Consider the following 119,252-nt stretch of genomic DNA (forward strand, 5'->3'; position numbering starts at 1 on the left):
TCGCCCCAAGGCCAGTAAGAGACGTCCTTTCCCCTCCAGGCAACACAGGTGAGCTCTTTTTGATGTCATGTCAGTTGGCCTCCAGGTTCTCTCAGGAGGTTGGCCTCCTGTTTGACTCCTAGTCTGTTTAAAGATCGCCCCAAGGCCAGTAAGAGGAGTCTCTCCCCTTAAGGCAACACAGGTGAGCTCTTTGTGATGTCATGTCAGTTGGCCTCCAGTTTCTCTCAGGAGGTTGGCCTCCTGTTTGACTTGTAGTTTGTTTAAATATCGCCCCAAGGCCAGTAAGAGACGTCCTTTCCCCTCCAGGCAACACAGGTGAGCTCTTTTTGATGTCATGTCAGTTGGCCTCCAGGTTCTCTCAGGAGGTTGGCCTCCTGTTTGACTCCTAGTCTGTTTAAAGATCGCTCCAAGGCCAGTAAGTGGCGTCTTTCCCCTTAAGGCAACACAGGTGAGCTCTTTGTGATGTCATGTCAGTTGGCCTCCACTTTCTCTCAGGAGGTTGGCCTCCTGTTTGACTCCTAGTCTGTTTAAAGATCGCCCCAAAGCCAGTAAGAGACGTCCTTTCCCCTCCAGGCAACACAGGTGAGCTCTTTGTGATGTCATGTCAGTTGGCCTCCAGTTTCTCTCAGGAGGTTGGCCTCCTGTTTGACTCCTAGTCTGTTTAAAGATCGCCCCAAGGCCAGTAAGTGGCGTCTTTCCCCTTAAGGCAACACAGGTTAGCTCTTTGTGATGTCATGTCAGTTGGCCTCCAGTTTCTCTCAGGAGGTTGGCCTCCTGTTTGACTTGTAGTTTGTTTAACGATCGCCCCAAGGCCAGTAAGAGACGTCCTTTCCCCTCCAGGAAACACAGGTGAGCTGTTTTTGATGTCATGTAAGTTGGCCTCCAGTTTCTCTCAGGAGGTTGGCCTCCTGTTTGACTCCTAGTCTGTTTAAAGATTGCCCCAAGGCCAGTAAGTGGCGTCTTTCTCCTTAAGGCAACACAGGTGAGCTTTTTGTGATGTCATGTCAGTTGGCCTCCAGTTTCTCTCAGGAGGTTGGCCTCCTGTTTGACTTGTAGTTTGTTTAAAGATCGCCCCAAGGCCAGTAAGAGACGTCCTTTCCCCTCCAGGCAACACAGGTGAGCTCTTTTTGATGTCATGTAAGTTGGCCTCCAGTTTCTCTCAGGAGGTTGGCCTCCTGTTTGACTCCTAGTCTGTTTAAAGATCGCCCCAAGGCCAGTAAGAGGCGCCTTTCCGCTTAAGGCAACACAGGTGAGCTCTTTGTGATGTCATGTCAGTTGGCCTCCAGTTTCTCTCAGGACGTTGGCTTCATGTCTGACTACTGGTCTGTTTAAAGATCACCCCCAAGGCCAGTAAGAGGCGCCTTTCCGCTTAAGGCAACACAGGTGAGCTCTTTGTGATGTCATGTCAGTTGGCCTCCAGTTTCTCTCAGGACGTTGGCTTCATGTCTGACTACTGGTCTGTTTAAAGATCACCCCCAAGGCCCGTGTCACACATTTTCAGCCCTTGGTTCCCCCTTGGCTACCAGCTTTGGATGGGTGTGGTGGGCAGGACATTCAGATCCAGGTGGGGAAACTCTTAGAGCTTCGGGGCTGGAGCCTGAGGAGGACAGCGTCCTGATTATGGTGCGGTCTATCCACCCTCCTATGGTGCGGTGAACGCCACATTTTTCAAATCGGCCGCTCCGGGCCGCCTCAGCCAGCACCTCTCCGCCAGGGGGGGGGTTTTGCGCGGCTGCATATACCTTCCCTCCACCCCCTTGGTGAGGCGCTGGCTGTGGCAGCCCGGACAATGCTGTGCAGTCCCCTACTCCAGAATATTCTTTTTCTCCAGGGAAACTGATCTCTGTCGTCTGGAGATGAGCTGTAACTCTGGGGGATTTCCAGGTCCTACCTGGAGGATGGCATCCCTAGGTTGCCACAATTTGAGACACTTTGTTTTAAACGGCCTCTACGGCAGAGAGGTGCGGTTTCTGGTGCAAGGCCCCCTTTGAACCCAGAGGTGCTGGAAACGCAGCTTTTCCTGGCCTGACTGCAGTTCAAAATGCTGCTTCCCCCCCCCCAACACCCCTTTAGGAATTTCAGAACCTGACTCCCTTTCCCCCTTAGCCTTTGACTTAGATCCCCTGCAGAGTTGAGAACAAACCAGCACCTTCCTTTACCCTTTCGGATATTTAACACCCAGCACCCGGGGCAGGGTGGTGTGAGGTGGGGCTGATTCTTCAGCCAGTGTGTTGACAGCTGCTTGTAAACAGCTTCCCCAGTGGGGGCCAGGTCAACCTCACACATTGATCCCTGATGGTTTCCCCATTAACAGGCGTAGAAGAGAGAAGAAAAGCCATTCATCTACAAGGGGCCTCTTGACAGAGCGAGGCCCATTTCTCTCATAACAAACTATATTTTGTGTGTGTGTGTGTGGGGGGGGGGATTGTGGCCTTCAGTAGGGTCCAGATTGGAAAGGAATTCTTTGTCCTATTCCTTGGAAGCTGATAGATACCAGTGAAGGACACAGGATCCCTCACTGCAGAGTGGGAAAACAGAGGTGGGTATGAAGTGCAGAGGTCGGGAGATCCCTGTAAGGCAATTCAGTCCTGTTAGCAGCAAAAACAGGGGCCGATATCCAGGTACCATCAGGAGGTTCACCAGCAGGGTCAGAACTCCAGAAGCTCTCCCACAGTGGCACCCCAAGCACCAAGGAGGTCAGGCCAATGGCCCCTCTAGACCAACACTCTGTGTCATACCAGTGGGGCTAGAACACCAGAAGCCCCCTCAAGCACCAAGACGACAGAGCACCCCTGCCCCAGACATACCAATCTAACAGAAGCCGTGTTGGATCAGGCCAATGGCCCATCCAGTCCAGCACTGCGGTTCACACAGTGGCCAAATCTCAGGGGCCATCAGAAGGTCCAACAGAGGCCTCCCACTGTTGCCCCCCCTGCCCCAGACGTCATATCCATGGGTTACTAGTTAGGAAACTGGCCGGGGGGGGGGGGTGGAGAGTGTCCAGCCCCCGACAAGTGTCTGGACTCCAATCCGGCCCAGTCACCCTGATTGGGCCAGCCCCTACAGCTCCCACCCTCCGTGCCTGGCCGCTCACCACTCTTCCGCCCTGTCCGCAGACGTACCTGACTGCCAGAGCCATCGCATCTGTGACGCTCAGCCACCTGTTGTAATTCCAGGAGAACTCTGGGGCTTCCTCCCCTTGAGTCCACTCTGGAGTCTTGAAATGTTGCTTGGGAGGGGGGACAGGGGAGCAGGCGGCCTTCAGGAGTGGCATCAGAGGTGAATTGGGGGAAGGGGGATTTGGCCGAAGCTGCTGCTGATGCATCCTTGTGCTCAAGTACTGTTCAGTCTTTGGAAGTGCAAAGTTGAATGCCTGTCACTCCGGGGTCCCCTGCCTCTTTGAGGCTGTGGGCCCCTTTCAAATGCTGACACTCCGGTGAGCACAGCCACAAAATGGCTCCTGCAAGAGGTGCCATCAGCTGCAAAATGGCACAATTGACCTTTAATCACACCGTGAAGAGCCTTGTATACTGTGGCCATGGCTGCTGCTGAAGACCTGTTGTTCTTCTCCAGAATCTGTACAGATAATCAAGTCTCCAGTGACTAATCAGAAGCCCTGCTGGGCCAAAGCCCCACCCACTTTCTGGAAACCGACCAGAAGACCTGTTGAAGGGGCATTTTGGAGACCCCCCTGCTCTCGCAAAATAGCTAAAGGTGAATGGAGAAGCCGGTTCGTGCATGATGATGATGAGGGTTTATAAACGAGTATTGATGGGGTCTAGGTTGAGCTCGATGGCTTTTCACCTTATGGCTGGTTGGTAAAGACGGAGGAAACTGGTTGGTAAAGATGGAGGCAGATAGGTTTTCATTGAGCAAAATAGATATTTTATATAACTTTCTTTTGAGAGAGAGAAGGTGGGGCATACATAACAAAAAAAGAGAGGGAAGGGGGCAGAAAGAGGTATATACATGACATAAATATACAGTATATACAATTTAAATACGGATATAAAGTATCTCCAACAGACTTCTTGTATACAGAATCTCTTGTTTTAAATTAAAGGGAAAAAAAAGATTTAAACAATTTAAAAAGGAGCTGACCCAAATAGTGTCACTAATGCTTATGAAAGAGGTTGTGTTTATGAAAGAGAGAAATCCCTACAATTCGACAATAAAAAGGGGTGGCCAAATACTGTAATATATAGTTTAGCTTCAGGTGCTAAAATCAAAATTCCAGCCCCCCCCCCCCATGCATAAAAGATCCTATTATCAAAAGATGTTGCCTTTTCTATGTTTGAAACTTCAACTGTCCTGCCTGTGTGTTGGTCTTTTGAAAGAACGCCCGCTTTGGAAGATTCCATGAAATTTGGTCCGGTTAATCTTATAAATCGCATTGGGTTCCATTTTGTCCAGACACCGCAATGGACAAAGAGCTTTAGGCCAAGGTGAAACCCCCGTGTGACCCCTTCTAATGCTTCTGGGCGGACCCAAAAGCCATGCATTCAAAGGCGCATGGTTAGACTGGCGGGCTGGAGCAGTGGTGGAATGCCCCCCATGTCCTTGGGTGACGGTTCCCAAGAACAGACTCCCTACCCCTGCCCTTTCGCTTCATGACACTTTTCTGTGTATGCAGGTGGGCTGATACCTCCTTTGCAAACCTTCCCCCCATCCCTCCCTCCAAGGGAACTGACTGTGGGTGCAACATTGTCTATGCTTTAGGATGGTTAGGGCTGATCCTGCATTGAGCAGGGGGTTGGACTAGATGGCCTGTATGGCCCCTTCCAACTCTAGGATTCTATGATTCTATGATGTCTGAATCGTGCCACATAGCAAAAAGATACCTTTCTATACAGAAAACCAAGTGCTCCTTGAACTACAGGTAATCTTTGCATTGTGGGCGTTTCCACATGGGTCCCCCCCCCCCCGTCAGTTCTGGTCCCACACTGCTTCAGTTGGTCCCCTGAGTTCCACACATTGTATTGACATAACCGTGGGGAGAAAATAAAAGGGGCTGCGCCCCCACTGAAGACGGGAGCAGCCCCCTCCCTTGGATATCCTGATTATTTAAGGCATAAGTAGAAAAATATAAACTGACTCCACAACTGTGAAAATGCAGCAGGAGGTCAGATGTGCGAAGGAGCCAGACCCAAATGATTGAGGGCCAAGAAACACAAAAGCAAGTCAAATTTGCGGAAAAGCCCATTTCAGGAAGTGCTGTCAGAAAACTCCGGCCGTGTAAACTCACCTGTTAGTTTGTGTGCGTGTCTGTTTGTGTGAGAGCATTTGCAGGTTTGATGTGGGAAATTGACACCACCCTTTTGACTCATAAAAGTCCCCCTGCCCCTGAGTGGATATCCCACATCCCTTCATCCCTGGAACTCTCCCCTTCTGACTGTTCTTCTGTCCCAGTTCTAGGATACTGATGGATGGGTGGACACAGTTACATCTTGTCGTGGGACGCTTCTAGTCTTGGCCAGTAGCACTTTGGAGCCAACAAGATTTTGGGGGTGTAAACCTTTGAGCTTCTGAGTGTGGATCACAAAGAGCTATGGTTGGTTTTCAAAGAAACGTGTGTGCCACAGCATCTGGTTCTTCTGATGCGCCCCTGTACTCTGGACAAGAGGCTACTGTGAGGACAGGATATGGAGAACCACAATGGCTTCCAATTGGCAAAGTTGCTCGACAAGAGTGTCTTTCCTCTTCCCATCCCCCCATATCATAAGGAAGGCTGAATTAGATGACGAGAGACCGAAAATTGGTGGAAGGAACATCAGCAATGTGAGATATGCAGATGACACCCCTTCACGGGCAGAAAACAGTGAGGACTTGAAATGACCCCTGATGAAGGTTAAAGCAGAACGCATCAAGGCAGGATTACAGCTGAACATCGAGACGAGAAGGGCAATGACTACTGGCAGAGCACACAATTTAAGCAGAAATTGTTCAGGATTTTCTATTCCCTGGCTCCAATGTCAACCAAAGGGAGGCTGCGACCAAGAAATCAGAAGGAGATGGAGACGGGGAAGGGCAGCTGTGAAGGAGCTAGAAAAGATTAAGTGTAAGGATGTGCCGCTGGTGACAAAGACCAAGTTAATTCATGCCCTGGTATTCCCCATTACTATGTACGGGTGTGAAAGATGGATAATGAAGAAGAATCACAGGAAGAAAGTTGATTCATCTGAACTGGAGGGAGAATTTTACAGATACCATGACCCACCCCAAAGGCAAATCAGTGGGTTCTAGAGCTGAACTCTCCCTAGAACAGTCTTCTTCAACCTTTTGACCATGGAGGAGCCCTTGAAATAATTCTTGAGGCTTTGAGGAGCCCAAGAAGTGATCTCGGCCACATTCCCTGCCAGGCCCCCCGGAAGTGACACCACTTAACAGGCAGGCTCAAGGAGGGCTGAGTGGGGAAGAGACAGGAGGCCGTTTGAGGTAGGAGTAGGCATGCAGTCGTATAAACCCTGAGAGAACTCACACTTGGCATCGGGAGCAATGGGAACAGCTAGTTTCCTAGTTTGTGGCCATTAAGGCAGGAGAGGAAAGGCTGTGGACCCACGGATCTCCCATGGATCCCTGGGGATCTGAGCACCCCTGGTTGGGAATCCCTGTCCTAGAAACGCAAGTGATTAAACTGAGGCTAGCCGCATTATTAGAAGAGAAGGAAAGACCAGAGTGCTAGAAAAAGTTGGGAAAGAAGAGGAAGAACTAACATGAGATGGACGGACTCAATCCAGGAAGCTGCAGCCCTCGGCTGTCAAGACCTGAGCAAGGCAGTTAACAACACGACATTTTGGAGAACGTCAAATATTCAGGGTCGCCACAAGTTGGAACTGCCTTGATGGCACTCAACGCACGCATGCAATGTTTCTGGAGTCAAAGCTTTCTTTGTCAGGTATCGGACGCTTGGATTCTCGAAAGCCTACACCCCCGAAATTGTGTTCATCCCTAAGGGGCTACTGGGCTCTGTTTGAGCCATTCCTCTGCAGGCCCAAGTGGCTGCTGCCCTCTGAAACTATTCTTCTTGACATGCATGGGACAGGCAGCGTTACCTTTCTTCAGGTGGAGAGGGAAGAATCACAGTAGACTGGGGAGGAAAACTGTAGGAAAACCCTTGACGATTAAAAAGAACAAAAACTACAGAAGAACTCTGTATAAGAATCTGTGAAACTGAATGGCACTTATGTGGGAAAAGGTCCCGCCTTTTCAACTGAACAGACAATCGTAGCACAGCGTCCTTTATCCCCCTCCGGCTCCCCCAAATCTTCCCCCCTTCCCTCGTCCCAGGTCAGCTTCCCTCTGGCCCCTTTTCAAGAAAAAAGATCCAACAAACCTTTGCGAACCCAGGTCTAACTTTCCACATTCCCGTTCCTCTGATCTGCAAGTCATTCTTTCGCTTTCCATGCAAAAATATTTTTTTTAAAAAAATAGCAGCAAGAATAAATATTAAATATTCTTTCCTTTAAAAAAGGAGTCTTTTTCTAATACTCTATAGAGACCAAAACAAGTGGATAAGAGTGAGATGCCGGCTGCTTCGGGAGTCCCATTTCAGTCTGCGTTGTAAACATTCCTTTAGCTGAGAATTTGGAGGAAAACAAAACGAGGTGCCGGAGAAGGACCTTCTTCAGACCTAGAAATGGAGACGAGAGATGGAGGAGAGAAAAGATCAGAAGGGAATGGGACAGCTGAAGCCCTAACTTTGTGCCCCTCCCTCCCCCCTCCCGCTCCAAAACTCAGCTCCAGGTGATCCCTTTTCCAAGGATGGAATCGGTCCCGCCAGGACCAGGTCAACATTCCCAGCTAAACTGCACCTCTGGCCAGGGGTGACCCTGTTCAGGTTCCCTGCAGAGGAATTCCTTATGCTCCGTACAGCACACTTTGGACGTTCCTTTCCATCGGAGTGGTTGCTTCCTCTGGTTGCATCCTGCTCGTTGTGGTGGGTTACCCTTCACTTAATGCGCCTGGAGTTTAATTATTATTCCAGTATCCCTGGCGTTCTCTCTCGTCCAAAGAGGTTATCTGGTTGCTCTGTCAACACCACCTTATGCTGAAGCTGTTGCTGTTTTGGGTGGAAGTGTCAATGTGGGAAGGGGCTCAAGATCAGAATAGACCCCAGACGGCAAAGGGTCCCCCTCCCTTCCCAGCACAGCAAAAGTCAAGCATCAGCAAATGGCATGCACTCACCTGTGAGCTCTTCTCAGATTCTCCCCTGTTGCTGTTCCAAAAAAAGGGAGGGCCATGCTCTTCAAGAGCTAGTACAGGAAGCAACATTGTCTAACAAGAAACTGATTGGAGACTGCCGAGGCTGCAAACGGCCCCGTGTTAACCATTCATTCCAGAATAACCAAGGCTGAAAAAGGGGGAGACTGTATACATTATAAACATGGAAGCTGCTTCACGGGGAGTCTGACTCCTGTCATTGGTCCAACTCAATTGGTTTTATCTTCGGTAACTGGAGTGCCTCTGGAGGGTCCCAAGCAGGAGAAAAGGTCTTTCTTTAACACCTTCTACCCAGATCTGAGGTGCCTGGAACCCTTCTGCATGCCTGGCTCTGCCACTGAAGTCTGTGCCTTCTTCAGATAGACACTCCCCATTTCTCTTGGGCAGACAGACCCTGCCACAAGGAATAACCTGGAAAAATATTCCACAAGTCTGCAAATCACATTATTTACAGAGATAATCTGGTCAGGTCACAAGGTGAGAGGCAAAGATGGGATAACCTGCAGCCCCTCTCCTTGCAGGTGAGTGGGCTGAGGGATGCCTGAGAAAATCAGAGAAAAACCAATTGCAGGTGAGCCCCCAATAGGCCATTCTCTGGATTGCATCAGAGGCCACCACAAAACCGAGGCTAGAATCAGATGCCAAATCTCTCCGCTGGGTCATTTCTGTGATGTGATTTGGGCTTTGCAGCCATCCATGTGCATCTAACCTCCAGTGTATTGAGACAGTGAGGTAATCGTTGGAGGGTAAGAACCTGAAGCGACCTTCTTTAGCAGCTTACCCTGCAGTATTGGAAGGCTTGGTCTAAGAGATGCTTGGTCTCTTCTCTACCCATATTCCTACTTTCCAAGAGGGACTTTGAGGACCCTACTGGTCAGTAACAGATGTATAAGTAGCTGTTGTTTAGACTAGCAGTCAGTTTCATTAATTTTTTTTTAATCCTTTTTCTTGTAGTTTGGTACCTTTTAGTCTTCTGAAGAGCCTCTTGTGGCGCAGAGTGGTAAGGCAGCAGACATGCAGTCTGAAGCTCTGCCCATGAGGCTGGGAGTTCAATCCCAGCAGCTGGTTCAAGGTTGGCTCAGCCTTTTCTCCTTCTGAGGTGGGTAAAATGAGCACCCAGCTTGCTGGGAGGTAAACGGTAATGACTGGGGAAGGCACTGGCAAACCACCCCATATTGCCATGAAAACGCTGGAGAGCGTCACCCCAAGGGTCAGACATGACTCGGTGCTTGCACTGGGGATACCTTTACCTTTTAGTCTTCTGTCGTAGGCTTCTTGTGGGCAGTTCTTGCCTACATGGTTTTGTTTTTTAATTATGGTCTTTAAAGATATCATAGTGATGTTGAAAACCCTCTTGGGGGAAAAGATGAGACTGAAGGGCAGGGTATAAATACCCTCCCAAATGCAGCTGCATTAAGGATGATGCCCCTGCAGCTCCCCAGAGGGCAAACCCCAGAAGCCTCATCCCTCTTGTAAACAAGGTTAAGAATGAAGCACCAAGAAACATTTGAAAGTTCCATAACACAGACTAATTCGGACTTCTTTTGGAACAAGGCAAGCCACAAAGGCATATGCTGTCTGTGGAAAAGAGCCTGTAGGTTATACGCTTGAGAAATGTTCCAGCTGCCGTACCCATGGCCTTTGCAGAGGCTAAGATGCCTCCCTACCCCCATCCTGTGCTTCTGGTCTAATGAGATTGTCACATATTTTCAAGTAGGTGAGGTTGCAAACTTTTCTTTGAAGGATGGCAGGGGGTCAGGGAGAGGGAGAGCTCACCCTTCCAGTGTGCTCCAGGCATGACCTGGTTGGATGGCCTCTGAGTGTATCAAAGCTGCCGTGATTCGGGGGCTTCCCAGGGAAGGCGCCTGCCCCCCTCTTGTTGGGGCCACATGCTGTTCCCAGAGGCAGTCTCCAATCAATTGTTCAAGACACAATTTGCTTCCTACCCACTTCCCGTCTTCTGGAAAAGCACCCGTGAGAAACCAGGGAATTCTGCCTGCCTGCTGAGGCAAACTTTAGCCTTTCCTTGTCTTCATTCAGACATTTGGAGCTTCAGTTTGGATGCGACAGATGGCTACCAGCTTGCAGCCATGTGAAAGTCTGCTGCTAGGAAGGTCCTCTCTCTACTTCAGATGCCTTATCTCCTGGTGGATGGGGAAGGACCTGCTTGCCAGGTCCTTTGTGGCCAAAGCGGACCCACCGCTAAGGAGCACGGATCAACATTTAAGAAGAGCAGAACAGCAGCAGAGACCGCTGCCCTGTGCATTCGAGGCATGCATTAAGGGAAATGAAAGGAAACAGTTGGCTTACCCACGTGCTTTGCACAAGAGTGTGACCCCCTCATGACTTCCCGTAGAACTCTATCACAGGAGCTGTGCGTGGTTAACTCAAGGCAAAAAGCTGCTCTACCAGAAACCAGAAAGCCTTCCCCCCCCCCCCCCCAAGTCGTGCCTGCATGCTTCCTTCCTCCTCGTATCCGGTCTTCTGAATGTGCACCTGCGTTTGTGAAACTGCCACCCCCTGTCAGGGTTGAGACCTACTCACCTGTTCTCCTCATCACAGCAGAGTTTAGGAAAACAATTACCCTCCGCCACCCCATCCACCCTCCCGAAAATCTGGTTTTTGAAAGGGTGGTTTCAGGCGTATCCCTAAGCATGCAGAGCTGGAGAGAGGCCGGATCCCACCTGGAGTGTCTGATGGACAGCACCCATCCCCTACAGAACAAGGGTCGACGCAGAAACATTCAACTCTATGCCCTGTGAATGCCTGAGAGTAGCTTTTAAACATCACGATATTGTGCCGACTACCAGGACGCGTTTCAAAAAGTGTGCAAATGAAAGGTTAGAAAACAAAGCTTCTAAGGTCCAGCTGGAACGAAAATTAACACAATTTCAAATGCAGCCCAATAAGTAAAATGTTCATTCGAGATTTTGCTTTTCTCTGTATGAAATGGGGGAAGTCGTAGTTCAGCTAGGATTCTCGGGGAGAGGCATTACCAAGGCCAGAATCCACAACAATTCACAGTTCAGATTCAAGTCAGAAGACAATTCAAAGAACAATTAGAAAGATCAGACCAACACAACAATCTTCTGACAAAGGCAGCTTTGATTGCCAAAAGCTTCTATCCTGAATTTCATGTTGGTCTGTCAAGAGTTACTGGACTCAAATGTTATTCTGTTGTAGACCAACATGGTTATGCTCTGGGGTTTTGGGCCTTTGGGACTCTGGCTCGCAAGAACTCCATCTTTAAGGAGCCACGGGGCTCTCAATTAATATAAGATCCATGACTGATTGGGATGGGAATTTCTCAACCTCGTTTCCTTTTGGGATAAAGACAGGATCATATTCAGAGGGACGGAGGTGGCTTGAAAAACGACTTTGTGTTACTTAAAATAGGTCTTGGGCAAAACAACTACCAACAAAATTCTGCAGGTTTAAGGCACAGCTTCCTTTAAAGCAAATTCAGTTTCTGACACTGAGTCTGTTAATAATAGGACACACATCCAGTGACCAGGACAAACACCTAGTGGCCAGTGTGTGTGCGCCACAAACATCCTCCCCTCCTCACTGATTAAAAAATGGGTTGTAAAGTAAAGGAGACCCTAAAGTCTATAAGGAGGTAATCCGCTTTTATCCACCTAAGTGGAAGGACATGACCCATTCAATGTTATATTTGCTGGTGTGGATTCTTCCTATAGGTGAAGAATCTACTCTGATTGCTAAAGAATAAACACTTCTGGATACCAAAGAGCCTTACTAGATCAGACCAGGGAGGGCCCATCCAGTCCAGCTTTGATCTCACCCAGGGACCAGCCAGTTCCTCTGGAGGGCCAGCCACAAGGCAGCGAGGCCAAGGCTTTCAGAAGAGCATCAGAAGAGCCCTGCTGGGTCAGACGAATAGTCCATCTACTCCAGCATCCTATCTCATCCAGTAACCAACCAGTTCCACTAGATGGCCAGAAAGAGGGTGTAAAGGCTGGAGCCTTCATGAGAACATCAGAAGAACGCTCCTGGATCAGGGTCCATCTAGTCTAGCATCCTGTCTCAAATAGTGGCCAACCAATTATTCCAGAGAACCAAGAACAGAACACAGAGGCCAAGGCCTTCCTAAGGACCTCAGGGGAGCCCTGCTGGGTCAGACCAAGGAGGGCCCATCCAGTCCAGCCTCCTGTCTCACCCAGGGGCCAGCCAGTTCCTCTGCAGGGCCAGCCACAGGGCAGGGAGGCCGAGGCCTTCCTAAGGACATCAGGGGAGCCCTGCTGGGTCAGACCAGGGAGGGCCCATCCAGTCCAGCCTCCCGTCTCACCCAGGGGCCAGCCAGTTCCTCTGCAGGGCCAGCCACAGGACTCAAAGGCTGAGGGCTTATGATAGCATAAGACTTTGGGATCCGTCTGTCCTTGCAGCCCCTGCCCCCCCCCTCCACCGATTAGGCAGGATCAAGGAGTGAGTGTTTGTTCATTACCTCAGTTGCGTAGATGCACTGCTCCATCTGGTCGGGGATGATGTAGATGGGGTGGTAGGCACCGTCTTTGGGGCATCCAGCAGAACTAATGGACAGGATTGGCTCAGATCTTTTACTGCAGTAAAGAAAGAAGAACCAGGGAAGGTGTTAAACAGTGGAAGGCAGATAACCTGCCAAGAGCCCTTTGCTTCCAAAAAAGAGAGTGGTTGTAAAGCTCAAGTGTATTATGAATCCTATCTTCTGCCCTGGAACTTTGTCCCCAATAAGTGTAGGGGAGAGAACGGGTTTTGGCTACTCACCAGTGAAGGAAAGGCCTTCTCCACATCCTGGCATGCATCGAACCCTGTACATTTCTGCCTGAGGGACAGGAGGCAGCGATATCCCTCCAAACCCCTCCCACCACTCTGCCACTATGTTCTTCCTGATGATTTAATTAAATTCTGGATTATTTTTCTAGATTTGTAGTCTGGGATTGAGAAAGCAGAATCTGCCAGTGCTGGATCAGAGCAGAGGTCCATCTAGATCAGTGGTTCCCAAACTTATCTGGCCTACCACCCCCTTTCCAGAAAAAAATATTACTCAGCGCTAGGTAGAGACGGCGACCAGCGATTCTCAAATACGTTATTCCCTACAAATAATGGACCTATTCCAATTATACAACTGACCTATCTATAGCTGCAGCTGGTGGGGACCAGAGAACCGGTCCGTTTCTCTACAAATACTTTACCGGAGAATCAGTAGTTTTCAGGCCTAGTAGAAAGACTTAAGTAGGGATCAGAAAACGGTTACAAATAAATAAATTACCGATAAATAAGTACGAGATTTTGGTTTTAGACTAAAAACATAATACAAATAAAGGATGACGTTTTATATTTATTGGTATGTTTATGAGTTTGAAAAAAAAATGATTCAAAAATTCAGAGCGAGACAGTCTCGCTCTTGGGCGGAGAGAATCGAAAGTGTGGAGCTATACGGTCTCATTCTTCGGAGCGAAAAGGTTTGTAAGGCGCATATAATTATTACAAAATAAATAAATCTCACCAATTATAGTCGCACTATTTGTTAGTTAACTTTAACTTGTATAATATCACAACAATCTAACAGAGTAATATTACCCTGATAATTACGGGAAATCTCCTGATTCATAGTAAAAGGTAAAGGTAAAGGTATCCCCTGTGCAAGCACCGAGTCATGTCTGACCCCTCCAGCGTTTTCATGGCAGACTCAATACGGGGTGGTTTGCCATTCCCTTCCCCAGTCATGACCGTTTACCCCCCAGCAAGCTGGGTCCTCATTTGACCGACCTCGGAAGGATGGAAGGCTGAGTCAACCTTGAGCCGGCTGCTGGGATCAAACTCCCAGCCTCATGGGCAAAGCTTTCAGGCGGCTGCCTTACCACTCTGCGCCACAAGAGGCTCTGATTCATAGCGTGCTCCAACATCTGCTGGTAGTACTGCCGCTGCCGTTCCAGACTTTGTCCTTTGGATTGACCAATGCTCGTAGTACTCACGTGTTTTGGAACAGCAATTCAGTGGCACCGCATGAACAATAGCAGTGCACGATTGCACATATCTCAATGCAAGTGAGGGAGTATGCTGAAACCGAGCAAATGTCCAGTACGTTGTTCAAAGAAAAATTAGCGTTATGACCGGAATACATAAATAAATTTTTCTAAATCTTCTTTCTTTTATGCTTTCACCGCCCCCTTACAATGGTTGCAAATTGATTTCGCTACTGTTTTGCTGTTATGCACAACGTCGTTGACAATCTGCAACACTCCTGAAACCGATCCGCAAAAAGCGCTTCGTTGTAGCGCTTTCAGGGAAATCCCTTAAAGTGGATTCACCCTCCGGAAAGCGCTACACTCCTGCAACCAATCTGCAACACTAGCGGGAAAGTTCTGTGCGTTACCATTGTTGCGGTTTCTGCAAAGTCCCTCCCCCTGGCTCTCTCCTCTGATCTTCCGGCGAAGCAATCGCCATTTTTTTTTCTCCGAGTGAGCGGAGTTCAACGCACCGGCGAGCCTTCGTTTACCCAGCGAGGCTTCCCCGGCTGCAGTCCCTCCCCAGAGCTGTTTTAAGTCACCAAGCACCAAGCAACACACAGCCCCGTTTGCTGGTTTATTTTCCCTTTATTTTTCACCATGTGGGGGGGAGGGGTTATTTTTTTTTTCACTCGGGGGGGAGCGTGGCAATGATGAAATGGCAGCTCAAACACCACCTGGTAGCTAGATGGGTCTCTCCGTTGCAATGAATCAACGCAGATTCTTGCAACGTGTGTGTGTGGTTTTTTTTAAACTTTCCCTAAAGGGAAAGGGGCTTTTTGGGAGCATGATAACGGCCGCCCATTGGCTGCTTGACGGGCCCATCCAGTCCAGCCTCCTGTCTCACCCAGGGGCCAGCCAGTTCCTCTGGCTAGCAACAGGGAAGAGAAGAAGAGCTGGTTCTTAGGTGCCGCTTTTCTCTACCCAAAGGAGTCTCAAAGCGGCTTACGTTTGCCTTCCCTTTCCTCTCCCCACAATAGACACCCTGTGAGGGAGGTGAGGCTGAGAGAGCCCTGAGATTACTGAAGAAGAAGAAGAAGAAGAGTTGGTTCTTATATGCTGCTTTTCTCTACCCGAAGGAGGCTCAAAGCAGCTTCCATTCACCTTCCCTTTCCTCTCCCCACAACAGACCCCCTGTGAGGGAGGTGGGGCTGAGAGAGCCCTGAGATTACTGCTCAGCCCATGTAGTCCAGCCTCCCTTCTCATCCAACCCGTTCTTCTATAGATCCAAAACCAGGGCAGAGATGTGGGGCTTCCTCCTGGCCCTGGGCTTCAGGGCCCTGCTTCTGGATTTTTCCTTTAATCACCATCGCCAACGGTCACTGAGAGACTCGCCCTCCATCCAGGTCCCTAATCCCGTCAAAACCATCCTTATGCCTGTGGCCAAGACAATAACCTCTGGCAGCGAATTCCACATCTTAATGCCTCACGATGTAAAGAAGTATTTCCTCTTGTCCCTCCTGAACCTACTGCCCATCAGCACATTATAAGAACATAAGATGAAACCAAGAGTGATTCTTTTTTTTTTATCACCAGTTCTGTTGCCACACCCCATCCTTTACCATTATTTCCATTTCATTCCCCCTTAGGGTTGCCAACCTCCAGTGGGTGGCTGGGGCTTTTCTGGGATCCCAGTTGATCTTCGGACAACAGAAATCAGTTCACCAGGAGAAAAGGGCTCCTTTGGAGGCTGGACTCCACCCCCAAAATCTCCAGGTGTTTCCAGACCCAGAGCTGGCAACCCTACCCCCTGTTCATTCCATCTAGCTCATAACCAGAAAGGGAAGTCCCCCTCCCCCCACCCCAGGATGGCGGGAGTGAAGATCGACTTACTTTTCCAGCTTCTTCTTGCAGTGGGACTCGCGGCCCTGATCCAGCAGCTTCCTCTTGCAGTTAAACTGGTCGCCGCCGAAGCGGCTGTCTTTGTTGGACACCTTGAACCGGCCGGGGGAGATGAGGAAGCCCTCCCTCTCTTTGAGATTGTTGATGGTTGCCAGGTCATTCCGGACGCTGCTCTTGACAGCCTTGCTGCGGCCCTGCCTCATGTGCCGGAGCACGGCCACGGCGGCGCAGGCCGCCAGCACCAACGTCATGAGCCCCAGGACGAAGGAGACCGCCAGGGCGGTGGGGAAGGGGCCCTCGGCCACCCGCTGGCTACTGACCGGGGTGGGGAGCTGGACTCTGAACTCACAGCTGGAGCCCATGTAGCCGGCCGGACAGTCGCAGATGTGTCCGGAGAAGTGCGTGTAGCAGGTGCCGCGGTTCAGGCAGGGGTTGGAGCCGCAGGCGTCCATGCGAGTCCCGCAGTCCTTCCCGCCGTAGCCCAGGGTGCAGGAGCACGTGTAGCTGTTGGGGCCATCGACGCAGGTGCCTCCGTTGGCACAGGGGTTGCCCGCACAGTCGTCGATGTTCAGTTCGCAGCGGGAGCCGGCAAACCCCGAACGGCACTTGCAGATCACGCTGCGGCCGAGGTCCAAGCAGTGTCCATCTGGCAGAGAAGGGGAACAGGCTGTGGGGGGGGGGCTGCCTCCGGCCTGGCTTTGGGCTAGGCTTGGCAGCCTCCCAGAATGACAACTGATCTCAAAAATCCCCTGCTTCCTTGGGAGGGTGAACTGCAGGGTGTTCTATCGTGTCAAGGTGCTTCCTCAACCCTAAACCCCACCCTTTCCAAGGCCCACCCCCACCCCCCGTATCTCAAGCAAGCTGCCCTGGGTTGCTCCGGAAAACTCAACTGGTCAAAAATGCAGCTGTATGGCCCTCGCAGGGACCCACCGGACAGTGCACCTTCTTCCGGTGCTCTTCCAGCTGCACTGACTCCAGGCTGAAGACCAAATCAAGGTCAAGGTTTGGGTCTGAACCTTTAAAGCCCTTAAACGGTCTGGGGCGGTCATATCTGCAGGATCGCCCCTCCCATCACACCCCCAAAAGATTACTTAGATCCAGGGATGAGAATCTGCTCAGTTTCCCTGGCCCCAAAGAAATCAAGCTGGCCTCAACCAATTTGGGGAGGGGGTGGCGTTTACCTTCCAGTATCTGCAATTTAGACAAGCCTCCTATTTCAAAAGGGTCGGCTGCAAGCTTTCCCTGCTGGTATTAGCATGAGAAGGAAAGCACAAGGAGCCAGCTCCTGGCTCCACCCCCCCCTGGAGCCTCCAGCTGATTCTCCACTGGCAGTCAAAGGGAGGAGAAATCCTCCACCCTCCGAATCAAGCGCAGAGCACTTTCTGTTTCAAATCGGGGGGGGGGGGGGGAATAATCAGGAAGACCCGAGCTCAAATCGATCTGAATTCAACAGGACTAAATAAAGTAAGTGCAGATTCAGCCCTGGGGTATGTCTGATTTCAGTTGCTCCCCCTGCCTGATTTCCACTTTGAAATCAAGTCCCACCCTCTCTCCCTAGGCAGGAAGCAGAATTGGGCAATTTTAAAATTTATTTTACAATGTAACATTTTCTATAAGTCACTTAATGTTTAGATTGTACATTCAGGTTTTATGAAATGTTGGACTGCATTCTCGCTTCTTGTAACCTGCCCTGAGCCCTCGAGGAAGGGTGGGCTAAAGGTTCAAAAATTAATTTCCCAACCCAGCGTTGCCAAATCTGGTTTGAGCAATCATTCATAACTTGTAAATAGACACTCACCTGGCTAACGGTGGCCAGTGAGAACAGCCTTGAGGTAACTGGGCAAGGAGATTTTGGTCAGCGGAAAATCGAGTTGCCAGCTCCAGGTTGGGAAAATCCTGAGGGTTTGTAGCTAGATCCTGGGTAAACTGTTTTTTTAGGGAGGGATCTCAGTGGGGTATTGTGCTCTGGACTCCATCCTCCCAAGCAGCAATGTTCTCCTGAGGAACCGATCTCGTCACCTGGACAGCAGTTGTAATTCTGAGAGATCTCTAGGACTCAGCTGGAGGTTGGCAACCCTAACTGGAAGCAAGCTGCTTCCTGGTCTCTGCCCCCATTTTCCAGGCTTCAGACCCGGCTACAATTAAAGACTCACACGTGTCCAACAAGCCGAATAAACATCCTAAGGACACACAGAGATTTAGACATGATTCCTTTCCCCTAGGGCAGGGGTAGTCAACCTGTGGTCCTCCAGATGTTCACGGACTACAATTCCCATGAGCCCCTGCCAGCGTTGCTGGCAGGGGCTCATGGGAATTGTAGCCCGTGAACATCTGGAAGACCACAGGTTGACTACCCCTGCCCTAGGGAATTGTACAATTCTCAGTATTCTTACCAAACTGCATTTCCCAGGATCCTTTGATAAAAGTGAAATAAAATCAATGCGAGTTTGCCATATTCTTAGAAGCAGCCGAGTTAAAACAGCCCAGGATGGCTTCCACCCAATGTACAGGCTGTTGGAAACAGCTTACTGTGTGATGTCTCCTGACTCAGGACTCCAAACAGGAGCTCTCTTTACCATAGAGTTAGTGAGCTAGACAGGGACACTGACCGCTCACCTTTGATCTCAGTGACCTGTGCCTAGAGGGTAATTTCCTGTTCCCCAAGTCTTCCCTATTCCTTCTCCTCCATCTCTCAGAACGGCCACACCATGGATGCAGGGATGCCTCTAGCATCTCTCGCCATCCAGCTATTTAGATTAGAATAGGAATTTTCTCTTTACCCCAAAGTATGTTGAATTACGTTCTCTAATAAGGTAAAGGTAAAGGTCTCCCCTGTGCAAGCACCGGGTCCTGTCTGACCCTTGGGGTGACGCCCTCTAGCGTTTTCATGGCAGACTCAATACGGGGTGGTTTGTCAGTGCCTTCCCCAGTCATTACCGTTTACCCCCCAGCAGCAAGCTGGGTACTCATTTTACCCACCTCGGAAGGATGGAAGGCTGAGTCGACCTTGAGCCGGCTGCTGGGATCGAACTCCCAGCCTCATGGGCAGACAGCTTCAGACAGCATTTCTGCTGCCTTACCACTCTGTGCCACAAGAGGCTCTTCTCTAATAAATTGTTCTCATATTAGTGAAGTACACCCTTGGAAGAATGTACCGTTCTTTCTTTGTTGTTTTCTGACTGCACACATGCACATAGCCACACGCTGCACTTACCCGCCATATCAGGCCCTCTGCTAACCTTCAGGATATTAAGACCTTACCACAATTCTGCCGATATTTAATATCCTTCACAGGCAGCCCTGGGGAATGAGCAGCCACCGGGAACTGGAGGTAGAGAAATGCTGACCCTTTAAAAATCTACAGCCCAAATGGGCTGATTCATTAGTTTCAATCACAATATCTGGACTACAGATAGACTGCCTCTAGACGCAGAGGCTCTATGATGTTTCCATGGCTCGAAATCACGGATAGCTCTCTCCTCCTCCATGAATCGCTCTGGTCCCTTTGCCAAACTGCTTAAGCCAATAAGCCAGCGAATCAATGCATTCCACAAAGGACTTTTGCTGTGACCCACACCTTCTGCTCATCAACTGAGTGGAGCGGATATGTGGAGCCATTAATGAAAGTCACGGTCTTCCCAATTAACAGGTGCCTCAAAGAATGAATGAGGTTTAAAAGTCCAGTAATTACAAGGCCGTTCACCTCCTGCGAGACAAATTCGCCCCCTGAGTCCGGCTAACCCACATTTCTTTGCCTTAAAATGTGCCAGAGAGAGCCAAAGAATGCTGGCTGCCTCTTGAAGGAAAGAGGGCATGTCCGTCTTTTAAGGATTTTATAGGTTCCATATAAAAAACACAAGAATCTTGACGGTGGGGCATAACAGAAAGAGGAGGGGATTATTATGGACTGGGAAAGGGAGAAGGGTGTGGGAATGGTTTGGTTAGAAAAGGGATCGAAACAGCCAACATTGCATTGCCTTTGTTCAGATCCGTGTGGTATGACCTCACCTGGAACACTGTGTACAGTTTTGGTCACCATATCTCAAAAAAGGGCACTGCGAACCGAGGATGGGTGTGTGTGTGGGTGAAGTGCAGAAAGAAGAAGAAGAAGAGTTGGTTCTTATATGCCGCTTTTCCCTACCCGAAGGAGGCTCAAAGCGGCTTACAGTCGCCTTCCCATTCCTCTCCCCACAACGGACACCCTGTGGGGTGGGTGAAGCTGAGAGAGCCCTGATATCACTGCCCGGTCAGAACAGTTTTATCAGTGCCGTGGCGAGCCCAAGGTCACCCAGCTGGTTGCCTGTGGGGGAGTGCAGAATCGAACCCGGCATGCCAGATTAGAAGTCCGCACTCCTAACCACTACACCAAACTGGACAGCCGAGACATCACAGTGAAGGGCAGTATATAAATCAATAAGATGCTGATGGAGTTGCCATGCCCTTCCCACAAGGAAAGACTTGATGGAGAAAGAATATGAGGGAGAAACCAACAGAGGTGGAGAAAGGTCGGCTAGGATGCAGTAAAGCTAGTGTCCAGCTCAGAGTGCCCCAAAGCAAGTGGGTGAGCTGATGTAACCTTTAGGCTGGAGAGACTGCCTGCCTGACAAGGGGCCGTGGCTCAGGGGCAGAGCCTCTGCTTGGCAGGCAGAAGGTCCCCGGTTCAATCCCTGGCAGCATCTCCAGTCAAAAGGACCAGGCAGGAGGGGATGGGAAAGACCTTGGCCTGAGACCCTGGCTCAGTGGCAGAGCCTCTGCTTGGCAGGCAGAAGGTCCCACGTTCAATCCCCAGCATCTCCACTTAGAAGGACCAGGCAGGAGGGGATGGGAAAGACCTTGGTGTGAGGCCCTGGAGAGCCAAGGAGACAGGTCAGTGGTTAGAATCTCTGCTTGGCATGCAACCTCTGGCAGCTCCAGTTAAGAGGAGCAGGGAGGCTATGATGGGAAATCCTGAGGCCGTGGAGAACCATTATCAACCTAAGGTTAGGAAGCTACATCTACCACTGCTCACTGTTTCAAGGATCTGAACAAGGTCCCAGGTTCAATCCCTGCCATATCCAGTGAAAAGGACCAGGCAGCGGGTGATGGCAAAGACCTCTGCCTGATTCCCTGCAGAGCAGCTTCAAGCCTAAGTTGGCCATTCTGACATGGATGAACCTGCGGTGTGATTTAGGACAAGGCCCTTCATGTGTTCCTGTCTTTAGCCTCGAATGCAACCTGGCCTCTTTCAGACGCTGTTACAGCCTGTCTCCAGTTCTCCGTCCTGCTGTCAGGCACACTGACTACACAAATAACCCCCCCGAGGAACGGTGGGAGGGGACAGGAGGACTCACGGTTCAAGCAGGGGTTACTACTGCACCGGTCGATCTTTCTCTCGCAGTTTGACCCGTGGTAGTTCACAGGGCAGTGGCAGGTGTAGCCGCCCGTGCGCTTCTCCGCGCAGGTCCCGCCATTGAAGCACGGCCCATCGGCACAGGTCATGGCGCTGACTTCACAGTTCTTGCCATAGAAGCCTTGTGGGCAGTCACATTTGTAATTGTTCTCCAAGTCCTGAAAGAGAGGAGGAGGAGGCTGTCATTCAGCCCAGGATGAGAGGCGGAGGTATTTCTCCCACACATCCCTTGCTGAAGATAGCAGGAGCTGAGAATTCCCCCACCGCTGGAATACAGCTTGTGCAAAAGCATCCCCAGTTAGAACGGCCTCACCAATCCGCTCATTTGCTGTTGCCGGTTTTTAAAAAGAAGAACCACAAGAAGTGACGAACTACAGCCCTGCCAGATCAGACCCATGGTCCATCCAGTCCAGACTCCAGTTCCTCTGGAGGGCCAGCCACAGGGCAGGGAGGCCGAGGCCTTCCTAAGGACATCAGGGGAGCCCTGCTGGGTCAGGCCAGGGAGGGCCCATCCAGTCCAGCCTCCCATCTCACCCAGGGGCCAGCCAGTTCCTCTGGAGGGCCAGCCACAGGGCAGGGAGGCCAAGGCCTTCTTAAGGACACCAGGGGAGCCCTGCTGGGTCAGACCAGGGAGGGCCCATCCAGTCCAGCCTCCCGTCTCACCCAGGGGCCAGCCAGTTCCTCTGCAGGGCCAGCCACAGGGCAGGGAGGCTGAGGCCTTCCTAAGGACATCAGGGGAGCCCTGCTGGGTCAGGCCAGGGAGGGCCCATCCAGTCCAGCCTCCTGTCTCACCCAGGGGCCAGCCAGTTCCTCTGGAGGGCCAGCCACAGGGCAGAGAGGCCGAGGCCTTCCTAAGGACATCAGGGGAGCCCTGCTGGGTCAGGCCAGGGAGGGCCCGTCCAGTCCAGCCTCCCGTCTCACCCAGGGGCCAGCCAGTTCCTCTGGAGGGCCAGCCACAGGGCAGGGACGCCGAGGCCTTTCTAAGGACATCAGGGGAGCCCTGCTGGGTCAGGCCAGGGAGGGCCCATCCAGTCCAGCCTCCCGTCTCACCCAGGGGCCAGCCAGTTCCTCTGCAGGGCCAGCCACAGGGCAGGGAGGCCGAGGCCTTCCTAAGGACATCAGGGGAGCCCTGCTGGGTCAGACCAGGGAGGGCCCATCCAGTCCAGCCTCCCGTCTCACCCAGTGGCCAGCCAGTTCCTCTGCAGGGCCAGCCACAGGGCAGGGAGGCCGAGGCCTTCCTAAGGACATCAGGAGAGCCCTGCTGGGTCAGACCAGGGAGGGCCCATCCAGTCCAGCCTCCCGTCTCACCCAGGGGCCAGCCAGTTCCTCTGCAGGGCCAGCCACAGGGCAGGGAGGCCGAGGCCTTCCTAAGGACATCAGGGGAGCCCTGGTGGGTCAGGCCAGGGAGGGCCCATCCAGTCCAGCCTCCCATCTCACCCAGGGGCCACCCAGTTCCTCTGGATGGCTGACAACAGGGCTGAGAGGCCAAGGCTTTTCCTTGATACTGTCTCCTGGCAGTAGTAGTCAGTGATTCCTGTTAGATCTACTAGCTATTAGCAGACGTAGACAGGGTCATCATGTTCTTACAGGCAGGCTAGAAGCAAAAAGTACTCAAGTAGTTTCTCTGGCTTCTTCTAGCAGCTCAGCTGTTGAAAACCGTACCTTACAATTGCCTGTACAGAAGCAAGTCTCAAGCAGTCCCTAAGGAGCCAAGTTTGTAAAAGGTGATTGGATCTGGCTTAGCAATTTGGCTCCTGCAAAGCTCACTTTAAACAGCCCAAGTAAGACCCAAAGCTCTTTAGATGAACCGTCGGCCAACCAAAACAAGCTACTGGCCGCCTTTAAACATGGGAGGACTTAGCATATTTCCTTCACCATTGGAAGGCTAGCAGCTGAGGAGGAAGGGCAGGCCAGGAGCAGAAATTGTGTCTGACAGCAAAGAATTCATCTAGGACAGGGGTAGTCAAACTGCGGCCCTCCAGATGTCCGTGGACTACAATTCCCAGGAGCCCCTGCCAGCAATCGCTGGCAGGGGCTCCTGGGAATTACAGTCCACGGACATCTGGAGGGCCGCAGTTTGACTACCCCTGATCTAGGATATTATTCATCCTGCCTTCCCTCCAAGGCGCTTGGGGTGGCACGAAGGGCTACCAACCTCAAGTTGGAGTCTGGAATCCTCTCAAAGCTTCCTAGAAGGCAGAGATCAACCCCCCTGGAGAAAGTGGCTGATTGGAGGGTGGGGTCCACGGTATCAGTGGAGGACCCTCTCCAAATCCTGCAGATGCCACCACCCCAGTTTCCAGGAATGTACCTGGGAGTCAAGTGGGAACCCTAGGTGACACGTACGGTTCTCCCCTCTCCTCCTTTACCCTTACCCTGATGGGCAAGCCTGGCTCAGGGTCTCCAGTGAGGCTCCGTGGCAGAGTGGGGATTTGATGAACCCGTCTCCCAGGTCCTAGTCTCTCATTCTAAGTCATTCCGCACAATGGTTTATCACCAGAATGCCCCCAAATTGAGCCACAAAGTATTAGCATGTATGCTGTAATCTGGAGGGGCACATCTATAAGCAGACATATACTCAGGAAAATTTGGTGAATTAAAAACCAGACCCAACCAAAAACCACCAATAATTTCCTATTAAAACCTTGTGTTTCCACCCTCTTGACAGTTCAGTGGTTTGTATATGCCAGGAAAGAGAGCCTGTGAGCTAGTGTACAATGCTGGCCCGTCCAGTTTGCATGCTTCAGTTTTGTTTCTTTCCACCTACGGGGTCTTGTTCTGCACCAAGAGTCTCTCTAGGAGGGCTGGCAGCAGCTCTCTGGAAACTCCGGGATTCACAGAAGTACTGCTTCTGTGAACTAGTAAATCCAAAGCCTAAAATCTTCTAAGATCCAGGAGGGGGGTGGTCTGGGCTAGAAGACTGCCTACCTTGGGGCTGCCCCTTGGAAGAGTGCTCTCTCCACTGAACATCTGAGGAAGGGGGCTGGTTGCAAACATTCAGCAGTGAGGAGGGAGGCACACTGCACCTGCCCAGAATACATTGTTTTGCTTTCCTTGTTAGACAGGTGAGTCCTGGGGCCATTCGCTCAAGTGGCACCCATGCCAAGCAACGCCACGGTAGAGATGATCAGCCTCAGAATCTTTGCAACCCCTCTTTGATGGCTGTAGTGAACCCTTTGATGAATTCAGAAAGGGAACCAAGCCAACCAAAAGGACAACAGCAAATTGACTTTTGGAAGAAATCACCGAGGAGCAAATCCCGTAAACAAAGTGGGATTGGCCTACATCTCTGGTGCTTTGGGATTTCTCATTCAAGATGCTCCAACACAAAAAACACCCAGTTTGAGTCTGCTCCCCCCCCCCTCATTGAAAGTATGCCTGTAATTATATTGTAGAATCTATGGCATAGGAGCAACCAAATGAAATGTATGCCAGGCTCCTTGCTTGACCCATGGAAAGAAAAAGGAACTAAAAGGGGACCTGTTTGGGTATCTCTGGAGTTCTGAGCCTCTCCAAAGAACAAGCGTGGCAGTCTTCAAGACTGCCAGGAGGCTTGTTTTAAATCAAATGGATTTCCAGAAGCTGACATAGAGCTGCAGAGAGTACTTGCTCTCCTCTGTAGGCGACAGCACAAAATGGATTTTTAAACGGTTAGCCAGGATGACCAAACTGTGGGTCTGCAGATGTCCATGGGCTAGTTCCCATGGGACCATGCTGGTAGGGGCTCGTGGTAATTTCAGTCCATGGACTTCTGGAGACCCAGTCTGGCCACCCCTGCACTTGGCTGAGACAAGACCACAGATAAGGTGGCTGTGTTGCTCCCACTGCTGAATCTATGCCAGTTCCTTCAAGTCCATTTGCCATGTGCCATTTTCACATAGAGCATCAGAGAGAGACCAGCCACAGAGCCAAGCCTGCCCTCTTCTGCATGTTCTCCCCCTGTGCTTGTGAATTCAAGAACAGAGGAGGGGGCCTTGTCTTCCTGTCCAGGAGTTTCCCAACTGCTTTCCTGAGCTGAGATGATTTGGGAAGGTCAGGATGGAGAGGCATGTACCAATGCAGGGAAACCCCACACCCCCCAACCAGTGTTGGGAAGACCAGGATGTCTAGCCTCACTAGCTGACCACACGGGGAGGAAGAGGACTGAGCATATTGCCTTCTGCCCAGAGTGACTCCAGTTGGCAAATATCTGTCAGCATAGCAGAGAAATAAAAGAGCTAAAAATTGCCTGATGGTGCCACAACCAGAAATAGGCTTTAGCTCCAACAGTGGGAAAGGTCTTCCTAGGAGGATTTGCTACTGGTGTAGAGCTTTAAAAGAAGAAGAAAAAACTAGCTGACTGCATCATTTCTGTCACCTGACTCGTGTGTGGCTGTTTCTTTTTTGGAGGGTGGGGGTTGATTTTAATGATTTAAAATGTTTTTTTTTTAATTTGGCGACCCTTGTGAGGTAAAGCAAGGTTGGATGTAAATTTTGCAAAGAATAACTGGGGAAGTAGAGATGTAGCCACAGGTCTCCAAGGAGGCACCATGGGGCTGTGCAGTTCGGCCTTTCACTAAACGTGCATTGCGTGCCATGACATCCCCACCCTCCAAAGTTCACAGGTCACAACACTCAACAGCCGGGGCTCTCACAACGGCCTCAACCAGCCATGATGGGTGGGAAGCCACTGACAATTGGGGCTTCCCTGTGAATGATCCACGGCATAGAGCCTTCCAGCTCCTGGTCAGGATGTGTCCTACCACCGTAGAAGGACCAGTCCCCAAAGGACCCACACAACTGAGCCGAAGACTGAGGAGCATATTGCACTGTCAGTGTGCAAAAATGCACAAGATTGGAGCAAACATCTCTTGAAGACAATGCTGAACAGTTAAAGGCTTCCATGGCTGGAGCCAATTGGCCATTGTGGGTTTTCTGGGCCGTGTGGCCACCCTGGACAATTCCTCTCTACACCAGAGTGGATGTGAGATTCTTGAATCCTAGCTCCGGGTTGAAGCCCCAGGCCTTTCTGCTGGCTACATCTGCAGCCATCTCTTCTACCATTCCTTGGGGCAGGGCCTTCCCCTAAGCCAGTAGGACTCCCCACCATCAAGTGCCTTTTCAACTACCCCTTAATCCAGGGGTAGTCAAACTGCGGCCCTCCAGATGTCCATGGACTACAATTCCCAGGAGCCCCTGCCAGCGAATGCTGGCAGGGGCTCCTGGGAATTGCAGTCCATGGACATCTGGAGAGCCGCAGTTTGACTCCCCTGCCTTAGAACACCCTTGAACTTGGCCTTAATAAGTTTGCTTCCTCCTTTGCATTCATTTCCATCAAGGCCTCCAGTTTGAGAACAATGCGCCATTGGTCCTTCACCCAAGGCAGGCTTCTTGGGGATGTACTTTTGCTCCCTCCCCAGATTCAACCCGTTCCTGAAGATCGGAAGCACCAGTCTTGTCCTTCCCCATGCTTGGCTGCCTTGCGGGGGTCACGTCCGGCTTCTTGCCATGAGCCCGTTGGGAGGTGGCCAGCTCCCCTCGTCCAGCCTCTGGCCTCAGCCCTCCGTGCGGCTGCCTGCCCCAACTCTCACCCCCCCCCTTTTCTCCACCTTCTCTGGCTTCCATATCTGACACTGCAAGCTCTGTCAATCTATTTACCTTTTTTTAACTCCCTTTCTGCTGGTTCTAATTCTGTGTGCATGACGTTTTCTATTGCCAAGAGATCTCCTTGAAATGCACCTGTTCTTGGATTCTTCCCCCTCTCCCCTAAAATAAACCTTTCTTCTGCTCAGCCCAATCTCTCCAAGCCCCACAGGATTTTCCTTTAAAATTCCATAGTGGGAGGGGGGCGGGGCTATGTCCGTGCTGGATTGCAGGCCTGTAGCTAGTGAGTGTGTGGGTATCATGTGGGTGGCCCTGCCCTGCTTTGCCCATAATCAACAGGGGAGGCAGAAAGGCTTTTGAAAACAGAGGCCCCCTCCCTCAAGGAACTGTGACATTTGAATGGCAAAAGAAATCAGGTGCTGTAGGGAGGACAGAGTCTGGCCTGCCCAGAATGGCCACTCCCGGTGGGGCACCAAGACTCTGAACCGCTGTCACATCTTCAGTGATTGCTGAAATCTTCCAAATTAGTTGCCACGGTGGCCTTGATATTTTTAAAAACTGCGGGTGCAGGTGGAGTCCCTTTGCTGGTGCTTGGCTAGGAGAGGAGGAAGAGGAGGGGGCCCGGAGCCCTTGCAGGACTGAGGTCGGTCTGCCCCCATCACAAGGGGGTCCCTGTGGATGCTCCACGGCTCCAGTACAGGAAGGGGCCTGCCTACTTCTCCAGGCTAAGCCGAGCATGCTCAGGAGCGAAGATCCGGGAAGTCAGGAGACATCGCTGGAAGTGACTGATGAGGCTTCTTTCCTCCCTTCCTTCCTCATCCCTGCCGAGACCCCCAAGGGCACAGAGGGGGACCCCGGGCCCCTAACTGTGGCGCAGAAGAGAGATCGTTGGACAAAGCTGATCCCCCCCTCCAACCGGGAAGAGCCAATCAAATGGTGTCGTTTCCCCATTTCTGGAAGGTGAAAAATGCTGCCAAACAGACACACACAAACTCCCTCCCCACCCCCAGCCAAGGAACAGAGGATTTGGGCCTCCTTTGACCTTTCGCTCAGACGCCTATCTCACCCCCCCCCTCCCCTCCAAAAATATATATACCCAGTAATGTTTCAACAAACTTGCAGAAGGCCTGGCACTCCAAGGCCAAAGAGGGAGGGTTTGCTAGCAGTTGTAGAGCATCGACCCCATTCCTCAGGGGAGTATCGGTTCGGTTCTCGGCTCTGCCAGAGACAATCCCCCCCCCCCCCCAATACCGTTCGTGTCACTGGGATAAAGGCAATTCAGGCAGTTGGGTTTTAGTGAATTACCTTGCAGGGGGGGGTTGGGCATGAAAGTTTTGAACTCTCTGAAGGGTTAAGCCCCGTGACCCTGTTTTCCCTGTGCAAAACACAGCTGATGCCAGGGCCTCCTGCAGATTGCTTTGGCCAGCTCCCCACCCTTGACCCCTGGGGCGGACGTCTCCTGGTCCTTGCAGACAAGCAACCGTTCCTGCAGCTCTCGAGGTGGTCTTGCATCAGGGTTGCCAGATAACAGGTTGGGGAACAACTGGAGTTTTTTGGGGGTGGAGCCTGCAGAAGGCAAGGTTTGGGGAGGGGAGGGCCTTCGGTGGGGCACGAGGCCACTCAGCCCCCCTTTCAAGCGGCTGTTCTTGCAGGGGGACTGATCCTTGCTGCCAGGTTCCACCTGGAGTTGTGGAAATGCAGACAACTTTGGTGCGGCTAGTTCAGGCCTCCCCACTAGGTGGCAGCCCTTGCTAAAACATTGGCCCTAACCAGGCTTCCTTTTGTATTGCCTTTCTCTTAAAACTGCACCTGTAAAACTCTGGCAAGGGAGAAACAGAAGGGGGCCCAAGGCTTCTCACCAAACCTTTGCAAAAAAAACCCTCCCACACAAACTGGAGAAGGCAAGAGCTGCTTGGGAGGACCCTACCCACCCCAAAACTAGGGAAGTTTAGTCTTCCCTGTCCCCCCACCTGGAGGGCCAGGCCACACCTTGCTTTCCTCTCTATAAGATGCAAGCTCCTTGGGGCACAGACCTGTGTTTCTGGCTCTGTTACTTAATACAGAGTTATGTGCAGAGGTAGCCTGCGGCGGCCTCTCCCAAGGGCTCTGGAGAGGCAGACGGTGTGTGTATTTGTGTGTGTGTGTGTGGGGGGGGAGTTGTCTACCCAGTCTCACTAACCTACCAAGAAGTACCATGGGACCCCAGGCTGAGTCTGTCCCTCACATCCCCCTACAGTCAAGATCAGGGGTAGTCAAACTGCGGCCCTCCAGATGTCCATGGACTACAATTCCCAGGAGCCCCTGCCAGCATTCGCTGGCAGGGGCTCCTGGGAATTGTAGTCCATGGACATCTGGAGGGTTGCAGTTTGACTACCCCTGGTCAAGATACTCCATTGGGGGTGCTGCTACGGCTTCTAGGCTGGGAAATTCCTGGAGCATTCGGGGCGCAGACTGGGGAGGGTGGGTTTTGAGGGGCAGGGGCACAATGGGGTGCAGCGCTGTAGAGTCCACCCTCCTAAGCACCCGCTTCCTCTCAGGGAATGGTCCTCTGTCCCCTAGAGATTTGCTGTAATCCCAAGGGACCTCCAGACGCCACCAGGAGATTGGTAACCCAAAACACTCCGTCATGCTTCTGGAATTTTGTAAAACTTCCCCCCCCCCTTCCAAAGCCCTGTTAAAAGTCAAATGAGGGAAAGAGGACAAGCGTGTCCCACATGGGATAAGGTGGTGGGCAGAAGGGCCGCTCTCGTCCGTCTCCCTCCCGGTCTGCTTCGGCTCTCGGCGGGTTCCGTTCCAAGCCCCTACAACCCATCTCCTTGCCTGCGTGTGGCCTCCAACACAAAGTGGTCCCTTGGGCAGTGACACATGCTGGGGTCCAACAGGGCCAGACCCTCTCTGCTGGGGGAGGAGGGGGAGCCTGCCTGCAACCAGCCGGATGCCTGCGGATTCGGCCCAGGGGTCGGGCCCCTCAGATCCCAGGCCCCAAATCTGGTCAGAGGGCCTGCCAGGACTGAGAGCCCTTTTAGGGGAGAGGGAGCCAACATCCTGCCCCCAAGAGGGTCCCCTCCGCTGGGGCAGACCCCCACACTGCTCATTCACCTGCCCCCTCCCCTCTCCCTGCTCCCCATTGCAAAGCCCTGCTTCATGGGCCAACTTCCCAAACTGGATAACACAAGCTTCTGTGTTGCAGGGCAGAAGCTGTCCTCTCCAGCCGACTCTGAGGGCAGCCAAGGGGGCCGGGGCCGTGGCCTTGTGCCCGATGGAAACGTCCTGCATTTCGGCCACCCCTCCTTAGGTCCAGTCGGACCTCCCAGGGACAGATGCACGGAGGCAAGGCAAGCATGGGACGTCCGCGGGGATGGCCTTTGCTCCCGCAGCTGATATTCACCAGCTGCAGAAAGCGCTATTCCAGTGGGGGTGCCGCGAGGGAGGTTCAAGGCTACTTGCCCATGGTCTAGACTTGCCAACTCTGGGTTGGGAAATTCCTGGAGATTTGGGGGGGGGGAGCTGGGGGAGGACAGTTTTGGAGGAGGGAAAGGACCTCAAAAGTAGGGCCCCATGCCCCATGTGGCCTGGAGATCAGTAGGTTTGTCAACTCTGGGGGATTTTTTGGGGGGGGCAACCTGGGAAGGGGAATCTTGGGGAGGGGAAGGGTCTCAGCGGGGTCGAATTCCGTACCCACCACCTTCCAAAGCAGCCCTTTTCTCCAGGGGGAATGATCTCTGTCATCTGGAGCCGAGCTGTAACTTCAAAAGATCTCCTGCACCCCCACCCCACCCACCTCCCCAGAGGCTGGCAGCCCTCCCACGATCACCTCAGCAGCTGGTGGCCCAGGCAAGAGGCTCTCCAGAGCTCCTCCTCCTTGATCACTTTGTGCATCACGAGCCCGGCTATTCCCCAGCTTTCTAGGGTCGCCTACATTAAATTTCTGGGCTCCCACACCTATCCCAGAATGTGCTCAAGCACCATTCCAACAGAGGAGGGTCTCTGGGAACAACCTTGAGGAGAAAGCTAGGTGTCCAGCCCCACAGATCCGAACATAGGGAGAGCTCTGATGCCCCATCCGTTCATTTTGAACCTGATTCTTCTCAGGACTCACACAGGACTCCCTCTGGCATCCCCCAGCCTTCCCTCAAGAGGGGACTCTGCCCCTACAGGCGTGCCACTGTCCTTCTCCCACGCTAAAGCGATCCCGGCCAGCGGCCGTCCCTATCCCTGGTGGCAGGGAGCTGCCCAGACTAAAGCTGCGAGGGGCAATACTGACATGGCAGCTGCCGCCATTCTTGCAGGGGTTCCCGTCGCACTCGTTGGTCTCGATCTCGCAGCTGGTCCCTGCGAAGCCGGCCCGGCAGGTGCAGGTGTAGCTCCCCTGGCCCGTGTTGGTGCAGGTGGCGCCGTTCTTGCAGGGGCGGTGGTTGGTGCAGTAGTTGAGGTCCTGGTTGCAGAAGAGCCCGCCCCAGCCTTCCTGGCAGTTGCACTGCCAGGGTTGCACGCAGGTGCCCCGCAGGCAGCCCGGGTAGCGGACGCACTCGTCACAGAGCTGCCCCTGCCAGCCGATCCGACACTTGCATTCGCCGGGCTTCTCGCAGAACCCGTGGGCCTGGCTGCAGCCAGGCAGGCAGAGGGCTGCAAAGAGGCAAGCAGAGAGGATGCGGGGAGAGGGGCGGGGAGGGAGGTGGAGAGAGGAGGAGGAGGGGAGAGGGGACAGCTGGTGGAGTTGCAGGACAGACTCCGGACATCTGTGCCAAAGACCCCTGCCGCTGTGCCAAAGAAAGGGCCCCTGTGCCACCCTCAAAGCCAAGCCACCGCCAGAAATGCCTATGGATTCCAGCCCATGCTCTTTTGAGCTCTGGGCACCCTCCACTGCCCCTTGGGCAACAAAGCACAGTGCCTGGCAGGAAAAGAGGGAGATCGAATAATAGAAAAAGACACCATCAGGATATTATTCCTGGCCCTATTGTGCAGCCTGAGATCAACTTATCGGCACGGATGAACCTTCCGGCTAACCATGAGACGTCGCTGCTTCACTGATGCTCTAATTTATTATCTGTTTTCAATGATTAATGTCTTGATAATATTTAATGTTTGTATTGTTTTTGCTCTATGGATTGTTACGTATGTCCCCTGCCCTTAGCCGCTCTCAGAAGCGCAGTCTGGAAATTTAATAATAATTAATTATTATTAATAATACAAAAGAGTGACCAGCAACCAGTTCAACTTGTTTCGATAATTGTTCTTCGGGTGCAGATATCTTCATATAACAGGCAATGTCTCTGAAGAATTACTGAAACAAGCTGAATGTATGTGTGTGTTTATTTGTTTGTTTGTTTATTTATTCGTTCGTTCATTCATTCATTTATGTTATACTTGTATACTGCCACTCCCAGCAAGCTGGCTCGCGGCAATTCACAAAAAGAATACAAGCAATATCTAATAAAACCACATAATATTAATAACGATAATAAAAACCCCATACATATTATATAGAGCCTCTTGTGGTGCAGAGTGGTAAGGCAGCAGACATGCAGTCTGAAGCTCTGCCCATGAGGCTGGGAGTTCAATCCCAGCAGCCGGCTCAAGGTTGACTCAGCCTTCCATCCTTCCCAGGTCGGTCAAATGAGGACCCAGCTTGCTGCTGGGGGGTAAACGGTAATGACTGGGGAAGGCACTGGCAAACCACCCCGTATTGAGTCTGCCAAGAAAACGCTGGAGGGCGTCACCCCAAGGGTCAGACATGCACAGGGGATACCTTTACCTTTTACCTTACATATTATAATATAATTATATCTAATAATAGCATTCTAACCCAACTTATCAGAAAAGATCATTTCAATTTCCAAAGATCTAATGAAGTGATTGAGCCAAGATCTCATAAGAGCGCTGCCAACATCACTCTCATAGCATGACAGAGGAATGCCAAAACATTTAGGGGGGAGGAGCAGCCCGATCTTATCACCCTGGTTCCTTCCGCCCAGCCTCAACCAAATGCCTGCTGGAAGAGCCCAATCTTGCAGGCCCTGCAGAACCCAGAGAGCTCCCATCAGGGCCTGCAGGGGCCAAGAGCTCGTTCCACTAGGTGGGGGCCAGGACTGACAAGGCCCTGGCCCTGGTCGAGGCCAGGCGTACTTCCCGGGGGCCCGGGGCCATCAGCAAATTCACACCCGCCGAGCGGTGAGCCTGTCCTGCCTTTATATTATTGTGTACAGCCAGGAATACACAGAGGGTGTCTTTTTCTATTACTCGATTCTGTATATTATTTTTTGTATATTATGGAAGGAAAAGAGGAACATGGATTATTTATCTGCCACCTTTCTCTCCAAAGAAGACCCTAGCTCTCCTTTCCTCTAGTTCAGGGGTAGTCAAACTGCGGCCCTCCGGATGTCCATGGACTACAATTCCCATGAGGCCCCCTGCTCTAACCACTACACCATGCTGGCTTTCACAGTTCCCAATCTTTTTCTCATCTGCTGCCTCCATCAATAACTCCATTTTCTCAGAAGACCTCAAGATGGCGCCATAGGGAAAGCTGGACTTCAGTTCAGCTCTTAAGCCATGCCGAGGGTCAGGTGCTTATGCACCTGGCTGACCTGAACAGATACGCAAATCTGTTCACCGGTCGCCCCAGGAACCGGGAACGGTGACCTGAGGGTCCTACAGATCCGTAGGGAGAAGCAAGACCTCCTTGGATTAATAGCGGCTTGAGCTCAAGGTCAAGATGGCGTCTTTGTCGCAAACAACTTTACAAGCTTGAAACGACCAGCCGACCTCACATTCTTCCCAGACCATCATTTACCAGATCGATAGGAGCAGAAGTTGACAGAAGCTGGAACCTACAACAGTAAGAATTGAAAGCTTTCTGGCTTTTCTCTCTCTCCTCTCACAAGCTCTTCCCTCCCCCTCCCTCAACCAATTTACAAGCGAATTCCTTCTTTCCCCGAGTGAGAGACTCCCAGCTAATTACACCCATTAACCAAACAAAGAGAGTGCTTTGAAGATTTATGGGTGAACGTTCAGTGGGAGAATTTGACTTGATACGGAGATCGACAAACTGATAATTTGGGATCGCTCGTGCTCCCGCGAGACCTCACGAGACTTTCTGTTTATAGTTTGTGACTGCCTAGAACTATGGAAGAATTATCAAAGGCACAGCTTTTCCATTTGTTATGCAAAGGAAACTCAGAGATACTGAAAGCAATCAATAAGCTGGAAAAGGAAATTCGTGGGACTAAGGGGGAGTTTTTGGATAGAGCCCAAGATCCGGAGAGACCAGCTGATGACGCAGCTCAGCCAACAGTAAATCAAGTGAAACTTCAGGAGGGAGAGAGTGCCAGAGATGTAAAAACCCAAAGTATCTTTAAAGAACCCGGGAAAACAGATTCATGGAAGGAAAGTACCAAAAACCTGGAAGTCTATTCAGAGCAGGAAATGACTTGGATCAGCAAAATAAAAAGAGTCTATTCAAAAGCGACAGCAACTAGGAAGCTATCAGGAGATATTTCTGTGCGACCAGAGGAAGAGATCCAGATTGACAAAGGTTTCAGAGCCCCCTCAAAGGCGACTACAAGCAAGAATCAAGCAAGAGATTTCTCTGGCCCTGACAGAAGGACAATCAGAAACACTCTACTATGGAAAAAAATACAATTTCATTTTCTGCGACCACCTGAAAGATGAGCTGAACAATGGAGTATTCTCCTGGCTTCTTGTGAGAAAAAAAAAAAAAAAAAGCAGTAGCAATCTTTAGGACAGGTCCAATATATGAAGGGAACTGACTTTATATTACTTAAGACAGTAATAGAATATATCCTTATAATAGATTATACCTTCCTACGTATCAACTACTACTTTGTTAAGAAAGATGGTAATAACTCCTAAATCAGGATTAATATGCGATGGGAATTGAATATGTATGTTAATATGTATGCCAAAAGAGGATGACAAACCATACTTTATAGGCATTAACAAGACAACAGCAGTAATTCTTGGGTTAGGGCCAACTTATGAAGGAGATTGACCTAATATCATTTAAGATAATAACAGAATGTATTCCTATAACAGATCTCATATGTATTAACAATCACTTGGCTAAGAAATATGGTAAAAACTTCTAGACTAGGAATAATATGTGATGAGAACTAAATACCTATGTTAAAAGAGATGGCAAACCATATCAACTGGTCGTTTTCTCCTTACAACTTTTCTGTAAATGCTTTATATAATAATAAACAATAAAATTATTATAAAAAAAAAAAAAAAAAAAAAAATAACTCCATTTTCTCCAAAGGGACCGACCCGGAACTGGGTACAACAGGAAGACCAAAAAATGGTCAGAGGTGGATGGCCCTGTCTAACCCAATATTGTCCGAACTCAGAAGCTAAGCTGGGTCAGCCCCGGTTACAGCTTGGAAGGGAGATTAGCAAGGAAGCCCAGGGTTGCCACGCAGAGGCAGGGAATGGCAGGCCACCTCTGAACGTTTCTTGTCTCGGAAACCCTACACCGGGGTGCCATCCGCCTGCTGGGGATTGCTGGCACTTTTCACCTCCGGAAGGCAAATGCAAAAAGACTTCAGTGTAGAATTAGTTGAGATGCAAATCGCTAAATATTCAGCCCTCGGGGAAAGATTGGGAGAGACACTAGAAATTAGAAGAGGCAGAGAAGTGTAATTTGGCTAAGGAGATTACCTCGAATCAATCTGAAACAATTGTTTGTCGGGAAATTTATTTATCCTACGGCAGGCATAGTGCAGCTAGGATTGTCTGGCAGCCAGGCAAGGGATGCTCAGAGTAGGCTTGACATTGCCCGCCCCCTTTTCGTGATCCTTCGTGTTCCTTGGAGGAATGCCATCCAAGCCCTTGGAGATCTCCATCCAAATACTTGCCAGAGTCGGCCCTGCTGAGCTTCTGAGATCTAGGAAGGAACTCAGAAGTTGAGCTGGATAATAAAATAATGTAAACATGTTGATTGATGTGAGTGGTGGTTGAATGGGATCTGTAAACTGTGGCTCCGACCAATATATGTAAATTTTAGACTTTTTGGAGACCACCTTAGAATCATAGAATCATAGAGTTGGAAGGGGCCATACAGGCCATCTAGTCCAACCCCCTGCTCAACGCAGGATTAGCCCTAAGCATCCTAAAGCATCCAAGAAAAGTGTGTATCCAACCTTTGCTTGAAGACTGCCAGTGAGGGGGAGCTCACCACCTCCTTAGGCAGCCTATTCCACTGCTGAAATACTCTGACTGTGAAATTTTTTTTTCCTGATATCTAGCCTATATCGTTGTACTTAAAGTTTAAACCCATTACTGCGTGTTCTTTCCTCTGCAGCCAGCAGAAACAGCATCCTGCCCTCCTCCAAGTGACAACCTTTCAAATACTTAAAGAGGGCTATCATGTCCCCTCTCAACCTCCTTTTCTCCAGGCTGAACATTCCCAAATCCCTCAACCTATCTTCATAGGGCTTGGTCCCTTGGATGCACATGAGATACCCTCTCAGCACAGAATTATATGATAGCGAAGAGTGGTGACCGTAGGCAGATGTCATAGGAGGTGGTCTCCAAAAAGGATAAAATTTACATATATTGGTTGGAGGCATAATTTACAGATCAACCACTCAACTACACTTTATAATGAGTTTAATATAAATATTTTGTATAGAGTGTATTATCATGGTTCTGACCACTGAGGAAGACCCAGTTGGGTCAAAACGCGTTTGGTCTTATGTGCTGTTAGTTCGGTATAGTTTTTATGAAGTTTTTATTCTGTTTTTAACATAATAAATGATCAACATTTTTACATTATTTTATTGTACAGCTCAGCTTCTGAGTTCCTACCTGTTAAGGTTGGGTTGTGTTCCTTTTTTGGTTTTAGCTTCTGAGATCTGACAGGAACGGGCATCCCTGGGCTATCCAGGTGAGGGCTTGGTAGGGAAAGATGATAACTGAGAGGTAGCGGAGGAAAGTGCCAAAAACCACAGCTAAATTAGAGCAATCCTGTAACTGACTGTTGGAAACAGCTCTCTGTGCAATGTCTCTTGAGACTCTAAACAAGAACTCTCTTTACCCTAGAGCAGGGGTAGTCAACCTGTGGTCCTCCAGATGTCCATGGACTACAATTCCCACGAGCCCCTGCCAGCAAATGCTGGCAGGGGCTCATGGGTATTGAAGTCCATGGACATTAAGTCCATTAAATGATAACCTCTGATTTGTCACAAGATCAAACCTTGCTTTCTGGGGAGCCACATGTTGTTCCCCTACATATATTCTGGAAATTTGGGAAGGTTTGTGATTTGGAACTTCTCTGATATTGAGCCATCCATTGGCTACAGGAGAATAGCCACCCCCTCACGGGGTTAGATTAATTATTTGCATTAATGGGCGCCAAAACCTGAGCTGGGAAATACTATAAGGTTATCGCCAGCAGCTTTAGCAGAGGACCGGAAGAAGAGGCTTGTCCTCACCCAACATCACTTTAATCTGTTGTTTTTAAAAGAATGGTGAGTGACTATAAAAAAGAGCAACAATCCAGCAGCACCTTAAAGAACCTTACAGGGAAGGACAGAATAGAAATTATGATTAAGTCTAGCAAGATTTGTGGCAGGGTAGGCATTTTTGTCAGTCGCCGCTCAATTTTTCTTGGTATGTGACTATCATGTTGATCTACACTGAGAAGGTCGAAGTGCAGAAATTTTTTTTAAGTGGAAAAATGGGAGGGGGGTCTGTTCTGGACAACAGATTCTGGGGCAACATAGATGTTTTTCTTTCTTGCATTCTTAACCTCGATCTTTAAGAGGTTAATGCAAGGTAGTCAACCTGTGGTCCTCCAGATGTCCATGGACTACAATTCCCATGAGTCCCTGCCAGCGTTTGTAGTCCATGAACATCTGGAGGACCATAGGTTGACGATGTCCTCATTTCAGTATGCAGATATTTCTAGGATGGGATCTTAGCAGGACTTGGTTTTGTCACTAAACTTTTCAGGACTTCTTATAAACCAAAGATTTATAAACCCCTTAATAAACCCTTGTGGAACAGCTCCAAAAATTTCCTGCATCTTCCTTCATTCCTCACCTGGTGATCCATTGTTGCTCAAACCTTTTGTGGAGGTCTGCCAGCTGTTTTATACCAATCCATAATAGGCAAAAGCTTATACCCAGAATGGAATTTTGTTGGTCTTAAAGGTGCCAATGGACTCACGTTTTGTTCTGTTGCTTCAGAATCAGTTTGGATCTGTGGCTTAATCGGATTGATAGGGCACCATCTTCTATGGCCACCTGAATAAAGCTGTCACATTCTGCACCAGCCCCAGCTCAGCATCCCTTCTCCTGGGATGGTTCCCATGGGAGAAAGGCCTCTTCTGGAACTGGCTAAGCAAAACTCTTTTTAACCAGAGATGCAGAGGACCAACCCATGGGCCCCTCCTGTCTCCGGATGGTTCTTAAAAGAGCTCTGAGGTGGCGGTCCTCTTTCTGTGGCTTGCAAAGAGTCACGCTGACAATTATCGTGAGCACCTGAAGCTGTCTCATATGGAACTGGACCCTCAGTCCATCAAGATTGGCATTGACTACTCAGACTGGCAGCGACTCTCCGGGGTCTTTCCCATCCGCCTGGTCCCTTTGACTGGAGAAGCCGGGGTCTGACTCTGGCAACTTCCACATGCCAAGAAGATGCTCTTCCACTGAGCCATGGTCCCTTCCCTAACCTCCAATCAAAAGACACACCCTCCCTCACATGAGGCCTTGCATCTTAGGGAGGCTCACAGCTTACCAGTTCCCCTGCAGCAGTTGTTTCAAGGCGAGAAACACCTGCTGACCACAAACCCCACTGGGAAAGGGACTTTCTGGAAACACAGGGCAGGTGCCACAGTAGGGAAAAATGCTCAGCAGAAATAGTCTTGCCTAAGGCCCTGAATATTGCTGTTCTGAGTCAAGGAAGGCCGGTCATATGGAACTGAACAACTCTGCAATGTTTCTTGGTCTCAGACGTCAGAGGGGGACTATGAGAGAGTCATAGGGATAGAGAGCCCAATATCCTAACATGCTTTCTGTCTCTGCCTAATTGCTGTCCCTTTAACTCCCAGGGAACAAACCTCTTTCCTTCTGCTCTGACACATCACCAGAGTTCTCCAACTTGCCATCATGAGAGCGGGACATGGGTTCATGCCTAAATCTCCCACCTACTTAGCTAAAATAGATCAGTGTCCTGTCTCTTTGCTACCCTATTTAGAAATGGAGTTCCTATAATAAAGAAATCAAATCCATTTGAAAAGACAAGTGAGGCTCTGTTTTTTGTTTCCTGGCCTGCACACACACACACAGAGACCATATGGCTTCTGCTGCACTCTAGGCCACTGTGCACTCTGCTAATTATTGGGAATATATAGCTAATATTTCCACCAGCACACGATTTAGCCAATGGCCCCTTCAGCCAACCAAGATCGGAACCGGGCTTGCCACTCCGGCTGCCACCCCCTCTCCCTCCCTTCCCACCGAGGATACTTACGTTCTGAGCAGTATTCACCCCGCCACCCTTCCAGGCAACTCCTGCTGCCCAGTTCGTCGCAGGCGTAGTGCCCGAATGTGTCATCCCGCGGCCGGCAGTAGTCGGAGCAGCTCTCTCCGTAGTAATGCTCATCACAGGTCACGTGGTAGGAGTAACGCAGCTCGCTCTGGTCTCCCAACTGCACGTCTTGGGACCAGTCTTCGCCCACAGCCAGGCGGCGACGGGTGGCCAGACGGCTGATCAATTTCTGGGCATCCTCTGAGAGGGAGAAGGAAGTCATCAGGGAGAGCAGCAAGAAGAGAGGGTTAGGGGGAAGGTACAGCACCCCTGGCTAAGACAGAGCTTCTGCATTCAAGAACCATGCGTCTCCAATGGATTTTCTGACAGTCCAGAGCCAAACTTCTGTGCTGACTGTTGGAAACAGCTCTCTGTGCGATGTCTCTTGAGACTCTACACAAGAACTCTCTTTACCATAGAGCAGGGGTAGTGAACCTGTGGTCCTCCAGATGTCCATGGACTACAATTCCCAGGAGCCCCTGCCAGCGTTCGCTGGCAGGGGCTCCTGGGAATTGTAGTCCATGGACATCTGGAGGGCCGCAGTTTGACTACCCCTGGTCTACAAGATCCTGTCGTCCGACACTCTTAAGAGCTCCCCTTTTGCAGAAACCAGTTGAAAATGTGGCTCAAGGTCTATGCCTGATGGAAAAGAGATGGCGCCCCATTGGTCTCTAGTCCCAAAAGCAGGCTTGGAACTTCAGAATCCGATTTAACGCGGAGTTTGTGGGAGGGCAGGATCCTTTTTCTCCCCAGAAAGAGGATGTGGAGGATCTCCGAGGATGGGTGGGAAGTGGTGGGGAGCAGCGCTTCCACACCAAGGCTGCTTCAAAACAAATTTTGGTCTTCAAATGGGTGGGGTTCCTTATTAGGGACCATAGAGTTAGTGAGAGATAGGGACACTGACCACTCAGTTTTGATCTCAATGATCTATCCCTAGAGGGTAATTTCCTGTTCCCGCAGCCTTCCCTCTTCTCCTCCATTCCTCAACCCTGCAACATGATGGATGCAGAGATGCCACAAAAGTATCTCTCACCATCCAGCTATTAATATTACAATAGGAATCTTCTCTTTACCTCTTTATGCATAGAAGTTAGCACCCTAATAAATAGCTACTATATTAGTTAAGTATGCTCTTGGGGAACATGCTTTTCTGTGTTTGTTGTTCTCTGACCGCATGCACTTACAAATCCTATCAGGCACTCTGCTAACTTTCAGAATATTAAGACTTTTCCATAAGTCAACCAATCTGTAAACCTCTCCGCAAGAGCGGTAAAAATAAAGCTGCAAGGGGTAAGTGGGCGGAGTCCAAGATAAAAACTCGAAGGGGCCAGTCGGGAGCTGCAAAGCACTGAAGATGGGGACTTGTCAGGGAAGGGGGCGGCCGGGGCAGGCTTCAGCGAAGGCCTTGGAGCGGGCCTGCTCCAAGCCCCGCTCTGAAGCCGGGGACTCGGGGGGGGAGGGGGAGCCGAGGCCAGGGGGCCGGGGGGAGGTGGCACCCAGGCCGGGGGGGGAGCCGGGGGGGCCTCCCGCACCCAGCCACTGCCCGCTAGCGCCCGCTGTATTTTGGCTACAGCGGGCTTAAATTCTAGTATTTAATATCCTTCAGGTTATGGGTCCAGGCTCATATGATACTTGTTTGATGTGGCTGAGAAACTTTGAGTCACTTGTGAACTCCCAGCCAAAGGAGCCACAGAGGCAGTCAAGAAAGAATTCAGACAGTGGGAGCAAAACAACAGGAAAGCCGTAACATTGATAGTCTCGGGTGTAAGTACTTCGGAATATCCAGATTTGCTAAGTCTGAAGGCAGCTTATGAAATGTTAACAGTTTTTTGGAATCATGCCTAATTAAAAGAGAATATACATATATCCACTGCACTTGTTAAGAAATTGCATAACATGAGATTTAAAGGAGAGCCTTTTGATGCACATGTATTAGAGATGGAAGGATTGTTTCAGGAACTAACGCGCTTTGGTGAAATGCTGGGAGATGTAACCAAACTGACAATATTATTAACAGGCAAGCCGTGTAGCTTTCATCCCACAATTAGTCATATCTGGGATAAAAATGATATTTCTTTTGATAAATGCTGTCGGATGAAATTGCAGGCAGCAATATGTTGAAAGCAAATAATAAAACAGAGACTCTGTCAGGAGCATTCTCTTACGACGTCGATTTGCAAAGAGGTGCTGAAGCCCATTTATAAAGCTCAGGGAGACAACCCCCATTTACATGCCAGTAAAGTTGGCTCCATTGCCAGGGAGACCAGAGGCAGATGGCAAGGTCACGTGATCCTGACGCTGAGGAGCGATCAGTTGCCAATACGAGGCAAGGTCACTATGCCAGCCAAAGGGGATCTCCTGCCCAGGAGATAGCAACGGTCAGGCAGGAAGTAGGGCCTGACAAGCCTTCTCACAGCCAAGAGCAGAGAGAGAGCCACATTAAATGCCACTTTTGCAACCCAGTTGGGCACAAAGCATTTCAATGTGAAAGGGAAGCCACTAATGTTAATCAGAACCCAGAACCTCAAGCACCCCGTAGAGCTTACTGTGTCAGTTTAAACCCAACAAATAACAAATAAATATTCTTGACTCTGGATGCACAAATAGTATCTCCAACCCTGCAGAACTGTTTAATATCCCTGAGACATCTGTGTTTATTGGAAATTGAGTTTGTCTTAAAGCAACAAAGAAAGGGAAAGTTGTTCTGCCTTGTTTGCTATCAGAAGGGTGTCCATACGAACTGCACTTAAGGAATGTCCTGCTAATTCTAGGATTTACATCTTGTCTCCTGTCAATACTCAACCGAACAAAGGGGGATAGAGAATCAGCTTTGGAAATGGTGAATTTTGTATATATAGACATCATCAGCTCTGTCTCACAGGATTTGAATGCAAAGCCCTGATCCAAGTATATGAAGTGAACCAGGATTCTGATGACAGTGATGGGGAAGCAAGCTGAATTTAGCAGACGTCTGTGCTCATACTACGGGTGATCAGGTATGACGCAGAAGTCTGGGATCCTGTTGTTCTGAATTTATTCAGATTATGAAGAGAAATCAACTGGTTGAAGTTTCTGAATTTGTGCCAGGTACTAACAATAAAAATAATTCTGGGTCTGTCTTAATTTTCAAATCAGCAAGAGTTTCCTTTCCAAAGAGAAGTGAAGAGAGAACAACTGAACTGCTTCAGCTGATCCACAGTGACGTATATCAGCCGTCCCCAACCCTTGGGCCGGAGACCGGTACCGGTCCGTAGATCAGTCGGTACCGGGCCGTGGCTCCTCCTCGTCCTCCTCCCCGGCTGCTGCCTCGGGGGCTGCCCTGCCACTCTGCCACCGGCTCACCTTTGGTGCTCTCTGATGGCTGCCATGGCTGAGGCTCCCCCTCGGCGTGGCACTTTGCAGCTGCTGCTGGCAGCGCCCCCCCCCCCCCAGTGGGTGGTGGAAAGTCAGGGGCGCTTGGCCACTTGGCCCCGGAGTGACACTTCGCGGCTCCCGATTGGCCCCTCTGAGTTTTTATCACAGACTCGGCCCTTTCTCCTTCCACTTTGCCCGTACTGTTTTAGTTATACCGCTCTGCAGGAGCGGTTTACATGTGAAGTTTATGAAACAAATGTAATTCACCAGGACTTGTTGGAAATTGGCAGGGTGGGACAAGAGGCAGAACTGAACTGAGAAACCCCAGGGGGGGGGGGATTTATATACAATCTAGCTCTTTTCCGCTGCTCCAGACAGACGAACGCTCTATCTCGATCTACCCCGCAAGGCTGTTGTGTAGATTGCGCTCCCCCCGGGCAAGCTGCTTGCCTTGCCGCGACCCCTGGAGAAGGGTCATTCGACCCCCAAAGAGCACCCAACCCCCAGGTTGAAAGCCACTTATTTAAGACATTAAGACCGCATTTTAAAAATAAGTTACGACATCTGAAAATCGCTCCATGGGAGCAGTAAGAATAAAGGAGTAAGGGCATTGTGGGCGGAGAAAGGGGCGAGGCAAGTCTGGGATAAAAACTCAAAGGGGCCAATTGGGAGCCCCTCCAAGGGTCAATCTGGGCCAAGGGGCTCCCGACTGGCCCCTTGGCCCATCCCAGATGTGAGCGGGCCACCCGGGTCAGGCTTCGGAGCGGGGAAAGGAGCTGGGCTGCGAAGCTGAGATCCTCGAGCGGGAGGGGGACGGAGGAGAGGGCTTCGCGGCAGGGAAAGGAGCTGGGGGGGCCGCAAGGACGGCTGCTAGCGCCCGCTGTATTTCGGTTACAGCGGGCTTCAATTCTAGTTTTAAAATAATTCAGCAAGAACATATAAACAAAAACAGCGACCTGGACAGTTAACTATGACGCTTAGAAATTAAACCTGCTGTAGACAAAACACAGCGGGCGCTAATGGTTGGGGAGGAAGAATAATCCAGGAAGGTAGGAGAGGGAAGGAGGGATGAGAGTGATAAAGGGGGGCAAGGGGTGGGTGAAGAGATGGGGAAAAGGCAGAAAGAAAAGAAGGGAGAAAGGTAGAAAGACATAAGGCAGAAAGACAGGAAGGGGTAAAGAGAGCGAGGGAGAGGGAGAGGCAGGAAGTAGATAGACAATTAGAGGAAGTCCAGAAGGAAGGAAGAAGGAAGGAAGGCACGCAGGGAGGGAGGTGGCATGGGATGGGGAAGGGGGGGAAGGGTGGTGGTGCATGAAGGGTCCGTGGGGTGTTTGGGGGAAGACTCACGAGGGGGGGCAGTTGGGAGGGGAGGTGGTGGGGGGAGAGCGTGGGGTAGAGAGGGGAGGGTGCATAGGTGTTTGGGGTAGGGGAAGCGTCTGCGGGTCGGGGGTCGGGAGGCGGAAGAGGGTGGTGGGTGGGTGGCTGGGTGTGTGGGGTTGGTGAGTGTGTGGCGGAGGGGGGTGGGAGCGCTGGGGCAACTCATAGGGGGGTGTCGGAAGCGTTCCGTGGGTGGGTGAATATTCGGGGAGGGAGGGCGGCGGCGACTTGGGGGAGGTGGGTGGCGGAAACTTGTGTTCGGTGGGCGGCTCGTTGGCTGGGTGGGTGGTGGAGCGGCAGCGGAAGCCCAGTGTGTGTGTGTGTGTGTGCAGGGCGGGGGGGCAGGCCCCCCCTGAGGGCGAACAGCTGTGTAGGCCGCGCAGCAGCTTACCTGCCATACAGCCTCGTAGGTAGTTTTGGGCGGCGACCCCAAGGCGGCTGGCGGCCTCCGTTGGCGGCAAAGGGATAGGGTCTGTCCCTTCACCGGCTGAGAAGGGGCGTGGGTGTATGTATTTTAGTGTTTATTGTACTATGTTGATGCAAAACTCATTAATTTCCTCCTTCTGTCATCATCTCAGCCAATCTATGGAAACCTCATAGGGTTTCCAAGGCAAGAGACGTTCAGAGGTGGTCTGCCATGGCCTACCTCTGCCCAGCAACCCTGGATTTCCTTAGTCCTATCCAAGGACTAACCAGGTCTGTGACCCTATCTAGCTTCCAAGATCTCATGAGATCTTCTGAGATCTAAGGAGATAAGGCCAGCCTGGACACTACGACAAGTGAATCTCGCTGAGGCCGTTCTCATTCACCTCCCCGGGCTCCACCCCAGATCTCCAAGAATTTCTCAATCCAGAGTTGGCAACCCTAAGAAGAGCCTACAACAGCTCAAAGAATGCTAGGTGGGCAGAAGAGTTTGGAAGGGGGAGATTTTGTTTTGGCATTTGGCGTTCCTTCACCGATTCTCCTTGTCCTTTCCGCCCGTTAATGTGTGCACGTGATTTGTTTTCATGGTATTTACAGGTGTGGTTTTAAGTTGGTTTTAACTTTTAAGTTATGCTTTATTTCATGTTTGTGCTGTTCAGCACCTTTGGGACCTTAAGTTGGCCAGAACAGCAACTTAAAGATGTTTAATAAAGAAGCAAGCAAAAACAGCCCAGCACAGCCCTTTCTGACGGGGCCCCAGTCGTATTTTCCTAAATATTCAAAGCTCTCACGGTGACTTCAATAATCTCAGTCTCTCTCACCCATTTCTCTTTTAAAAGTCCTTCTCAAAATGCACTGGAAAGAAAAGCTACTCTTTATGCGTCCTCTTTTCCCTTGCCCTTTAGTCTTTTAAAATATTTTTATGCCTGCTTTTCTACTAAGCAGCTCAGGCCCCCAAGGCCTGGGAAAAAAAAGAATATGATGGACAAAGTCATATTAAAAGCCAGTCTAGAAACAATGACATATTCCTCTTCTACCCTATATCTCAGACTGCCCCCAAAGCTCTCTGAAAACCCGTCTCACAACCATTGCCAGGAAGCCAGGAGGGCGAATCTCCACAACCTCTTCCCAAATGCTGTTCCACAGGACTAGAGTTTCCAACTCTGGGCTGAGGAACTCCTGGAGACTCGAAGGAGGAGTCTGGGGAGGACCTCAGCTGGGCATAATGCCATCGTGTTCACCCTCCAAAGCAGCCAATTTCTCCAGAGGAACGGATTTCTGCAGTCTGGAGATTTGTATTAATTCCAGGAGATCTCCAGACCCCACCTGGAGCTTGGCAAGCCAGCCTTGGGATGCTCAAAGACAAGGCTCAATCCAGGACTATTGCATAATATGCCTTAGAGTGAGGGGACTAACAACACACTTTGCTGGGAAGAACAAAACTGCCACTTGAGAATATTTTTCTTTGGGCAGGTTTCTTAAAGGAAAATACCGGCCTACTTCGCAGAGCTGTTGTAGGATAAAGAGTGAGAATGCAGTGAAAGCTTGGGGGGGGGGAATTATTTGTGTTTGGGCGCTTTTAACACGCACACACACACTAAATAACACACTTTCTTTGCGACTGGATGTTGCTGGGTGAAACAGCCAAACCCACTTGCAAACATCGCTGAAGTGGATTGAAACAGCATTATTTAGCATGGGCAAAAGTTCCCTCTGCATGTGTATACATACAAATATATATATTTTTAAATGAGCCACTTACCTGTGGATGGTTCTCCAGACTCTGCCCTCCAAGATTCAATGATAAGTGAAAAGGTCCCCTAGACAGAAGGAAGGGAGAAAAGAGAAAATATGTGGGAAAGATGCAGGACTGGCGGAGGGGAGAGCCAAAATTAATTCAGATGACGACATCAATTTCCAAATAGGTTTCAGGACAGACCATCTAACCCAGGGGTAGTCAAACTGCGTCCCTCCAGATGTCCATGGACTACAATTCCCAGAAGCCCCTGCCAGCGTGCTGGCAGGGGCTTCTGGGAATTGTGGTCCATGGACATCTGGAGGGCTGCAGTTTGACTACCCCTGCGCTACTGAAAACAGACACCCACCCACACAACTGGACTGGGCGGTGAAATGACAATCTCACACTGGACTTTGCTGTTGTTCAAACCATCTTACCAGCTGATGTTTTAAAAATCTTTATGCTGAATGTCCAGATGTTTGTTTGTTTTATAATTGTATTTTAAAATGGTTTAAATGGCATTTGATTGTGTTTCATATAGTTAAATGATGATATACCCCACCCTGAACAAGTTTGCTGGAAGGGCGGTATAGGAAATAAATAAATAATAATAGTTCTAAGGCCTGCTCCTAATGATGGCGGGGCCTCATGGGAATTGTAGTCCATTGACATCTGGAGAGCCCCAGTTTGGCCACCCCTTCCCTCTAATCTCCCACACCTGGGCAGGGGAGAAAAGAGATCCAGAGGAGCTAAACCAGTCCAAGGGACTCACCCCGTTTCTTTTCCCTCCCTCTCATCCGATTCTCCTTGTCTAAATCTAGTTCTTGAAGGCTTTTCCCCTGATGATGGAGAGCCAGCAGAAAAGGGAAGAAGGCGTACCAATCAGCCTTGGGATTTGGTCCCTAATAAGGAACCCCACCCATTTGAAGACCAAAATTTGTTTTGAAGCAGCCTTGGTGTGGAAGCGCTGCTCCCCACCACTTCCCAACCATCCTCGGAGATCCTCCACATCCTCTTTCTGGGGAGAAAAAGGATCCTGCCCTCCCACAAACTCCGCGTTAAATCGGATTCTGAAGTTCCAAGCCTGCTTTTGGGACTAGAGAGCAATGGGGCGCCATCTCTTTTCCATCAGGCATAGACCTTGAGCCACATTTTCAACTGGTTTCTGCAAAAGGGGAGCTCTTAAGAGTGTCGGACGACAGGATCTTGTAGACCAGGGGTAGTCAAACTGTGGCCCTCCAGATGTCCATGGACTACAATTCCCAGGAGCCCCTGCCAGCGAACGCTGGCAGGGGCTCCTGGGAATTGTAGTCCATGGACATCTGGAGGGCTGCAGTTTGACTACCCCTGTTGTAGACTCGCGTCTGACTCCTGGCTCCAACATGGAAACCTGCTGAGTGAACCTGAGTCAGGCACACAACTCTCGGCCTGGCTTACCTCACAGGGTTGTTGGGAACTTACAATGGAAGCAAGGGAAAGGACATGATCTGCTTTGGGACTCCGCTGGGGAGAAAGGCGGGGTTTTATATGATTATTGATTTTAACCAGTTGTGTTTATAGATCTTATTGTTTACACGAGATCCAGGTGGGCAGCCATGTTGGTCTGAAGCAGGGGTAGTCAAACTGCGGCCCTCCAGATGTCCGTGGACTACAATTCCCATGAGCCCCCTGCCAGCGAATGCTGGCAGGGGCTCCTGGGAATTGTAGTCCATGGACATCTGGAGGGCCGCAGTTTGACTACCCCTGAAGCAACAGAACTAAGTTCAAGACCAGCGGCCCCTTTAAGACCACCAAAATTTAATTCCAGATATGAGCTTCATAAAGCACCTGAGTTTCCTTAAGGAAGAAAGGAGGCTAATGTATGTTTCAAGTAAACAGTTACAAAACAAACTAATGAAGAAAAGCAATTTTTAAAATACCACTTAGTACTAATAAACATACAGTTTTTAGGCTTTTAAACAATTAAAGTTTCCATTGCCCGTGGTAAGAACACTTTGGGCTGAGAACTTTGGGTTCTCCTGGGCGTGATGCAGGTTTGGATTTTGGGCGGTTGACAAAACTGCAGACAGGGACCGAGGAGACCACAGTGGCCCTAACCCCTGGACACTTTCCACGCAGGAGGGTCGAGGGGAACAAGGCGTTCTGCTCCTCAGCACACGGACCCCACTTTGGGAACCAAAATCTGGCGGGAGGCAGGCTTGGCCGGAAAATGCCCTTCCTCACCACTCCTTCCTCAGACTGAGGGAAATTTTCCTCAGAGATTCTCCACACCTCCTCTGAGGAGAAAAAGGAACCTCTCAGTGGAGCAATCAGCCTTCGCTGGCAGGGGCTCATGCGAACTGTAGTCCATGGGCATCTGGAGGGCCACAGTTTGACTACACCTGCTCTGGAGCAACCAGCCTTCGCTGGCAGAGGCTCATGGGATTTGTAGTCTATGGACGCCTGGAGCGCCGCAGTTTGACTACCCCTGCTCTGGAGCAACCAGCCTTTGCTGGCAGGGGCTCATGAGAACTGTAGTCCATGGACATCTGGAGGGCCGCAGTTTGACTACACCTGCTCTGGAGCAACCAGCCTTTGCTGGCAGGGGCTCATGGGAATTGTAGTCCATGGACATCTGGAAGCCACAGTTTGACTACCCCTGCTCCACTCACACAAACTCTGCGCTAAATCTGATAATGAAAATTCAAACATACTTCATGGCCAACTCTCTGGAGAGAGATCAACAATCCTGAAGTCAAACTTTCCCCTTCAAAGCAAAGCTTTCAAAATGGCATCAAGCTTCCGCAGCCCTCCGAAACTTAATTTCCGGCCTGGATGGAGGGCAGGCACCTAAGTGCTCATTTTGGCTCTTTCCGCCACCATTTTGTGAAATTCCTTTGCACCACCTCGCAGTCCACTTTTGAAAAACTCTTCACCCACGTTCACACGCGCAGAAGCATGAGGTGGTGTAGCACATGAAACTGCCTTGGTCCGTCAAAGTCAGTACTGTCTACTCAGACTAGCAATAGCTGTCTTTCACATCCCCTTCCTCCCAGGCCTTTTAACTGGAGATACTGGGGCCTGAACCCAGGACCTTCTGCCTGCCAAGCAGAGGCTCTACCACCGAGCTACAGCCCGTCAAAACAGATGGCACTGCTTCAGATGCAGCTGGAGGATCACGTTTTGCAATGTCCGTCTTGCGAGAAAAGCTCCCCGCAGGTAGAAATCAAGCTGAGCAGCAAGCCAAAAGAACATCAGATCTTTTCCCTTGCGGAACCATTTTTTTCACTGCATGGAGTTAAAAAAGAAATGAAGCACCATTCAAAGCTAAACCACACTCAAAACTAAAGCACCATCTGCTCTACCCCCTCAGCGTTTTACCATTTCATTCACCTGCATGTTTGAAAGGGCTGCAGGTTTATTTATTTATTTATCATACTTCTTCAAGAAATGGCCACTGTGCAGCATGGGGGTGGGGGATGTACAACAATTGCTGCTTCACAATCAGATGTCAAAACGTCACTCAGCCTCATAAACTAACTGTACTTCTGAATTGCAGCCTTTGTTTCTGCTGCTACATAGAATTACAGAATCACAGAATCATAGAGTTGGAAGGGACCTCATGTGTCATCTAGTCCAACCCCCTCCACTATGCAGGACACTCACATCCCAATCGCTCAACCACTGCCACCCCCTTGAGCCTTCACAGAATCAGCCTCTCCGTCAGATGGCCATCCAGCCTCTGTTTAAAAATCTCCAAAGAAGGAGAACCCACCACCTCCTGAGGAAGCCTGTTGCTCTGAGAAAGCGCTCTCACTGTCAGGAAATTCTTCCGGATATTTAGATGGAATTTCTTTTGAATTAATTTCATCCCATTGGTTCTGGTCCATCCCACCGGGGCAAGAGAGAACAACTCTGCTCCATCCTCTACATGGCAGCCTTTTAAATACTTGAAAATGGTTCTCAGATCCCCTCTCAGTCGTCTCCTCTCCAGGCTAAACAGACCAAGCTCCCTACAAGCCTAGTTTCCTTGTCCACTCAATTTAACACCAAGACACGTAATAAATATGGACCAGCCTCTACTATTCTCTGCTGCCAAACAGAAAAACACCAGGGCATGCACACAAAGGACAGCAGGTGTGTGTACATAGGTTTCCCCATAGCTCTAGCCAAATTATGTCTGTGGGACACTCAGCTGGAGAATTAAAGAGTAAGAAGTAGGAAAGGGCCAAAGAAGGGCCTGGATGTAACCCAAGATGTCTGGAGGGTGCTGGACAGTAGGAAGGGCCTCACCGGCCACTTGAAGTGAAAGGGGACCTGGATGGGCCCGCTGGTTGCCACCACGCTGCGGTCAGCTGGGACAATCTCACTCAGGGCTGCTCCGAAGGTACAGGGGGGTTCCGGCGACACGACCTCCTGGGCGTGCTTGAGGCAGACACGAAAGAAGAGGCGGCAGGGGTGGGCACCGTGGCACCAGCTCCGGGGGCTGCTTGTGGTGAAGGAATGCACCTGGAGCTCAAAGACGCCAGCTGGTTTCGCCTGCAAGGGGAAAAATGGGAGAACAGATGAGCATGTGGGAAATCATGCCCAGGGAAACCCCCTCAAAGGCTGCAGGTAGCGATAGGTTGCTGACTCAGCTCCCTGCTACCAAACAGCCAGGGGTAGTCAAACTGCAGCCCTCCATGGACTACAATTCCCATAAGCCCCTGCCAGCAAACGCTGGACATCTGGAGGGCCGCAGTTTGACCACCCCTGCTTGCGCTCCAAACCTTCAGCAGACCTTGGCCCCCTAACCTTCTGCTGAAAATTCTGTTCCCTTTTCTAAACATCTTGTGGCAGTATTCTGCAGAGATTATTAGCAGGGGGAAAGGAAATCCCCTGCACACTGCAAAAAAGGAAGAGGCCTGCAAATCCCTATAGATCTGGGGTATAGGAACAGGTCTGTTCCCTTGGTCAGCTGGTCATTCTCGTGTCCCACTCACAAGACCTCTGCATCCAATTCTCTTCTTCACACAGCCTGGCCGAGCCTAGAGTCCTCTGCACCCCAGATCCCTGCCCCTCACAGGATCCTGAAGTGTTGCCTCCATCCTAAGGACACACAGACCCTACTCTGGTCTTACACAGCCTCCTAAGATAGAAGGCCAAGTGCACCACTCTGGAAAGCTGTCATAAGGGAAGTTATTGGTTGTAATAAGGGAAGTGCTTATGGGGCTTTCACTGTGTTTTACTCTTTTATTATTGTAAACCACCATGAGCCCAACAGGGAACAGTGATATATAAATAAATACATACATAAGTAAACAAACAAACAAACAAACAGTTAGTCAGGGGGCTTCTGCTGAAAAGACCCTGTCATGTACTCACCCACTGAACTTCTTTGATTTTGGGGACCCTTCTATTGCTTGGAATCATACGCTAGGCCTTGAACAGAATCAAGACAGCCTGTTCTCAAGATATTTTCACCTACCCTTCACAGACGTAAGTCAATAGCAAGGAATTCCTCCATCTTCAAATACGGTGACAGGTGAGAAAGAGTTCTGTGGAGGTCTAGCTGCACACCACCACCCCAAAGAGGAGGCATGCCCCCCTCCCCGATGCAGCCAGCTAACACAAAGTGTTGTGCGTCCCCTCTTTGTTTTATTTAAAACGTTTATTAGCTGCCTTTTAGCCTTCCAGAGCTCAAGGCAGCTTGCAGCATAAACAAGATTAATAAAACTGTTTACAAAAATCTAAAAGGACAATTTAAGAACGCTTTAATCAAATGTAGTCCCTAAGTGGTTTCCTAAGCTAGAGGGCCAGGTGCATCTCCCTGAGAGGTTGTTCCACACTCTTTGGGCTACCACTAAAAAGGCCCTGTCTCATATACCTACCAACTGAACCTGATTTTGGGGACAGTCAGAAGGGCCTCTCCTTGGGATCTTAATTCCTGGGCAGGAATGTATAGGAAAAGACAATTTATCTGACATTATCGTCATCACAAGATTTCCCATTTCTCCCTACTGAACATGGGGCTGGATGGTTCTTAAAGCAAAGAGTGTCCAGGAATAATAGTGATAATATTCATTTATACAACACTTGCCATGGCCCAAGTGCTTATCTTGTTGCAATATGTTTACAACAACCTTGTAAAGCATGCCAGTATGATCCTCTTGTTGCAGACAGGAAGCAGGGAGGGGCTGAGGGGGCGCAGAGCAAGGCATGTTTAAGGCAACAGAGAGAACCTGTGGCAGGCCATGACTTCCTCATAACCATTATGCTGGGTTTCTCAGCACTTAAAATAATCTTTTATTGTTCTCTGAGCTATCCAAGGCCAAAATTGGCCGGGAAGAAGGGTGTTTGCGCCACTCTTCTCTAGTAAGGAGAAAAAAATTAGTGGTCTAACAGGACAGTTAATAAAAACAACATTTTTTGGGGGGGAAAGGGGAAACAAAATCAATACAAGCTGCAACCCAATAGAAGCTTTGAGTTCAGTGGTGTCTTTCAGACCAACCGGATTCTGGGTAGAAGCTTTCGGGGGCATGCACACAAAGTTATAGAACAAAGTTTGAATCCGTGCATGCCCACAATGTCCCTTGTACCGAGAATGAAACCTTTGGGATCTGCCGCCTTCCAAAGCCACCCTCCTCAGAGTCGGGGGACGGGACTCTCCCCAGACAGCAGCCAGGTCTCACAAGGGCTGGGGGGAATCTGTGATTTGGGGAAGTGAAGCAGCCCTGAATAGGCGCTGCTTCCCCTCCCCCCCCCCAAATAAAGCATCAAACAGCTTTTCCGGGAAGAAGCGGTCTCCATCCGCTGGGCCAGTGCCAAGAGCAACCGAGCGGGGGCTCTGTTGGCCGGGGAGAGGAAGGAGGACGCCCCCAAGGGCCAGCAGATGGCCAGTGTGGGAGAAGGGGGGCAACCCAGCTCCCTCCCCCGCCCGCAGTCCTGAAGAGTCACAAGTGTCCGCCAGGGTCCCAGCAGCTTCAGGGGGCCTCTGGGCCGGACTGCAGGAGAAGAGCCGGATTCAACTCCAGAAGCACCTTGGAGAGCTGCATGATTTGGGGGGCAGGAGCTTTTGAGAAGCAGAGTTCTCTTTGTCAGACACAAGCAGGACAACAGTTTCAGAGCACAGGTGATCCTGCAGAAGAGAGAGGAGTGCCTCTGCCCATGTCCAGAGTGTGATTTGGAGACCAACAAGGTTTTCCAGCTTTCACAAGTCAAATCTTCCTTCCTCAAACGCAAACAGCAGCACAGTTTAAGTTCACAACTAGGCCTGCAGCATAAAGATGAGCGCCTCTGCTCATGTGCAAAGTACACCGTAGGGATCGACAAGGCTTTCCAGGTGGGAGTTTTCAAGAGTCAGCGCTCCCTTCAACAGATACAATTTCAGCACCAAGCAAATCCAGCAGAATAGAGAGGAGTGCCTCTGCCCATGTGCAGAGTGCTTTCTTTTTATGCTAGCCCGACATTTAGCTCAGGTTACCTTCTCTGGGTGGGAAAATGCCTGGAGATTTTGGAGGCAGACCCTGGAAAAGGCAAGGTTTGGGGAGTGCCAGTAGCTCAGTGGGAGAGCCCGCACATGACATGCAGGAGGTCCCCGGTTCAATCCCCGGCAGCATCTCCAGCTCAAAGGACCTGGCAGGAGGGGAGGGGGGGAGACCTCTGCCGGAGACCCTGGAAAGCCGCTTCCAGCCTGAGCAGACAATACTGACTTGGATGAACTGCGGTTCTGATCCTGCACCCTGCTCCTTCACAGGCTCAAAGCTGCTGCCTTCTCCAGAGAAAAGGATCTCTGCCGCCTGGAAATCCACTGGAATAACGGGAGGTCTCCAGGCCCCACAGGGAGGCTGGCAACCCTGGGGTTGGCCCAGACACCGTCCCGACCCCGGCTAGGTGACCCATCCTCCCCGAGGGCGGCTCAGCCCGCCCCACTTCGCCTCTTGCGCGGATCCCCTCGCATCTCTCGACTCGGACGGGGGGATCCACTCGCTTCTCCGGATGGAGCGCCAGGAGAAAGCGCCACCTCCCTTCCTACCCCCACCCCAGGATGTGCCCAGAGCCGGGAGGCTCCCGGCTGGAGCTGGCCACCGGGCTCCCCTCGAGCTGGCCGCGGGGCGCAAAGCGGGACTCACCAGGGGGGCGCAGAGGAGCGCCACGACGCCGCACAAGAGCCGCGCAGCCATCGCAGCGCCAGCAGCCCGCGCAGCCCAGCCTCAAGCGGCGCCCGAATCGGCAGCGGCCGCCGGCCGAGGCGCTTTTAGGCGCGGGGCGGGGCGGGGAGGACGGGCCCCGCCCCTCGGGCAGAGGCCCCGCCCCCTGTGGGGCTGGGGGCGCGGGAGGGGGGCTGGCCTCCCAGCTGTATGTTAATAGCGGGGGAGGGGGCGGGCAGGGCGCGTGGCCCGCGGGCACCCCCGGCCTCCGGCGCCGCACCCAAGGGCAAAGGCAAGGGCAAGGGCAAGGGGCGCTGGGCAGCGGACAAAGGCTGCTGGAGGGGGAGACGCTGCGCTGGGCAGCCCCGCTCCGGCGGAGACCCTCCAAGGCATCGGCCGCCCCAGGGATCAAGGACTCCCCACATGTCCATGGACTACAAGGACCATGCGCCCCTGCCCATTGGCCCTGCTGGCAGGGGCGCATGGTCCTTGCAGTCCACGGGCGTCTGGAGAGCCGCAGACCCCCGACGTCCAGGCGCCCCCGGACTCGGATCTTCGTTCTCGAGAGCTGAATTGCGCTCATTTTGCTTTTTGTTCATTGGCTGGCAGAACAGACATTGTAAATGGTGGTCTTATGAATTGTATCCTGACAGTCAAGGGGCTTTCTCAGTGGAACAGGCTTCCTCGGGAGGTGGTGGGATCTCCTTCTTGGAGACTTTTAAGCAGAGGCTGGAGAGCCATCTGATGGAGAGGCTAATTCTGTGAAGGTTCAAGGGGGTGGCAGGTGACAGTGGGTGAGCGATTGGGATGTGAGTGTCCTGCACAGTGCAGGGGGTTGGACTAGATGACCCATGAGATCCCTTCCAACTCTATAATTCTATGTTTTATTTAATTATTTACATTGTTAAGCTGCCTTCAAGGCCATCAGCTCAAAATACTTGAAGTGAGTGAAAATAAAGGAAGGGACTTGAACTCAGAACACTTTCCGATACATGGAGCGTTTTGCTTCTTCCCCTTAGACTCTATGGCAGGGGTGGTCAAACTGTGGCCCTCCACATGTTCATGGACTACAATTCTCAGGAGCCCCTGCCAGCAAATGGTATCAAATCCACGTCCTTCGTCTAAAAATAGGCAGTTCCCAACTCTAGATCGGGAAATGCCTGGAGATGGTTAAGAGCAGAGGTTTCTAATCTGGTCAGCCGGGCTTGATTCTCCACCTCTCCTCCACGTGCAGCTAGCTGGGTGAACTTGGACTCAGTCCTCCTAGAACTGTTATCACAGAGCAGTTCTTTCAGAGCTCTCTCAGCCCCACCTACCTCACAGGGTGCCTTTTGTAGGGAGAGGAAGGGAAGGCGATTTCAAGCTGCTTTGAAATTCCTTCAGGTAGAAAAAAGTGGGGTGTAAAAATCAACTCTTCTTCTGGCATAAACCCGAGTCAGCATCCGGGTAACACAGCACACTTCATCACCAGATTCTAAGACACAGCATTGACTACTATGACTTCTTCTGCCACCTTCAGCCAGGAAAGGAAATGCTGACCCCCCCAAAAAAAACCCCACAGACAAGATGATCTCTTCCCACCCACCCCACATGCTTATCATAAAAATGTCTAGAAGCATTTCCATGCTTCTTGTGAAAACTCCACTTACTGGATTGCCCAGGAAAGGTGAACGAAACCTACCCTCTGAACCGCCCCACCTGCGAACACAATGTGCTGTCTGAAGGATGCAAAGGGAGAACCTGGAGGCATGAAGGTCAGGCGCATGGTGGGATGAAGGAAAGATGGGCTGGCACAAGGGTATCCTCCATGCCCGGACCCGGTCAATCTAGCTCCTGCCCTTGCATCCATTCAATCTTAGCATTCAGACGCAATCAAGCGGTTTACTGCCCTGATCTACTGGCACAGGGCAGTAAACCAGAAGATATAGTGATGGCCGTCAGGCACAGAGAGCTTTAAACGGGGAATAGAGAGGCTCATGGAGAAGCAGTATACCAGTGGCTTCTGGCCATGGTGACAGATGAACCTCCACATTCAGAGGCAATAAATCTCTGAATCCCAGAGCCAGGAGGCAAAATAAGGGAAATGCCTCGGCCTCCCTGCCCTGTGGCTGGCCCTGCAGAGGAACTGGCTGGCCCCTGGGTGAGATGGGAGGCTGGACTGGATGGGCCCTCCCTGGTCTGACCCAGCAGGGCTCCCCTGATGTCCTTAGGAAGGCCTCGGCCTCCCTGCCCTGTGGCTGGACCTCCAGAGGAACTGGCTGGCCCCTGGGTGAGACGGGAGGCTGGACTGGATGGGCCCTCCCTGGTCTGACCCAGCAGGGCTCCCCTGATGTCCTTAGGAAGGCCTCGGCCTCCCTGCCCTGTGGCTGGCCCTGCAGAGGAACTGGCTGGCCCCTGGGTGAGATGGGAGGCTGGACTGGATGGGCCCTCCCTGGTCTGACCCAGCAGGGCTCCCCTGATGTCCTTAGGAAGGCCTCGGCCTCCCTGCCCTGTGGCTGCCCCTCCAGAGGAACTGGCTGGCCCCTGGGTGAGACGGGAGGCTGGACTGGAGGGACCCTCCCTGGCCTGACCCAGCAGGGCTCTCCTGATGTCCTTAGGAAGCCCTCGGCCTCCCTGCCCTGTGGCTGGCCCTGCAGAGGAACTGGCTGGCCCCTGGGTGAGACGGGAGGCTGGACTGGATGGGCCCTCCCTGGTCTGACCCAGCAGGGCTCCCCTGATGTCCTTAGGAAGGCCTCGGCCTCCCTGCCCTGTGGCTGCCCCTCCAGAGGAACTGGCTGGCCCCTGGGTGAGATGGGAGGCTGGACTGGATGGGCCCTCCCTGGTCTGACCCAGCAGGGCTCTCCTGATGTCCTTAGTAAGGCCTTGGCCTCCCTGCCCTGTGGCTGGCCCTCCAGAGGAACTGGCTGGCCCCTGGGTGAGACGGGAGGCTGGACTGGATGGGCCCTCCCTGGCCTGACCCAGCAGGGCTCCCCTGATGTCCTTAGGAAGGCCTCGGCCTCCCTGCCCTGTGGCTGGCCCTGCAGAGGAACTGGCTGGCCCCTGGGTGAGACGGGAGGCTGGACTGGATGGGCCCTCCCTGGTCTGACCCAGCAGGGCTGTTCTGTTCTTCCGGAGGCATGTAGTGAAGGGAAAGGAAACAGATCTCACACAAAGAAAGGTCCACTCCCTGTTTCTGCTTTGGATCCTTTTGGATCTGGAACGCAGCATCTGTGGGGCATCCCTCTTTGTTGGGTCCCCCCTCGTGGGGGGTGTTTTCTAACTAACTGTGCTTCCAAGGCTCCTCTTGAGTCCCAGCTCATGCCTCGGATCGGGCCCTGCCCACCATGTGTCCAGGTGTGACCGAGTGTGCCTCCCATTCAGCTGCCGTCCCCCTGGTGTGGAGGGGCTTCTTTTCACACCCTGCAGGCACATGGCAGGAATGCAAGAAGGACCCCCCTCCCCCCTCCCCCCAAATCACCTCCACTGTTGCCTTTGACACCTTTCTCTGGCAAATGCATGGAATGAAGGGGGGGGAGGTGAGAAAAAGGGGGTCTCTGGTGAACGCATTAAGGCCGTGGGAGGCTGGGGTGGGCAGCAGGAACTCTGTGGCCTTTTTGAAATTGGTGAGGACCAGGAGAGAAGAGGTTGACAAGGTCAGGAGCCTGCCTGGCCTGCCTCTGTGCACGCAAGGCAAATTTGGGGTGCAGCGTGCAGCCTGCAGGAAGCCCAGCCCTCACATTTTCATGGACTATAAACCCAGTCGCCCCTTAATATCTGGAAGGGAGGAGAGCAAATGCTCGTCTTGTCCAGCACCCCAGGGCCAACTTCCATGAGACTCCCAAACCCGGCAGTGGCCCTCCCCTGCTCTTCCCCCCCCCTCCATTCCTACCTGGTATAGAGGCACACAATGCTCTGAATGTGGAGGTTCCACTTAGGCAGGGGTAGTCAAACTGCGGCCCTCCAGATGTCCATGGACTACAATTCCCATGAGCCCCCTGCCAGCATTCGCTGGCAGGGGGCTCCTGGGAATTGTAGTCCATGGACATCTGGAGGGCCACAGTTTGACCACCCCTGCACTTGGGCGTTGGACTTAATGAGGCAAAAGAGGTGCAAAAATTCGGGACCTCTTATGTGTGTGCCTCCAGAGGAGCTGGCTGAGACAGGAGGCTGGACGAGATGGGCCCTCCCTGGACTCTCCTGAGGTTCTTACGAGAGGGTCTGAGAGGGAAAGAGCAAAGAGAATTCTCTCACTGGGATATACTGGGCAGTCAGCCACAGTCCTTTGGTGGGTTAGATGTTGCGGTCCCTTGGCCGTTGCCGGACTCATCTTCTCCCTCTTACTTGGGTGTGGAGACGAACCAAGGTGACCTTTTGGGGAGTGAATCTGCCTTCAATAAGTTAAATATTCCTACATGAAAATGTCGTGTCAGATGTGCTTCCTTTTTTGTAAGCAAAAATTTCTTTCCCTCGTTCCCATTGAAGTCAGGCCATCTTTGTGATTTGTTTGGACAGCCTTTCCCTCTTAAGTGGGAAACGAACAGGATCGGGGAATCCTGCGTCGTGCTTCTTAGCTTCCGAGGCAAATGGATAACTTTTCCCCAGTGACGGAGCCAGGCGGGGAGCTGCCTCAGCCCTTTTAATCCACCTCGTCCAGAGTACAGCATCCTCCCTCTCCCTCCTCCACCCCTGCTGCAAACAAAACATCAGAGTCGCATTAAGACCAGTTCGAATGTGTCACAATATTGGCAGCACCACCAGGGAGAAGAGAGAGGAGTAATTAATTCCTAAAAGAGAGGTTGGCTCCGGGGGCGGGTAGAGTGGGGGTCTGGAGAGAAAGCTGGGATTTCACAGAGAATTCCCATCCGGCAGCAAACCAGCCAGTGCCAGCCGGCCGTTGCCCTGTCAACATGGTAAGTGGGCGACCATGGTGAGGGGCCTTCGCCATCCCCCACTGGCACAGACAAGAGCCATGAGAAAGCAACGTGGTCCGCACTCTGGGGTGACCCTCTGGAAAGCCAGATCCGAAAGGGAGGAATGCGGATCACCAGGAAGGGGTCGGGAACACAAATGCCGCTGCTTTGCATCGAACCCAGCCTGCATCCCTGAAAGTCAAAATTGCTCCTGTATAGATCTGTGTGTCAGGATTGCTGCTGAATCCTGCCATGAGTTAGCATGAGTCTCTCCATTTTTATTTACCTTGTCTTTTTCCTGCTTTGGCAGTGGTGGCCAAACTGTGGCTCTCCAGATGTCCATGGACTGCAGTTCCCATGAGCCCCTGCCAGCTGGGGGGGTCCTCATCTGGAAGACTGCGCACAGCTGGAACCCCCTCCTCAGGAGGAAAGGCTGAAGCCTCTGGGACTTTTCAGGTTAGGAATCAGGCAACTAACTAAGGGGGGGGATTTGAGCAAGGGCTGTAAAATTACGCACGGGGAGGAGAGAGTGGGCAAAGGAGTAGGACTTGTGGGCCAGCGACAGACTCAGGGTGGACAAAAAGAAATACCACTTATGCACAGTGAGAGATTAACAGGTGGAATTCAGTGACAGAGGAGGTAGTGATGCCTGCAGGAAGAAACGGCTTAAAATGGGGAGCAGATAGATTCATGGAGGAGAAGTCTAACAAGGGCTACCAGCCTTAGTGACTGAGGGGAACCTCCACATTCAGAGCCAGGAGGCAACATCAGGGGGAAACTCTCGGCCCTGTTGTGGGCCCTCCAGGGGAACTGGTGGGCCTCTGCATCACATAGGAGGCTGGACTATGGACCCTCCCTGGTCGGCCCCTACAGGGCTCTTCCAATGTTCTTGTGAAGGCCTCGGCCTCCCTGCCCTGTTGTTGGTCTTCCATGGGAACGGATTGGCCCCTATGTGAGAAGGGCACATCCTGTATCTGAAGTCTACCTGCTTTCTCAGAATTAACCAACTCTTCTTCTTCTTCAGTAATCTTAGGGCTCTCTCAGCCTCTCCTCCCTCACAGGGGGTCTGTTGTGGGGAGAGGAAAGGGAAGGCGACTGGAAGCCGCTTTGAGACTCCTTCGGGTAGAGAAAAGCAGCACAGAAGAACCAACTCTTCTTCTTCTTCAGGAATCTCAGGGCTCTCTCAGCCTCCCCTCCCTCACAGGGTGTCTGTTGTGGGGAGAGGAAAGGGAAGACGGAAGCTGCTTGGAGACTCCTTCGGGTAGGGAAAAGCAACATATAAGAACCAACTCTTCTTCTTCTAGCAGCAGGACACAGTCTGAGTCCAGGGGCACCTGTAGGACCAGCAGAAGTTTTCTTCTGGGTAGCTGAGCATGCCCACTTCTTTAAGCAGCAGGCTAATTTGGAGGAAGCAGGGGGACTTAAGATACTGGATGTTGTTTTCAGCCAGGCATTAGCGTGGGAAGGAGGGCCATGCAGAGAAAGAGGATTAGTCCTTTCTTTCTCTGAGACAGACCTAGACCTCAACAATGCCTTTTTTCTTAACACACTACTGCTTGAGCATGTACAAAGTGCATTTCCCTCTCTGGTCACAGGAGAAGAAGGGAAAAGGAGAAGATGCAAGATTGTTTGACCACCAAATGTCAATGCTGAAAAACTCTTGGGCCCAACAGAGCTCTGCAAAAAAAAAATTGAGGGAGAGGTAGTTGGTGAATGGCTTGGAATGGCTTGTTTTGGGGAGCACCCCCGCTTCCCCCCAGCCCCCACAGAGGCATGCCAGCAGAGCAGCTGACTTATTCTTCCTTGTGGCACGGGCTTTCGAAAACAGGTCCCCCGGGGTCTGAGCTGTCAGCGCTGGGTGTTCCCCAGAAATTTACAACTTTCTCTCTCCCCCCTGTTCTGTTTTCTTTGGCATTAGCAAGCAGCAGGGGGACAAGACACAACTGTGAAAACATTCAAGTGTGCGTACCTGCCTGGGGAGCACTTGAGCACACGCAGAGTGCCTCCTTAGCACAAACAGCACGGGGGCCCAGGCAATGGGCACCGCTTTAAACTACAAGGACAACGATATAGGCTAGATATCAGGAAAAAATTCTTCACAGTCAGAGTAGTTCAGCAGTGGAATAGGTTGCCTAAGGAGGTGGTGAGCTCCCCCTCACTGGCAGTCTTCAAGCAAAGGCTGGATACACACTTTTCTTGGATGCTTTAGGATGCTCTGGGCTGATCCTGCGTTGAGCAGGGGGTTGGACTAGATGGCCTATATGACCCCTTCCAACTCTATGATTCTATGAATATCCTGGATGCCCAGCCACATCTCAGTAGACAACCAGCCAGCAAGGGAACAGAAGGAAGAAGATGAGCTGTTTTTTTTACATCCTGCTTTTCACTCCCCGAAGGAACACCAAAGCAGTTGACAAACACTTTTCCTGTTCTCTCCCCTGTGAGGAAGTGGGGCTGAGAGAGCTCTAAGAGAACTGCTCTGCAATAACAGCTCCAAGAGAACTGTGACTGGCCCAAGGTCGCCCAGCCAGCTGCATGTGGAAAAGTGGGGAATCAAAGTGGGTTTTCCACAACACCACGCTGGGTCTCAAGAGGGCTGCAGTAACGGAGGGGTGGGGTGGGGGTGAGAACAGCTAATGAAACTCATGGGGCAGAGAGAGCAGGCAGCAACTAAGTTTGATAGACCCTGGATCATCCAGTGAAGCTGAAGGGTGGGAGATGCTTGACAGTTCTTCACAGACTGTAGCTGTTCCAGGCGAACGCTGGCAGGGGCTCCTGGGAATTGTAGTCCATGGACATCTGGAGGGCCGCAGTTTGACTACCCCTGTGTGGAACTCACTGCCACAGGATGGTGGGGGAGGATGGTGCCCACCAGATGGTGCCCACCAGATAGGATTGAGAGGGGAGATCATGGAGGGCAGCTCACAGTGGCAGGGCAGAACTAAGCAGAAGGGGTTGGCCCAGCCTGCCTCTGCGTTGCAGTCCTTGAGGGTCTCCCATCGCAGGGCAGGCCAGGCCTTTTGACACCCAGCTCGCACAATAGGTGGTTTCAACTTGTTTTAACGATGGGTTTATGATGATAGCAAAGGCTTTTTAGATGAAGTTTTCAATTGGCTGTTGTAATTGCTTAGCTGCCTTGTTGACCGCATGACAGCAGAACGGCAGGGCCCAAAGACTTTTTAATGGATAACAATACACAAAAGATGCTAACCTGAAACTCCCCACCAGCTGCATGTGCCTCCTTCCTCTGCATCTGCCCCTGGCTCCCTCAGACTGGCAACTGCTCCCCACCAGTCTCATCATCTATTTCCCGGTCTTTTTAACTGGGGATTTCGAGGGCTGAAGCAGGGCCTTGCCTGCCACAGATGAAGCTACCTTATACCGAATCAGGCCGTCGGTTCACCCAAGTCCGCATTGTCTGCTCGGGCTGGAAGCTGCTCTCCAGGGTCTCAGGCAGGTCTTCCATATCACCGGCTGCTTGGTGCTTTTAGCTGGCGATGCCGTGGGTTGAACCTGGGACTTTGCCCAGGCCCAGCAGAGGCTCTGCCACTGAGCCACAGCCCCTTCCCAGCGTTTTCCGGTGGCAGCGATGGAAACACAGCCCGTGACCCGCAGAGGCCTAAGGCGTGGGCAGGGAGCAGGCGGCACAGTTGGGTTGGTGTGGGTGGGTGGCAGGTTCACGCGATAAGACGGGCCCAGAGTCTAGAGCAAGATGTGAATGGAAGGAAATGCCAGGGCTTCAGTCTCCGGCTCGTCTACTGCCAGGGGCTTTGTGTGTGTGTGTGTGTGTGTGTGTGGATTCAGAACACATTACAGAAGCGAAGAAAGAAAAGTGTGTTTTCTGAGCAAATAAAAGTCACTTCCACCCCTTCTGGTCTCACCGCTGCGCCTGGCAGCTCCAGACACAGCTGTCCCCGGTGCTTCCTGCTTTCCAGAGCCCCGGTAGCAGGTTGCCCTCTGCCCAGTTATTTCTGATAGGCACCCTTCCTGCCCAGAGTGCCCAGCCTGGCACGTGGGTTTCCCCGAATCCTGGCCAGGCTCAGATGAGTTCTGCTTGAACCACCGGGATGCCAGTTCCAGGCCGGGAAATTCCTGGAGGTTGTTTGGGGTGGGAAAGAAGAAATGAGGAGTTGGAGAGAAGCAGCTGACAATTGCCTTCCCTTCCTCTCCCCACAACAGACACCCTGCAAGGTGAGAGAGCTCTGAGAGAACTTCTATGTGAGAACAGCTCTGAGAGAACTGTGACTAGCCCGAGGTCACCGAGCTGGGTGCATGTAGAGGAGGCGTGGGGAATTCTTCAGTTTAGATTAAAGGTGGGTTATCGATGAAAGTAAATACAAATCACATGAGGAGGAGGAGGAGGAGGAGGAGGAGGAGGGACGGCGCTGAAATCCAGACTGGCTCAGCAATTTTTCAGCAATAAATGTCCACTGTGAAAAATTCGGCCTTGTTTTTATCAAACAGCAGATCGGGAGGAAAAACCCTAAAGGCTGGCTTGTTTCTCTTACAAGCTTAGAGCTATTGACATAAGGAAGTTATGATAAATATCTCTCAAGAAGCCGCTGTCTTGGGATACCACAAGGCCAGGCCCTTCTCACATTTATGTGATCAGAGCACCGTGTCCTGCGAGTAGATAACCGTAGGCTGGTATATAAAAATGCAGCAACAGTGGAAGTTTATTTCGGGCTCTTTCCATGGCGATCCTGTTTGTGACTGTACAGTCTGTCTTTCAGTGGCACTGAGAACAGTTCAAGTTGGAGCAGATGTCACCCAAGCCGCTTGGATTACGGAGGAAGCACCAGGGCAGAGGCCATGGGAGAGGGCGAGGGGCATCCTTAGACGGGCCTCCCCTGTCCTGAGCCCCTCTCATGGCTTCCCACTTTGGTCCTCAAGCAGTGCGAACCAAGGGGCATTCTTTGGGGGGTCTCAGGGGAACATATCCAGGCTCCGCGGGCAGCTGCAGGCTTCGGCCCAAGCACAACTTGCTTTGTGTGCCAGGGAGAACTAAACCAGGGAGAACTGGGGTGGGGATGGGGTGACATTGGGCCCACACCCTGTTCTTTAAAGTCCACAAAGTCTGCTTGCCTCTGTCCTTCATCTGCCAACACACTCCCTCTGTCCCTTGTAGGCGTTTTTAGCTTGCCTTTTGGTGGTTTCTTTCCTATCTCCCCAGCTGGACCTAAAAATTGATTCCCATCATTTTTCTCTCACAACAACCCTGGAAGGTAGGCTAGGATGAGAGGGTTCAATCAGCCCAAGGTGACTGGGTCTAAACCTTTATGTGTGTGTGTGTGGAATCAACTTGCTTCTGATGGATGGCCTCCAAAACGTCCTTCCATCAGCCATCTTGCTCAGGTCTTGCAACGGGAAGGCTTCCTTGCTAGAGTTGGGCCTTCCTCTTTTCCTGTGACTTTTCCTAGCGTTATTGTCATTTCTGTAATTTTAGCTTCAAGAGAGAGTTCAGGCTGGATTTGAGAGCCCATGGAATCGTAGAATCATAAGAGTTGGAAGGGACCTCATGTGTCATCTAGTCCAACCCCCTCCACTATGCAGGACACTCACATCCCAATCGCTCATCTACTGTAACCTGCCACCCCTTTGCCGTCAAAGAATCAGCCTCTCCATCAGATGGCTCTTCAGCTTCTGTTTAAAAATCTCCAAAGATGGGAGAACCCACCACCTCCCGAGGAAGCCTGTTCCACTGAGAAAGCGTTCTCACTGTCAGGAACTTCTTCTGGATGTTTAGATGGAATTTCTTTTGAGTTAATTTCATCCCATTTGTTCTGGTCCTTCCCTCTGGGGCAAGAGAGAACAATTCTGCTCCATCCTCCATATGGTACCCTTTTAAATACTTGAAGATGGTTATCAGATCCCCTCTCAGTCGCCTCCTCTCCAAGCAAACAGACCAAGCTCCCCCAACCTTTCCTCATACACCTTGATCTCCAAACCCCTCACCATCTTTGTTGCCCTCCTCTGGACACGTTCCAGTTTGTCAACATCCCTCTTCAATTGGGGTGCCCAAAACTGAACACAGGACTCCAAGTGAGGCCAAACCAGAGCAGAGTAAAGCGGTACCATCCCCTCCCGTGATCTGGACACCATATTCCGTTTGATACAGCCCAAAATCCCATTTGCCTTTTCTAGCCACCAAGTCACACTGGTGGCTCATGTTCAATGTATGGCCTACTAAGACTCCTAGATCCTTTTTGCACATGTTACTGCCAAGACAAGTCTCCGCCATCTTATATTGGTGTATTTGGTTTTTCCTACCTAAATGCAGAACTTTACATTTGTCCCTATTTAACTTCATTTTATTCAGTTTAGCCCACTTCTCGAGCCTTTCAAAATCATCCTGTATTCTGTTGCTGTCTTCAGTTGGATCTGGCTTTCTGGCAGTCCAGGGTACCCTCTGCAAACTCCCCCTTCCAAAACCTGCAATTAGAACTACAGCGATGGCACTCAAGAGCAACAGGGGCCTTCTTCCGGCCTGTTTTAATACGTTTTTGTTATATTTTATTGCCTTTTATGAGTTAATTGGCTGGTTTTATACTGGACTGTTGGAAACCACCCCAAGCTGGCTGCACTGGGAAGGGCAGCAAATAAATCCTACAAATAAATTTCTCTTCTCCAACACCCCATTTCAAATTAATCTGCTTTCTTCCTCTCAGCCTTCTTCAGCGCCCAACTTTCACACCCAAACATAGTAACGGGGAATGCCGGGGCAGGAATTAAGTTGAACTCGGTTTCCAGCAGTGCATCCTTACACTTAACCATTTTTTCTAGCTCCTTTATGCCTGCTTTCCCCTATCTCAATCTGCTTCTAGTTTTTTGGTTGCAGTCTTCCTTTTGGTTGGCGATGGAGCCAGGGAGTAGAAAATCTCAAACAATTTCTACTTCTTCACTGTCAGAGGGGGATAATTCCCCAGCTATTATGCGTTTCTAGAGAAAAAGCGGCTTTTCTAGACAGTTTGGTTGTTGACCCGTCCTTGAAAGCATCCGACAGGAATTCTGGGGTTCTCGTGGTAATCCTCGAGCTCTGAGTTAGTGTCCGGATCATTCACATGCGCGCTGCACCGAAATCAGGAATTTCAGGGTGCCTGAATTCCTGATCATTGTTTATTGTAGCACAGGGACCCCCAACTTTTTTCAAGACAGTGGGCACCTTTGGAATTTGGACACGGCCCCCAAATGGCCCACCATGGGAGGTGGAGCCAACCACACATGCACACAGGCAGAGCAAGCCCAAGTGCCCAGGACAAGAGAAGAGAATGAAATCAACCACGCACAACAAAATCAGAGTCCAGTGGCACCTTTAAGACCAACAAAGATTTATTTGTGCCTGCACTCGAAAGCTCCCACCTTGAATAAATCTTTGTTGGTCTTAAAGATGCCACTGGACTCTCGTTTTGTTGTGCTACTTCAGATCAACAGGGTGGCCTGATGTGGAACTATTACGAGCACGAGACTGGGAAGGGGAAGGGAAGGGGAAGCCAGGCGGGACGCAGAACAGCAAGCCGAGGGTGAGGTCATGTCAAAAGGTCCAGGAAACGGACCCATTATTACGCACCAAACAGGAAGCAATGAGACAAGACCTTGGCAACAGCCGGGCGGGGAGACAGGCAAGGAGAACGGGAAACATTTGGGGAGGGGGGGGGGAGGAGAAAACCCAAGATGGGTTAACAACGTTCAACCGTGGAGGTCACCGTTGCTGCTCAAGGCAGGTGTGTAACCTGCAGGGCATGTTCTGGGTAGTTGCCAACCTCCAGGTGGGGAGGCTGGAGATCTTCTGGAATTACCACTACTCTCCAAGATCCACGCATGAATTCCCCTATCTGGAGTTGGCATCCCGTGTTCTGGGAGGGCTTGGGGACACAGGTTATCGGCCCTGCCCAACTGAAATCCTGGCTTCCGGTTGGCAAGCAGAGCACGCTAACGCACCCGACCCATATGTGCCCACCCTCTGGGGCCCTTGGACACACACTTTGTAGCTGCGTTTAACCACCAGAGACAAAAGATCGCAGAATTGCCTTGAACAGCGGATTGCAGAAATGCCTGAAATCCCTCCCTCTTCCCTTTCAGGCCTTGGCAGGTTAACATAAGAGAATGTCAGGGGGGAACTGGGCAGCAGCTGGTGGGGGGGAGAAACAGGACTGCTTCCCTCCACAGAAATCACCAGAAGCTTGTCTCTGCTGCCTTGCTACAACCGGAGTATTTCTATGACCATTCCAGCCATTAGAGCTCATCTGAAACTCCAGAGTCTGGACGCTTCCCCTCTGCCTTGTCTGTTGGGGGGGCTTGAAGAAGGGCAGCGGCCACTGCCCCACGGCCTGGCACGCTGAGAGCACCCTGGAGGGCGCCCCGCTTCCTTCAAGGGCCACATCCTGTTTAGAACATCAACACTGCCCCCCCCCCGCCCCCGTCCCAGAAGCTGTTTATTCCTCTCTTGCTGTCGGCCACTTCCAGCCCCCATGAAGCGTCTTGCTTAAACAGCCTGGAAATCCATTTTCGGTGGGGAAGGGGGTGGGGGAGGGGGAGTGTGGGAAAAGGTCTCGATTCAGTTCCTGTGGGGAAGTCTCCCCCCCCCTCCCCACATTCTTTCTAAGAAGAATAAGGTAGGGGAGGGAAGAAAGAACAGGCAATAATGTGCCCCTGGAAATAAGCAATGTGTGTGTGTGTGTGTGTGTGTGTAAGGGAAGCCACTGCCCATGAATCACCAGGGCTGTTGATGGAAAAGCCAAGTCACAGCGGACGGACGTAGGAGACCATGAAGGGTTTTGAAGGCCCCCTGGATGTTCGGAGGTGGTTTTCCTTTGCCTGCCTCTGAGCAGCAACCCTGGACCTCTTTGGTGGACTCCTGTTCAAGGACTGTCCAGGACCGACCCTGCGGAGCTTCTGAGATTGCCGGGCCATCCCTGCCAGGGCAAAAGGCTGCAGAGCTGGTTGGCCATGGCCATCCCTGCCTCTGCACAACAACCCTGGGCCTCCTTGGGAGTCTCCCACCCAAGCACCAACTGGGGCCATCCCTGCTTAGCTTGTGAGAGCAGGCCCACCTGGGCCACTGGGCTGGCCTTAATTCGGGGAGTTCCCAAATGCTCACCAGGGGCAGGAGGCAGAACTTCCAGCAGGTGAATGGCTTTCCAAGCACCGTCCGGTTGGCCGTCCGGATACACTCAGGGGTGCCGGGGGAACAAGTGGCACAAGTGGGACTGCTTCAGCCCTACCCTCTGAAAAGACTTCGGGCTCTGTGCATCTCGGCACCGGGGAAGGTGCAGGCAGAAGGTGAGGGGCTGGCGCAGAGTCCATGTTTTGCCCCTCGGAGTTCCCTGGGGTCTCCAAGGAGGGAAAGGAGCCTCTCTGCTGAAGACCTTGGAGAACTGCCATGAGGCAACACGAAGAGCGGGAGAACAATGCCCAGCCCATGCACTGCAGCCGTATAAGGGGAAGGGAGGGGTGGGCTCAAGCATGCGGAGGCTTCCTGCCCAATCCGGCCCTCAGCATCACTCCTGGCCAGGGGAACAGGATGGAATGAGTCTCTGCAGTGCAGGAGGACACGCCCAAATGCTGGCCCCCAGAGTGGCACGCTCCTCCCCTTGCAGAACAAGAGCCCTAAGCTCCAGAGCAGGAAGCAGGACAGCCTGATGAAGGAGACGCAAAATACCCTGCAGACCAATGAGGTCCCATCTACAATAGCCTCCAGTCTCACATGACGGCCAACCAGTTCCTCTGGAGAACCAACAACAGGGCAGGGAGGCCGAGGCCTTCCTAAGGACATCAGGGGAGCCCTGCTGGGTCAGACCAGGGAGGGCCCGTCCAGTCCAGCCTCCTGTCTCACACAGGGGCCAGCCAGTTCCCCTGGAGGGCCAGCCACAGGGCAGGGAGGCCGAGGCCTTCCTAAGGACATCAGGGGAGCTCTGCTGGGTCAGATCAGGGAGGGCCCGTCCAGTCCAGCCTCCTGTCTCACCCAGGGGCCAGCCAGTTCCCCTGGAGGCCCGAGAGGCTGAGGTCTTCCCCTGATGTTGCCTCCTTGCTCTGGGATTTGTGCCTCTGAGTGTGGAGGTTCCCTCAGCCCCCGTGGCTAGTAGCCTTTGTTAGACTTCTCCTCCATTGACTCTATCTAATCCCCTTCTTGTGTTGTTTATTTCTACTTTCATCATGACATCCGCAGGCAGCAAATTCCACGTTTTCGTCACTCTCTGTGCAAAGACGTTTTCCCTTCTGTCCATCCTGACCCTACTGCCCATCGGCTTCGATGGATGCCCTCGAGTTCCAGTACTTCTGGAGAGTGAGAAACAGCAATTAATCCACTCTCTTCCCTGCGCAGCACTCCCCCCCCCCCCCAGATGGCTGACTTTCCTGTTGACTTCCGACTCTAGACACAGGATGAAGGCCGGCGGGGCTCTCCCCTGGTTGAGATGCTGGGGGGAGGGGGAAGTTCTGCTTCACTCCCAGGTGCCCTGGAAACGCCAGCCTTTGCCCAGGCAGTTTCAAAGACACTGAGGGGTCCCTCCCCCCCCCCTCCCCCAGCTGCAGTCCAAGAGGCTGACTCCCCAGAAGCCATCGCTAGAAAGATTATCCTTTATTCCAGAGTACAGTCGTCGTTCGTTCTTGTTTGCACCCAGAGGGCAGCCCCTCGGCCCGGAGTCTGAAGGAAACGCGATGCGGACGTGTGAAAGGACAGACCTGGGGGCATTCCCCCTCCCCTCCTTGCCCCGGCTCCAAATGGACCAGACTCCGTTCTCTAGGCCTCGGCAGGGCTGGCACAGTGGCAGGGGGGGGGGGCGGGGCCCCCTTCCCCCCGCTTGGCTCTTTCTTGTCCAGAGTCCGAGGGCCTCCCTGGGTAACCGTCTTTCCCCAGAGGACAGGGGCCCTGCCGGGCAAGGAGTCCGTTTTGGCGGGTGAGGCTGGGCCGGAGGGCGTCTGCTACTTCACTGCTGCTTGGAGCGGGGCCACAGCCGGCTCGCCAGGGAGCCCAGGAACATCTGCTGCTTCTTGTGCTGGGAGAGGTCTGAGAGGCGCCGCTGCTCCTCCTGCAAAAGAGTCCCATGGGGCTGGCTCAGCACCGACCCTGCCCTGGGCACACCCCTCCTCAAGGCCCGCTGGGGGAAGGGGGCCCTCTGCACATGCCCAGAGACTCTCCTCCACGCCAAGGACATGCAGCCGAGTAAGAGACACCAGCCCTAAGTCCCTATCAGGGCCTCGGGAGCAGATCCTTGGAAAAGCCCCACTCCCGGACCAAGGAACCCGCACATGGCACAAGAGCCACATGGGCAGGTTGTTATTGGGGTTTTTTTGGGGGGTGGGGTGGAGTAAGTACCGTTACCCCCCTTGAGATGTGCAGGCCAGGCAGTGCTAAGAACTGGGAGGACTGGTCAAGAGAGCAGCCCCCTCCCAGTCCCTGCAGGAAGAGGCAGCTGTGCCAGGCGATGCCCCCTGATGCCCCAGCACTCTGCCCCTATTAGGCAGCGGCCCCTCAGGGCAATGCTTGGAGACCCCCTGCTCCAATCCCCTATCACCCCCCCCCCAGTCCCGGCGGCCGGGCCTTTCCCCGCCAGGCTTACCTGCTCCAGCTGGGACTGCCTGCGCTTAAAGGCCTCCAGTGGGTCATCCTCCAGGGAGTAATTCTCCAGCACTGACCGGACGTCATCCACTCCACTCATGGCAATGGCTGTGGGTCAGAGAGAGGCAAAGCCCTTTAGGATCCACGGCTGGCAAGCAGCACAAATCCTGGAAGGGGCTTACGGTGCCAGCTCTGGCTCGGGAGATACCTGGAGATTTGGGGGCCGGAGTCTGTGGAGGGGAGGGACATTCCCCCAAGCGGCCATTTTCTCCAGGGAAACGGATCAGTTGTAATCCCAGGAGGTCTCTAGCCAAACTGGCCAAAGGGGGGAAATTGAAATAAAAAAGAAGCCAAAAAAAGTTGAAGGCCTTGAACACATTTTTTAAATTCTTATTTCTACCGCCTGGAGGCTGGCGACCCTCATGGGTGATCTGCATTTGAGGACGCTGCTGTGGCAAGGAAGGCTGGTGCCCCAGAAGCAGGACTAGAGGCCTCCGAACTGCGTCCGCCGCCTCTGCTATGCCCAAACCCCAACATGCACAATATCGCTGGGGGGGTGGTGGTGGTGGTGGCTTAATTTGTCATGCCAGCCCTGGGGAGAAACAGGGGTTTCTCTGTTGCAGAGAACGCCGGCTTCTAATGCTTAGGGAAGTGTCTCTCAGCTCCCTTTTGGCCTCTGAGATGCCACCTGGCTACACCTGATCAAGCTTTAAAAAATGACAGAGAAAGCACCCCAGTACTCTGACTCTGAGCCTCGGCCATGCAGTGCTTAAGAGGGGCAGCTGCTAATCTGGGAAGGCGAGTTGGATCCCCCGCTCCTCCCCCACATGCAGCCAGCTGCGTAGCCCTGGGCTAATCACAGTCCTGTCACAGCACTTCTCTCAGAGCTCTCTCAGCCCCATCTCCCTCAAGGGAAAAGGTCTTCGTAAGCCGCTTTAAGACTCCCCCGGGCAGTGAAATGCAGGTATAAAAACGAGCTCTCCTCCTCCTTCAGAGCGCGGCCTAGGAAGGCTGGCCAGCCTTTGTGGGGGGGATGCGGGGGCCTTGCCACTACACCCCCCCACCCCCTTACTCTTCAGAAAGGCAGCGAGGTCAAAGAGTGTCCGGTCATCCGAGTTCCCGTCCCACTTCTTCAGCGCCATGCCGTTGAAGGGCTGCAGGCGGAAGGCCTCCTTCTTGCAGTCCACCACCACCACCTTGGCGGGGTCCCTGTTCAAGCAGGAGATGTCCTAGACAGAGCAGGAGGAGGAGGGAGAGATGGCTCAGAGGCAGGCAAGAGGACAGGACCAGGCAACTGAGAGCTGAGGGGGAGATCCAGGCACAGCAACGCCCACGACTTTTAGCCTCCTTCTTGCGTGGAAGCATCCCTCATGTCACCGGCATCCTCTAGTAAACATATATTTTGACATCACATCGCAGCTGATCTATGGTGACTTTTCGTGGTGTTTCCGAGGCGACAGACATTGAGGTGGTCGGCCGTGGCCTGCCTCTGCGTAGCCATCCTGGACTTCCTTCCTGGTCTCCCATCCAAATACTAACCAGAACTGACGTCAGGCTAGCCTGGGCCACCCAGGTCAGGGAAAGAGACAACTAGAGGTGACTGACCATCACCTGCCTCTTTGTAGCCACCCTGGACTTCCTCCGTGGTCTCCCATCCAAAGATCAGCCAGGATCAACCCTGCGCAGCTTCTGAGAGCTGACAAGATCAGACTATCCTTGGCTGCCCAGATCAGACACAAAACCCTTTAACAAACAGCAGCAAGACAGACTGTTGTGGCCCAACAATTTGAGAGCCAGTTTGGTGTAGTGGTTAGGAGTGCGGACTTGTAATCTGGCATGCCAGGTTCGATTCTGCGCTCCCCCACATGCAACCAGCTGGGTGACCTTGGGCTCGCCACGGCACTGATAAAACTGTTCTGACCGGGCAGTGATATCAGCGCTCTCTCAGCCTCACCCACCTCACAGGGTGTCTGTTGTGGGGAGAGGAAAGGGGAGGCGACTGTAAGCCGCTTTGAGCCTCCTTTGGGTAGGGAAAAGCGGCATATAAGAACCAACTCTTCTTCTTCTTCTTCTTCTTCTTCTTCTATTTAAGCCCCCCCCCCCATATTCTGGAGGCTACTTTGCTTTACTAGGGGCACCTTTGGCCCTGGGGCAGGAGGGCATCGCCCGGCTTTGGTGGCCAAAGCGCACAATCCTAGTACGAACATTCTGCATTCCTTTAAAACCAAAACCGTTCTTGACATAAAAAAGGGACTGGAGCTGCCTACAGTGCTGGACTGGCAAAGTCCCGGCTACTTATTTCATTTAAATTGTTTCTTTGCCACCGTTTCCCCTTGTGGAACTCAAGACCGCTTACTGCAAAAATAAAAGGATGACCCACCCCCATTAAAACTCACAACAGAAACAGTAAAAATAAAACAAAAAGGATAAGAACTCATTAAAGATCACAACCTGAAGACTCCCATGAGGACTGCTCCTGAGTAAACCAGCCAAACGCAGCCCCAGAGACAACTGCCTCCAGACGCTTCCTGATGATTGATTCAGGGGGGCTGCCGGGCTGGTCTGAGGCAACAGCACAAAGTTGGCATCCTTTGGGCACCTTTAAGGCCAACGGAGTTTAATCCATGGTGTGAGATTTCAAGTGTGCAACTGAAGGAGTCTGGAAACTCATGAAAGCTTCTACCAAGAATTAAAGTGTCTTCTGGACTCAAGCTTTGTCCCGAAGACTGACACTGAGGGGGCCAAGTGCTCTTCCTGGCTCAGTTGGTCCAGGATTGTGGGGCTGCCCCCCAAAAGACGCTTCCCGGGTGCCCGCCAGAGAAACGAGGGCCTTATGGAACAACCCAACGCCATTGTGGCATTCAGCTGGTCTCTTCCTCTGCCATAAGAGGAAAAACGTCACTTCTAAAATCCATCAGCAGAGGGGCCAAGCCCCCCTGGTCAGTACCCGCGGCAGTGCAAAGCAATTTTATCTTCTGATGAAAGAAAATTAATCAACCTCCTCCCCTGCCAGCCCTGCTTCAACCACTTAAAAATTCATCTTGGAGTATCCGACAGATTTGAGCCGGCCGCCGTGTTGGTCTGAAGCAGCACAACAAAACGAGAGTCCAACGGCACCTTTTAGACCAACAAAGATTTAGTCAAGGCGTGAGCTTTCGAGTGCACGCACAGAGTGCTTGAATAAATCTTTGTTGGTCTTAAAGGTGCTCTTGGACGCTTATCTTGGCGTATCCGAGGTCATCTCAGACCTAGTGCGAGACGCTCGGGGCAGATCCACAGGCCCTGGACCCAGGGAAAACTTCCTCTGGTGCTCAGGAGGGCTGATTCCAGAGCTGCCATGAGTGGCCGAAATGCTCCCCAGCAGGAGGGGAGCACCCTTGCCCCCTTCCTCCCCCCTTGGCACCCCCCACCACCTTTTGCTTAACACACACAAAAAAAAGCCCTGACATCAATCAGGCTCCAGAGCGTGGCAGTCCGGGCCATTGAGAGAAAAGGACACCCAACAGGCTCCGGGCAGCAGATGGGAGGTGAAGAGCAGGAGGGGAGGGGAGGGGAGGGGAGAAGAGGCAGACAGAAGGCTCGCAGCAAAGACATCCTGGCCTCTATTGTGGAGGGCAGACGCGGGGGAACTTGGTTTGAGGGATGGGAGCTGGCACGCATCTGGCGTCCCGGCCTCCTTGTGCTTCTAAGCGGGCTGTACAATCTGGGCAGCTGTGGAAAGGCAGCTGGGTAGCTCTGATGCTCACGAGATACCCCAAGTGCCCCGGTATGAAACAGGACCGGGCCTGAATGATGTGATAATTAACCTTTGAAATTCCACTCCCCCCCCTCCATTTCAATCATCACATTTTGGGTTCGGCCGGTCTCCCAGGTGGGCGCTCTGGGGGAAGGCTCTTCAGCCCAAACTTTTCTAGAGGCGGGCCTTCCAGGGCAGCCTCTCAAGAGGATTCAGCCACTAAGCCAGATGAGAGCAGGTGACAGTTCGGCTCATGTGTCTGTCACCCCACGGAGATTTTTCCCAGTAGGGAAAGGCAGAAGCCCATGTGCCCCCTGTGCCCCCTTTCTTCCCCAGACCCATTCAGAGGGACCGGCAGACTTTCGTTTTAATTTAGCATCGTATTTCTATACCGCCCTCCAGTGAAGTGGGTCACAACATACCAAATACAATAGTTCTACAAAGACAGAGGTATTAAAATACAGAGGTATTAACTTTAAAATCACTTTAAAAACAGTTTCCCAAAAATAGGGGGGGCGGGGCGGGGGGGGGGGAAGGCCACCAACTACTAACTGCTGCGCTGGAAAATACATCCTGATGGTAAAAGAGGTGGGCTATATGGAAGAATTTATTTCTCGGGTGGAAATGAACCATTCAGGTAAAAGTGTCCTCAGCCACGGCCAGGTTTTTGGGCCCTGTCTTGGTGGAATGCCCTCCCAAATGAGCTCAGGGCTGCCCAGGACTTCAAACAATTCTGGAGCGGCCATAAAACGGAGCTCTTCCGCCAGGCCTGAAGACGCAGGCCTCTCTGCGCATCCCACCCAGCCAGTCAATCTGCCCAAACACTGATCTACGCCCCCCCCCCCTGCCCCTGACAGATTTTCATTGTAAAGAGGCAGCGACATGAAACAAAACTTTAAAACCTAAATTATACATGTTGCATCCAGATATAATTTCTTTAAGGGAATGTTTTAACTTCATGTTGCCATGAAGCCAACCGGGAAAGGCTGCGATTAGGGGGTGTGCGCTGCCCAAAGCCCGAGGTGGCCAGTGTCGTGGTGTGGAGGGACAGCGGTGGCCACTGATTGGCAAGCCGCTGGCACTGCCGCCCCTCCTCTCCACAGCACTGGCCTTCTCCGTGCCGCTTCGGGCTTCGGTGATTGCTGGGGCGGCCGAAGCGAGCCAAAGAGCACAGCCCTAAGTTGGGATGTAAAAATGATTATTGTTAACCGGGCGGACTGGGGCAGGGAGGCCCGCTAGAACTGTGACCCACTTTAGAACAAGATTAAATGTGGCTCCGCAAAGGTGGCCGGTGGAACTGATTGACTCTCCTGGATGACACCGACTCCCGGCAGCAGCCTTACTCCACCAGGGCCTCCTGGCAGCCCTGAGAGTGCTTCTCAAATGAGTGGGAGTTAATTCATGTTTATGTATTTTTTAAACTTGTTAAACATTCATCGGGCGATAGGATCATAGATCATTCTGTTGATCTGTCCCCCCCTTCCAAAACGGTCAAGGATGGGTTTGGAGGGGGTGGGAAGAGGAGGGGCCCTGGGTGGACATGTCTGCAGCTCTGCTCCCCAACCCCATTCTGCACGATGGGGCCACTTCTGAGGTTCCTTGACGGCTGGGGAGTTTTTCAAGGGCTTCTCAATGGGAACAAAACTGAGAAAGGCTGCCCCAAGGGCGACAGCTCTGCTTATGGGCCAGTCCAGGGATAAATACCTTGACGTGGTGCCCATCCATGTAACGGGTGGCATCGCGGAAAAGCCGGTAGGAGATGAATCCATGAGGATCGACGCTGTCGATGAGGGGGAAAGCAGTCTGGAACGGAAGAGGAGGGCTGGGGTTACCCTTGGCACGAAGACCTTTGTCCCTCCCCCACCACACACCCGCAGGGGGGCTGCAGCAGGAGCTGAATCCACAGTGGTGCTGGACAGGGCGGTTAAGTAGCAGCTGACTTAGGGGGGCTCTGCAGGGTTTCCGCGGCAAGAGAGGTTCAGCCTGTGCGACGTTTGAGCCCGGTAGCCCTGTTTACCCCAGGGTATAAGCTTACTTGGCCAGAGCTTTCGCCCTGGGAAATTTTGAGGGCCTTGACAATGATTTGAATCTTGTTTTCTGGAAAAAAATTTCTGGATCCTCAGCTGCTGCAAATACCTGCAAGGCTGCCTTATACCGAATGAGCCCCACTGCCCTGTCCACCAAGGTCAGCCTTGTCTACTCAGAATCACAGAATTGGGAGGGACCTCCAGGGTCATCTAGTTCAACCCGCTCCACAATGCAGACTGTCAGCAGCTCTCTAGGATCTCAGGCAGAAAGGTCACCTCCTGCATGAAAGCCAGCGTGGTGTAGTGGTTAAAAACTACAGACGCCTCAAGAGCAGCGGAGTCTAATGGAGCAGGGGGTTGGACTAGATGGCCTGTCTGGCCCCTTACAACTCTATTGGTTATATGATTCTGATCTGGAATCAGGTTTAATTCCCCATTCCTCCTCCACAGATGGGTGATCTTGGGCCAGTCACAGCTGTTGTAGGGCTGTTCCTGCAGGGCAGTTCTCTCAGAGCTCTCTCAGCCCCACCTACCTCACAGGTTGTCTGTTGTGGGGAGAGGAAGGGAAAGTGGTTTTGGGTCTCCTTTGGATAGTGAAAAGCAGGGTATATGAAAAACCCAGTTCTTCTCATCTCTCTCCACCTGATCCTTTTGACTAGAGAGGTTGGGGATTGAACCGGGGACCTTCTGCAGGCCAAGTGGAGTCCCGGCCAGTGAGCCGCAGCCCAGGGTCCCCTTCTGCGAGGAGGATAAAGGAATCGCTAGAGAAGAACAACCAACCAGACAGGCGTGCCTGGGGCTCCCCTGCCCAGGCTGCTGTTCTCTCCCCCACCAGGGACAGACCCACTCAATTAGCACAGTAATAGCCCTGATTCAAGAGGCTGAAAGGGGAGCTGGCAGGTCCATACACATTCAAATAAGCAGCGGCACGCTCCCCTTGGGGACTGCCCCCTCCCGCCACTCAAGCGTGAGAAAGGAAGGAAAAGGGGGATGGGGAGGGGAGGCTGGCCTGGCAGGTACAAAGCAGGCGGCTGTGCTGAGCTGCCCTTCTCTGCGGCACTGGATGCAAATTCCGCGGCTCTGGCTCCTGGGCCTTCAGCCTAGCCTCACACCATGCAAGGCCCTGGAGTTTAAAAATATTCATGGACCTTCAGCTTTGTTTTTAAAAGGTTCTAGGCCTCATGGTTCAGGAGAGGCACTTAGATACGTCCTTCCAGCACGTATCCAGATAAGCTTAACTGGTGCCTTTATGTGCTTCTGTGTTTTATTTATACCCCGCCGTTCTGCCCAATGGAGACCCAGAGCCGCTTACATGCTTCTCCATTTTACCCTCACAACATCCCTGTGAGGCAGGCTAGTCTGAGAGGGCATGGCCCACCCAAAGCCACCCAGAGAGTTTCCAGATCGTAGTCTGACACTTTCGGACCCGGGATCTGATTCTAAGCACACCCACTAGTCTTCCTGTTCTGGGATAATCGGCATCATCAGCATCCCTTCCCCTCCCTAGTTTGTCCCTGGGAACTCTGCCCCCTTCCGCTGGACCTCTGCCCACCCCCCGTTAGAACAGATGCAACAGCAGGGCCACAAGTGGCGAGGGTGCAGTCCCGCGGCACGTACCATGCCTGTCTCGGATGTGAAGATGACGATTTCATAGAGCGGTGCCAACTGCTGGAACAGGTTGTCGATGCCCGGCCTCTTCTTGAAGCGCCAGCCGGTCACTAGCTGAGGACAAAAGACGGGAGGGCAGGCGGGTGGGAGAGGAGAGGAGGAGACACAAACAACAATGCAGAAAGGAGAGTTACTCCCTCCCACAGCTGATCAGCTCCAGCGCCAGCCGTGCCAGATCCCTGCCACCAAGCTGCCAATCTCCCCACTCCGCAAAAGATCCTAAAACACCGAATTTGCTCAGGATCAGGTCCCGGGACTCCTTGGCCCTGCTGGCTCACAACTGGTGGAACCGCTTGTCTCTCTCTCGGTAGGGAGAAGTGGCACCTAGATGCAGCCTGCAGGGTTTTCAAGGGGAGAGATGCTCAGAGGCTGACCCCTGTGCGCCTCTGAGGAGTGGCCCCCGACTACTCCTTCGGTGGTCTCCCAGGCAAGAATTAACTTGGGCTCACCCTGTTTAACTAGCCTGGGCCATCCAAGTCTTTGCCTCTTGCCGAGAACCAAATGATCACAGCCATCCAAAGTCTAGAAGTATGTTTAGTCCAAGGATTCCCAACCAGGGGTCTGTGGCCTTTCCCCTTAATGGACTGGGCCACAAGCTAGGGGGTAGGCTTGTGCGCTTTGGGGGCCATTCAAGTCCGAGGCGGCTGGCACCGTGGCGTGGGGGAGAGGGGCAGTGCTGGCGTGCCAGTCGGTGTGCGTGTGCCGGTGCCGCCTCTCCCCCCCGTGTCACTGGCTCCCCCCCCTCCATGTCGGGCTTGAATGGCCGCTGAAGCGCGCCGAAGTGTACAAGCCTACTAGGGGACTGGCCACCTCCACCTGGAGGGCTTGGTGGGCAGGTGTAAGAATCAAAAGGGAGGGAGTTGGTTGTGGTATGGGGTGGGGTTTGGGGTGTCTTCTCAGACCCACTGTAGCAGACGTAAATGAGCGAATGGAGGTGGATACATGTATGTACACATTTATTTACTAGGCTGAAAGCCCGTTGTACCCAAGAATGCAGGGCTGCTGCCCCCCTACCTGGTCGTCCCGCTGGCGGCTGGGCCAACAGCTCTGCAGCCAGTTGGCCTGCTATGCATGCTGGCGGCTGGGTCAAGCGGTGGGTAAGCCAGGGCCTGCGGGGGCACCCTCCTTGGTGGGCAGGCAGCGTCCGGGCACAAGGCTGCCTGAGCACCCTGCGGCCAGCTTCTGGGGGCAGGCACTTGAGGGGCTGGCCCAATCTGGGCGCACCTAGCATGGCTGGCATGCCCAGATTAGCCCGTGCAACCAGAAGTAGAGTCCAGACATCTGGACGTGTCCCGGACACCGCTCCTCCCATAGGGGCTCTTCACAAATATTAAGATTTATTTAATTTATATACTGCCCTCCTCGAAGGCTCAGGGCAGCTTAAATGAAACTTCCAGGGTCATGGCAGGGAGGCAGGGCTTAGCTGACATCACTTGTGGGGGTCTTTGAAGCCTGAACAGTTATTTCAGGTGTCCCTCCACAGTCAAAAAGTTGAAAAAGGCTGGTTTAAACCAGTGGTCCCCAACCTTTATTAGGCTGGGGACCGGCAGGGCATCGGGCCGCGCCCGCGCGGGCCACGCCCACGTGTCGGGCCGTGCCCGTGAGCCACGCCCGCGTGTCGGGCCGCGCCCGCGAGCCACGCCCGCTGATCGGGCCGCGCCCTCGGATCGGGCCACGCCCGCGAGCCGCGCCCGCGGATCGGGCCGCGCGGGCACGGCCTGCACGGGCGCGGCCCAGCCCTGATTCCCTCTCCCCGCCCTCCCGCAGTAAGTAGCTTCCTGGGCCGCAAGCTTGCGGCCTGGGAAGTTTTTTACTGGAGGGGGGGCGGGGAGAGGGAGCCGCGGCCCGGCACCATGGCCTTTGCGGCCTGGTGCCGGGCCGCGGCCCGCAGGTTGGGGACCACTGGTTTAAACGGTTAGCTCCACCCTTTATGTTGGCAGCTGCCTCCACCCATGTCTATGTTGGAAACAGCTCTCTATGTGATGTCTCCTGACTCAACTCAAACGGGAACGAGTTAGTGACCACTATCTTTGATCTCACTGACCTGTCCCTAGGGCAGGGGTAGTCAAACTGTGGCCCTCCAGATGTCCATGGACTACAATTCCCTCATGGGAATTGTAGTCCATGGACATCTGGAGGGCCGCAGTTTGACTACCCCTGCCCTAGAGGGTAATTTCCTGTTCCCGGAGCCTTCCCTCTTCTCCTCCATTCCTCAAACCTGCAACATGGTAGAGGCAGAGATGCCGCAAGCATCTCCCTCCATCCAGCTATTTAGATTAGAATATCTCTTATCACTTTATCTCTAAGTATGTAGAAACAGTTCCGCAGGGCCTGCAAAAAGGAGCTCTTCCGCCAGGCATAACCAACGTCTGAAGGGCCCCTGCTCCCCCCTCCCTCCCAGAACTCCATCAATGCGCTCTGGATCTGCTGTTTGCACTGATGCAATTATCAGTTATTAATACTATTGTTACAGTTATTTATATGCTATGGATTGTTTCGTGTATTGTTTAGATGTTTTATGTAAACCGCCCTGAGCCTTTGGGGAGGGCGGCATATAAATATAATTAATAAAAATAAAGTTATCTAATAAATAGGTACTATATTAGTTAAGTGCACCCTTGGAGAACGTGCTTTTTTTTCTCTGTTGTTTTCTGACCGCATGCCCTCTGCTGCACGCTGCACTTACCAGCCATACCAGGCACTCTGCTAATTTTCAGGATATTAAGACTTTACCGCAAGTCAACGAATATTTAATATCCTTCAATCCGGCCATCAGCTCTGCACCACCATTTGCCAAACCCAGGCCCCCGGTCAGTCCTAGACGATCATTACACTGGGAAAAAGCGTCTAAAGTTATTCTCTTGGCCCAAGAGACACTTACCGACCATTCAGGATGAAGGAGGATGTCTGTGAGTTCAATGACCAGGGTATAAGGGGGCTGATAGTAGGGCTCCTTCAGGGGGTCCGGGAGCAGCTTTGGACTGGTGGGCTCTATAATCATCTGCAAAATAAAAGCAGCCCTCCTGCAACCTCTGAAGACAGGAACACGGGTCACAGCACGCAAGAAGGCAGCTTCGTTTGGCTCGGAAGCGAGGTCTCTCAGGGGCTTCTTGGCCCTGTTGGCTCACAACTCGTGAAACAATTGGTCTCTCCCTTGTTGATGGGAAGTGCCATGGGGACTAAAGGGAACCTCCACAGTCAGAGGCAGTCGGGCTTTGAATCCCAGTCCTAAGAGGCAATGTCAGAGGAAGGCGTCAGCCTTTATGCCCCATCTATTTATGCCCCCTCCAGAGGAAATGGTGGCCTACATTGTGGACTCGATGGACAATGTGTCTGATCCAGTAGAGTGCTTCTGAGGTTCTTCTCAGGGGAAGGCCTTGGCCTCCCTGCCCTGTGGCTGGACCTCCAGAGGAACTGGCTGGCCCCTGGGTGAGACGGGAGGCTGGACTGGAGGGACCCTCCCTGGCCTGACCCAGCAGGGCTCTTCTGAGGGTCTTCTCAGGGGAAGGCCTCGGCCTCTCTGCCCTGTGGCTGGACCTCCAGAGGAACTGGCTGTCCTGTGTGAAGCAGGATGCTGGGCTGGATGGGCCCTCACTGATCCCACTCTTCTGTTCTTATGTTGTGGTGGCAAACGTCAGGCCCCATTAAAATATCAAGGTTGTAGCTTTCATGTTAATTGAGAAAACACTAAAACGTGACTAAGGCTCGCAAATCTGGAAGCAAACTACCTACCTACTTAAGCCACTTGGGACTCATAACAATCCATCATAGACGTAGGGCAACTGCCCATAACTAACTGGACTGAGAGCTTATGTGTGGGGCTGTCCTTAAGGTGAGCCAGGCCTGATCCAGAACATGCCTTGACTGGGTGTGGGATCCCCGGTCTCAGATGGAGGCTGGCTCTCAGCACAAAATCAAAACACTTTAGAGAGCCAGCTTAGTGGAGCAGTTAAGAGCCGCAGTCTCTACTCTGGAGAGCTGGGTTCGATTCCCCACTCCTCCACCTTTACATACAGCCAGCTGGGTGACCTTGGGCCAGTCACAGTTCTCTAAGAGCTCTCCCAGCTCCGCCTCCCTCATAGGGTGTCTGTTGTGGGGAGAGGCAGGGCTGGTGATTGTAAGCTGCTCTGAGACTCCTCTGGGCAGTAAAAAAACAGAGCCCAACCCCCCCCCCCCCCAGAATTTCTTCTAATCGCTGGAGAAGAGTGCTGACACGAACTGTACTGGCAAGAAAGGGGAAACCTCAACCCAAAGTCCACTTTCTGGTGTTATTAACTTAAAAAGCAGGCGTGGAGGGAAGAAGATCCCCTGGAATTACAGACTGCAGAGATCAGTTTGCTTTGGAGCAGGGGTAGTCAAACCGCAGCCCTCCAGATGTCCATGGACCACAATTCCCATGAGCCCCTGCCAGCATTCGCTGGCAGGGGCTCATGGGAATTGTGGTCCATGGACATCTGGAGGGCCGCAATTTGACTACCCCTGCTTTGGAGGGTGGACTCCATTGGCATTGTACCCCAATGAGGCCCTTCCCTGCCCTAGATATCAACCTCAAAGTTCCAGGAGTTTTCTAACATGGAGCTGTTAACTTTACCCACTCTTACCCACCTGGTGGATGGACTCTGTGTGTGTGTGTGTGTGTGTGTGTGTGTGTGTGTGTGTGTGTGTGTGTGTGGCAACCCTAGCCTTAACTGAGATTTGTCTGATGGGACTGAAGCCGGGATGGACCTCATCACCAATCTGGCTTTAAGAATCCAATAAGCCGTAGGACAGCAGCCAGGAAAGGTTTTTGCCGGTAACCTCTGAAGCTTTTCAAAGTTTGCTTTCAGCCGGCTCAGGCGGCTGCTGGACGGGGACAAAACTGAAGGCGGGGTCCACCCTGCAGCTGCCGGAGGAGGGGCAGCGTCTTTTGAGAACTGACCTCCCCCCTCTCCAATCAATGGCTTGCTGGGGGCAGGGGGGGCAGGGGGGGAGCGCTCCAACAGTAACCGCCACGTGGTGTGTGCATTAACAGGAATGTGAGCTCTCAACTGGAGCAAAGCTGTTTGACCGAAAACAGCTTGCGCTGCCAAGGGGCAGAGGTCAGGCGTGTGAGTTTATCACCCTGACAGCTGATGAGGTTTCGCTGGGGCTCAGCCGCAACGGGCACCAGGCCACCGTATGGCAAAGTGTGAGCTCCCGCCCAGGCGGCACACCGCCAGGAAAGCATCAGCTGGGAGCCACAACAAGGAGCTGTTGTCTGAGGGAGGGAGACGGGGAAGCCCAGGCAAGCCCGGCAGATTAGCTCTGGAGCTTTTCGCTGGACAGAAAACTGACTAGGATAGCGTTTGGTGAATGGCCCAGTCCACACTGGGACAACCGGGTCATTTGCAAAACTGGCTTTCTGTTCTCCCCCAAGGCCACTCCGATTCCTAAATGACTAGAATCTGATCTTCAGAGAATGTGACTTTATGCAAATTAGAACGGGGAGGAGGAGGAGGAGGAGGAGGAGGAGGAAAAGCTCAAAGAAACTCAAGAAAAAGCAGATGCACAATCTAAAAATGCCGCATGCATTATCCCACTGAGAAATCAATTTCATCCCTGAATTTTGGGAGATCCCAGTGCCCACAGGCCTGAGTGTTTCTGTCATAGCTGTCCTTGGCTAAAACGGGAGACAGTAGTTTGAAAAAAAGAAAGAAGCTTAAGTTGTTGGTGGTAATAATAACAACAACTTTATTTTTGCAGCCCAACAAGCCAAAGTAAAACTGATTTTCCCACTAGCTGCAGCCCTCCTGATGAGTAACGAAGCCATAACTTTCTTTTTTTTTGGGGGGGGGGATTTTCTGTCCCACAGCCCTAAACGTAATTAATTAATTCATTATATTTCTATACCACCCTCCCCGAGGGCTCAGGGTGGTTTACAGAAAACAAGGAAGGATACAATTAACACATGGTAACAGCAATACTATTATAACAATAATAACTTAACAAGATCATAACAATAAGACCATGAAACAGAAATTGTGAGAGCCTCAGCTGAACTCTTCCTGGAAAGTTGCTTTTGACAGCAGGCTCAAGCAGGGGCCTTGGCTCAGTGGCTGAGCATCTGCTTTGCTTTGTGTGCAGAAGCTCCCAGGTTCAATCCCCGGCATCATCTCCTGAGACGGGAAAGACCCTTTGTGCCCGAGACCCTGGAGAGCCACTGCCAGCTTGAGCAGGTGATGCTGCCCTTGATAGACGGAGGGTCTGATTCAGTGCCAGGGGGCTTCCTGTGGCTTCCACAGCAGCCTATTTACTGGGGAGGCCCCCTTGTGGAAATACCACCCCGATTTCCACACTTTTTAATGTCTTATTGGGACACAGGAGTTTTCTCTATCAGGAGCATCAGGAAGGCACTTGGGGCTCTTTTGGACCTGCTGAAAAATACCGCCGTTTCGGCCCACTTGGCCCTGCCATCCCGCAAAATGCAGTTGCTAAGCGGACGGAGAGGGCATGATCCAGTGTGTGCGGAAGGGCCCTTGGAGAAAGCCCTTTAAGCCCAAAGAGCGGCGAGAAGGAAGCTCACTCACCTGCCTGTAATCCTTGAAGTATTTGTATGCCCTTCGGAGCTGCTGGATCACCACTGGATCTGAAAGCCAAAGGAGAGGGCAGGTCACTCCTGGGGCAGCAACAGACACCCCCGGAAACAAGGACGCGGGGGAGGGTTAGGTTTGAAGGATTTCTTTTTTTTTTGCTCCAAAAGAGACAGCCATGTTGGAATAGGCAATGTCTGCTGTACAAAGAGAAGAAGAGGCTAAAGGGGGCAGCAAGAAGACCATTAGATAGGTCAGTGAGGTCAGGACCCTTCTCTCCTGTTAAGGGTTACTTCTTGTTGGTCTCTAGATTGCTACTCTTAGGGGTAATTTCCTGCTTCTTCTCAGAAGCTTCTCTCTCCTTCTCCCTCTGCTAGGCGGCCATGTCGTCCGGCTCTGTCTCTCTCTCTCCCCTACACTATCCAGCATGGTCATTCCTTAAATAAATCCTTTTCTCCTAATCCTAAACTACAGCGTGTGCATATCAACCACTTATTTACTCTGCTAACAAGCCACACACCCTGCAGGTCTCTCACTGCCCAGAGGCCCAAGAGGAGCAGCTTGGGAATGGCTGGATTCAAGTCCAGGGACATCTCGGAGACCCACAAGATTTGCGGAGCATCAGCTTCCGACAGCCAAAGCTCACACCCCGACAATCCTGTTGGCCTCTAATCGAAATAAATCGAAATAATAATCAAAATAAATAATGTTCCAGTGGACTCAAAGTTACACGTCCTGCTGCAGGCCAACACGGCCCCTTCTGGGGGTCTGTTCATTAGTCTCATGCATCCGTCCGTTAGTCTCCCCTCTTGTGTTCCACCCCCTCGAGTTGAACCCGAACAAATGTATCTGTCCAAACTCTTCAGCCCCCTGCCTACATTTGTGGACTTCTGATCCCCACTTCATGTCGGAGGAGGTGTGCTGTGCACACCAAAACTGACACCCTGGATAAAACCCTGTTGGTGTCGGAGGTGCCCCTGGACTCAGACTTGGTTCTGGGAAGGGGAGAGGGGCCTGACCAAGGAGTTGCCTCTTCCCCTCCAAACCCACAGCACCCCTCTCAGGCAGGGGTAGTCAAACTGCGGCCCTCCAGATGTCCATGGACTACAATTCCCAGAAGCCCCTGCCAGCATTCGCTGGCAGGGGCTCCTGGGAATTGTAGTCCATGGACATCTGGAGGGCCGCAGTTTGACTACCCCTGCTCTCAGGTGTTGGGTGCAGGAAGGGGGATCGCTCCCGTTAAACTGGTTCCAAACCAGCTCCTATCCATTATCCTCTTACAAAACGGGATGAAAAATTGTGGCAGTGGCTACGTTTGTTTTCATAGTACATCAGACCGAGAGCAGAAGGTGTGAGGAGAGATCAAAAAATGTCCAGGCAAACAGTGGTGGGTTGTTGGGGTTTTTTTTGGCAGTCCCAGCGCAGCTCCCGGCTCCCCCCCCCCCCCCCGCCATCTGATGCAGCCTGAACATATGCAGAGCCCTCCTGGGCCCTTCCAGAAGAATACTAATGCATTCTTCAATTACCAGCTTGCTTAAGCAGGGGTCAGGCTGAAGAAGAAAGAGCGTGTGAGCGAGACCACCATCCCCACCGCCAGGCCTGTTAAGTATCCCCCTGAGATTACAGTTTTGGCATCTTAGCGGCCAGGGTTATTCAAACAGAAATTGTAAGTTAATCAATCAAAGGCGGGAGCGCTGAATGGGGCATAATTTCGGGGGGTGATTGTTATGATAATCCGAGCTGAGCAGCTGGGGTGGAGGACTGGCGGCCCCCCCATGCAGCCAAGGCGGATTCAGGTGTCCACTGGAGGCTTCCTTGGTGGAATTTGGCTGGCTGGAGAGACCCTCCTTTAGGGGCCTTTTCAGTTTTGCCAGTTGGCTGCCACAGGAATAGATTTAGGGCAGTGCCCTTCCAAGCTTTATGCGACCAACATCGGTCTTAAAAACCAGACTTTCCAAAAGCCAGCGTTTGTCAGCAGTCCTACTCCGGACAACTTCGGACTGTGGGTTTCAAAAGTGTCAGGAAAGTCACTTGGCTTCAGAAGCCTGCTCCGTTTCCTTTGTCTCTGGCGAGTCTTGAGACCCGTAGGATGTAACAAAAGAACTTTTGGATTTTTTGCACCTGCTTAAAATACTTGGCCAGCCTGCAGTGGTATCGGGGGAGAGCCGGCAGGAGTTTTACGGTTGCTGGTAGACAGGCTGTTGCCCACCCTTGGCCAAGGGCATTCATTGGGCTCCAAGCAAGAAGAGAATACCTGCCACCTTCAATGATGGAAAGCAGGTAACAGGGATGGGACGGCTCCCTCCAAACATCTTCATGCAGAATTGCTTGAAGGAGAAATCTGATGAAGGAATGTAAATCTCCACCCCCCCCCCCGAACACCAAGAAAAAATACAGGTGTGTGACTCAGTGGTAGAGCATCCCACAAAAGGTCCCAGGTTCAATCCTTGGCATCTCCAGTATGGATCAGGATGTGGGCAATGTGGAAGACCTCTGCCTGAGACCCTGGGGAGGAGGAGCTGCATTTGCTGGCAGGGGCTCATGGGAATTGTAGTCCATGGACATCTGGAGGGCCACAGTTTGACTACCCCTGAAGTAGACAATGCCAACTTTGGTGGACCAGATTTCTGAGTCAATATAAGACTTTACAAAGCTCCACAGGGCCCACGTGAGCTTGGGAGGCGATGGCTGACTGTTGATACAAGGAGGCCCAGTTAAACAAGGGAACGGAGGGGAAAGAAAAGACTGCCAAGGACTGTTTGGGCACACGCAGGCGCGAAGGACAGTGCCTCGCAGTTAAACAAAACATGTTAACAGCGATCTGTACAACCTTACATCAAAGAACGGTGCGCTTCAAGAGTTTAGCTGAAAATCTGGGAGGAAAGGAAAGGAGGAGGGGACCTGCCATGGGGTCCGGGTGGTGAGGGGGGGGGGGAAGGAAGAATAAATCCATTGTGGCGAACAATGGGGCCGTGAGCGGAGAATGCCTTTTAATCTGTCGAGAGCATATGCCAGGCTAGCTGAAAAGGGCGGGTGAAAGGCGCTTCCTATCCCAGGCAAAAGCCCTCCTGAAGACTGTCCAAAGCGGTTCTCTCTCCCCACTGGTTTCCTATACCCCCCCCCTTGCCCCCATAACGTTTTACGAACTGGAAAATCTGCTTTTTCGAAAGTGGCGTGTACAAAATTCCATTTGATCTCCTGCAAGCCCAGAATTCCAAGGGCAGGACCCCCAACCAAACTTGGTCCCGAACTTCAAAAGGCATCCTCAAAAAACCACACGCACCCAAATTTATGGCCTTGCACAAAGAAGTTCGAAAACACTTGGAGCAGACTCTGCCACACGCTGATCTATGGACGAACAATCCACTGGATCGCCTGATCCCTTCCAAGTGGCCCAGAAAACCAAAATGGCAAGTCACAGGCACAGTCGCAGCTTGGACTCGAGACGCCCACATGCCCAAGCCGTGGGCCGTCCTGGCCAACAAAGCAGCCGTGGAGCAGGATGCAGCAAGGAGGTGTGGGAAACGTGATGTGGCTGGGCATATCTAGATTCCTTCAGAGCCTGGCCGCCCCTCCTCTCCCACCCTGAAATCTGCCGCTCCACCTGCCTCCCTCTTTAAAAGCGGAATAACTGAGCAGGACATCTGGAATGCCTATGGCTGGCTTCCTCCAGGGACTTTCCATTCATTCCTGGTCTAGCCCTGGACACCGCTTTCCGCCTCCAGCTACACCCAGGGATGCACGCCTGGGGAACCGAGAGGCATTGTTAAGCTCCCCGTCCTGACACAAGTCCCGCCTGACCTTCTGTTCCTCGCAAGGGGGGCACGCACGCTGTCTCTGTGTCGGGACATCTGCTCTTGAGGCAGCCGTCCCCTTCCACGCATCCCCGATTGTGGTTCCCCTTGGAGCTTCTGTCTCTCAGCCCCCCCCCCCCTCCCAAGGCCTTTGTCTCACTAACTGATTTAACAAGTCAAGGAATTAACACTGCCAGCAAGGCTCGCGGGGTGTTCTGGTTAACAATGGGGGCCTCTAATCTGGAGAACCGGGTTTGACTTCCCGCTCCCCCACAGGCAGCCGGCTGGGTGAACCTGACCCAGTCACAGTTCTCTTAGAACAGTTCTCTTAGAACTGTCTTGACCCCACCTGCCCAGGAGGGTTTCTGTTGTGTGGAGAGGAAGGGGAAGTGGTTGGTAACATGCTTTGGGGCTCCTTTGGGGAGTTAAAAGCAGGGTATAAAAAAACAGCTCTCCGTCTTCTGATGCGCTTGTACCCGGCCTCCCTCCCATCCAGAAGTCTCCTCCGCTGCCTTCACTCTGAGGCTCTGGAGCCACTGGGCCCAAATGAATAAACTTATGATTTCACCAGATGGGTCCAGAGTTGGGGCTCCCAAAGTGGGAGGAATGCCCTGACTGGGGGCATTGGAAGGACCCAAGGCCATTTGGGGGCAATAGGGGGGCAGCAAGAGATCTTCCAAGGGGGCTTGCCATTGCCTGTCTCTGGGTAGTCGTGACCCTGGACTGCCTGCCTGCCTGCCTGCCTGCCTGCCTGCCTGCCTGCCTGCCTGCCTGCCTGCCTGCCTTCCTTCCTTCCTTCCTTCCTTCCTTCCTTCCTTCCTTCCTTCCTTCCTTCCTTATCATATTCTGAAGGTTCAGGGCGGTTCACATAAAACAGAAAGAGTCGTCTCCCATCAAAGCTAATACTCATTAATTTCTTTTTCTGCCCATGAGTTTTTGTATTGTAAGAAACTGAGAAAAGTACTTCTTTCTTGATCTCTACCCCATGTGTAATACTATAAGCCTGAACCTCTTTAATCTTTCTTCCACGGGAAGGTCTCGTACCCCCCTTCCATGTATTGTTCTTATGTTATTATGTAAACTGCCCTGAGCCCCCAGGGAGGCCGGTATATAAATATAATAAATAAAATAAAAAATAAAAAATAATTTAAGTTGCCTCTCTATGCACCTTTTCCAGCGCTATATCTTTTTTTCGAGGCGGGGTGACCAGAATGGAAGAAGAAGAGCTGTTTTTATACCCCGCTTTTCACTGCCCAAAGGAGTCTCAAAGCAGCTTACAAAGATCGTTCCCCTTCCTCCCCGCTCCCACAAGAGACATCTGGGAGGTAGGTGGGGCTGAGAGAGCTGTGGCAGAACTGCTGTGTGAGAACAGCTCTGACAGGATTGTGATTAGCGCCAGGTCACCCGGCTGGCTGCATGTGGAGAAGCACCAACGGGGAATCAAGTCCGGTTCGCTAGATTAGAAACCGCCACTCTTAACCGTGACGTCTGGCTGGCTCCATGCAGCGTTCTGAATGGGGCTGCACAAGAGATTTAGACAGGGCATCATGATACTGGCCGTTTTGTTTTCAATCCCCTCTCTGGAGGTGAGGCAGGTGGTTCCCAGAAGGGGCCCTTCCCTTCTTGCAGTGCTCAAATCCTGGCGCTCCTCCCCTAGTTGCCCTTGGTGGCCCTGGGAACGGCCACCACCTCTGGCCACCCATCATCCCAAGGCTTTCCAGGCACTAGAGGCTCAGAGGTGGCTGTGGCTGGTCACTGCCTGCCTCTGTTTGGCGTCGCTGGACTTCCTTGGGAGCCTCCCGTTCAAATGCTGACCACGGCTGACCCTGCAGAGCGTCTGAGATCCAAGGAGCCATCCTAGTCAGGAGAGTTGAGCGTCTAGGCACCAGGGAAAGCCCCCTCTTTCTCCATTTCCAAAGTATTAGAGTTCCTTTGCCATGGTCTTAGCCCTGCTCCTTATGTTTTTAAACTTTGTTTCTTCTGCTTTTGCACTTCCGTTTGTGAGATGTCTCTGTAGGTGGGGGAATCAATGTCCTCAGGGCAAACTCTGTGCGTTTGCATTTCTGGCTTTTACCATTTTTCCAGGAGGCAGGAAGACTTCTACAATACAACTTTCCAGGAACATGCCTTTTATACCAGGGGTGGCCAAACTGTGGCTCTCCAGATGAGCACCCAGGGAATTGTAGTCCATGGACATCTGGTGGGCCGCAGTTTGACTACCCCTACCCTAGAGCAGTGGTCCCCAACCTTTTTATCACCGGGGACTAGTCAACACTCGAGAATTTTACTGAGGCCCGGGGGGGGGTAGTCTTTTGCCGAGGGACGTTGCTGCTACCGCCTGAGCCCCTGCTCCACTTGCTTTCCTGCTGGTGCCCCTGACTTCCCACTGGGGGTGCTGCCAGCAGCAGCTGCGCAGTGCCATGCAGAGGGGGAGCCCCAGCCATGGCGGCCGCTGGAGAGCACCAAAGGTGAGCCCGTGGCAGAGTGGCAGGGCAGCCCCCGAGGCAGCAGCTAGGAAGGAGGACAAGGAGGAGCCGCGGCCCGGTACCAACTGATCTATGAACTGGTCCTGTTCCCCGGACCGGGGGTTGGGGACAGCTGCCCTAGAGGGTAATTTCCTATTCCCTGAGTCTTCGCCCTTCCTTCTCCTCCATTCCTCAAGCCTGCACCACCATGGAGCGGAGATTTCCCAAGCATCTCCCGCCATCCAGCTATTTAGATTAGAATAGGAACCTTCTCTTTACCCCTAAGTATGTTGAATTACGTTCTCTAATACATAGTTACTATATTAGTTAAGTACACCCTTGGAGAACAGGCTGCCCTGACCAGCCATATCAGGCCCTCTGCTAACTTTCAGGATATTAAGACTTTACCCCAAGTCTACCAACATTTAATATCCTTCAACAACAACCTGGCTTATTGTCTACTTACCATTGTCGAATTCGTCAGGAATCTGCAGAGAAAAAAATAATCAGGTTATTCTCTTGGCTTTTTAAAAGTTGCCCTTGACATCAGTGCCCCCCCCCCAAGAGCTTCAAAAAGAGAATGACAGCAAAGCAGATTAGCAAATGGGATGAAAAACCTGGTTTCTGAGCTGAAGAACATTTTGTGCCATCAAATGCTATCCTGTAAAACGGTCTGATGCTGGCTCTCCAAAGGCTGCACTGTTTTCCTATCGACCCCCTGAATTTTACTCTTTTTCATTTAGCCACAATTTGGACTAAATTTCATTTAGCCACATTATAAAAATCAGCCTTTCTTCTGCAATGCAAAATATCCTGTTCTGGGTGGGATCACCTTTAAGGCCATGGAGAGCCAGTTTGGTGTAGTGGTTAGGAGCGTGGACTTCCATTCTGGCATGCCGGGTTCAATTTGCGCTCCCCCACATGCAGCCAGCTGGGTGACCTTGGGATAAAGCTGTTCTGACTGAGCAGTGATATCAGGGCTCTCTCAGCCTGCCCTCCCTCCCAGGGTGCCTGTTGTGAGGAGTGGAAAGGGAAGGTGATTGTAAGCCGCTTACAGACTCCTTCAGGTAGAGAAAAGTGGCATATAAGAACCAACTCTTCTTCAGTAATATTAGGGCTCTCTCAGCCTCACCCACTCACAGGGTGTCTGTTGTGGGGAGAGAAAAGGGAAGTTGACTGTAAGCTTTGAGACTCCTTTGGGAGTTGTTGTTGTTGCTTCTTCTTCCTCTTCCTCTTCTTGTCCCTGTCCCTGTCCCCAGGGAGGCTCTTCTGGCTTCCTCCGCCCTGGCCCCCACCTGGTGGAATGAGCTCCCAGAAGAGATCAGGGCACAGGCAGAACTAAAACAGTCCCACAGGGCCTGCAAAACGGAGTTCTTCCACCAGGATTTTGGTCAGGGCCAAGGAAGCAATACCACCTATCGGAGCCCAGAGACTCCTCTCGCGGACAAGGTGTCAAACCACAGCAATGGAAAGCACAAAATAGCAAGATGCAGAATCAGAAAGGTAGCGTTAAACGTGAAACATTTCATTGTAATGAGCTTTACTGTTAGAAATATTATTATGTGTTCTAATGATGACGTTCCTTGTATCACATCATGAATTTCACTGTAAGCCATCCTGAGTTGCAGGGGAGGGCAGTATATAAATGAAAGCCCCCAACCCTAGTGTAGTGACTACCAAGAGTGTGGAACGCCACAGCCTGACTACTGATGGGTAGGAATGTGTCCAGCGGGTTGCTGGATCTCAGAGCACGTCAAGAGACATGGCCTGGGATTAACATGCCTTTGCAAGTACTTCTGCCCACTTGCCCTCTGAAACTGCCCCCAAAGGCCCACAGCTCTTCTTTCTTCTCACAGTCAGATGAGTGGAGCAGGGAGCCCCTCAAAGAGAACACGGCTCTTCCATCAGTAGTCTTGTCCGACATTTCGTTTTAAGAGGATAGAGTGAGGAAACCCAGACCCCCCCCCCACTTCCATGCTTCTTACCCTTTTAAATATCAGCTTGCATTATAGTACAAATCTTTCGTGCTCCCTCAACAATCCCTCCTTCTGAACTGATGTTCAAATTACTGCTCTTCTGTTCTGTATCTCAACAGCTTCAAAGCGTGATTTCCTCCTGAATATTTTACATGGTTAACTGCCTTGGTGGCCCTTTGTGAGGGCAGAAAGGTGGGATGCAAATTCTATAAACCTATACACGGATAATTCCACTGCTCACCCTTCCTTCTCACAGGAAACTAAAATTTACAAAAGGGAATGCCATCAAAACAGTTCTAGTCAAACTCCTGTTGACTCCTATCAAGATGGCTGGCAAGAGAGCAAACTTAAGGAAACTGGGACGAAGACAGACCGCCCCAGGAGGCAGCCAACTTAGTCTTCGGGTCCAAGGGCAGACAAAAGTTTCGGGACGTGAGCTCTCTGAGAGCCAGACAAAAAAGCTGGTTTCCCTCCCATAACATGATCCCTCTTGGTCTTGGGCACGGCTGAGAGGTGGCCAGATCTGCCAGAGAAAGGAAACAGCTCTTCCTTTTGTTAAGTGACCAGGCAGAAATCAAACCCTGTCCAGGCTTATCCCCCTGACAAACTCCAACACTGACTGATGCCCGAGTGGGATGGGGTGGAGACAACCCACAGCCCAGCTAGCAACAAGTGAATCCCCACCAGTCTAAAGTGACCCAGTTTGGCGTAGTGCTTAAGAGCGGTAGCCTCTAATCTGGCGAGCCGGGTTTGATTCCCAACTCCTCCTCCACATGCAGCCAGCTGGGTGACCTTGGGCTAGTCACAGTCCTGTCAGAGCTGTTCTCGCAGAGCATTCCTCTCAGAGCTCTCTCGGCCCCACCTTCCTCATATGGTGTCTGATGTGGGGAGAGGAAGGGAAGGTAAGATGCTTTAAGACTCTTTCACAAAAGTGGGGTACAAAACCCAACTCTTCTCCTAAACACATAAAAATGAGTGCACTAGAACATGTCAAGAGTGTTTGATTTATTGAGGAGCTATAGCCGGCCTATGATTAGGCACCGGGGGAGGAGGAGAATGTGGCAGTACGTAGCAAGCAATTTGCAGTGATCCTGGAATTATTCCTTCAAATTTACACATTAAAAAAACACACACACTGGAGACAAAAGAAGATAAGCTAGTTTGTTGTATCCTGCTTTTCACTACTCTCAAAGCGGCTTCCAAACCCTTTTCCTTTCCTCTCCCCCGAACAGGTGGGGCTGAGTGAGCTCTGAGAGAACCGTGACTGGCTCAAGGTCACCCAGCTGGCTGCATGGGGAAGAGGAGTGGGGAACAGACCAAACCCAGCTCTCCGGCTCAGTGGCCACCACTCTTAGGCAGGACACCATGCTGGCTCTCCAAAAGGGCCTGACACCTTTAAGCGGGGGCTGAAATAACAAACAGAGCTGCAGCCCTGGCAGGAAGGTGTCAGCGGTGCTTCGATCAATGCTGGCTTCATCATCTGACCCTCGGGGGCCTCGTGTTTGGACTCAGTAGGGCTGCAGCCCTTCTTTCAAGCACAGGCCTCAGGCCTGCTGCACCAAGAGCAGTCTTCAAAGGGGACACCTGACAGCGTTTCAATCCCCACGCCCCCAATCAACACCCCCCCATGAAAGCAGACTTGGGGGGGGCACCTCCTTGGGGAGTGTCCTGATGAATGGCGCAGGGGACAGAAAGGGGACCGAGGAAGTAAACTTAGGCCCGCTTGCTGACAACATTGATCGGCTGGCGTCAATTTGATAAGGCAGCAGGCAGGAAGGCATATTTTCACTGCTGTTGTCTGCTAACTGGGGCACTCTAGAGCAGGGGTAGTCAAACTGCGGCCCTCCAGATGTCCATGGACTACAATTCCCAGAAGCCCCCTGCCAGCATTCGCTGCGAATGCTGGCAGGGGCTTCTGGGAATTGTAGACCATGGACATCTGGAGGGCCGCAGTTTGACTACCCCTGCTCTAGAGTTTTATTTATTACTTCGCATCATTTACAATCAGCTTCCCACCCCAGTGGGAGGCCAGAGTGGCTTCCGTCCTTACCCTCTCCTCCCTTTCATCCTCACAACAATCCTGAGAGGTAGGCTAGGCTGCGGTCACCCAGTGAGATTCCAACCCGGGTCTTTCAGGCCTAAAATAATACCCGAGTTCCTCGGACTCGAGGGGATGGACAAAATACAAGGCTCCTTTCCACAGAGAGTGACTCCAGTGCAGAATCCCCTGCTAGGGGATGCTGTGTTGGCCACAGGAATGAACAGCATTCAAAGGGGATTACATACATCAATCGAGGAGAAGTCTGCCAGTGGCTCCCAGCCACAGTGACTGAGAGGAACCTCTTCAGGAAGGACTACCAAATTAGGGTTCTTCTTGCCCTTATCACTTACCAAACATGGGCAAAAAGAACCCTAATTTGGCTATCTGGCCATCAGTCTGAATCCCAGAGCCAGGAGGCAACATCAGGGGGAAGGCCTTGGCCTCTCTGCCCTGTTGTGGGCCCTGCAGAGGCACTAGCTGGCCTAACTAGGAGAAGATGCTGGACTAGATGGACTGATCTAGCAGGGGACTTCTGATGTTCTTAGGAATATCTCGGCCTCCCTGCCCTGTGGCTGGCCCTCCAGAGGAACTGTGAAGCCTCCGTGTGAGAAAGAATGCTGGACTGGATGGGCCCTTTGGGTAGAGAGAAGCGGCATAGAAGAACCAACTCTTCTTCTTCTTCTTCAATAATCTCAGGGCTCTCTCAGCCCCACCTCCCTCACAGGGTGTCTGTTGTGGGGAGAGGAAAGGGAAGGCAACTGGAAGCCGCTTTGAGACTCCTTCGGGTAGGGAAAAGCGGCATAGAAGAACCAACTCTTCCTCTTCTTAACATCAGGGCTCTCTCAGCCTCCCCTCCCTCACAGGGGGTCTGTTGTGGGGAGAGGAAAGAGAAGCTGCTTGGACAGTCCTTCGTGTAGAGAAAAGTGGCATATAAGAACCAAATCCTCCTTCCACATGGTTAGCTGATAGAAAAGAGCTTTCCAGGTTGGAAAAAGTTTGACCTGGTGTAAATGAAGCTTGGACTCCACTGATGCCGAAAACTCAGCCGTGCTACTTTTGTTTAGAAGCGGGGCAAACTGCCTGCTTGGAAAGAATCCGTAATAATGGACCAGCTGTTTTAGCCCCAAAGAATCCTCCAAGTGGAGCAACAAAAGATCACAATACACTTTAAGAACAGTCCCTCCCCCCAACTTCAATCCTAGGGACACAAAGAGCCGCAAGCGACTGGCCATTGTTTGCAGACACAGGTGCAAGAGCACAGCGGGGGCTTGCCCAAACCGGACAAGACCTTTGGAGCAAATCCTGATGCACTGCGAGATGCTCTGGGGTCCAGCACAAGGCACCAATGCATCCCACAATCTCTTGTGTGGACCTGTCTGAGGGGAAGACTCTGGAGACAACCCTGGACAGTCAGCAAAGGCAGCCTCTAACTTGGAGCAGCTTTTTTAAAGTTCCTCTGCGCAGAAACTAATCCAATCGATCTTCTTTTCTCCACGCGTGCAAAGAAAAAGTTCCATGAATCGTGGCTTTGTTTTCCACTCCCTCCTCCTGCTCCCTCCAGAATCCGGGATTATGTAAAATAAGTGGAGTGAGGCAGGCACTGAAGGACTTTAAGACACCAAGTTTTAATCCAATGTCTAATCCTTGACTCGCCTTTGTTGGGGACAGCGGAACACTGGCTTGGCAGGGTAGGAAACCAGCCTCGACAATCGGAGGCAGAAAAGACCCTACGACACGCTGGCAGCTGTCAGATGTCCGTTCTCTTCCCGCACGCCTCCCCCCACCCCCCAAACACAGCCTTTTCTTAACTTAACCAAACACAATCAATGCCACCGAGTTGCCCAATTAGGCATGTAAATCATTAAGTACATCCTGGCGCTTGTTACTCCAAGGGCAACTTCTGTCCCTCGCCTGGGTTTTTAAAGATTAGGGTTTGTCCCCTGCTGAAAAAAAGCATCGCTGGACCTGCGGGACCCGGCCAGCTACCACTCAGTCTTGCATCTTGCGTTGCTGGGCAAGGTGGTTGAAAGGGCCGTGGTGGACCAGCTCCTGGCATATCTGGAAGAAGCTTCGCTGCTCGACCCATACCAATCAGGCTGCCAAGCTGGCCGTGGGATGAGGCTGGTGTCAGTCACCTTGGTGAATGATCTCTGGTGCCAGCTGGATGGCGGCAGTTTGGCCATACCCGTGATGCTCTGCCAGCTGCATTTGATGTGGTCAACCACGACTTTCGGTCCACTGCCTTGCCAGGACTGGGATTTGGGGGGACAGTCTTTCGGTGGCTGCACTCCCTTCTCTGGACCCAGACACAGAAATTGGCAGAGGGGGAGGAATTATCACACCCCTGTTGACTCTCTTGTGGGGTCCCACAGTGGCAGCACTCTCTCCCACATTATTTAACATCTTTATGCGCCCTCGGGCACAGCCGGTATAGAGGTATGGGCTGGGATGTCACCAATACGTGGATGACAAGCAACTCTATCAAGTCATGGATGGCCACCTGGATTCCCCCCGGATACATCTGCCAGATGTTTGGAAGCTGTTGCTTGAAGGTTAGAGCAGAGTTGCTTGGAACTCAGCCTCTCCAAGACAGAGGTCCTGTGGCTGGGCAGAAAGGTGGCAGGCCAGGAAGCACGTTTACCCACCTTAGCTGGGAGGCAGTTTAACACCTCGTTCTCAGCTAGGAACCTGGGGGTGAATCTGGGCACCTCCCTTTCAATGGAAGCCAGGTCACAGGAGTAGCCTGCACGCTCTTCTACCATCTTCATCAGGTGAGGCTATTAGCGCCCTACCTGTCCCTGGACTGTAGAAGAAGAAGAGTTGGTTTTTATATGCCACTTTTCCCTACCCGAAGGAGGCTCAAAGCGGCTTACGTTCGCCTTCCCTTTCCTCTCCCCTCAACAGACACCCTGTGAGGTGGGTGAGGCTGAGAGAGCCCTGATATTCCTGCTCAGTCAGAACAGCTTTATCAATGCTGTGGTGAGCCCAAGGTCACCCAGCTGGCTGCATGTGGGGGAGCGCAAAATCAAACCCAGCATGCCAGATTAGAAGTCCACACTCCTAACCACTACACAAAACTGGCTAGCCACAGTGGTCACCTCTAGAGTGCATTTCCGTAACTCGCTCTCCATGGGCCTATCCTTGTCCTTGACCTGGAAAGTCCTGCTGGTGCAGAATGGGGCTGCTGGGATCCTCACTGGGACTCCTTGGAGGGCCCACATGCAGCCTGTGCTAAGGCAGCTGCATCGGTTGCCATTCGGGGCCTGGATCAGGTTCAAGGTCTTGGGGTTGACTTTTAAGGATAGCCGCAGCTTGGGCCCTACTTATATGAGGAACTGCTTGTCTCCTTATTCCCGCCCCCCCACCACCACCACAGGGCTCTTTGCTCTGTGGGTACTAATCTGCAGGAGGTCCCTGGCCCTAAGGAAGCATGCCTAGCCTAGACCCGGGCCAGGGCTTTTTTTGATCCTGGCCCCTCCCTGGTGGAATGAGCTCATGGGAGAGCTGAGGGTTCTGAGGGAGCTATCAAAGTTCTGCAGGGCATGCAAAATGGAGCTCTTCTGCCAGGTCTTTGGTCAAGGCCAGGGCTACGAACAACACAGCCCCTCCTCAGGCTGTGTGGTCACATCTGGCAAACACCATCCCACGGGGGATGGCTGCAGGGGTGGGTATTATGTCGCCAATCGCATGTCTTTATTCTGTTTTATCGGGCTATAGAGGTTTCATGGAATTTTTATGTATTGTAACCCGCCATGAGTCTTTGGAGAGCGGCTGGCTAAAAATGGAATAAATAAATAAATAAAATAAATATTATGTGTTGTTCTAGCTGTTGACAACCAGGAAGATACAAAAGAACTGGAGGTTTGTGCAGAAAGGAAACGAAGGCAGAGGATATTCAGGGATCTCTGAGCGTGGGTTAAGCCAAAACTTCCTAACATCAGAGAATGTTTGCTGCATCGATACGTCTCTGCATTACACAAGAGTTCTGGATATATTTCAGTGTGCAAAGTCAGCTCATACAAATCAGTGGATTGGCCTTTACACCAAGGATACCACGTCATTCAAAACACCAATACTATCCCCCCTCCCTATATCTGCACATTCCAGAAGGCCAAAGAAATGAAGGTATCGTATATACCGCATATAAGCGGAGGTACCTAATTACACCACAAAATGCTGGAAAAACATTGACTCACATATAAGACAAGGGTAGTGTTTGGATAGTGGCTTTTTCTCCTCACTTCCTCCCTGCTTTGGGCAGGATTTTTTCCCTTTTCTTCCCACCCTCCTCCTCTTTCCCTCTGACCCCTCTTGCCTTTATTCCTTCCTCTAGGGGTGTTTCCTCCTTCTGCTCTCTGCTCTCCCTCTGAGACAGAGGCTTCAGAGCTTCCTGGAACACGTGCTGGCCTCGTTAAGGCAGTGAGGGGGGGGGGAGGTGGAGACTGCTCTTTCCCTCCCAGGCTAGCTGCAGCTCTGCTGTTCCTGCCTCTGCTTCTTCAGGCAAGTATACTTGCCTCCCACACTCCTGTCCTGTCAGGAAGCTGTTTTTTTTTTAAATACCCACATATAAGCTGAGGGGGGAGACTTTTTCAGCTTAAAAAAAAAAGGGCTGAAAACCTTGGCTTATATGCGAGTATATATGGTCAACTTACCTACTTACCATGAAACTGAAAACTAAAAAAATCAATCAAAGAAGTAAAAATTAAAGTATTTTCTCTGAAATATCATCCCATTCTTGTCACTTTATTGACTCATAAGTTCATTGGGTCACCCTACTGACAAGTCACTTTACTATGGGACATCATAAACCAGAGGAGCTCCATTTTGGGGGTACAGAACAGATTTTTGTTGCTGCTCACCAACGCATTGATGTGGCACAGGTGTTACTGCAGAGGGAAAGTTACCTTATATACTCACGTATAAGCCTAGTTTTTCAGCACCTTCTTTCACACTGAAAAAAAGCCCTCCTCGGCTTATACGCGGGTATATATGGTAATTGAAATAAAAGCCTGCTCCAGCCAGCCAATCATTGCATTGCCTTTTGCAAATGTGAACTGCAAGCTGAGCTTGCTGAGTTGTGTTTCTTTTAAAAGTTGATTTTTACAGTTCTTTGTTTGAGTTCAGTTTTATAGTTCTTTATTTCAGTGTTTTGTTCTGGGGGGGGCACTGCAGTTGTAGTTAGAAGAGTTATTAGAGGAGATGTTTAGAGATACCATAGACCATGGGTGGGCAAACTGTGGCCCTCCACATGGGGCTCATGGGAATTTTAGTCCATGGACGTCTGGTGGGCCGCAGTTTGACTACCCCTGGCTTATTACTCTTGCTGGTCTCGTAAACTCAACTCTAACTAGGCACAACCAACAGCGAATGAAGGGCCCCCGCTCCCCCCCCGCTCCCCCTCCTCCCCCCTCCCTCCCAGAACTCCACCAGAGCGCCCTGGACCTGTTATGGTATTGCACCGTTCCATCATTATATTATGTTATTATATTGTTATACTGTTACATTCTGTTATATGGTTACAAACACTGTTATTAATTACTGTATGTTTTAACGAAGACTGTTTCATGTATCGTTGACTAGTTTTAATGTAAACCGCCCTGAGCCTTCGGGGAGGGCGGTATATAAATCTAAATAAATAAATAAATAAAATAAATAACTAGCCCCGCAGCTATTCTAGGAACAATCAACCACAGAGACAGATGCATGCCAAGGTGCAATGCTACGTTTTAAAAGAATCAAAGGTTTCGACAGAGCTGAGTCATGGGTCTCAACCAGTTGCAGAGTCAAGAAGTTCCGCTTTGAACCTCAATAGTGCCACCCTGAGGGAATGACCGGGAAAGGCACGCAGCTTAAAAATCACTGGTCAGGTACTAAAGCCTGGGGGCAGGGGCACTGCTTGCTGCTTTCAGACCCTGAGACCGGGATGCACGGTGGTTACTGCTCTTTGTGGTTAGTGCTGAGCTCACACTACTGCCTTCTCGAGAAGCTCAGTGGCTACTTGCACTTGGAGCATGCGTGCTATGAACTCTGGAACAGTTAATGTGGACAAGGGTGTCCTAATGCAGGAGTATTCAACCTGTGGTCCTCCAGATGTCCATGGACTACAACTCCCACGAGACCCTGCCAGCATTTGCTGGCAGGGGCTCGTGGGAGTTGTAGTCCATGGACATCTGGAGGACCACAGGTTGACTACCCCTGTCCTAATGGATGTGTACCGCCACCGCAACTCCAGAAAGCTCATGGGAGCATATGATGCTTTATGTAAACTGCCCAAAGCTGCATGGAAGGGAGGTACAAAAATCGAAAGAAAGAATGATCCATGTGACCGTCATCTCTAGGCTCTACGCAGGCCTATCTGTAATTTCGATCCAGAAATTATTACTGGTCCAGAATGCAGTGGCCAGGGTCCTCACAGCAACACCATGGAGGTCCCACATCCAGCCCGTTCTCCAACAACTGCACTGGTTATCAGTCAAATTCCGGACCAGACTCAAGGTTTTGGTAATTACCTACAAGGCCATACGCAGTCTGGGCCCAGGGTACCTGAAGAACTGCCTCTGTCTACGCCAGTCAAAGAGCTCTGGACTCCGCCACCTCCAACTGGCTAGTGATCCTTGGCCCCAAGGAAGTTCACTTGACCTCAACCAGGGCCAGAGCCTTCTCTGTCTTGGCCCCCACCCAGAGGAACAAGCTCCCAGAGGAGATCAGGGTATTAAAGGAACTAAAACAGTTCAACAGGGCCTGTAAAAGGGAGCTCCTCCAAAAGGCATTTGGTTGAGGTCGACTGAATCTAAGCAGCATCTACTGGGCCCTGAACCTCCCTTCTGAACCCTTACCACTGATCTGACCAGCCATGGGTCTGTTAGATTGTTTATTCTGTTAGAACATCATTTCCCAGAGAGCCAGTTTGGTGTAGTGCGGACTTCTAATCTAGCATGCCAGGTTCGATTCTGCGCTTCCCCACATGCGGGGTCACCTTGGGCTCACCACAGCACTGATAAAGCTGTTCTGACCGAGCAGGAATCTCAGGGTTCTCTCAGCCTCACTCACCCCACAGTTGTGGGGAGAGGAAAGGGAAGGCAACTGTAAGCTGCTTTGAGCCTCCTTTGGGTAGGGAAAAGCGGCATATAAGAACCAACTCTTCTTCTTCTTCTTCTTCTTCTTATTATTATTATTGCCTTTTATTCATTATAATCATTGAGTTTGATGTATAGCTCTTGTTTATGTTCTATGTGAAACGCCCTGAGCCTTAGGGGAGGCTGGTATACAAATGTAATGAATGAATGAATGAATGAATGAATGAATGAGGTAAATAAATAAATACCACTACTGCTTTTTAATCAGAAAGCCCTCTTTTCATGCTGGTGTCCCTAAGATACGGCTAGAAAAAAACTAAAGTACCAAATGCTGAAGAACCAGGATTAAAACACTAGAGCCCAGCACCAACCAAAGGAATTACTCCAAGCTCCTCTGAAGATCGTTCCAGAATGGGGCCAAGTTGGTCAGTTGTAGGGCAGCTAGATTCAAGCCCAGCAGCACCTTTGAGACAATACAACATTTCCGGGGCATGAGCCCTGAACAAGTATCAGGACAGCCATAGATGGTCTAATATCCCAGCCATAAGTGGGGAGGTTGTCACAAAGACGGAACTCAGGCTGCAGAGGTACAGCAGACCGTACTCTGGCAAAGGTAGCTTTGAATCTTGAAAACAAATACCCCAGAAATCTTGTGGGTCTCTAAGGGGCTGCTGGACTGAAATCTAGGAGTCCTAAGTTCCTAGAACTTTCAGCCACTAAGAACAAGGAGGGAATTCCAGTTCTGTGGTCTGCAAATGAACTGCGCACAGACAAGCAAAAGAGAGGAAATCGGTAATTAAAAAGATCAAGAAGTTGCTTGGCAAGAGAAGGGAACTGCAAAAGGCGCGTGGGAAACGAGGGGCAGATCAAAGGCTGCTTTACAGTCACTGAGAGAGAAGTCCAGACAGGCCCCAAGACCCTCTTGAACTGGGGCGATGCCTGCATGAGACTCACAGGAAGCTGCGAAGTGTGCCGAGGCCTTTGGACCGGGAGCATCTGCTCCATTCCGTTGTTGGCCTTGCGCCTCTGTGGCCATTCGCATGGATGCGACAGGCCGTTCGAAGGGGGTCATTAACGAAACCAAAGGGGCTTTATTGTGGCCCAGGAAAGGCAGAAAAGAAGGGACAGACGAGGAGCACCTTTGAGGTAGAGGGGGAGATAGCCACTTCAAAGCGGGGAGATTCTCCATGGAAATTCCCCCTGAGAAAAGCCTCCCCTCCCCTCCCCTCCCCCACGGAGGCTGCCTTACTGCTTTAGTTCACGGGAAACCTCCTTGTCAAGAGGGGCTTCTTGAAAGAACCAAGTGGGCTGCACATCTTGGTGTAGTGCCTCTGGACAAACACCTTCTTTCTTTCTTTCTTTCTTTCTTTCTTTTTATTTTATTTATTTACTAAGCTTGTCTGCCACTGCTCCTAGCAACTAGCCCACGATGGCTCACAACTAGAGTAAACAATAAAATCCAGACAGTAAAATTCCATACCAGCCCACCCCAACCCACCCTGCAGACCCACCCCCTTATTAAGCCGCCAGATTACTGCCACAAAATGCCCAGAGGTGTGAAGACAGGGTGCTGGAGATGGAAGGGCAGCAGAGGAAGGGCTGAAGAGGCCCCACAAATGTCTCTGCGTTAAGCGCCATTAAGTCGCTTCCAAAGTTGGACACCTTATCAATAAATGGTCCCCCAAATGTCCCACTTTTAACAGCCTTGCTCTAGCCTTGCAAGCAGAGGGCCCTTGTGGCTGCCAGGATGGAGCCCACCCATCTCCCCTTATGTCTTCCCCTTTTCCTGCCGCCTTCTGCTTTTCCTAGCATTGCTGTTTTGTCCAGTAGTCTTGTCTTCTCATGAATGAGTAAGTATGATAAGCTTCCTAGATCATTGTAGCTTCCAGTGAACTCACCCCCTCCAACCCTTTCAGGTTGCAGTTAGAATCACAGAGTTGGAAGGGACCACCAGGGTCATCTAGTCCAACCCGCTGCACAATGCAGGAATTCACAACTACCTGCCCACCCACTCACAATCTGCCTAAGTGTATAAAATCAGCATTTCTGCCAGATAACTAACTAGCCTCTGCTTAAAAACTTCCAAAGAAGGAGAACCCACCATCTCCTGAAGAAGCCTGTTCCGCTGAGGAACTGCTCTAGCTATCAGGAACTTCTTCCAGGGGCTTAGCCAAAAATTGAATTATTTTATCCCTTTGATTCTGGTTCACCCCTCTGGGGCAACAGAAAACAACTCTGCTCCATCTTCTATATGACAGCCCTTCAAGTATTTGAAGATGGTTGTCATATCACCTCTTAGTTGCCTTCTCTCCAGGCTAAATGGGTCAAGCTCCCTCAACCTTTCCTCATAGGACTGGGTCTCCAAACCCCTCCCCATCTTCCTAGCCCTCCTCTGGACATGCTCCAGTTTCTCTACATCTTTCTTCAGTTGTGGTGCCCAAAACTGAACACTGGACTCCAAGTGAGGTCTAATCAGAGCGAAGTAAAGTGGTAACTGTAAACTGACTTATAGCGACCCCTGTGGCTCTCCAGATGTCCATGAACTCTTATTCCCATTAGCCTCTGCCAGAATGTTCTGGCAGGGGCTTATGGGAATTGTAGTCCATGGACATGGAGAGCCCCAGTTTAGCCATCCCTGCCTTAGGTGTTTTAAGGCAAGAGGCGTTCAGAGGTGGCTTGTCATTGCCTGCCTCTGCCCAGTGACCATGGTCTTCCTTGGTGGTCTTTCATCCAAACACTAACCAGGGTCAACCCTGTTTAAATTCTAAAATTGGGCCAGCCTAGCTTACCCACGTCAGGGCTGAGTTAATCTAGAATCCACCTATATGCCATGGACATGGTCTATGGCAGGGCTGGGCAAACTGTGGCCCTCCAGATGTCCATGGACTACAATTCCCACAAGCCCCTGCCCTCCAGATGTCCATGGACTACAACTCCCATGATCCCCTGCCAGCAAATTGTGTGGGAATTGTAGTCCATGGACATCTGGAGGGCCACAGTTTGCCCACCTCTGGTCTATGGGATCTGTAAACGCCTCCTCTAATAACAGGTTTCAAATTAACCAACTTTCTTCCTCTCGCTTTTCTTTACTGTCTAACTATTACACCCACACATAATAATGGGGAATACTACAGCAGGAATTACCTTGACCTTCCCAGGCTCAATCTCCCCCTGAGTTCTCGGTTGCAGCCTCCCTCTTGGTTACATGCCTATTTTCCACAAGAAAAGTTGTTTCTCCTTTGAACAGAGAATCTTTGAAGATTAAAAGTTACTCTTCGAGTAGCATCTCAAGAGATCAACAAGCCTTTCAGGATATTATGCTTCTGACTCTCACACACACGTACCCCGAAAATCCTGTTTGTCTCAAAGGTGCTCTGGGCTTGAATCTAGCTCTTATGATGCAGACCCAAATGGCTACCCCTGAAACTACCTTCAAAGTTCAGTCTGACGGAGCACTGTTAAGATGCTTTGGGCGAAGACAAGGAAAGAAAACAGGCACTGTGCACCAGCCAAAGGCCGGCTTCCTTATGACACCAACATCTGTGGAAAAAAAGCCAATTGTGTCAGAAGGGCCTTGTGAGCGCAAATGGGATCAGAAGGTGGCTGGCATGTGCCACCAACTAGCTGGCGTGCTGCGAGAGAAGCAATTCACAGAAGCCTGAAAAGAGCATGTGAGCAATAACTGGGGAGAGAAGGGGTGGAGGAAGGAGGGCAATTCACCTGAGAAGAGAAACTGGAGGCGCGCTCCCCAAGACAACTTCCGCACCTCCCGGGACCACTTAAGTGCTCTTTGCAGCACAGTGAGGAATGGCGACTTCACCTTCCAACATCAAAAGCTGCCCACCAATAGGAAGGGCAGTCAGGAAGTCAGGGGGGCACTTCAAATGCAAAGGAAAGAGGGGGGGGGGAAGATGGGAGGAGAGGTCTTATCCCTGTTCAAACACCTTGAGGCCATTGCAGAAATTCACACCTCCTTTCCTCAAGAGCACTCATGGCTTCTGCTGCATATCAAAAAGAAAGAAAGAAAGAAAGAAAGAAAGAAAGAAAGAAAGAAAGAAAGAAAGAAAGAAAGAAAGAAAGAAAGAAAGAAAGAAAGAAAGAAAGAAAGAAAGAAAGAAAGAAAGAAAGAAAGAAAGAAAGAAAGAAAGAAAGAAAGAAAGAAAGAAAGAAAGAAAGAAAGAAAGAAAGAAAGAAAGAAGGAAAGAAGGAAAGAAAGAAAGAAAGAAGGAAAGAAAGAAAGAAAGAAAGAAGGAAAGAAGGAAAGAAAGAAAGAAAGAAAGAAAGAAAGAAAGAAAGAAAGAAAGAAAGAAAGAAAGAAAGAAGGGGAAAAGGGGGGGGGGTAAGAAAAGGAAAAGATGAGGAGAAAAAGAAAGCCTGAGTAGCATCCCCATAACAGGCACCAAAGGGCACAGGTGGGAAAAAAAGAAGAAAAGAGGGATTTTTCACATGAGTAACATCGAAGGCTCCTATTTGGGAAACAAGGACCAATCAGGACCATTTGAAACAGGGATGCCTTCCAGGTGGAACTTGGGGATTCCTCAGAGATCTGTTCCCTTGGAGTGTGGACTTTGTGGAATTGCACTTCGCTGAGGTCCCTGTCCTCCCCAGGCCATGTCCCTAAATCTCCATGAGGTCCTCAACCTAAAGGCACCACTCTTACTCTCCCATTTCTCACCAGTGGGCAGGAGGGGGTCAATGCCAAAGCAGATTTTGGAAAGTTTCCAGCCACCAAAAAAAAGGGGAAAGAACAATCCAAATCTGGAACTCTGCAAGGCAGTGTTTAACAGACTTGGACAAGAGCGATCTAGGGCAGGGGTAATCAACCTGTGGTCCTCCAGATGTTCAGCAAACGCTGGCAGGGGCTCATGGGAATTGTAGTCCATGGACATCTGGAGGACCACAGGCTGACTATCCCTGATCTAGGGTACCATCTGAGGCATGTTTAATCACAAGGAAGACCTTCTGAGCATAGAGCACAATACTGGGCTGCTCTACCTACAAGCCGCCTTGAGCTACGGGGAAAGGCCAGGCATAAATGTTTTAATAAATAAATGTAGGAGCGATCTTAGGTCAAGTCAATGAAATGGTGTGAACTACATAGCTGTATTTTAATAGTTTCAGATATAGCTATATTTTAATAGCTTTGTTAGCCCGCAGCAGATCAGTTTGAGTTGAGTCCAAACTTACAAACCCACAAGCGTTTCAGAGTGGCCAAGAGTCAAAGCCCTAAAGGTGCTAATGGATTCAAATCTATCTAATTATGGATACATTTTGACTCAGGCGATTCTTCATATCTGTCTGCAGCAATAGAAAAAAGTTTGAGTCCAGGGGCACCTTCAAGACCCACAAGGTTTAATTCTAGGTATAAGCATGCATGCACAGGAAAGTTTCTATGGAGAATCAAACTTTGTTTGTCTTAAAAGTGCCACTGGACTCAAATTTTGTTCTATGACTATATTTAAATACACATGTTCGGACCCACCAAGTTACTAGTCACCACAGAGAGAATTAAAAAAGAAGAGCTGTTTTTTTTTAATGCCCATTACCCAAAGGAACCTCAAAGCAGCTTACAAACACCTTTTTCTTCCTCTCCCCCAAAACAGACACCATGTGAGGAAGATGGGGCCGAGAGAGCTTTCTGAGAATTGCTCTTCGAGAACAGAGAACTGTGCCTAGCCCAATGTCACCAAGCTGGCTGCATGGGGAGTGAATCAAAACTGGTTCTCCAGATCAAAGTCTGCTGCTTTTTAATCACAATGTCACAGTGGGGAGGGGGGGCGAGTGGGATCCTGAATGACAGCCCTTCACCCAAAGTTATCCACTCCTGCAGTAAAGGCTGACGTCAGTGTACACCTTGTGTGCTAGTTTTCAGTTTTGTTACTTGTACACACTGGTGACTTCATCTTCTGCCAGCCGCCTTACCAAGAAGACAAGTTTGGATTTGTGAGGAAAAGCAAGGTATAAATTTTTAAATAAATAACATTTTAAACAAAAAGATACTTTTCCCCACAAAAACTCTGATCCCCCCCCTCTCCCCTGAGTCTACCCACAATGCTGCATCTCTGTGGCATAACAGTCTGGTATTGCAGGAGACTGTGTATGGCAGGGGTGGCTCTCCATGGACTACAAATACCATGAGCCCCTGCCAGCAGGCTGAAGTCTCACAGTTTGGCCACCCTGGCGTATGGCAATGAATAACACGTACCAAAAAGGGATTTTCCCATCAAGATTCCCACAGCAGACGGATGCCAGAGGACAGTGATGCATGTGATTCCTGCCCCTCTGCTCCGACTCTTAACACAGACTCCTCAAAGGAGTCCCTAAATAACCTCACAAATGGGCTGCTGAGACAAAGGCTGTTCCCATCACCTTAAGGGAGACAACAAGTCCTGTTAATGTGTCTGCGCAGGGTGCTTGGATTCTGAAAACCTCGTACCCTGAAACTCTTGTTGGTTTCTAAAAGTTCTCCTGGAGGCAACTCTAAGCCCCCTTAAGAGGCGGCTCTTCCAAGGGGAACAGCTTGCAGAGCCAAGTGAGGGAATAAAACCTGCCGAGATAGAAATGGGGAGGCTGTTTCCCAGCCCCACAAAGGACGGGGAGGAGCTGTCGGCAAGGGGTACAGCAAGCCGCCAGCAATAAGGCCCATTCACACATCCGTGGCAACACGTGCCTGTTGTAAGAAGGGCCACGAGATGCCCATGGGAACTTTGCTCCAAGCCTTTCTCATGCCCCCCCCCCCAGTCAAAGGAACTGACCACCCAAGTCTTTTTTTTTTTAATGGCAAAACAGGGATTTGAAAAATCCTGAACTTTGGCCAGGCTGGTTTTGCTTTGAGTTTGGGGGTGGGGAGTAGGAGAATACCCATGGGTGGGTGGGTGGGTGGCATTAGGTGATGTCAGACTGGTTTTTAATCTTGCCTGTAATCCTGTTTTACTCCCAGGCTTTATTCAGAACTATAAATTGAAGGGCGGGGCAGGGGAAATTTAGAGGCCGAACTGTTTTGTGGAAAGGGAGGCATAAAAGGCAGCTCACGGGTGACAAGGAAGGCCGAAAGGGAAGTTAGAAAGCCAACACATGAGCTGCCAAATCTCTGGTGAACACTGTGGCGCTGGCAGAAGCCTCCATGCCATCTGAGGCTCCACCAGAAGCAGTGGGAGCAACGCTATCCTAAAAATACAGGTTGGATTCATAGCCCTCTGTTCCATGCCTCCCCAAAAGTATTGCCACATGACACTTCAGTGTTGACATGTCGGGTCATGTCGGGTCAGTCTGACACTCTGCATAACACAGTGGCCAAAACCCAGGAGCCAGTTTGGTGTAGTGGTTAGGAGTGTGAACTTCTAATCTGGCATGCCGGGTGCGATTCTGCCCTCCCCCACATGCAGCCAGCTGGGTGACCTTGGGCTTGCCACGGCACTGATAAAACTGTTCTGACCGGGCAGGAATATCAGGGCTCTCTCAGCCTCACCCACCTCACAGGGTGTCTGTTGTGGGGAGAGGAAAGGGCCGCAGTTTGACTACCCCTGCATTTCAGTTGCCCCTTCCTGTATCTTGAGATTGCAAGAGTATCCTTTTTGAGGCACAGTGGTCAGAACCATGCATAGCAGTACAAAGTGTTGGCAAATGTCAAGGGCAATCACACCCTCTCAACCTGACTTGCCTCCCAGGACTGTTGTTGTGAGGGTAACATGGAGGAGAGGAGAATGATGTGAGCTGCCAGTGGGGAGAACAACAGGGTAAAAGTGAACTAAATAAATTAATCTATCTCACAGCACTGCTGTTCTGTGAGATAAACGGTAATGACTGGGGAAGGCACTGGCAAACCACCCCGTATTGGGTCTGCCATGAAAATGCTGGAGGGCGTCACCCCAAGGGTCAGACATGACCCAGTACTTGCACAGGGGATACCTTTACCTTTACCTGCCAGCATGCCTGACAACCACCATTCACAGAGAATGCATACAAACTATGTCTCTCCTACACAAAGCAATCGTAGCATAATATTCCTAAAAATACTCTGTGTTTTGTTTCTTCTCTTTCCTACTTGGGAGGACTGACTTTCAACTGCCTTCAAAGTTTAACCTTCATTGAATCTCCAAAGTGAGAAAAACGGGACCCTGTTGACCCCTCAACAGCCGGGAAGATTCAAGCAGACAGCGACCCCTGGTGGCACCTCTCCACAGCAAGTGTCAAGTTTTAAAAATGGTGCAAAAACAAATGGCTCACCTTAACACCGTGCTCATCCACTGAATTAGTACCTGCCAGAGGGGAAGAAAGAGAAAGAATATTTTGTCACATCACATAAGAAAAGAGATTCTAAAAGTTACACAGCAGCAAATACAAATGCCTATTTATAAGTTTCATTTATTTCACAATGCACAATACCCAGGTCAAGGAAGGAATTTTCCTCCAGGCCAGATTGGCCAGGGATCCTGGAGGGTTTTAGCCTTCCTCTGGAAACAGAGCAGGGTTCACTGGGGGAGTGGGAAGGGAGGAGGTAACTGACAATTTCTTGAGCAGGGGTCTCTTTCAACTTCATGTTTCTATGATGCAGAACACAGAATTCCACTAAGATCAAGCGTATGCTAATTTACTTTTAGGTTCAGTTTCAGAAGAGCAGCTAAGTTCTCACACAGTACATGTCTCCTTTTTTCATCCTCTACACTAGCAGGCAGAAGAAGGTAAGCTGGCTCTCCGCTTACCTGCTAGAGGAGAGATATTGTCTCGTATGATATAGAGCTGAGCCAGTGTGGTCTAGTGGTTAAAGAATAGTGGACTCTAAGCTGGAGAACCCGGTTTGATTCCCCACTCCTCCTCCACATGCAGCCAGCTGGGTCACTTTGGGCTACTCACAGTTCTCTCTCAGCCCCACCTACCCCACAGGGTGTTTGTAAGCTGCTCTGGGACTCCTTTGGGTAGTGAAAAGTGGTGTATAATCCCCCCACCTCTTCTTCCAAATGTGGGTTAGACTTCATGGTACAGCAGAGAAGCTCCAGGGAGAATCCTAGATTGACAACTGCGCACCAAAGAGATCAGGGGGGGGGGGGAGAATCTGGTTTGCACGCAGAAGGCCCCAGCTTCATCCCCTGGTGTAAGGAGCCAGAGAGCAGATACCAGGAAAGAGCCTTCCTTGGTTGAGGCACCGCAGAGTCAAGAGCAGTTAGGAGCAGGCAATGCGGAGCTAGCCGGTCTCTGCCTCTAAGGCAGCTTTGTGTGTTTCTCATGAGGGAGCAACCTTTACATGCCTTTCAGGCAGGGCTCCCCAGCCTTCTCGAGCCTGTGACTTCCGATACAATGTGATGGGCACAACCACAAAACAGCCATCATGGCCCACCTTCAGTAGCACAGTGAAGACCCTTGCAGTGTGGGGGCACCTGCTCCTGAAGCGATGTTTTGAAAAAACATGCACAGCCCAATAAAATAATCTAATAGCCATTCAAAAACCCTGCTGGGCAAAAGTGTTGCCTCCCCATTTCCCCTACCTAAAAACACTTGGAAAGTGTCGGAGTCAGCGGGAGTCATGGTGCCCAAGGGACCTCCACATTAAATGCTCATTAAATGCCCTTGGCCTAATGATGCACTATGGTACATAATTGTTATTGCTAAATGTAACAAGTAGCCATGCTATTTAATCTATCTCGTCTCCATCTTGACATCGTTGACAGCGGTGGCTTCTAATCCGGTGAGCTGGGTTTGATTCTTCGCTCCCCCACAAGCCGGGTGACCTTGGGCTAGTCACAGCACTGATAGAGCTGTTCTGAAAGCAGTTTCTTTCTTTCTATACCATCCTCCCTTGCGGTTCAGGGCACTTTACACAGAAGAAGAAGAAGAAGAAAGAAGGAAGAAGAAAGAAGTTCTTATATGCCGCTTTTCCCTACGCGAACGACGGGGTGGGTGAGGCTGAGAGAGCCCTGATCGTACAGCGCAATTCATAACATCAGGTAATCAACAATAACAGTGGTTCTGCAGCTGAGGATAACTGGTACTATAGCATTTCCTATGACAACATTAACTTGCTAGCTAATGTTCCACAGGTAGGTCGGTTCTGGATTCAGTACATGGGTAGGGTTTTTTCTGGGGGGGGCCCAGTTGGCGCTTTTGGTTCGGTTGGCTTCAACCAAACGCCTGGCAGAAGAGCTCCCTTTTGCAGGCACCATGGAATTGTTCTAGTTCCATTAGGGCTCTGATCTCTTTAAGGAGCTCATTCTACGGGGGGAGGGGGGGCAGGACTGAGAAATCTCTGGCCCTGATTGAAGTCAGATGTGCTTTTTTGGGGCCAGGTATCACCAGCCAGTTGGAAGTGGTGGAGTATAGAGCTCTTTAGGCCAGGGGTAGTCAACCTGCGGTCCTCCAGATGTTCATGAACTATAATTCCCATGAGCCCCTACAATGGACATCTGGAGGACCACAGGTTGACTACCCCTGCTTTAGGGGGTATAGGCAGTGAGGCCCAGTATAGGCTCAGGTACACTGGGCCCAGACTGTGTATGGCCATAAAGGTGATTATCAGAACATTAAGCCTGATCTGTAATTCGACTGGCAACCAGTGCTGTTGTTGGAGAGCAGGCCGGATATGGGAAGGTGTTCCTGTGAGAACTCTGGCTGCTGCATTCTGTACCAATTGTAGTTTCCAGATCAAGGTTAAGGGTCGGCTTGCATAGAGTGAGTTGCAGAAGTCTAGTCTAGAGGTGACCGCTGCATGGATCACTGTGGCTGGGTTTTCTGGGGCTAAGTAGGATGCTAGTAGTTTGGCTTCGGCAAAGGTGGTAGGAGGCCAGATGCGCTACTCTTGTGACCTGTGCCTCCATAGAGAGGGAGGCATTGAGGATCACACCCATGTCCCTGGCAGAGTGAGCCACTGATATCTGCTCCCTGTCCAGGTTGGGCAGATGTGCTTCCTCGCTTGGACCCTTCCTGCCCAGCCATAGGACCTCTGTCTTTGAAGAGCTGAGCTTCAGACGACTCTGCTTGAGCCATCCCATCACTGCTTCCAGGCAGCTGGCGAAGGCTTCAGGGGGAGAATCAGGGCAGCCATCCATCAGGAGGAATAACTGGGTGTCATCTGCATATTGCTGACATCCCAGCCCTAACCTCTGCACCAGCTGAGCAAGAGGGCACGCGAAAACGTTAAATAGGATTCGAGAGAGGACCGTTCCCTGTGGGACTCTATATGTGAGCTGGTGGTGGCTTGATGCTCTCTCTCCTACTGCTACCCACTATCCTGGAGAATGGGCTCTCCATATCAGGGCTCTCACAGCTTCACCTACCCCACACAGGTCTATTGTGGGGAGAGGAAAGGGAAAGCTGCTTTGAGATTCCTTCTGGTAGAGAAAAGCGGCAAATCAAAACCAACTCTTCTTTTTCCACTCGGAGAACAAGAATAAAGTTGCCCCCAAGACACCACCCCTTGCATACTTGCAAAATGACTTGTAGCCCTTCCCAATATATTGATTGGTTAATAATGAAACTTAAGACTACTTCATTATGGATAGAACCGCCTCTTCCTGGTGGCAAATATCTACTTGGTCTATACCAGAGGTGGCCAAACTGTGGCTCTCCAGATGTCCATAGACTAAAAATACCAAGAGCTCCTGTGAGCTGGTAATTTTAGTCTGGAGAGCCACACTTGGCCACCCCTGGTCTATGCTGACTAGTTAACTAAGTAAACGTAAAACAAAAGCTTAACTCTTTCATGACAGAATGGTTGATGCTTGCAAAACTTAACATGTACAGGATAGGGTGCAGTAATCGCATTTGACAGATGTGACGAGGCTGGTGCTAAACTTACCAAAGATGTAAATAATGGCCATTCCGCTGCCAGCACCCATCAGCCCTGCTATCCTGAGCACCACTTTCTTTGCATAGGCGGTGTTTTCCTTCTGCTTCTTCTCTTGCTGCTCATCAGAGCCAGAACTTTTCCCATCTCCACCTTCTGCTGCCTACAGAGGAGAGGAGACAGAAGGGCTCGGTTCAGGCATAATGCAAAACTGTGGATTATTAACGTAGCAGCTGGTTTGTAAAACCAACGGTTGGCTTGCAGACGATCATTCAGATTCTGGTTTGCCTCATCAAGCCGGCAAGTCTGACATTTGAACCACAGCACCACTTTCACACCACTTTCTTAGTCACAAAGCACTCTGGGTAACTTTAGGCTAGGTGTTCTTTCTTGGCCTTATCGGCCGCATGAGGTTGTCCAAGAGGACAACACGTAGCACACTGAAGTGCTCAGAATTTTAAACCCTATCACTACATCTAAGCTCTCCACATCAACAGAAGGGGATGAAACAAGAGCCAGAATGGTTTCGTGATTTGAGCAGTAACTATTTTAATTTGTATTTCATCTATAGTCTACCTTCTTCAAGGTGGATTGTAAATGAGTGTGACAGAACAACAGTTAATCAGTAAGCCCACTGCAAAATGTGAAGCTGTCTGAATGACAGCATTTGACCTGACAGCAGAGATCCAAGTAAAATTATTCAGTCAATCAGCAAGCAGGTTATAAAATATAGTATCATTTTAGCCTAACAGCAATGATTTCTAGCACTGTTTTACTTTAGGCACCATTTAATGTTATGTTAATGTACCTGTGCTTGTTTCAATTTTGTTCCAATTTTCATATTCGGTTTTAATTTCTGAAATCCTAATCCTATTACCCCCTGATTTGGATATTTAACCCAATCTTGTCAGAGCTCAGAAGCTAAGGAGGGTCAGTCCCCGGTTAGTATTTGGATGGGACACCAGGGCAAGTACAAAAAGGCAGGCAATGGCCAACTCCATTGGTCTCTTTCCTTGACTGGGATGGGCCAGGCTAACCGGATGTCACTAAATCTCAGAAGCTAAGAAAGTCCAAGTCGCTAGGCAGAGGCAGCCCATGGCAAACCTCTGAATGTCTCTTTTTTTGGAAAAACTACGGAGCTAAATCAGCTATGACTTGGCAACATTTTCCAGATGTCCATGGACTACAATTCCCATGAGCCCCTGCTTGCTGGCAGGGGCTCATGGGAATTGTAGCCCATGAACATCTGGAGGATGACAGGTTGACTACCCCAGTATTACACTGCTTTTTGGATGCCTTGTTGATTGGTTTGATTTCCACGATGTAATCCCCCTTCAAGTACCAGTGTGAAAGGTGAACTACATATAAATTAAAAAAAAAAACATATATTGGGGAAAGGACTGAAGAACAGGAAAGGGAGAGAAGCTACATTCACCCCATCATCCGACCTGCGTTCAAACAGTCTTTGTGTCATGCGGATGGCCTCGGGACCTGTCACTTCCAGCCTGACCTACCTCGCAGGGCTGTTGTGAGGAAATAACAATTGCACCACACTCTATAACGGAAAGCAGGACTGACAGCCCCCTCCTACTTCACCAGGGCCTGAATTCAACTCCCGCTATGCCGCGCGGGTGGCCTTTTGGCCCAGTCACTCCCAGCCTGGCCTACCTCGCAGGGCTGTTGTGAGGAAATAACAATTGCAACACCCTCTATAACGGAAAGCAGGACTGACAGCCCCCTCCTACTTCACCAGGGCCTGAATTCAACTCCCGCTATGCCGCGCGGGTGGCCTTTTGGCCCAGTCACTCCCAGCCTGGCCTACCTCGCAGGGCTGTTGTGAGGAAATAACAATTGCAACACCCTCTATAACGGAAAGCAGGACTGACAGCCCCCTCCTACTTCACCAGGGCCTGAATTCAACTCCCGCTATGCCGCGCGGGTGGCCTTTTGGCCCAGTCACTCCCAGCCTGACCTACCTCGCAGGGCTGTTGTGAGGAAATAACAATTGCAACACCCTCTATAACGGAAAGCAGGACTGACAGCCCCCTCCTACTTCACCAGGGCCTGAATTCAACTCCCGCTATGCCGCGCGGGTGGCCTTTTGGCCCAGTCACTCCCAGCCTGGCCTACCTCGCAGGGCTGTTGTGAGGAAATAACAATTGCAACACCCTCTATAACGGAAAGCAGGACTGACAGCCCCCTCCTACTTCACCAGGGCCTGAATTCAACTCCCGCTATGCCGCGCGGGTGGCCTTTTGGCCCAGTCACTCCCAGCCTGGCCTACCTCGCAGGGCTGTTGTGAGGAAATAACAATTGCAACACCCTCTATAACGGAAAGCAGGACTGACAGCCCCCTCCTACTTCACCAGGGCCTGAATTCAACTCCCGCTATGCCGCGCGGGTGGCCTTTTGGCCCAGTCACTCCCAGCCTGACCTACCTCGCAGGGCTGTTGTGAGGAAATAACAATTGCAACACCCTCTATAACGGAAAGCAGGACTGACAGCCCCCTCCTACTTCACCAGGGCCTGAATTCAACTCCCGCTATGCCGCGCGGGTGGCCTTTTGGCCCAGTCACTCCCAGCCTGGCCTACCTCGCAGGGCTGCCCCGCGTGATGGGCGGCGCCCGCCCCCTCCTCACCTGCTTCTGCTTGGCGGCGTCCCTCAGGACGGCCTCCGTCAGCCCCGCCCCCACCACCTGAGGGGGGACGCCCGTGCTCAGCAGCCGCCGCCACCGCCGGCAGCAGCAGTTGGCGACGACGCCGCCGCCCCTCAGCGCCGCCAGGGAGAAGCCGCGGACGCCCGCCACAGCCGCCGCCGCCGCCATCTTTGCCCGCCAAGCCATCCACGGCGCATGCGCGGGGAAGGAGTGCGAACGGCTTACCCAATCAGGAGACGGGGAAAGGAACGCATGCGCCGCGCTGAGGCAAGGAACGTGCCGGCCTTTTTCCTGCCCCCCGGGGCTCGCACTCTGCTTGGCCACGCCCACGCATGGACCCCCGCCCAATCACAGCGCCGAAAACCTCAAAGGCTGGCGAAAGGAGCGCCTGTTCTATCGCAAGTCAAGAGGCGGGGCGAAAAGGTGACGGGTGATTGGTTGCCCGTTCAGGGCGCGAGGCGGATGCTCTGACGTACCTCGATGCGCTGTCCAATAGGGGAAAGGCCTGCTTGGAAGGGGAGGAGGCGTAGCCAAGGTTCGCGCCACTCTCGGGCGGTCATCGAGTGACTTTCCAAGGCCGGACGCGGAAGGAAACACGCTACGGCGCGTTATGCTGGGGTTGCCAACTCTTCGCCGGGAAATTCCTGGAGGCTTCGGGGGTGGAGCCCGGAGAGGGCGTGGCTTGGGGCGGGACTTCGGCTGAGCATGAGGCTATGAAGTCCCTCCTCCAGAGCAGACATTTATTCTCTGTCTCCTGGAGATCCAATTGCAATTCCGGGAGATTTCCAGGCACCGCCGGGAGGCTGGCAACCTAAAGAATGGACTACTCTCAGCTGGTGCCTCCATCTGTGGTCTGCCGTGACGGTTCCGTTCATCTCAAGGGGGCTCCTGCGGGTGCCAATCTGCAGCTTGCCCAAATGAACCACTGACGGAACAAAAGCCCTTGGAGCTTTGGTCCCAGTCTCCCGAGTTTCTGACGGTTTGAGTCCAGGGGCACCAATGCTTAATTCTGGGTAGAAGCGTTTGTGGGCATGCCCATGAAGGCTTTTACCCAGGACTTTGTCCAATTGCTTCAGACCAACATGACTACCCACCTGAACTATTTAAGAGAGTTTTTCTGCAGAGGTAATAGGGCTGCAGAGTTTACAAACATACTTAAATGATTAGGGACTGTGGTCTGTACTGCTGTAAATAACTCACGAAGTGTGCATGCACACGGAACAGAAGCAGGTAAAAGCATGACTGACAGCTTTGGACCAGTCACTTTCAGCATGACCTACTTCACAGGGCTATTGTGAGGAAATAATAATTGCACCATTGCTATAAAGGAAAGCAGGAAAAAGCATGATTGACTTGGAAAAAAACTGTTGGGTCTTAGCTACTGGACTCCTACTTTCTTCTACTGCTTCAGACCAACAGGGCGACCCGCCGGAAGAGTCAAGTTCCGAGTCCAGTAGCACTTTAGAGACCAACAGGGTTTTCATGGCATCTTTGTTAAGTCCTAGCTTCCCTTGTTAGATGCCAGTAGAAGTAGAGACCTGGGGCGGGGGGGGGGTATACAAAGGTACAATGCTTGTTGTAATCAGATTGATAAGGAAAGTGAGGCCTGAAAATTAGCATCTGTAATAAGAATCCTTTGTCTGGGGGAGTGGAGGAATTTCCAGTGTTCTTATCTTGCGAATGAACATCAGTTGAGGCCTACAGGAACACCTAGCCACTGGCTACTTGCCAGCGGCCACCACACTGTGCTCCCCAGGGACCCTACACTGTGGACCCTGCCTTTCCTAGGAAATTTCATGGTCTTTTAACTGTACTCAACTAATTTTAAATTCTATTTTGGTATATTTTTAGAATGCATGTACTTGATTGACAATGTAATCCGCCCTGAGTCTTTTTAAGAAAGGGTGGAATAAAAATAAAAACACAAATAAATAGTTCAGCAATGCTGCATGGTAATTTCCCCTTGTGGCTTCTTTGTTTAAGGGCGGAATGTAGGTTCCTGTGATGTAATTTTTGCATTGCTTACTCTTGTCATGTTGATGCTTCGGTTCTTTCAGGTTGGTTCCAGATTTCTACAACCCTAATGCATTGCTTATTAAGTGTCCTGTGCTATTGATTCCCTGAGTCCCTGTGAGAAAGGCACACTAAAGGTAAAGGTATCCCCTGTGCAAGCACCGGGTCATGTGTGACCTTTGGGGTGACGCCCTTGGCAGACTCAATACGGGGTGGTTTGCCATCCCCAGTTATTACCATTTGACCCCACAGCAGCAAGCTGGGTACTCATTTTACCAACCTTGGAAGGATGGAAGGCTGAGTCAGCCTTGAGCCAGCTGCTGAGATCGAACTCCCAACCTCATGGACAGACAGCTTCAGTCAGCATTTATGCCGCTTACCATTGCACCACAAGAGGCTCTCTGAAAGGCACACTACAAATTGCATAAATATATATAT

The 119,252-nt window shown here is 51.5% G+C and overlaps 2 protein-coding genes across 2 annotated transcripts; both read right to left on the minus strand.

Moving 5' to 3' along the window:
* Window positions 1–7,264: 7,264 nt before the first annotated feature.
* Window positions 7,265–54,687, minus strand: LOC143828352 (delta-like protein C). The gene is made up of 9 exons (XM_077318724.1): window positions 54,574–54,687; window positions 50,756–51,001; window positions 46,508–46,565; window positions 39,535–39,792; window positions 31,304–31,665; window positions 21,398–21,614; window positions 16,059–16,713; window positions 12,683–12,797; window positions 7,265–7,630 (listed from the first exon to the last, which is right to left on the minus strand). The coding sequence occupies exons 1-9, from the start codon at window positions 54,622–54,624 to the stop codon at window positions 7,625–7,627; spliced, it is 1,968 nt and encodes a 655-aa protein (XP_077174839.1). The 5' UTR covers window positions 54,625–54,687; the 3' UTR covers window positions 7,265–7,624.
* Window positions 54,688–70,041: 15,354 nt separating this feature from the next.
* TIMM50 (translocase of inner mitochondrial membrane 50) lies at window positions 70,042–116,996 on the minus strand. The gene is made up of 11 exons (XM_077318501.1): window positions 116,784–116,996; window positions 114,157–114,307; window positions 110,595–110,626; window positions 91,742–91,763; window positions 85,014–85,072; window positions 81,350–81,469; window positions 78,418–78,522; window positions 76,478–76,576; window positions 72,110–72,266; window positions 71,039–71,145; window positions 70,042–70,507 (listed from the first exon to the last, which is right to left on the minus strand). The coding sequence occupies exons 1-11, from the start codon at window positions 116,985–116,987 to the stop codon at window positions 70,406–70,408; spliced, it is 1,158 nt and encodes a 385-aa protein (XP_077174616.1). The 5' UTR covers window positions 116,988–116,996; the 3' UTR covers window positions 70,042–70,405.
* Window positions 116,997–119,252: the final 2,256 nt, after the last annotated feature.

The sequence above is a fragment of the Paroedura picta genome, unplaced genomic scaffold, assembly GCF_049243985.1.
Source record: "Paroedura picta isolate Pp20150507F unplaced genomic scaffold, Ppicta_v3.0 Ppicta_v3_sca21, whole genome shotgun sequence".
Classification (NCBI taxonomy): domain Eukaryota; kingdom Metazoa; phylum Chordata; class Lepidosauria; order Squamata; family Gekkonidae; genus Paroedura; species Paroedura picta.

Excerpts from the sequence above, each read along its gene's own strand:
- LOC143828352 (XM_077318724.1), bottom strand. The coding sequence starts at position 54,624 with ATGGCTGCGCGGCTCTTGTGCGGCGTCGTGGCGCTCCTCTGCGCCCCC. Across the intron at positions 21,615-31,303 it reads AGAATGGCGGCAGCTGCCAT|GACTTGGAGAACAATTACAA; the intron begins GTCAGTATTGCC and ends CCTCTCTTTCAG. Across the intron at positions 16,714-21,397 it reads TAGTAACCCCTGCTTGAACC|ATGGACACTGCTTGGACCTC; the intron begins GTGAGTCCTCCT and ends CTTCTCTGCCAG.
- TIMM50 (XM_077318501.1), bottom strand. The coding sequence starts at position 116,987 with ATGGCTTGGCGGGCAAAGATGGCGGCGGCGGCGGCTGTGGCGGGCGTC. Across the intron at positions 110,627-114,156 it reads GGCCATTATTTACATCTTTG|GTACTAATTCAGTGGATGAG; the intron begins GTAAGTTTAGCA and ends CCCCTCTGGCAG. Across the intron at positions 71,146-72,109 it reads CCTCGCTGCCTTTCTGAAGA|CCATTGCCATGAGTGGAGTG; the intron begins GTAAGGGGGTGG and ends TCTGACCCACAG.